Raw genomic sequence first — 120,541 nt, 5'->3', positions numbered from 1 at the left:
ATACATTTGTACATCAGTACTGCCATTCTTGAACCGTGCCACCTTACAATAAGCTAATTGCATTACTATAAGAAGAAATTAAGTAATTCCAGCATGTTTTGAAAGAACAGCATAGAATACTGTATGCTCATTTAAAAAGAAGTAGCTAATATTTAAATGTCCATTTCTAAAGCTCCTCCATGAGATTCAGTAATACTGTCTGCATATTGCAGAACTTCTATATACACTTGTACAGTAGTGTGTTAACTATTTAAAAATCAAAAACATGCCTAATATAAAAGATTAATCTTTTTCTTCAGTTAAATGTTACAAAGACATAATATTTTGTCATCTGGTATTAAAAAAAAAAAACAGAATTACGATCCATGTCTAGAGCGTTTAAAAATCTTTATATTAAAATAGGTGACAGTATTTATAAAACAGAATTAGTTACAGGACACAGCTCTTAAGAATGCTTTCAGTGAAGGTGTGACCTGTGTCTGATCCAAGGAAAACAAACATAATGGGAGGGCTGTATTCTTTGAAAAAATTAAAACAATAAATAAATATCAACATAACACTACATGACAACAGAAATAAGAAAACGTTGTGAAATAATGAGCACCAAACACTTTAGAATGATGTGAAATAAAAACACAGTTTTTTTTATTTATGGTGAGAAGGAAGCATATAAAGCGTGTCTGAGCTGAAAGGGAGACAAGCCCCATTTCCAAATCGTATCAGTTTACACTTATTTCCAAATATCTTAATAGTTTTCTGCATGTGCAAACATTCTCCTTTACTTAAAGCTTGCATCATGCATTCTATCCTAGAGAAAAGCACACACTTTGAAAGGCAAACACCTTCCCTTCTGATATTAATAATAATTCAAATTATAGATCATGGCCTAAACATTCAAGGCACTTTGGGGTGACTGTGATATACTGCGATGTGGGTCTTACAATAGTCAGTTTGTCTCTAGAGTCATTGAACCATGCCTTCAATAATTATAAATCTACATATCCTTCATGGCATAAATTGACTGCTTCTTTGTCACTTTAAACAATTTTGGGTAAATGGCAGGTTGTTTGTTGTCCTGCAACAATAACAATATTATGTCAAGTGATAAAATGTGAAGTGACTCCCTTGGGTTTTTCACACTTGAAATTGTTACCGGGTTATCTTGTTCCACATTTCACATTAATTTTGATAATTAAACACTGTTCCAAAATGACAAGTAGGGAACGTTGCTTAAGCCACAGTTAAAGAGTTCACCCAAAAATGAAAGTTCTCTCATTTACTCACCATCCCAGATGTGTGACATTATTTCTTCTGCTGAACACAAAGATTTTTAGAAGACTTTTTTCAGCTCTGTAGATCCATACAATACAAGTGAATGGTGACCAAACCTCTGAAGCCCCAAAAATTACATAAAAGGATGATCTGCGCATTGGCATCCTTCATGCGATGGAGCCATTGGAGTGGGCGTGGTCCAAACAGAGGGTAAAGACCCTTCCAAGCAGGTAGTACTGGAGGGAAAGGACCGCCCATTTGATGGCCAAGCACTCCTCAAATGTGCTGCACTTCGTCTCTCACACTAAGAGCTTTGTACTGATGTACAACATGGGGCGCTCCTCCCCCTCCACTACCTGGGATAATACAGCCCCCAACCCCATGTCCGACGCATATGTCTGCAACAAAAAAGGGAGAGAGAAGACAAGGGAATGCAAGTGCAGCTTTCATCCGCGTGAACACCTGCTGACACAGCTCCGTCCACTGGACCAGATCTTTTGCCCCCTTTTTAGTGATATCGATCAGCAGGCTGGTGACGGTCGAATAATTAGGCAGAAAACTATGATAAAAGCCAGCCAGCCCCTGGAACTGTCTCAGCTCTTTTTTGGTATTAGGTCTTTGGCAGGCTGCAATCACTGCAGTTTTATCAATTTGGGGCTACACCTGCTCATGACCCAAGTGGAAGCCCAGATACCATAATTCCACCCACCCAATTGCACACTTCTTTGGGATTGCCGTGAGTTCCGTTCATCTCAACGACCTAAGGTCAGCCCTCAGATACTGCAGGTGTCACTGCCAATCATTACTGTAAATAATGATAGCATCCAGATAGGCAGTGGTGTGTGTAGTCTGAGGATTCGGTCCATGAGCCACTGAAACGTAGCTGGAGCCCCGAACAAACCGAACAGAAGTGTCATGAATTGGTGTAATCCGAACGTTGTGGAAAATGACATCTTTTCAGTTAAGGGGATCTACCAATATCTCTTTGTTAAACCAGTGTTGAATAAAAGTGAGCCTGTGCCTCAACTGATCGAGCAGTTGAGGCATTGGGTATGCATCAAATTTAGACACAGCATTAACTTTTCTATAATCTACACAGAACCGTACCGAGCCATCACTCTTCGTAACCAACACCACCGGGCTGGCCCAGTCACTGTGAGATTCTTCTATTACCCCCATATCTAGCATGGTCTTTAATTCTTCCTGAAACACTTCTTTTTGTGCTCAGGTAATCGCTAGGGACGGCTGCGAACCACTACCCCTGGGGTCATCTCGATATGGTGCTCAATGTGATTTGTATAACTGGGAAGAGGCGAGGATACGTTGGAGTATTCTTCTTGCAACCTCGGTGGTTTGTGAAGATGAGAGGTGGACTCCACAAGTTACCGGGGTGACTCGATTGGTGGCTTTTAATTTACCTCCGGTCCGAGCTCCTCTCTCTCCAGAACTACAATCGTCAAAAAGTCACGGGGACCACCACTCTCCATGGTTTTAGGAGATTGAGGTGGTAAATTTGTATCCGTTCATTTAACCTCATAATCAATTTTCCCGACTCGCTGTGTGACCTCAAAGTGCCCTTGCCACTAGGTGAGTAATTTAGAGCTTGATGTGGGGAGTAATATAAGGACTTTATCTTCCAGTGCAAATTCCCATAGCCGAGTACCCCTATTATACAGCCGTTTTTGACGTTCTTGAGCCTGGAGCAAATTCTCCTCTGTTAATTGCCCCACAGTGTGTGGAGTTTTGCTCTCAGGCCAAGAATATATTGAATTTTTTTTCTTGTTTGAAGGTTCCGCCTCCAAATTTTCCCATAGGACACAGAGCACGCAGTGCGGTCGGCGCCCGTACAATAATTCAAATGGGGAGAACCCCATGGAGGCTTGCGGAACCTCTCGTACTGCAAATAATAGGGGCTCAAGCCACTTGTCCCAATTTTGAGCATCTTCATGCACAAACTTTCAAATCATATTCTTTAGTGTCTGATAAAATAGTTAGACTAAGCCATCCGATAGGGAGTGGTAAACGCTGGTCCGAATTGATTTCATCCCCAATAATTTGTACAGTTTGTGCCCTGATCAGTGAGGATTTCTTTTGAAATCCCCTCTTGGGAGATAATTCTGAATAGTGCCTCCACAACACTACGAGCTGAGATGTTGTGCAGAGGCACTACTTTCAGATATCACGTTGTGTGGTTCACCAGAACCAACACAAAGCCATGCCCATGTGCCGCCCGCTCTAATGGCCCGACGAGGTCCATGCTAATTCTTTCGAACGGGACCTCGATCAATGGAAGGGGGTGCAATGGCGCTGCTTGGGTGGCCGGCAGATTCAACAGCTTACATTCACGGCATGCCGCACACCACCTACAAACATCCCTGCGAATGCCCGGCCAATAGACATGGGCCATTTGACGGTTTAGTGTTTTTTCTTGCCCTAAGTGACCCGTCATCAGATTATGATGAGCCGTCTGGATTAGCATTTCCTGATGGCTCTTCGGTATTAACAATTGGGTTGTATCCTCCTTTGTCTGAGCGTCCTGCATAACTCGATATAACCGATCCTTAATAACTGAAAAATACAGGTATGAGAGTGCAATGTCTGGTTGGAGGTGTTGACCATCAATAGCTTTCACTTGGTCAAAGGCGTGCCTAAGGGTCTTGTCTCATGTCTGCTCCAGAAGGAAATCCCCTGCAGGGAGTCTTCCAAGGGATGAACTGATTAGTGACTGGCACTAAAGGTTAATCGTGAATATCCCCATGCACACATCTTACATTCACCCGACAGTTTAAATCCAAAGCCTCAGATTAAACCAAGCTTGGTGAATGGGGATTTGATTACAACCTGAATCCACGAAGGCTCGATATGTACCTCCCTACTCACAGGTATCTGGTACGCTCCTGTGGCATGTCGGGGACCCGGACCAATGTCTCCGCCTCCATCGTGGGACATCGGTCCTGGAAATGCCTAGGTTCCCCGCAGCTCCAGCAAAACGGCCCAGACTTCAAGCCCACACCTGTGGCAGCGGATTCACCAGCCTGTGGGGGAGAGCGGAGAGGGTTAGGGGAAACAGGCGGGTTGAACATCCCATGGGACCGGGGAACCGGTTTTGGGGTAGGTATTCCCAGTTTCTGGGGAACAGGATGAGGGAAAGGAGGGGACAGGGGGAAGAGAGAGAGAGAGGGAGCGAGAAGAAGAGGGCTCGTCGGCCCCCAAATACGAAGACATATCTGGACCATATCTGCTGTCCCTTTCGGTAGCCGGTTGATGTACTGCTCCAGTACCACCAGATCGAGTAGCTCCTCGACGTTGCAATCTTCAGCCAGCATCCACCTTTGGCAGGCGTCCCGGAGCTGTCGGGAGAAGCAAACGGGTGGCCAGGCTCACTAAGCGTCAGTGACCAGAAGCACTGGCGATGCTGCTCCGAGCTATGGCCAACCCGCTGCAAGATGGCTCTTTTCAGATCCTTGTGGCTGTGAGTAGGGCTTCCTCAGTCAGCAGCGGCAGTAGGCAGACTGCCCACTGGGAGTTCAGCCACTTCCACGCCTCGCCATCCACTCAAACAGCTTGATGCAAGCCTCTGGTCATCTTGTGCTCCCATCTTAGCGAGCCTCAGCTGGGGTCATGGTGGAAGTTCCCTCCTGGAGTACTGAGATCTGTAACACCTGCCGATCCTCTGCTTGAACCTGGACCAGCGCTGGAATCACCACTCCTTTTCCCTGCATAGCTCCAGAAGGGCCTGATGTTGAGCCTGGTGGATGCCAGCGAGGGTCTTAAAGATTTCAGCAGCGGTGCATAGCATAGCTCCATGATGACGTATCCTTCCTCCAAATATTCCTGGGTTTCGGCACCACTGTGACAAAGTCTCTGACTTTCTTGATGACGTATCCTTCCTCCAAATATTCCTGGGTTTCGGCACCACTGTGACAAAGACTCTGACTTTTTCTTGATGACATATCCTTCCTCCAAATATTCCTGGATTTTGGCACCACTGTGGCAAAGTCTCTGACTTTCTTAAGTTCTTTCTATAGGAGGAAGCGGGAACCGGGTAAACAATCCAATGTTAGTTTTATTTCTGCACTTTTTCATAAAATGCATGGGCACAGTCAGCATTGTGCATCTCTCTCTATCTCTCCAGCAGTCAGAATGTGAAAGTGGAGATTTATAGTAAAAAAAGGACTTAAATATTGATCTGTTTCTCACCCACACCTATCATTTCACTTCTGAAGACATTTAACCACTGGAGTCAAATGGATTACATTTATACTGCCTTTACTTGCTTTTTGGACCTTCAAAGTTCTGGTTACCATTCACTTGCATTGTATGGACATACAGAGTGAATATATTCTTCTAAAAATCTTTGTGTTCAGCAGGAGGAGGATAGTTATAACAAACAAATATAACAAACAAATTGTATATGCTTAAAATGAATAATTTTAAAGGTGTACAATTCTTAAGTATACTGTATGTGCATTTTAGTAAACTTGTAATGCAATGGTGCTACAAAGTACTACTGAGTTATGTAAAAACTTGTAAATATTACCCATTACATTTTCTCCACATACTGAATTTACAGCAGTCTTTCAGTAACATAACACAAGCATGTGCAGATAGCAGCACTGTGGCACCAGATAACTGCAATAAATGAATATTCTATTCAAAATCTGATGACCTTTGTGGGTGCTTTCATAGACAATTTATCTTTGCTAAGGTACAAGTCAATCCTTTAAAATGAGAGAAAATCTAAAGAAATTAGGGATGATAAATTTAATCTATGAGGTTGAGCTAAAATTCAGTCTTGTTGTCAACAAGACAAGGTCCTAAAAAGCATCTGCCAGTACACATTTGTGTCTCTATACTGACAATCTAAACAATCAAGATGCGCTTCCAAGGCTGAATCTTCTATTTTAAGCACATGGAAAGAAGAGAACCAAGAGGTAGATATTCTTGTTCTTGAAAAGCATGTTTAAAGTGCCCAAAGTAGCCTTTCAACCTTTGCAAAAAAGACTGAAGCACCCTTCAAAACAAGAATAGACACTTCTACAAATAATTCAAATACAGCAAACTGCCCTGCGGACACAGAGGCCAGAGTTTTCCATCATTTAAAGATTACTTACTTGCAAAAATAGATTTTAGCATGCACAGTACCTCACATTCAGTATGCGTTTTACATCAATAGTGAACTGTCAGCCTATCAAGATGTCAAAACGCACCCACAGTGGACAACACAAATGTATTTCAATCTTAATTGAGAAGCTTTTTTCATCAAGGATATATGACATAATTAGTGACTTAAGCTAAGGAATATCAGAAAAGGGCAATGTAAACCAGTGTTCCACCCAATTTCAGGAAAACATTCCTCAGTCACTAATTATTCCAATATGACAAATACGATATTTGCATAGGCAATATGGGATTAGCCCTTAAAAAGTTTCCTGAATTCATATATTTCATAATTCTGCTGAAAAGAATTAAAAACTAAAATAAATAAAATGCTACTCTTCAGAAACCCTCAGTATACCTGCGCACATCTCATTTACAGTATTAGGTTTCAAGTAGATCAAAATAAACATTTAATATTAACAACTAGATGAGAAAAAATTAAAACCTAAGTATAACAAGAGGTAGTGGAAAACCAATTAAAAGTCTTCAAAAAGGAGATCCTGTCCATGCAGACAAACAGCTGTTAGCTGATCACTGTGAACACTCCTAAACTCTCTCCTAAAATCTGATGGACCATTAGCAGCAAAACTGAAGAAAATATAATTAAAAACAGACAACAACTCTCAAAATGATAGTTCTTTCTAAATGGGACACCATTGAACATTAACTGTTCTTACATATGCTAATCTGTAATCATTTTAATGGCAGAATTTACAGAACTTTGAACAACACTAAAAATGGTGCAAGATGTCAAAGTAAAAAGACTACATATTTGATATTTTGTCTGGTCAATTTTACCAGACTTTAAAGACTCTTTGAGATCTACGTAAATACTCTGTGGCAGTAGCTAAATGTCAATCATCAACTCATGGAATCATATATAATTGTTTTATGACTTGATATGATATGTTTACAGTATTTATTTAATAATGACCACAAAACTGAAAATCGCCTGCAATAAAAGGACTAATTCCCTTGCCTTATGTGCCTCAACTATTTGTCAATATTGAGAAAGGACTTTTTGAAAGATACCTTAAGTATAATTAAACATTTCGGAACTCTAATAAACATACCATGATCATCTCTGTTGTTAAAACATTTGAAACAAAACTGATCCACATCTGCTTTTAAGTGATCCATAACATTTTTTTAAATGCACGTTAGTTCAGCTAGACCACTTTTCCCTGTCAAATGTTGGACCTCACAGATTTTCTTTTACGTACTTATTAAAATAGTCATGTAAAATTAATAAACACAGTATCAAAACACTTTGTAACATATTACTAATTTTGTCACGCTCTGATTTCTCCCCCCTTGAAGATAGCTTAACATTTTGTCCATGTGTCATGCAGGGTCTTTCTGTTTTAGAGCAAGACAATTATGATTTATTGCTCATTTCTTTAATGACATGTTTTTTTTTCTTTTAAAACAAACAAGTCAATTCCATAACTTTGCTTTAAAAAAATTCCCATGATGTAAACTACAAGGTAACACCTATTCTGTTTGTTTTCCAGCATAAATCAAGGACCTACTCACGTTGGCTGATGCTCAAATACACTGAAATTTAAAAGAAGGATATCTATGCACCTGGTAAAGTGACAAAGATCTTCATTTTAATCTGGTAAACCTACAGAGTGAATGGCACTTAACTCTCAGAGCACCAATAAGAAAACCCAACAACAAAAAACTTGATCAGTATTTACTCAACAAACGTTCATTCATTGGCACAATATTTCAGGGAAAATGTGACATTTTGAGGCTGGGTGTGGTGACTTAATAAAGTTTGTTTAAATGCAATTCACTCTTGAATTACACAGCTAAAAAGTGAGATAGTGGTTTAACACAGCAGTATTTTAAATATCATGTTTCCATGCACTGGCTGCTGCAATTGCAAAAGCACATAAATGTCTAGAAAATTTAACAGCAATAATCAAGTTTGAATCCAACAACACAGAGCTGAAAAAGCTGTCATTCTTAAGGGTCACAAGTCTAAACCATTAAAGGAAGTCATTTTCAAAGTATCTTCAACATGATGATAGCCACAGTGGTTAATATCATATTTGGGTTGAGTATTGCAATGTGTACATGACACAACAAAATAAACGCATGCAGGAAAAAGTATCATAAAAAGTTGTACTTTTTGTTTGTTTGTTTTGATAACCTGCAGTTTGTCTGAGCTGTGAAAATGAACAAGACTGCTCTGTATTTTAGAATCACTAAAATGGAAAAATCACAAAACAAATCATGAACGTTCATTTTGAGTCAAAGGCAGAGAAACATTTCCCTGAAAATCCTTGCTGATGGATCCAACCATCTTGTGTCAACACAAATCAGTCCACAAAGACATTTTACTCCAAACCTAACTCTTCCGTAATGTCACCTCTGAGAAAAATGCAGTTCTCATTTATCACAGTAATGTTAAATAGACCTAGTGTAACTCTCAAAAACAAGGCATAGTGTTCACTACACTTTTGTTTAATAAAATACATTTCTTTAAAGTGTAAGACAATTCTAAGTTCTTTTAAGAACCTCCAGAACGTTGGTGAATAATTTTCAAGCAATTCTCTTTCAATTCAGCGAAGCTTCCAGCCCATGACATATACAGTACCAGTGCTTCTCTCGGTCAGTAATGGACTGGGAGGGGCTAGGACGACTCACATAATAAACTGTATAGTCACCAGCATCAGCAGCTTTTGTGCCCTTATTCAGTGTTGAGGCATTGTGATTTTTGCAGAGAGAAAATGTTCATGATTCATTTAGCTGCCCAATCACAACACTACTAACTAGCCCTTATGTTTCCCAGTTAAAGAACTAACAACACATAAAAAAATAAAATTAAATAAAGAGTATGGACAGCAAGACGGCGATTACATTTCCCCATCTTCTCCTTAAAAAACAATTGGCACAGCTAATTTTCCATTCGCTTACAAATGTCCTATCCCCATGACAGCATAAAAATTTTTTTTAATTTATTCAAAAGCGTTGTAGTCCGGGCTTGAATGTCAAACTGGAGTAAATTCCATAACCTTGTGTCATGCAAATATCAGGTATTCTAGCTTAATATCTACCATGTTTCTATTAATTTTTCCAGTAACCCCCCCCAAAACAAAGCATTATTCAGCTGTCCACAGACATGTGAGGGATAAAAGATGGAAAGGATCAGGTAGCAAGAATATGAGAGCAAGAGAGGTACTAGTGAGGTAAACAAGAAGAGAGAAGAGAAAGGCTTTGAGGATTAAAAGACAGGTGAATGAAAAAGACAGGTAGAGAGTAGGAAGTATGAATCAGTCTGTTTTCCTACATCTTTGTCTGTGTCACAGTTGCCTGAGCAGCTCACATTGGCACTTAAACAGAACTGAGCTTCAGGGTCACTAGTGGATGTTTAGAATTGCTTAACTACTCACTCTCCAAATAAGAAACATCACACCTTTTTAAAGTGGCACCTTGGGGCTTTTTTGTCTCAAGTGTTCTTGCTGAAAGCTAGGGGTCTAAGCAGGCTCTCTTGCTGTTAAGGAGATCCCTGTAAATAGATGAGCTGATGAATCGGGGAAAGGAATCTCTGTGCATGAGGGTGTAGATCTGGAGCTGGGCCTCCTCATACATAATACTGCTGGGTTCTGCCAGGCTTTGGTTGATGCCTTCCCGCACCCGTGAATCCAAACTGACCTGCCAGCCAACAACACAAGTATAGTTAATGTGACTTGCCCATCAAAAGTAAAGATTTTTTTTTCTTGTGATTTTTTAAATCACAAGATTTAAAAACAAAAACAATGCATCTCAATTAACTAAAAAAATGGAATTTTTGGAATTCAGAGGCTGGGTAAATTTTTTTTTATAGAAAAAAGTATTCAGCAAAGAATAATGAAAATGTTTGAATGTAAGGATGCACCGATCTGATACCTGAATCGGTATCGGCTCCGATACTGAAGCTTTTAGATGGATCGGGTATTGGTCTGACGAGCCTGATCCAAATGCGATACTGTGTGTTAGTCATGTTTGTCAAGCTCCAAAAATTATATAAAAGAACCATAAAAACACAATTAAATTAGTTAATATGACTCATGCATTTTATTCAAAGCCACTTGAAGATGTGCGATAGCTCTGTGAATCACAAAAGACTGTGTTTAATAAGTAAATGTATAGTATGCGCAGCTCCAGCACATCAGTGAATGGCACTTCACTGTTTACACACACTTAACAGCGGTGCGCAATATATCCCGAAAAATATCTCAGATGTAGAAGCTCAAATGTTCAGTTCACTTATATGCATTTAGAACAGCACTGGAGGTATTACCAGCATTTGAATAAGAAGTGAATTAAACTACTGTGAACTTGCCTACAGACAGACACATACAGGATTCCTGGAGTTTAGAATGTCAAAATAAAAGCGTGAGGGTTTAAAAGTTAAAGGTGCATGATTGAGATATATTACTATATATTACTATTATAATCTATTATTATTATTATTATCATTTGTATACAAATTAAGTTGGATGGGTTCTAAAAATGTATACCTAGAAATAAACATAAGTTTTAGTATTTTAAAACTTTAAAAAATTATTTGTTTTACACGCTATATGTTGGTGATTCTTACAAAACCTGTCAAGAAAAAGTCATGGTCACATATAACCCCCCCAAAAATTATGAAATTCCAGTAAATTTTAGATAAAGAAAATTAAGCCTACATTTAGGACCATTAAGATTTTTTACATTTTGACATTATCTTCAGGACACTTAAGCACATTTTACTGCCCAATTCTCATTACATCAACACTGTTTTCAATAATTTTTTTGAATTAAAATCAGCGAAAATGAAAGGCTTTACAATTTAATTAATAGTTAACTAAATCATTATGACCATCTTTTTTCATTGTGGTTATGAGAACGCGGGGGCTTATTGTGCGTAACTATCATGAAAATAATGTCACAATGTGCAACAACAAAAAAAATAGACTTAATTTTCAGTATACAATATATAATTTCTTATTCGTTTTATTACTCTTATTACTCTTAGGAGTCACAGGGTTGCTGCAGTTTTTAAAATCCAATTTAAGACTTTTTAAGACCAATTTCAAGATCTGAACAAATAAAATTAATACTGTATCCCTGATATGATTCATAGCGTGGAACTTTTAGCTTTAAATACACTTTAACTTTGAAATACACCGGGGCTTATTTTTAAATGTTTGAGCTTCACTGCTTCCAGCTGCTCATTCAAACAAATAAGGAATATAAAATGTGCACTCATACAATAATCTAGATCGCATTACATTATAAACAATTAAAAGTAAACATTGTCATATTTCATCAACATTATATCATCATCATCAACAGTTGATCTTTAGTGATAGATTGTCATACATTTCCGATATTTGGTTTAATATCTGTGAACTGCTCTGCAACAGATGAAAACACTCACAAGCCCCGTGTGCTTGGAGAAAATACAGTGCCACGCTTTCACTTTGAAGGACGCAACACATGCATTTATTAGATTTTTTAATGCAATCTTATTCTTTTGAAGTTTGATAATCACATTAGGTCATATCATTATTCCTGTCTTTCCACCCCCAAATGTAAGACTTCTTTAAATAAAAATTAAGACATTTGTCATATTATTTAAGATATTTAAGACATGTTTTATGACCTTAAATTTTGGAAAACTATATTTGAGATATTTTAAGACTTTTTAAGGATCCATGGGAACCCTGAATCACCCATGTAATACTTTTTTACCTTTTCACTCAAATGAAAAGGTATATACATTTGTTACGAAAAAGCTATATAAAATTAAATACATTCAAAATAGGAACATTTTCACAATCAATCTTGAATGGCACTGTATTTAAATATACAGTATAGTGATATTACATTACAATTTACATATCTAATTGATATTATATGTGGTATAGTAGGAATATACTTTATGTGAACAGACCATAAACAGAAATTTCAATTTCACTATTTAACCTCTTTTGGTGAAAGAATGGAGACGTAGTCCTCATAAATTATCCTGGCTTTTTCATTGATAGCTGATGGGTTTGTTTCTTTCTTCAGTTCCTCACAGGCGATCCAGAACATCAGGTTTTCCTCGCTGTACTCAGACCGCAGGAACTCTCGGAAAACATCCCTCCCATCTGGAGAGTGCATCACCATTTCAAAGCTCCGTGACCAGGCAATCACTTCATCAAGTGTGGGATGCCTAGAAATGTGCGAGACAATGAAAAAAAAAAAAAGTAAAACAGGAACTACACATTTGAAATAATCAGACACCACTTTGTTGTAGCAATAAATAAATTAATGATAAGGGTAGGTAAGTTAATGGTATTCAGGGCACTTGATTACAAATAATGTCTTTAGAACAAAATTATGACTTGAACTTGCTTATAATGGCACTAATATAATAATCTGAAACACCACATTAGATGTATGAACAGAAGCACAATTTGTCCCGACACAAAATATATAACACTGCTAACAACTTACGGTTCCTCTGCTGCTTCTATGCTGTCCATCTTTGTACAAGTTTGCCTATCTGAACGTTCCCTTCTGTCTTCATTCCTGTTGGGAGGAGAAAATTGTTATACACAGCAAAGTCACAATGTTATTTGATGCAACAGGGTGCCCACTAACATGATGACAGGAAATCGGCATGCTTCTTGAGAGACTTTATGTACCATAGAATCGACCTCATAATGCAGAATTACAGACAAGTGCCACTCCCATTTCCATATTTCCATAGCATACCCCATAAGACATTTTTGCATCAATTCAAACTTTACCTTTCTCCATGGCACTACTGATAGGAATAGTCATATTCCATTACTATGGAATACTCCAATCAATCAAGATTTTTATTTCAACGACTGTCTCAGACCAAATTGTAAATATCCATGAATGTTTTCCATGACTGTGGAACACACACACACACACACACACACACACACACACACACACGAAAATGAAAGCCACTGACAGGTGAAGTGAATAACATTGATTATATTGTTACAATGGAACCTGTCAAGGCATGGGATATATTAGGCAGCAAGTGAAAAGTCAGCTTGAAACGGTTTGAAATGTGTTTGAAACAGGAAAATTGGGCAAGCGTAAGGATCTGAGCGACTTTGACAAGGGCCAAATTGTGATGCTAGACAACTGGATCATCCCAAAATAGCACGTCTTGTGAGGTGTTCCTGGTATGTAGTGGTTAGTACCTACCATAAGTGGTCCAAGGAAGGACAACCAGTAAAGGTCATGGGCGCCCAAAGCTCATTGATGCGCGTGGGGAGCAAAAGCTAGCCTGTCTGGTCCGATCCCACAGAAGAGCTACTGTAGTACAATTTGCTGAAAAACGTAATGCTGGCCATGATAGAAAGGTGTCAGAGCACACAGTGCATCGCAGCTTGCTGGGTTTGGGGCTGCGTAGCTGCAGACCAGTCAGAGTGCCCATGTTAACCCCTGTCCACCACTGAAAGAGCCTAAAATGGGCACGTGAGCGTCAGAACTGGACCATGGAGCAATGAAAGAAGGTGGCCTGGTCTGATGAATAATGTTTTCTTTTAGATCATGTTGATGGCCAAGTGCATATGGGTTATTTACCTGGGGAAGAGATGGCAGCAAGATGCACTATGGGAAGAAGGCAGGCCGGTGGAGGCAGTGTGATGCTCTGGGAAATGTTCTGCTGGGAAACCTTGGGTCCTGGCATTCATGTGGATTTTACTTTGACACGTACCACCTACCTAGAGATTGTTGCAGACCACGTACACCCCTTCATGGCAACAGTATTCCATGATGGCAGTGGCCTCTTTCAGCAGGATAATTCCCCAAGCCACATTGCAAAAATTGTTCAGGAATTGTTTGAGGAACATGACAAAGAGTTCAAGATGTTGACTTGGCCTCCAAATTCCTCAGATCTCAATCCGATTGAGCATCTATGGGATGTGCTGGACCAACAAGTTTAATCCATGGAGGCCATACCTCGCAACTTACAGGACTTAAAGGATGTCTTTAATGCCAGATGTCTTGGTGCCAGACACCACATCACACCTCCAAAGATCTGGTCAGAGCCAATTTGTCGGCACGAGGGGGACCTATGAGATATAAGGAAGGTAGTTTTAATGTTGTGACTGATTGGTGTATATCCAAATGGAGAAACTTAGTAGTGAACCTTCCCAGAAGTGGCCGACCTTCCAAAATACCTGCAAGAGCACAGTGACGACTCATCCAGGAAGTTACAAAAAAGCCAAGGACAACCTCCAAGGAACAGCAGGCCACTCTCACATCAATAAAGGTCACTGTTCATGACTTCACTACAAGAAAGACACTGTTCAAAAATGCCTTGATGATCCTCAAAACTTTTGGGAGAATGTTCTGTGGACTGATAAGTCGAAAGTGGAAAGTATCTTAGTATGTATTTTAAGCAGAAAAAACAACTTTCAACTTATTTTATTGGTCACATTAATGAAGCAGCAACTTGAGGTACAATTTAACAAATGTTTCATATACTTCATGAATACCATGGAATTTTTACAGGTGAACATCCACTCCGTTTCCCAATCCAAGTCTCTACGGAGCAAGTATAATTAGATTTGTTAGCCAAGGGATCTAACATGTTGAGAAGACTCTAAATATACAACAAGATCAACACAGCTGTTTTGCATGTGATTCGAAGACAGAAATAGAAGTTCTGAGCAGAAAATGGCAGCGTGTAGTGGTGGTGGGGGGGGGGGGTTACAGACTAGGGTTTGTACTGCCTCTTCAATGTTTTCTTTATTTCATGCAATATATGTATTCATTCATGTTATTTACAGTTCCCCTGCAAGCTGTGTTAAGCCCTTTACAATCTTTCTTCGTTCAATGGCCCAGCCTCAAACTACTGCCTTTTCTCATTTTTACAAGCTAATATAACACTTTTTTTATTAACATTTTATTGATTCCATACATAAAAAATAAATACAATTAGGACAAACACAACATAAATACATGGAATCATTTATATCCCTATTATTTCCACCCAAACCCCCCATGTGCTATGTCCCCATCTTCTGACTGGCATTTCACACAGGTGTATCTATTAAACCAAGACTATACAACCTAGAAATAGAAACGATGTATTCTCTTAAACTGCATAAGATGTACCTTAGCATCTCTGGACATAGATTTCCATTTTTTTTTTATATCCTTTCCCACTCCCCATCCTCCAGTGCCACGTTCAAATCCTTTTCCCATAACCCCTTGAGAGATGACAAAGCTCTGTCGCCAAGACTCTGATTCAGCAAAGAATAGTACACTGATGCTTCATGAACCTTCCCAAAAGCAGCAATCGCCACACTAAGGTTGTCTGCCACAAGGGGGCTGTATACTACCTCCAAAGATAGTACATAAATGGTGCAACTGTAAATATCTGAAGAATTGAGACCTCGGAATCCCAAATGCTGTATAATATTATCAAAAGAATTCAATCTACATGTCTTCAAGAGTAGCAACATCCCTCTTAATCCAAACCATCCAGCAAAAGGGGGACTTATCGATGCATCATTTAGGGTTCAAATATATGCGTGAGGCAACATTCAGATACATATCTGAATTTAACATACGGGAAACCTTTGACCACACTGATTGCTAGTGCGAAATCACGAGATGAAATTTGACCTTTCTGGGCAATTTGGTAGAAATAGGGGCAAGGACCTATTGTTCAATGCAAAACCAGGGAGGGGCCCTCTCTGGTTGGAGTGGCCAATGTGCCAAATGTCTGAGACCAAAAACATAATACTAAAATAAAATCTTGGGGAGACCTAACCCACCTTTGTCAACTGGCCTGTGTAACTTATTAAAATGCATCCAAGGATGTTTACCATTTCAAATAATGTATTTGGCTATACTATCAAAATGGTTAAAATAACTGAGGAGAACTTCAATGGGGAGAGACTGTAGTAAGTAGTTGAATTTTGAAATACAATTCATTTTTATAACATTAACCTTCCCAAAAATGCCCAAATACTTAATGCCCTGTTTGGGCCACAGGAAGGTGCCCAGCTGAAAAGCTGTCACAGGGCAATATGTTGTCAGAGCCAAAGCTTAGGATTTAGACCAGTTAACTCTATTAAATAATTCTGTGGAGGCAAGGCATAGATCTAGTAAGGTCGGAGACGAACAATAAAATAGCATCTGCATAAAACAAAAGCTTATGCACCATACCTCCTGCCACAACCCCCGGGAAAATAATATTCCTTTCTTATTGCTGCAGCTAATGATTCCAGGGCAAGACAGAACAATAATGAGGAAGGAGGGCAACCCTGGTGGGTATCCCTATGCGGAGTAAAATAATCTGAAATTATTCAATTTGTTTGTACCGCTGCTATCGGTGTCTATAAATATCATTCGCCACTGACCACATGATATTGATGAAACACCTAATGTTATCAGAAGAGCTACAGCCTTGAATAAACCCCACCTGATCTATATGTATAAAATATGTCATAACTTTACTTAATCGTTTAGCTAAAATGACAATATTTTAATGTCTATCTGGATCAGGGAAATTGGATGTTAACTCTTGTACTCACTTGGATTTTTTTCTTTTTTAAAATCAGATTGATCCGGGCTTGCTTCATGGTTGGCGGAAGCTTTCCATTCTTTAATGATTCTGTATAAACTTCTAGCAAAAGTGAAGCCAGTTCTGTAGCATATGATCTAAAAAATTCAGAGGCACAGCCATCTGGCCCTGGAGCCTTGCTTCTAGGCAAGGCTTTAATTACCTCGCCAAGCTCCTCCAAGAAAGGAATTTGTTTGCTCAGTCATCAGTACAGGAAGTTTTAATGGTTCCACAAAGTTTCTAATATCCTCATAAGTAGATGAAGACGTGGAACTGTAAATATCAAGAGAGAATTAAAGACCTATTATGCCACTTTTCACAAGATGTAATATAAGTCTCAGGTGTCCCCAGAACGTGTCTGTTAAGTTTCAGCTCAAAATACCCTTCTGATCATTTATAATACCATGTTATAATTGCCTCTTTTTGGGTGGAATCAAAAACACGCTGATTTTAGTGTGTCTCTCTTTAAATGCAAATGAGCTGCTGCTCCCCACCCCCTTTCTGGAAGAAAAGAGGGTGTTCACTGTCCTTTTCTGCATATCGCAGTGCCATTTTGTGGTCCGTTCTGCATAACGCGGCAGCTCATTTTAGCTTATCGCAGCCCATTTGGCCTGTTTCGTGGCTGACCCACCGGCCTGCTCGGTTCTCCAGATGGACAGTCCGTCCCTGATTGTCCCCAAAGTGCGTCGGCCAACCAGGAAAATGCCCGGTATGCCAGATTACCAGTCCAGCTTGTCCACTGCATCTTCAGAGGCTCTGATGCCAGGAGTACATGAAGACTCTTATGTTCACTTTTACAGCCAACAGAACACTTATGATACTTACAAAGCTGAGACATTATTCTTCTCACTGTATCTGCTCCAGTACTGAAAACAATGTCGGACTGTGTGTAGATCACTGAGGGGAGGAGGGTGGAGTCTGTCACCAGTCGTGGGTGAGGCCTGCTCTAAAGTGACATCACTTTAGAGCAGAAACGAAAACCATTAATTTTGACACACTGTTTTTGATTAATAGAAATATAAGAAAGAGGAGTGGGTGGACTTTTAACATTGTAGGGTGGTTGTGTACACAAACTGCCAACTCACATTTATGTACAAACATGTAAAAGTACATTTGAATAATAGGTCCCATTTAAAGGCATTATTAATATCAGTGGCCAAGGTAAATATTTCACCACCAGCACATTTCACAGAAGGAATGGCAGAAAGTGACACTCTTCATTTTATATATCTAGCTAGAAGTTTCCCTGCCTTGTCCCCTGACACAAAGTATTACTGTCTTGCCCTGAATAGCCAAACTCCTCCTTCCACAACAAAAATCGGGTCAATTCCCTGAGGCCATTAGTGTTACGTTCCTGTGTTGTCTGCCCCGTGTTTTCTGTTTCACCCGTCACTAGTCACGTTCCATGTCACGCTCTCTTGTTATCCGCCCCGTGTTTTCTGTTTTACCGATCATGCTCCCTGTCATGTCTTCCTTGTTGTCCACCCGTGTTTCACGGTCTCTGTGAAAACTACACTTCCCGTCTTTTCCGGCCCTGTCACTGTGTTATTGTCATTACCGTGTCTCTTTATTTAAACCCCGCTGTTTTCCCTTCCTGTTGTCGTGCGTTGGCGTTTCATGTCCCTGTCTACGCTTCATGTTCGTTCATTCGTGTGTTCCTTGTTGATGCTCCCCGCTCTCGTTGCTCATCCGTCCGAGGTTACCCTGCTGTCCATGTTCCCTGCTGTCTGTCGTTTCAGGTTTACCCTCTGCTCCGTGGATGTTCGATGCCTGCACCCCTTCTGTGTTCAACCCAGTGTTTTGGTTTCCTTTTCCCCTTGTGGATTTTCTCTTTGTTCCTGAGTTTGTTTATTTTTGTGTAATAATAAAGCCGCGTTTGGATCCTACCTCCCATCTTCCTTGTCCTGCTTCCCACAAATCGTTACAATTAGACATCATTCAGCGCTTTAGCTCTACCTCTGCATTTTTTATATTCCTTCCAAATCCACGAGTTCTTGCACTTTGGATTTTTTGGGTGAATGACTCATACTGTATGATGCGGCCCCCAAGAACCACCCCACAAGCCAAGCCCACAGAGGATACTGAGGACCAGTTGATCTCCATATAGACATTGATTTCAATCTTTAACATTTGTTGGAATTCAGGATTTTGCTAAAGGGATACAATAAAGCATTTTCCTTTTTTCCATGTGTGGCAACACCTATAAACACACCAGGGTATGATCTGAGATTAAAATGTTTCCAATTGAGCAATCAGCATCAGATGAAATGAGGGACTTGGATATAATATATATATATATATATATATATATATATATATATATATATATATATATATATATATTCTAGAGTAAAACAATTGGAACCAATGAAAAAAATTAAAGACCCTCTTAGATGGGTTCAAAAGTCTCCAAATATCTGTAAGACCAAGAATTTTACACATTCAGGGACTTGGATATAAAATATATATATATATATATATATATATATATATATATATATATATATATATATATATATATATATATATATATATATATTCTAGAGTAAAACAATAGTCTCCAAATATCTGTAAGACCAAGAATTTTACACATCCTGTGAAGCGTCAATGTTTTATGCTCTAGGGGGCTTGCAAACTTTTGCTTCATTATATCATGAGGGGTGCCAGCTGCTTGCAACATCCCTTCAAGATCTATTACAAAGCCCTCAGCATCAACGTTAGGTGCATAAATATTGTCCAAAATAAGACTTTGTCCCTAAATTTCAGCTAAAACAATAATAACGCTTCCTAATTAATCTTTAATCTGTTTGAGACATTTTAATTGTAGATGTTTACTTATCAGCATAATGACTCCCCTGCTCTTACTCAAGCCAGTACTAAAAAAAACATGCCCACCCATATTTTCCCAAATTTTTCAGCTTCCTGAAGAGAAAGGTGCATTTCTTGAAGAAACACTATATCATATTTCTTACACTTAAGAGAAATAAGCTTCCTCATTTTTATGGGGTGCCCCAACCTATTGAAATTCCATGTGGAGAGAGACAATACATTTTACATAAGAAAAAATAAACTGTGTGTCAAAAACAAGATTAAATAGACCACATTCCAACATTAGTGTAACAAATCAAAACCGAAACATCCCCCAGAAAAAAAAAAAAGAAAAAAAAAAGGAAAAACGTGCGAATTAACCCTGCACATGACAGCGCCAACTGGCATCTGTCCCTCTAAACTCAAAGAGTCCATGCACACCTACGAGAACCCCCACAACAACCTTGCCATCGGATTGCTCAAGTCAGGTGTTTCTATACAAATTTTGTTTGACAGAATTGCACAGCAAAAGCTAATCTTTAAAACAAACTCCAGCAAATAGGCAGAATAAGCACAAAGAGTGTGTAGATTCATTTGTAAAACTGTCCTGAAAGTGTGTTACTCTACAAAATAATCTCCAGCCGATAGGCGGAACCAGCACAAAAAGAGCGCGCAGATTCCTCAAACAGTCAAACGAATGTTCAATGAGCCGGTCCACTTGGGTCACTCCATTGACTTTATGAAGGACATTGCTTTCTGTGGGCATGAGAATGTTTTACGGCACTACCTAGCATCTATTCTCAATTTGGCCGGGAATATCAGTGCCAAAGCAACCTTCTGTTGATGTAAAAGTTTCTTGCATTTGTTTGATCGTGTTTCTTGTCAAATTCGCAAAGTCTGGCAACAAGATTATGCGGTGTCCAAGAAAGGTCTCCTTTAATCCTTGCCTCACATAACACAAGATCTTTATTTGGATGATCTCAGAAATGTGGATTTCCCCGATTTACACAGATCGTCGAGCAGGATCCCTGTGAGCTCGCTTGATTTCCAGCTTTTGGCCTGCTATGCTGAGCAGATTCGGAAAGAGCCCATCCAGGAATTTCACCATATCCTGTCTCTCCTCTTCCTCAGGAACTCTGACGATATGGACAATATTCCGCCGTCTACAGTTTTCCATGCCTTCCAACTTCTCCAAGACACGCTCCAAATCCACCTTGGTCGCTAGCGATTAGCAGATAATTCCCTATCCGATGACTCCAGGTAATCAATCCATTTCTCGACATTCCCCACTCTTGTAACCACATCAGAAAACTTCGTCTCCATGGCAGTGATCGATCGACGCATCAAAGAAAGATCCTCCAAGTCAGCAACAACCATCATCAGCATTGCTGACATGTTCAATATCTCGTCTCATTTTCCGCACCTCCCCAACTAAGTTGACTCCAAGGCTTGCGGCCTGCCTGGGGGCATCAGCTTGAGCACGTAAGTGTCTTTTAATGTCTTCGGAGTCTGAGAAATTTGAATTCTTTGACATATTGTCCTCTTAAAACAGTTATGGAACAGAGTGTACTAAATCTCACTGGTTTATGTCATTAAAAGTATTAAAACTAGCAAAGTGTGCAGAGCTCGCCATGGCGTCACAGAAAACACAGAAATGAGCATATCCTTTTTCTGTAGTACACAGAAAAAGGATATGCTCATTTGTATGTATGCAGTAAATGTATTTTATATAAATAATATACATGTATGTCTGACAGATTTTGATAATTGAATGGATTATTTTGCATGTGATGGCTCACATAATGAAAGAATGTTTAGAAATTGTAACCCATGTGCATTTAGTAATTGTGCATTTTAAATGGAGGTTTTAATAAAAAGTACCTCCCTAACCTAAAACTATACCCTACACTTAAACTAAGGTATCGGAAAAGAGAAATGAGAGTTTAACAAAAACAGACATCCTTACCCTTAAGCAACACCTAACCTTTACCAATAGTGTTTTAAAATGCAGAAGTGAAATGAGAAGCATATTTTCTGAAGCAACCAAGTCATTTTGTGACGCTTCTATGTGTCTGTCGTGTCACATGTCTGAGTTCTTGTCTGGTTTTGAACCATGGTCCTCCGAGTCCAAAGTCCAAAATATATAGATGTAGGTGGGTCTGTATTACAAAATTAATAATTTTTCAAACGATTTTAAAAATAAAAGTGTCTCGATATCATAACATAGCAGGGTCTGAGTAATAGAAAAAAATAAGTGTTTATAAAGTCATAATCAGCCATTGAAGTCATGATTTGAGTTGAAGTGAATAAAACACACAGTTGTTGAAGCTCCTCTAATGTTCATTTTGGCTGCCTTTGAACTCTAAAGAATTTGATCAGTCAAGGAATACCGTAAGTGTCAAGCTAGAAATGAGGGCAGAAATACATAAACAAATAAATATCTGGCACTAACATTAAGATACGTGAGGCCAGTGATAATGACCTGTGATGAATACCGTAATTTACGGACTATAAGCCGCAACTTTTTTCCCACGCTTTGAACCTCGCGGCTTAAACAACGACTAATATATGGATTTTTCCCGCTTTCAAATTTTATTTAAAAATAAAATAAAAAAAAACATTCTGTGACGTGCTCAGTTTTTTGGCGGCATGAAGCTTTCATTAGACCAATGAAATTGCCGAACGGGTTAAGGGCCGTTACACAGTCAACGCGAGCAACGCGAGCAAGCAATGCGAGTGACGCGCTCCCTTTCATAGTCTAAACAGTGGACGCAAGCAGACGCACGTGTCACGGGCGATGCGTGAAATGCAATACACCGCTCCCGCAACAGGGGGTAGTAGAGTCTGGTGATATTAGTAGAGTCCGTTTTCACCTTATCTACGGTCTTTCCCATCGGGGTTGCAACCTCCCTCCAGGCATTTTCCAACGCTATTTTATTGGAGTGTAATTGCGACGAACTGTCATATAAATGCGGATGTATGCGTATAAGCTCGCATAATTTTTCCTCTTCGCCCGCCATTGTATTCAAATCTTCTTCTGTAAACATAATATACTTTAATTAATGTACAATACCTGCAATGTCGCCCCCACCGACAACACATAGTATTGCGTGCCTCGGTGCGTTGCGTATCAAAAACTAGGACGACACATTTGGCTACGCATCGATGCATAATGGCGGCCGAAGCGTAGCGACGCGTAGCCTTTCAGACGCGTACACGTACCGATGCGTTGACTATGTAAGGGCCCTTAAGGTCAAACAACTTTTTTGTTTACTGTTTAGATTAAATCGAGCGCGCTCAAACTACCCATCATTCTGATTACGGTAGTCATTTTTTCACCCTCAAAACATGGAGAAACGCATATGATGCAGCTTTCAAGTTGAAGGCGATTGATCTGGCTGTTGGAAAAGGAAATAGAGCTGCTGCACGGGAGACGTTGGAAACAGCAGCGTGATGAATTGACTCTTCAACTCCGACACCGAAGGAGATGACTTCAGTGGTTTCATGTGCACAAGAGGAGGAAGATAGTGACCAATGACTTTCTTGCTAGGCTACTGTTTACTGCTAATTTTTTATTTTTTGTTACAAGCCGTCTGTGGCAGCGGGGGCGTGGTCAAGCGCCGTCCGGGAGAGAAACACGGTAAGGGCGCTTACACCTGAGCTAATGTCTAACACCTGTGTCTAATTTCAGTAAGCGTGAGGAGAGCGACATAAAAAGGCAGCAGAGAGAGTGTGAGAGAGAGAGTGAGTGAGTGAGTGAGTGACAGACAGACACACGTCAGTCTAGTGTTGGCGCATAGAAGACCAAGAATTGAGAAACTTTATAAAATTGATTGTAAACATTGCTGTGGCCATTAAAAGCCTTACCTGGAACGTCAAGTGCCCTGCTTCACGTGTCCTTCTTGGGAAAACTGTCACACTGGCACCAGTGTGACAGTTTTCAGCACTTGATGTAAGCGCCCTTACCGCTTTTCTCTCCCGGACAGGCGCTTGACCACGCCCCCGCTTCCACACCGTGTTTCGTAAAAGCCTATTTATTTTTGTTACAAGCCGTGTTTCGTTAAAGTCTGTGTAAAGTTAATTTGTTTCAATGTACCGGTAGGCACCTGCGGCTTACAGACAGGTGTGGCTTATTTATGTTCAAAATAAAAAAATTTTTTAAATTCAGTGGGTGCGGCTTATATTCAGGTGCCCTCAATAGTCCGGAAATTACGGTACCTATGATGAATGTGGATAGTTTACCCAAAAATTAAAATCATAATTTAGACACACTCATGTAGTTCCAAGCCATATGGCTTTCTTTCTTCCGTGGGAAACAAAAGCAGATTTTAGGCAGAATAACAGCCTCAGTCACCATTCACTTTCATTGTATAGGAGACTAACACACTACCTAACACTGCCTTTTGTGTTCAATGGTAGACAAAGTCATACAGGTTTGGAACAACACCAGGGTGAGTAAATGACAGAATTAAATTTTTTAGGTAAACTATGCCTTTATAAAGGGACAAATGGAAACTTCTGCCCCAAACTCCAACTCATTTCTGTCACGGTGTGGGTAATCAGGGGACGGCAGACAGAAGGTTAGGATCCAAACGCAGTTTAATATATATATTAACAAAAAGGTAAACACAAAGGAAAGTCCACGATGGGAAAAACTAACTATCAAACAACAGAACACACAGCTAGGAGAACAAACACGATGGGCAGGAAACCGGGACAAAGGCATGACAAGAAACCATACAAGATATCAACATTAAACAAACACTGGAGCAAATAAAAGGTCCACGAGGGGAAAAGTAAACAAACACAAACTCGCACACGGGTGAACACGAGTTGACTAACATCCACGAACAGCAGGGTAATCCTCGAACGAACGAACACGAAAAGAGGTAGCACACACTGACAGAGGCATGAACGTGAAACGGTAACATTCAACAACGATCGACAAAGACTGAACAAAGAACCAGGGTTTAAATACACGGACAAAGTGGAGACTGAACGAGGCACAGGTGAAAACAATGATGAGTGCAGGCAGAGAGGAAGGCCGGAATTGTGGGAAATGTAGTTTAGACAAGGACAGTGAAACACGGGCTGAACAACAAGGAAAACACGACATGGAGCGCGAGCGGTGACGGGTGAAGTGGAAAACACGGAGCAGACAAGGAAACATGACATAAACGTGATAGTGCGACAGAGAACACAGGGCAGACAACAGGTAATCGTGACAGAATCCCCCCTCAAAAGGACCGGATTCCAGACGGTCTTAAGAAACCGAAAAGGGAAGATAACAGGGATAAACAAATGTTCAAGGAGAGAGGGGCTAGAAAAGGGGAAAAACAGACAGACCAAAGGGGGCACAAGGGACACGGAGACAGACCAAGGGGGCACAAGGGACACAGAGACAGACCAAGGGGGCATAAGGGGAAATTAGGCAGTCCATGGGAGCACAAAGGGCAGACATGCAGACCAGGGAGGCCGAGAGGGCAGGTAAGCAGTCTCTGGTGGTGTGTGCAGGGAACCGGGTCAGGTGGCCTGGGGAACGTCCACCGGGTAGGGACAGATTTAGGAGGCCTTGGAGATGGCCGTAGAGCAGGGGCCTGTTCCGGGGACCTGGGAGGTGGCCACAGGACATGGACAGTTCGAGGAGGCCTGGGAGGCGGCCACAGGACAGGGACAGGTCCAGGGGGCCTGGGAGGTGGCCACAAGACAGGGACAGGTCCAGGAGGCCTGGGAGGCGGCCATTGGACAGGGACAGGTCCAGGAGGCCTGGGAGGCGGCCATTGGACAGGGACAGGTCCAGGAGGCCTGGGAGGCGGCCTCAGGACAGGGACAGTTCCCGGGGGCGAAGCTGCGAGGGGCTCTGGAGACGAAGCTGAGGGAGGCTCTGAAGGCTCAGGAGGCGGAGCTGAGGGAGGCTCTGAAGGCTCAGGAGGCGGAGCTGAGGGAGGCTCTTGAGGCTCAGGAGGCTGAGCTGAGGGAGGCTCTGGGGCCTCAGGAGGCGGAACCATGGAAACCTCTGGAGTATCAGGGGGCGGAGCCGTGGGAGGCTCTAGAGGCAGAGCAGAGGGAGGCTCAAGAGGCAGAGCCGAGGAAGGCAGAGCCGAGGAAGGTTCGAGGGGCTCAAGAGGCGGAGCTGTGAGAGGCTCAGGAGGCAGAGCCGTGGGAGGCTCAGGAGACGAAGCCGAGGAAGGTGGCGCCGTAGGTTGCTCGAGAGGCGGAGCCCTAGAAAGCTCTGGAGTCACTGGGAGCAGAGCCGTAGGAGGCTCGGGAGGCGGAGCCGTAGGAGGCTCGGGAGGCGGAGCCGTGGGAGGCTCAGGAGGCGGAGCCGTAGCAAGCTCTGGAGTCTCTGGGAGCAGAGCCGTAGGAGGCTCGGGAGGCAGAGCCGTAGGGGGCTTGGGAGGCGGAGCCGTAGGAGGCTTGGGAGGCGGAGCCGTAGAAAGCTCTGGAGTCTCTGGGAGCAGAGCCGTAGGAGGCTCGGGAGTCTCTGGGAGAGGAGCCGTAGGAGGCTCAAGAGGCGGAGCCCTAGTAAGCTCTGGAGTCCCTGGGAGCAGAGCCGTAGGAGGCTCGGGAGGTGGAGCCGTAGGAGGCTCGGGGAGAAATGCTGTGGAAGACTCGAGAGGCTTGAGGGGCGGAGCCTTGGAAGACTCGAGAGGCGAAGCCCTGGAAGGCTTGAGTGACTTGAGGAGCGGAGCCCTGGAAGGCTCGAGGGGCGGAGCTCTGGAAGACTCGAGAGGCTTGAGAGGCGGAGCCCTGGGAAGCTCGGGAGGCGGAGCTCTGGAAAGCTCGGGAGGCGGAGCTCTGGAAAGCTCGGGAGGCGGAAGCTGTTGGACGGTCCTGGCTACAGGCGTTGGCCCTTGAACGGTCATGGCTGCTGGCGCTGGCTCAGGGACGGTCATGGCTGCTGGCGCTGGCTCAGGGACGGTCATGGCTGCTGGTGCTGGCTCAGGGACGGTCATGGCTGCTGGCGCTGGCTCAGGGACGGTCGAGGCTACAGGCGCTGGCTCTCTGACATTTGGGGCATCAGGCTCTGGCTGGTTGGCCGTGGCATGCGTGGGCTTGGGCTTGCTGGACATTGAGGGCAGAGCCAAGAGGGGTTTAGGGCACGGGGATGCGGCAGGCAGAGGCTGGAGAGCAGAGCCCTTTCCCCTTCTCCTCTTCCTCCGGGCTGATGCGACTGGCGAAGCTGGGACGCTGTTCCTGGTCAGCGTGGCCTCAGGCTCGCTGGCCGTGGCTGGCGTGAGCGCAGGCTCGCTCACGGTGACAGGCGTGGGCTCTGGCTCGCAGACCGGGGCAGGCAAGGGGTCTGGCTCGCAGACTGGGGCAGGCGTGGGCTCTGGCTCGCAGACCGGGCAGGCGTGGGCCGGGAGGTGGAAGCCCGTCTTCTCCTCCTCCGGGCAGACGAAGTGGACCACGCTGGCTCGTGGAGGGCGACTGGCAAGGAGGGGAGCTCGCTTACAGATGGGGGTGGCGTGACAAGAAGCGCCATGGGCGACTGGAGAGTCACCACTGAGGGAGGAGAGGTAGGGTCCTCCTCAGCGTCGCCCACGGTTAACGGCGATCCGCCGACCCGCAAAGTCACCTCTATGAAGCCGCAGAGAGTCCACTCGTGCGTTGCCGGTGGCAACCGCTCCCTCAGTGAGGTGTTCAGATTGCCCCTGAAGAAGCTCACCAGGATTGGGTCCGGGAAGTCAGAGACGCTTGCCAGGTGAAGGAAGTCCTGGATGTGGTCCTCCAAAGGGCGGTCCCCTGCTTGAGGCAAAGGAGCCGATAATTCGCCGAATAGGCTGCTGGATCCATGTGTGGTCGATCGTTCTGTCACGGTGTGGGTAATCAGGGGACGGCAGACAGAAGGTTAGGATCCAAACGCAGTTTAATATATATATTAACAAAAAGGTAAACACAAAGGAAAGTCCACGATGGGAAAAACTAACTATCAAACAACAGAACACACAGCTAGGAGAACAAACACGATGGGCAGGAAACCGGGGCAAAGGCATGACAAGAAACCATACAAGATATCAACATTAAACAAACACTGGAGCAAATAAAAGGTCCACGAGGGGAAAAGTAAACAAACACAAACTCACACACGGGTGAACACGAGTTGACTAACATCCACGAACAGCAGGGTAATCCTCGAACGAACGAACACGAAAAGAAGTAGCACACACTGACAGAGGCATGAACGTGAAACGGTAACATTCAACAACGATCGACAAAGACTGAACAAAGAACCAGGGTTTAAATACATGGACAAAGTGGAGACTGAACGAGGCACAGGTGAAAACAATGATGAGCGCAGGCAGAGAGGAAGGCCGGGAATTGTGGGAAATGTAGTTTAGTCAGTAGAGGACCCCACCATCTTCGTGTCTGAAGGAGGGGTAAGGCAAAGCACCAGATCAAGAGAAACAGCAAGGCCCTTCTCCCCCAACCAGGAGTGGGACATGAGGGTGGACCTGGATAGGCAGCTCCGGTTCCCCACGGAGAGAACCACCACATCTCTCCGGCCAGACATAGTGGTGTGGTCAACCAAGGCAAGATCGACGCACCTCATCGAGCTCACTGTACCACTGGAGGAGGGGATCGAGGCCGCCTTTGAACGGAAGAAGGCCAAGTACTCAGAGCTCGCTGCCGAGTGCCGGGAGGCTGGCTGGAAGACGACCATCCACCCAGTGGAGGTCGGATGCCGAGGTTTCCTTGGGGTATCAACCATACGCCTCTTGAGGGAAGCAGGAGTGACCGGAGGGAGGCTAAGGAGGGCAACAAAGGACCTGGCAGAGGAGGCAGAGAAAGGTAGCTTTTGGCTCTGGCTGAGGAGGAAAGATAGGAGTTGGGGGAAGAACATCTAACCCCAGATTACAGCAGCAGGGAGAACAGCTATCAGCTGCAGGGGGTGACAGGGAGACGTCCCTGTCACTGCTCCGCCACCAGGAGACGTTCCAGAATTAAAGGAGCGAAACGTCGGTGAACGGTGGTTTCTGGCTGATGACCCTGCAGCTGACCCATGGGCACTGGAGGAGGTGCGACAGGCAGCAATGCCCAGCAGGTGATTACATCTTCCTGTGCAATTACAGACAAGGACAGTGAAACACGGGGCGAACAACAAGGAAAACACGACATGGAGCGCGAACGGTGACGGGTGAAGTGGAAAACACGGAGCAGACAAGGAAACATGACATAAACGTGATAGTGCGACAGAGAACACAGGGCAGACAACAGGTAATCGTGACAATTTCTAAGCAAATGCAAGTGATCAATATACCAACGGCAATACAGTCTGAAAAATGGGACATACCAGAGGCATTTGCAGCATCCACACCAGCACAGACAGCAGGTGTTAGGCCTCGGGTGATCATGCCTGTGGGGTCCTTCAATGTGTCCCTGCTGCCTTTTCCTCATTTCAACTCCACTCACACTCTGAGGCTATGGACAGACACATCTGATTAGAGACATAATAGTGGGGATTACAGTGGGTGCCTCTGATCTGTGTTATCTGAAGTATCTTGAGATGTATCTGTAGTTAACAAAGTATATTTCAATGAAAATTTTTAATTCGGTAAGACTTTTTGGTTTTTCAGGCAAAATGTTAGGGACTGACAGGCACAGTTACACTTCACTTGACAATGACAAAATGATGACAGAGTTTTCTTTTTTGGGTAAACTATCAGTTAAGATTTTAAAAAACAAGTTTAAAATTAAATGAATGTTACAGTGCAATAGCCCTAAAACGTTTTTTGCATCTACTATGTATTGATAATATCCAATAAATTGCAATTAATTAGTTCTGGATATTACTGATTACATTTATATATAGTACAGATATTTTTAAGATTCATATTCATTTAATCAAGCAATCATGCACATTTTTACTTCATCTGTACCACAGTGTAATTGGTTCTCTATCGCACAATGCATGCCCAAAACCATGGGGATTAATAAAGTTGTTTTTTATTATATTGATAGCTTTTCCTATGGAAGTGATGACAAAATGATGCTCTCATAGAATCTAAAAGACCGAAATAAAGATAAAGAAAGGAATCCTTTCTGCAAACTACACATTAAGTCCTCTGGCAATATATGTAGGACAGAAAGAGAGAGAGGTGCCGGTGTGGCGTTCTAACACATGAGCAAATCTTTAATGGAATCGTTTGCCCACAATGAACATTATGTCATTAATTATTCACTTGTTGTTCCAAACATGTATGCTTTTCTTTCTTCCGTGGAACCCAATTGGAGTTAATGATAGCAGAATTTCCAAGCTGCAAAATTAAGTGTTCACCCCAGCTATAACGCAAGATTTTTAAACTGTTTTCCAGATTTTCAATCATGTTTCATTCTGTTCCTCACACAGAGCAGCTAGGGCATTCAGCTACACTTTAGTAGGGATGCATGAAAGATTGGACAACGTTCTTTGTCTTAAATAGGGATGCACCAATGTCTCGGCTACCGATTTTTATCGGCAAATTATTGACCAAATTAAACCATCGGCATATTGGTTATAAGCACATAACACACTATTACTAAACCCTAAATACCTGCGTTTTAAAATATAGTCTGCATTCATGTATGAGCAAGCAGTGCCCACTAGCGTTCTGGATGGCATAATCCTTTATCCCAGTGTTTCCCAACCACTGTGCCGCAGCACACTAGTGTACCTTGAAAGATTGTCAAGTGTGCCGTGGAAAATTATCAAATTCCATAAACAAAAAAAAATGCATAAAAAATAAATTGTTCAGGGATCCAAACTCTCACCTTTTGGAGAAATTCGCTTTTTTGAAAGCATAATCAGTCACTTTTGTGTTTGTGACGAGCAATGATTAATGTGCAAAAGTGACATATTTATACGCATTAAGAGTTTTTCACATGACTCGCTGCAGAATACGCTGAAAACTGTCCAAATTTGTGAAAAGACATTGAATGTGTCATAATTTCTATTAATTAAATATTACCTTATCATTTACGAATATCAGAGACCCCCACTTATTGAACAAATTTAAATTCACCAAGTCCTTTTATTACTCTCTTCAAAATATATGTTTTCAATACTTATTGTGCACACCTCCCGCTTTTTTACCTGGCAAACTCGTAAAATCGCCCCTCTGTGACGCTTTCTGCAACTCGTGGAGGGAAATGCGCAACTCATGTGAAATGCACTTTACAATGATGAAAGAACATTATTGAAACTCAAAATTATTATTATTTGTCTATTATTGTGGTCTTTTCTGATAAAAGCCATGCTCAGCCATTTAACCCTTGTGCATCCTTGTGGACATTTTTGGCTTTTTCAGTTTAGTTTTTTTGATAACTTTGTCTGTGTTAATGTTAACTGCATAAAATTTTCCACAGGTGTGAATTTTTATTGGAATTTTAATATTTCACCCTATTTTCTTTAAAAAATATATTTTTTGCACTAGTTACACAAAATACTCCCTCTAAGCATCGTTTTGGACAAAAATGGCACATTGAAACCCATTAAAACTGCGATTTTTAATCCCAGTGCCATTTAACTATAAAATTATGCAATCTTGTTTAACATGCTTTCATTATGTTGGCAAGGCTTCAAAATTTACATTTTAAATATTTTTTATCAGATCGTGCCATTTTTTCAGGTTTGGCATATCATCACTTTTGTTGTTGTTTTCTGCTGTTTTTGGCTTATGCATATTATAGAGCCAATTAGATACATTATGAATATATAATTGTGTGAGTGTGTTGGTATGGATTTCAGAGTGTGGTTTGTATGTGTCTGAGGCTCTAATAATAAAAATAAAAAAATTCTGTTTAGCATTTATTAAATTGAAAATAATTATAATTATTATATTTTTATAAAAAACAACAGTGGCATTATGTAAACAAACCGGCGTTTAAAGTGTTAAAATTCTGAAAATAAATGAATGTTTGGTAATTATGATTAGAACTGATGCTGGTTAAAATATAAGTCAGTGAAAGTAGAAAAAAATATTATTCTATAATATTTTTATGACACTTTTTTGACATGGCCATTTTTGTCCATTATGGACCTGAGTGGAAGCTTTTTTTTTAAATCTGATACAGCATAAAAAATATGAAAGCATCAAAATGAATGTTGTTGTTAATCATTGACATATCCGAGGCTCTAATAATCAAAGAAAAAAAATTCTGCTTAGCATCTATTAAATTGAAAATAATTACTATTTTTAATTTTTTCCTAAAAAAACAACAGTGGCATTATGTAAACAAACCAGCGTTTAAAGGGTTAAAATTCTAAAAATGAAAGAATGTTTGGTCATTATGATTAGAGCTGATGCTGGTTAAAAAAATTATGTCAGTGAAAGTGGAAAAAAATATAAATCTATAATATTTTTATGACAGTTTTTGGACATGGCCATTTTTGTCCATAATGAACCTATGTGTAACTTTTTTTAATTGATGCACAAGGGTTAAATAGGCTACTGTAGGAAAATGATACCGTAGATCTGCTTTGCGTTTATATTTCTTATACTGAAGTCAGTAGATTTGTAGCAATGCAAGGTTTATTAAAGGAGAAGGTAAAGACGTTATTGAAACTCTAATATTGCTGTCTTTTTGGATGAAAAATAATGATCAGACTGAAGGAAGACTGTAGATCTGCTTTGTTCTTTTAAGGCTTAAACACTATAAAGTCTCATGGTAGAATTGGTGCTTTTAGCTTATTCACAGAAAAAAATGTTTGTGGACCAGTGAACTTTTTCGCCCCTCATGAGTTTGCATTCCTGTAATTTGTTGTGGCATTGCAAGAACAAATCAAAAAATTGGAAAAGAAGCAAATTTGGTGTTTATTTAATTACCCATTTAGCGCTCTTGCCACCTGTGACCTCACACAGCGTAGCCTACCTATGTGACTTGTTCTATTTTTGTAAAAAAAAAATTGCTTAGTCGAATTTGAAACATTACAAGTAAACACGCTACTAAGACGGACAGAAATATGGACAAGTTCTTGAAAAGGAACAATATTGACGATGGTTAGCCTATGTGGGATAGTGGTGTGCCGTAGAATTTTTTAGTCGTAAAAAGTGTGCCGTGGAAGAAAAAAAGGTTTGGAAACCCTGCTTTGTACTACAAAACTTAAAAGTTTTTTTTTTCCTTTGATTAAAAAGTTTTATTTTTCCATGATGTGGTTGACATTTCCATTGAGTTACCCAACATATGCATAGTATGAATTTGTAATGTTATATCATATACAGTACATACTGTATATGTAAAATGTTGTATTAAACTGCAAAAACAGAAGTGAAAAAATGTTTTAGAATTACAAAATAACGTTTTTTTTTCTTCATTTTTTGTATCTCTTTTTATCTTTTACATTTACATTGCCAAGCAGAGACCAAACATGAAATGAAATCATTTTCAACTTATTCTTCCATACTGGCTTTACCAATTTTACATTTTAGATTTAGAGTATAATGGATCCTAACCACAAATAAGCAATTTAATTGCATTTGTTTCCAAGAACCCTCTATTGGGAAAGTAAAGAAGCAAGAGTGTGTTGTTGTTGTAGTAGTTGTTGTTGTGAGCTCTGCCCTGGGGCCTGTTCCATGAAGCCAGTTTAGGTGGCTAGCCAAAAAATAAGATTTTGTCTAGTTTGCATCAACCCTGGGTTTTAGGTACCATGAAAGTGTCTTGGCCTTTAGCGGTATTCATTATCATTGTAACTTGCGCTCCATGGCTAACCTGCTCCGTAACAGGTTTTTTTAGGTAACAGAAACTGAACCAATCTGCTGTAATCTGAGGAATCGGTCATCTCTGACACAATAAAGTCAATCCCCCATGTCTCTTAAAGCTAACTTTAAAGAAAGAAAATATTAAATATAAATTAAATATAGATTTATTGAAATACTATACATACATCTACCCCAAACTATAATTGTTTTTCATTTACATACTCTAGCCATAAAATATCTTTGAAAATATAAACATAATATAATATCACTTATAAAACAGCTAGTAAAACAGATTAATATTTTACTTGCCAATAATCAATTTTAAAATATGAAATGCTTACTTTACTAGATGGTTATAGAAAGTAATGAATGCCTCCCAATCCCCCTCTTTCATGGACTAGAGATGAACTTACTGTACAGTATTACAAATGTAGTTCAATATAAGCGTTACACAAAATACATCTTAAAATAAAAAAGAACAAAATGTCTTATTATTGCATATAGTATTCTGAGTGCTCACTTTTTAATTATTCAATAGAAGCTTATATTAATTTGTAATCATATTAAATTATATTAAGCTTTTAACCCTCTGGGATCGACGGACGCGCTGGCACATTCCTGCTGGATTTCTTCGTCATTACAGCAGAAACAACTTAAAATACTCCGTAATTTTGGGGCATACAGATAAGTTTAAGACATCATTCGAGACTATAAAGGGTCTACTTTTATTTGTGTACACTCACAATAAAAACAAAACCTTGTGCTTTTATAAAATAAAGAAAATAAAAAGGGTGAGCTTTCAGCTGTCTCGGTGTTCGCGAGCATATTTCTGAAACAAGTCATAAAAAGGAAATGAAACTCCACGAATAATTATCACACAAACATGAATTCAAATTTAAAACAAATATTCTCCTGCAATGTAATCTGTAAGAAACAAAGTGATGTACAATTTCTCCTGGCTCAGCTAATTATCCCTAATGTGATCACACCCACAGGTAGAGGGCGCTATTCGAACGGAAATATGCTGAGGCGATCAATGCAAATTGCAAACGCCCCCGATTGTGCCTTAAAAAGCATCACGTTCATTCACTTTTCTGCACGTTTGGAAGATGGCATGATACACAGGTGAGGAAACTCCTGGATAGTGACAAAGAGTTAACATTTTCCTCAGAAGAGCGGGACTCCGATGAACGTTTGTATTTTGAAGAGCGACTTGATCCAGCCGAGGATACAATTTTGGATGAGTAAGTCATTTAGTTTTACTTAAATATTAGTTGACATGCTATTTTATATAAACATGTACATATTTTACTAGTGGGACTGTTTCCAGACATACCAGCCAGGATTCAGAGTATTGAAATTTGAAATATGTCCTAATAGGCAAGTTTTAGTTACATTTAAATGCTGTTTTGGCTAAAGCAGTTATTTAAATTGTATGCTGTATGATATAAATATGATATGTAATATGATATAAAAATAATATGAATGTTTAGATTATATTTTAACTTGTGTTTATGCTGCCTCATTATCATCAACTAAGCTTGTGCTTGCCAATATGTGTTCAAGTGTAAATGTGTAAAATGTGATGTAAATATGCCCATATTAGAAAATCAGCACATTATAATGATTTCTGAAGGATCATGTGACATTGAAGACTGCAGTAATTATACAAAAAAATTCAGATTTGATCACAAATTGCATTTTACAATATATTCAAATAGAATCTAAATGAATATAAAATATATATATATATTTTTTTTTAATGAATAAGCATGTGTGTTCTTTATTGTGGACCTATTTGAAGTCACTAACGCATTGATCTATCAACTGTTTTAGATTTTATCACATCACATTTTATCAGCTGTCTTCATGAGCTTTCGCAGCAGCCGCGGTTTCTTCTTGCTGTGTAAATGTTTGTAATTTCTTTGTAATTATACAGTGATCTCTTGTGCTGTGTAAATCATGTTTTAATTCTTCATGATTTCATAGTGATCTTTTGTGCAGAGTATATGAGTTTTAATTTTCAACTTATCCTAAACTCAGGATCAAAAGTTGATGACCAGCATCAAGGTACCAATTAAGCTTGATTGGTTTGGTTTTGTCAACTTGAAACCAGTCCTGCAACCTGCAAAGTTTTTTTCAACAAGCTTGATGGTACAGGCCCCAGTTTTTAAGGATGATCCATCATCATGCCAGTAATAATTCATTTACAGAGCCCCTTATAGGACAGGGTGGGAATTGTTTTTCTGAAATAGTTTCCCTCTCAATAAATTTACAACAGTAACCATATTTTAACCATGATATTCATAGTGAAACCATAGTGATAAAACAGGAAAACGAAAACTATGGTAATAAAAATCATATTTTGGTGGGTAACATGGTTTTACTATGCAAATACCACAGTTTAGTTATGGTTTTAATTTAGTAATATTGTGGTAATATTTTAAAATAAGGCTCCAATTGTTAACATAAGTAAACGACATTAGTTAACATGAACTAAAAATGTATAATACTTTTACAGCATATTAATCTTGGTTCATGTTTATTTCAACATATGATTTTTAAAAATCAAAAGTGGTATAAATTAACATTAGTTATTGTACTATGAACTAACATTAACAGTGCAAAATGTAATTTTTATTAACAAATATTAATATTGTAAAAAATTTACATTTACTTACAATAAAGTGCTACTAATATTGTAGACTGTAGTAATAGACGGTGGGCCGAGGGGAGATTTCGTGTTTTCAGACAATCTGTGGGGATGGATAACCCAGTTTTTTATATATAACCACTACACTTCTCAACAAAGCAAATAAAAATTGTTGCCACTCACATACTTTGCACATTACTATAATATCGGTAACTTTCTCCAGGTTATTTTCCCGGTGAATAGAGCAGGCGGCTACGTGTGGGGTCCGACATGCATGACGTATTTGTTGCCTTCATCCAATAGCGTGCGTGGGAAAGTGTCGGTGACGCGTTTGTCAACACACTGGCACGCTGATATGAAGTTGCTGTCTGTGCACATCTTTTCGAGAAGTGATTTTAGCCCAGGAAAGATTGAACTTTTTAACTCATTTTGCCCACTTATGCTACATATTCAGTTTGACACAAAATGTGAATGTAGAGGTAACGTTATGCATTTTCACTGTTTTTATTTTATGTAACCATCTTTTGTCATACGATGTCCTGTCATTTCCTTGTAATCTTTAATAAATATACCGTTCTGATTTCACACATTTGATCCATGGTATTGCTTGGAAACACAACATCATAAAAATCATAGACATCTACAGCAGGATACAACGTTAAAATAGCCTGAATATAAAGTTATGAAACTTAACTTTTCCCTCAGCCAAAACGATTTGCCAAGGAACAAATTATAGATTAATGAGACCAAAGATTGCCCGTTAGATATACACAAGACGAATTATATCTCATGTTTAACCACTAGACATCAGAGCCAGCGGCAAACGTCAGAAGCACTAGCTGAGGTAAGGCTGTTCCAGGTGGGGTACATGAGCGCTGAGCGCCTGTATCTCTCACTCTGTATCTCCCACTCCGAAAACGAGCCTTTAAATAGGCTCTATCTTTATGAATAAACCATAGATTTGAGCTTTAGACAACTACATTGTCGACTGAAAAACTATTAAAACTACATTTCGTGACACAATAACAGTAGTATTTTGAAATTTCTAATTATATAATGGCCAAATACAACCAGAAACAAATGTTCAGTCTTGCTTGTGAAAGGTAATTCCTCGAGACCTGTTTTCAATTGTGTGGCGATTTGTACAACCCCAAGCAGCACACAAAACACATTTTTCTCAATTTTAAAAAAAGTTATGGGAAAGTTGCCCTCCACAGCGTGGCGACACCTTTGACGTACGCTCCAGCGGGCAATTTGGCGTCTATGTATTTATTATGTCTATGATAAAAACGAGCCAGACAATACTCTTTTTCCCGCACATTTTTACTGTGGAAGAAATGGCAAAAACATGAATTGCTGCATGCATATATGTGAGGGAAATGGACCCACCATTCCCTTCACAGACATAAGTTGGGAGAAATTTATTAAATCGGTGTTTCTGTGGAAAGACCTTGAATGCAGAGAAAGTCTTATAGCAGAAGAGGCAGTACAGGCATACAAGTTACAAAGCCAGGAACCTACAAACCAGTTAGTCAAAACAGCTAACATTGGCTACCACAGGGAGTGCTACAGCCATTTCACAAATATCACGAAGATAGAACGAGCACAAAGGAGAAGAGAGAAGGCAGTATTAGTTGAAGAAACTGCAAATGAAGGTCCAGCAGGCAAGCTATCAGGCTGCAGTACACAGGAGGAGTCTTGAGTGCATGCCAGACATTCCTCCTCCTGTAAATCATGGCTGGAAGATGGTAGGAGATTTCTACGGAGTGGACTGGATGACACTTCCGCCAGCTCCAGAGGCCATACTGGAACTTGTGCACTGCTCATGTAAAAAAACAAATTGTGTTAAGGGTAGATGCACATGTAAACTGCATGAGCTGCCATGTACAAACCTCTGTCAGTGTGTAAACTGTGACAATAAGTCACTTGAAGATGACTAGGGCACATGTGGTTTTGTAAATACACATGTGGGGAGGGGTGTGTGTGTGTGTGTGTGTGTTGGCTACTCCTGCAGAAGTAAATCTGTACGATGTGTATGTACATTATAACTCTGCTCTGTTTGATAGCCTATGTTCTTTGATAGTATAATCTTATTTCTATTACATGCCGTTCTTCTTGAGCTCTTAGCTCTCCGGTTATAATATTGGCTGCTTGTGGACCCTTTAATGTTATGTCAGATGTAACTGATAATTAAATATGTCTTAACCATCAAGAGGTTCATGTTTACCTTGAGTTTTTGGCTGAACGTTTGCAAAACAGTCGGAGGTAATTATCCATGGACATACAGTGGAGCTGTAGCCTATGTGAGTTGGACGAAGTGTTACCGTTAGAATTAAGTATTTAAACTTTACACCAAATCAAATATGTAATCGCATGATGCTAGCTACTGCTAGTTAGCCAGCTGAAACTACCCTACTTAAAACGACACTAACGAGACGCTTACATACGTTTGAACAACACAGTGTACAAAACAAACTTTTTTTATAGATATCATATTCTAATTAAATGAATACTTACAATCACAAAAACAATGTCCTTGGCGATAGTCACTGTGCTGCCGCCGCAGATGCTGCTCGTGTCTGACAGCTGAATCATCCGTGTAACAGCTGTTCTAAATAAGCTACATCTGATTGGTTAATAATAATCCTATGTCAGTATCTTGCCACGCTATTGGCTCGACTGATATAGTAGGCAACCGCGTTTGCCTGCATATTTACGGTCGTGCATTATGATTTCGGGGGAAAATGTGCAATAAATGGGAGTGGCAACACTTTTCATATTGTTGAGAATAAAACAACCGTCCCAACTTTACAAATTCAGGTTCTCCCTCCATGGGGATCATCCATTTCGAAAAGTAAAGCAGATACGGGCCCTCAGCCCACCGTCTATAACATACTTTTTGGAAGAAAACATTTTACTATTGTTACAGGCTAACGTTTTATTATAAGGGATGTCTCAATGCTTTGAAGTCTAGACCTCCACCACCCCTCCGGACACCATTCTACCTCTCAGGTGGTGGGCATGGTGTCCTGGACGTGGAGGCCAAAATCCGCTTTGTGATACGTAATGCCAACTCACCCGCTGAGTGCCCACTTGTCCAAAGTTGCCTACCATCCAAGGGCTGCTTGTACTCAGTAGGGGTGTAATGCAATCCGATATTTGTAAATACGATTTGATTCAGGGGCCTGCGATCGATATTCCGATATTATGTGCCTATTTAACACAATAAAATATTTTTTTGCCCTCAAAAATCAACCAAAATATAATTTGATTATTTTATTCAACTCTCTGTATCCACATTGGGACATTCACATCAAAATAAGGTACTTCAGATGTTGAAAAAAAATGTAACAAATAAATAATATAAAATATAAAGTCACACACAAGTGATCATCACTCTTTGATGACTAATTTTTCAGTTTAGTCCAATTAAAAATACTTATATACCCATGACTTGTTTCCAACTATCCTTGGTTATCCTGGCAACAACTTCCACAGTTGTAATGAAAAATTCTGTTATAGTTAACTGAGATAAATGTAAGTAATGTTGATGATGTGTAGATATGTGAAGTTTTAGAACTGATGCTGGAGCTGAGCAGGTGTTTCTCTTTCCCTCGTTAGTGCTGTTCAGAATGTCTGCGTTGTTAAGATGTTTCACATGATTGAACTTCCCCATGGTACTTTAAAATAGCAAATTCACATGAAAAATTCAAATGGGTAATATGTGTAACGATATCGATGGAAGCTGAATTAATCGAGCATGTGAGCCGCTCTGCGTTTGTCACGAGAATTCACATTTTAAGGAGTGCCTGGTTGATGTGCTCGCACGGATCCTGTCAATGGAGCTCACATTTGGCTGGAATCCCGGTTGACGCGTGCGCATGCCACACCGATAGCAGAGCACAATTTGGCTTCAAAGACCCTGCACATGTCCGTGTCTCACATGAAAAGCATATTTAGCGCTCATAAAGTGAAATGAATGTAATAAGGTTGACAGAAATGCATATGGACGTGGCTGACATGAGAGTATTAAAATAAAGGTACATCTTTAAAAAAATATATATCGATATTTACACATTGTATAGATAACATTGGATCGTTGTTCAATGGATCGATGGATAGTTATACCCCTAGTACTCAGGCGTTCATTAGACTGAGATTCTGGTGGCCTTCGCTAGTGCAGGACGTTCCCCAGTTCGTGTCCGCAAGACCCATTTGTACTTCTGATAAGACCTCTGGTCAGCCTCCAGTCAGGCTCCTCAAACCGCTGTCAGAACCTTCGAGATCCTGGTCCCACATAGCCATGGATTTTGTCACTGGTCTTCCCCATCCCAAGGCAACAGGGTCGTCATGACCATTGTGGAACTGTTCTCGAAGGCGGCTTATTTCATTCCCCTCCACAAATTACCTTCAGCTAGGGAGACGGCGGTTGAAGTTGTTAATCAAGCCCCCAGTTTACATGTGCAGTCAGAAGGTTTGGCTGTATTCCAAAGACATCCCACTCCGACTCCCCTCTTGTAAGTTGGTGCCCAAATCTTGAATGTCATTAGCCCGATAGTGGTCCGTCTCAAATTGTCCCCCTTCCTCAGACGTATCTAACCTAGAGTTTCATATCTCTAAAATTGAACCTGTCATTCGGTCCAATTTGCATCCCATCACACCCGTCCCACCTCTCCCTCACCTAGTGGAGGGCACTCTGGCTTATGAGGCCAAGCAGTTGATCGACATCAGACGCAGGGGCAGAGGGGTCCAATACCTGGTAGACTGGTAGGGTTATGGACCTGAGGAGAGAGACTGGGTCCTGGCCCAGGACATTCATTGATCACTTCCACCTTCATCATGATAACTCTTTTGGGGATGCCGGGAGGGGGTGGGGTATGGTCACGGTCTCAGTGAGTCCGTCGGTTTGTTCTATTTGTCTTGATGTTCTCTCCCTCATGTGTTTCAGGTGACGCCAGCACGCGGAATCAGCGTTTCCATGGGAATCCTGATTGTTTCCATGGGAACGCAGATCATGCCAACTTTCAGCTGGCTGATGGTACCTGTCTCTGCCTTTGTCAGTCCTGTTATGTGTATTCTGTACTGGTTGCCAGTCCAGATTGCGGTTACCTTCCTGACTGCCTCTTTGCTCATCTTGACTCTTCACCTGAGGATTACTTACTGCTTTTTCCTCAACTCTGCCATGACACACACTTCATCTGCATGCTGCAGTCGGTGCCAGGTTCCTCTCTGTTCATCAGCCTTGTTGGAGTCTTCCTTGCCCATCAGCCTTGTTTGATTTTGCTCAAAATAAATTCTGTCAACTGTGCCTCTGCACATGGATCTCTAGTTTCATATCTGACATTAATGTACTGTTATATTGGTATTTAAAAATAGTGTCTGTTCTGCTGGAGTTTTGGAGATTACCCATTGTGGTGAATATTGGTGCTTGTGCTTAGGTTGCGGATGGACTTTCACTTTCAAGTGATGATTGTCTCTAGCGCTGCTTCGCTCTATAAGCACCAGCTATTAAATTGACAGTGCAACAATTTCACTGTCCTTGTACTTGCTTACCTGGCATATACGAATGATTTAGGGCTGGGATAAACGATTATTTTTGAAACGATTAATCTAGCGATTATTTTTTTCGCTGCATCGATTAATCTAACGATTCATTTTTTTCCAGTCCGATTCGATTTCGATTCAATTAATCGACTTGTGACAACACCGGTAATACCGGTTTCATCGGGGTGGGGGTGTATAAAATGTAAAAAAAAAAAAACATTTGCCGGGAGTTTGATTGACTGGCGATCTGATCAATCAATCATAATACGCCATTTTTGTCCGACAAAGTAGTCAGGAGAGAGAAGATTAACGTCGGTGATTTGAATTTGATTTTAATGGATTGTAGGCTACTGTACTGACATCTTTCCGCAGTTAAACAACAGTCCTTCTGATGTAGGCTACATTCATGTTTAGCCTATTTGATGCTATAAATTAACCAAGGAAAAGATGATCGGTTCACGAGCAGCTTTAACTGAGGCAATCTGTCACGACACATTAAAGAGCCACAAAATAGTAGGCCTATTTATGGTTTAATTTTCTTTGAATGACCAAATTTGAAAGTTGAGACTTTATTAAATGTTACCTGCTTGGTCCTGTCTGTCAGCGCGTTGTCAGTGTCCTCTATGTATTTTTCACGACATTCATAGCTATAAGCGCATTATTAATAGCTATAAGCGAAAACTTTAGGTGTCGACAATGTATTATAGCCTACTCCAACATCGAGTGCAAAGTGGGGAGTTGAAAAAAAAACCACTTGTGTTGCTACTAGTCGCCGGCGCCGCCATCTTTGTTTTGGGTCCGACGAATCGACGCGCATATTTTGCGTCGATGTATTTTTTGCGTCCCACGCGTTGTCCCAGCCCTATAATGATTCATAAAATAAATTAAGTTAGACCAACAAGGGGGAGGTCACATGACACCATGCGATGATCGGATGTGTGAACGGCAAGTTCTGTGCACTTTGCTAGTTTTAATACCTTTTATGACATAAACTGGTGAGATTCGCTACAAAATGTTCAAAGAGGACAATATTTAAAAAAATTCCAAATCCTCGAGCTCTGGAGACATCAGAAGTCACTCAAGCTGATGCTCCCGAGCAGGCCCCGAGCCAGGGAGTAGATTTGGTTGGGGAGGTGCGGGAAATGCGACGAGAGATGTTGAACATGTCAGCAATGCCGACGAAGGTCGTTACTGACTTGGAGGAACTTGCTGTGATACATCAATCGATCACTGTCATGGAGGTGAAATTTACTGATGTGGTCACCAGAGCGGGGGATGTCGAGAAACGGATAGATTATCTGGAGTCATCAGAAAGGAAATTATCTGCTAATCCTCTAGCGACCAAGGTGGATTTGGAGCATGTCTGGGAGAAGTTGGAAGACATGGAAAACAGTAGCCGGTGGAAAATCTTGTGGGGGTCCCGGTGGAAGTGGAGGAATGGGATATGGTGGAATTCCTGGATGGGCTCTTTCCGTGTCTGCTCGACATAACAGACCATAAGCTGGAAATCGAGCGAGCTCACAGGGTTTCTGTTCAGTGATCCGTAGAGGGGAGACAGGCCTCGATCAATTTTGGCCACATTTCTGAGATCATCTGATAAAGATCTTGTGTTACATGAGGCGAGGAGTAAACCAATGCTTTCTTGGATGAACCACCGCATTTTCTTGTTCCCAAACTTTGCGAATTTGACAAGAGAGAAACGTGATTGATTCAAGGACTACAATAAACTTTTACATCAATGGAAGATCGCTTTTGCACTGACATTCCGAGCCAAATTGAGAATAGATGCGAAGGATGGCCGTAAAACATGCACATGCCCACAGCATGCAATGTCCTTCATAAAGTCAATGCAGTAAGTCAATTTGTGGTACTCACATTGCAGCCGAATGGACCGGCTCACTGAACAGTTGCTTGAAAGTTTGAAGATTCTGCACGTTCTTTTTGTGCTGGTTTCGCCTATCGGATGGAGTTTATTTTGTGGAGTATTTCTGGCTAAATCATTGGAGTAAGTCATTTGCTTGCACTCATGTTGCTCACTGAACATTCGTTTGACTGTCTGAAGAATCTGCGCACTCTAGCGGCTGGAGTTTATTTTGTAGAATAATACACCTTTAGGACAGTTTTATGGATTAAGCAACACGTTCTTTGTGTTTATTCTGCATATTGGCTGGAGTTTGTTTAATAGATTATCTTTTGCTGTGTAATTCTGTCTCACAAAATTTGTATAGATACACCGGACTTGAGCAATCCGACAGCAAATTTGTCGCAGGTGCTCTCATAGGTATACATGGACTGGTTGAGTTCGGAGGGATGGACGTCAGTTGGCGCTATCGTGCACTGGGTTAATGTGCAAGTTTATCTCTTTTCTCTTTGTTTGGTTCTGGGGAATGTTCGGGGTTTGTTGCACTAATGTTTGAATGTGATCTTTATAATCCTGTTTTTGACACACACTCTATTTTACATTTATGCATTTGGCATAAACATGTCAAAATGTCAAATGTTAATATGAGTGGATTGTCTCTCTCCACATGGAATGTCAATGGGTTGGGGCACCCCATAAAAAAAGGAAGGTTATTTCTCTTCTTATCCATAAGAAATATGATATAGTGTTTCTTCAAGAAACGCACCTTTCTCCACAGGAAGCTGAAAAATTTGGAAGGATATGGGGTGGGCATTTTTTTTTATATAGTGCTGGCTCGAGTAAGAGCAGGGGAGTCATTACACTGATAAGTAAACATCTACAATTCAAATATCTCAAACTGAGTAAAGATAAATTAGGAAGAGTCATTATTGTTTTAGCTGAAATTCAGGGACAGTCTTATTTTGGCAAATATTTATACACCTAACATTGATGATCCGGGCTTTTTTATAGATCTTGAAGGGATGTTGCAAGCCGCTGACACCCCTCATAATATAATATTGGGAAGAGACTTACATTTTTTGATGGACTCAGTCCTTGATCATAGTGAAGCAAAAGTGTGCAAGCCTCCTAGAGCATCAGTGACACTTCACTGGATCTTGGTCTTACAGATATTTGGAGACTTTTGAATTTATCTGGTGAGGACTATAATTTGTTTTCTTCAGTACATAAGATCTACTCTAGAATAGATTTTCTTTTATACCCAAGTCCCTCATTTCATCTGTTGTTGATTGCTCAATTGGAAACATTTTAGATTCAGATCACACCCTGGTGTGTTTAGAGGTGTTGCCACATAAGGAGATAAATAAATCATCCCTTTTGCAAAATCCTCAATTCCAACAAATGCTAGAGGCTGAAATCAATGTCTATATGTTGACCAACTGGTCCTCAGGATCTTCTGTGGGTATGGCTTGGGAGGTACTCTTAGGGGCTGGATCATACAGTATGCCTCATTCACCAAAAAATCGAAAAGCACAAAAACTTGTTGAATTGGAAGGGATTATTAAAAGTGCAGAGGCTGAGTCCTCATTTCAGGAGTGGTGCATAGAGTTGGGCAGGGTGGCGGCATTTAAATGTCATATAGAACGGCTATTTGGCATTTTTGGAAGGCTCTCGGGGAGGGGAATGTGTAGTTTTAAATGCGTTTCATATATATATATATATATATATATATATATATATATATATATATATATATATATATATATATATATTTTTTTTTTGTTTGTTTTTTGTTTTTTGTATTCTCATGTTGAGGGTCAGGGTGGGTTGGGGATTGGAAGGACGAAATGAAATAATGTGGATTCAAAGTTGATTCAATGTATATATTCGAGATGCACCGATCGACCGGCCAGGGACCGGAATTTGCCGATTTTCCGCATGCTCGGCCGGACCGGTAACCGGCCGGTCAACCTCACGTCTTTCCAATTCCAAGCCGGTCCGTTTTGTTGCCAGCGGCGCAGGCAATAACATCACAGCCACATGTAAACATGTCATTGGCGTGGAAGATCTTCACTGTGAGTGAAGATTACATAAAGTTCTAAATGTGTTATATTTGTTAGGCCAAAGTAAACCGTGGGGGAACCACCACAATAACTTTCGGATCAACAAACCTAATTAGACATTTAAAACACCATCACCCAGCTGAAAATGCCCATTTTAAAAAAGAAGCTAAAAAGGGAAAGCGGCTAAAGCTAGCCAGAGCTCAGAGTCAGTCACAAGTCAGCAGCCTCTCCTATCATTCCTTGGAAAGAGCAGCGAAAAGACCAAAGCAATTACGAGGAAAATTATGGAATTCATGGCCCTGGATGACCAGCTGTTCTCCATAGTTGAGGACAGAGGGTTCAGAAATCGGATAAATATCCTTGATAAAGAGTAGAAGGTACTTTCCGACGCCGCGTTGCCCGAGTTGTTTAATCTCGTGTCATGTCACACACGCAGCCCCTTATCTGTCAACATTTGGGTACACAAATCCGGGAGAGGGGAAGTGGGGTGCTGGATGGCAGAGGCAAGCTAAATACTATACAAATTGTGCCCTTGTGATTTAATGTGCTGAGTAACGTAATTTTTCCCACCGTGTCCGATATTAAAATCAGTGTAACACACATTGCAAAAGGCGTGGGCATTGTCGATATGGCTTTGGGATATGAAATTAAATTCTTCCATCCAGCTGTTGTTAAATGTACATGTATATTTTGTTTTTTTTCACCAGAGCACCAGCTGAGTCTTCCTCTCCCATCTACCAGTGATGCTTGATTTAACATCCCGCGTCTACTACCTGCGCAGATATCAACAGCGCAACTGGGTTTTAGGTTGCCAGGTTGAGGTCATAAATGATTTGTAATTTGTATGATGTATTGATTGTGTGAGTAGGATGCGTTTCATTCAAGATCTGGCAACTGAACCACCTTGGAATAATATACAGGTGAAACTCGAAAAATTAGAATATTGTGCAAAAGTTCATTAATTTCATTAATTCAACTTAAAGGGTGAAACTAATATATTATATAGACTCATTACAAGCAAAGTAAGATATTTCAAGCCTTTATTTGATATAATTTTGATGATTATGGCTTACAGCTTATGAAAACCCCAAATTCAGAATCTGAATTTGCTTCAATAGCGAAATTCATCTCTAGTATATATATATATATGTTTGCTTTCCTGTTTCATATGTCTGGATCAATAATAATTGTTACTCAGAAAATAAGTTAGACCAACATGATACTACATTAGGTTCATCAAACGAAATTGACTAATGTTTAATTTAATAATCTTTTTAAGAAAATTCATTAAATTAAACATGTCAACTTTGTTTGACGAACCTAATGTAGTATCTGATTTGACCTAATCCACCTAAATAATGATGGCTAAATTAAACTAACTGATCATATGGTTTTTGCCAGTATAGAAGAATCTTTACATTTTTTCAAAACACTTTATAGACAATAATAACTAAAAATATATTTTTTGAGATATGAAACTATTTTTGATCACGTGATTTTCTGAATAAATGAAGAATAAACAAAAACTTTTCTCTTTTCTAATCACGTGTAGGCTCTACAAGTGCATGGTCTGCATATATTACAAACAAATATTATTAAACTCACACTGTAGAAATACAACTGAGAAATATTCATAAACATGATGCCTCACACCATGAACACTTTGTTCATTTTACCACAAAGCTTTCTGTAAAAATATTCTTGATCAGGATTTGGCAGCACAAACACCATATCACATCACCTTGAAATATGATCTAAACATTTGGGACAAACAGTCTGGGCACTGGACAAACAAATTGGAGGTCTTGGATGATATCAGATGACCATTTTCCAGTATGGCTTTGGTAAATATCCCATTGTATGACATAACCACAGGGCATTTGGTTGGCTGACTTTTAGTCACAACGTGTGGCGCATATTTAAAAGATTACTACTGACTGAAATGCATTGCCATGATAAGGACAAAAAAAAAAAAAAACACAAAACAGCCTATTTTGATTTCAGAAAAAACAAAAAAACAAACATATTTCCTCATTTGCTCTCTTATATAAAAAGGTACTTATATATGTACATACATACACACACACACACACGCGCATCTCTTATTTTCACATGTTTTTAAAAAAGTAAAAATGTTCTTGCATTGCAGATGAGTAAATATAGCACAAGATAATACTGAAATGTTGAGGTCATTAGATATTGCACAGAAGATAAAGCTTTGTGAGAAACATAATTACACCTTCTGGGTTCCCACACCTTTTCACAAAATAATTAAGATTACTTGTCCAGTTGTTTATGAATACTGGATAAGAATTCGTGAATATATTCAGAATTTTTACCTATAACAATATCTTCTAAAATATCTAAAATGAACAGGAATCTATGTAGGTAAATTAATGATCTTGAAACAGATATTTCCTTACCTCTACAGTCATCCTTAAATTTAAAAGTTATAAAGAACTCTTTTATTGTTGATAATAGCTCAAGTGTGTATGGGCTTGGGATGTAATGTGTACACCCTTTGAGTGTTCCCTAATCATAGAGCCAAATAAAAGAGATATGCAAAACATTTCTACCATCAGTTATTCAGTTGCAGGCAATGGCAAACATGCCCCCTGATGCAAAACACACTGAGGAGTCCCTTTGTTTGCAGCTAGAGCACTCACCAACAACTCTGCACAATATGTAAAACACGAAGTATTGAGTAAAAGCAATCATCCATGGATGTTTTCATGTCTGATTCCATAGGACATCACATACTGATCTTTGAATTTCAAACAGGTGTAGCTAGGATTGCAACGGGTGAGATTTTCACAGTATGATAACCATCTCAGAAAATATAACGGTTTCACAGTATCACGGAATACGGTATAAAACAATTATTCTGTTACCGACCCCTATCAGTTACAATGTCCCTTAAAGGGGTGAAAACAGAATGGTTTTTTTTTGTTGTTGTTGTTGAGCAAACGCTTTATTAGGGCCCAAGCCTTGAAAAGGCAAGGCCCTATTGTTTTCGTTAGAATATTATTAGGGCCCAAGCCTTGAAAAGGCAAGGCCCTATTGTTTTCGTTAGGATTATTAGGGCCCAAGCCTTGAAAAGGCGAAGGCCCTATTGTTTTCGTTAGGATATTATTTTTCTTACGACTATTGGGGCACTTTTGGGGCTCTTAACGTGCTCGAAAACTCTTGAAACTTTGCACACGGGTCAGAACCCGCGGCCATTAGGGCCGGGCTGAAGCTGATACCCGGGCGTGGCAGGGGGGCTCGACAGCGCCCCTGGAGCGAGGTCCAGACGTGGTCCATAAATCAAACACGCTTGCATGTAATAATATGAAACTCGGTACACATAGATCTCATCGTTTCATATATCCTTCATACTTCTACTTTTTACCCCAGCCCAACAGGAAATCGTCTATTTAGGGTTGTTTGGAAAACGCATGCAATAGAATTTGCAATACTCCTAGAGAATTCCACTAATCGCCACGAAACTCGGTCAGCATGAAGTCAAGACATTGAGGATGAAAATTTGCCGGCGGATTTTTGATATCTCGAACGGTTTGGCCGTGGCGAGGAAGCGAAATGATGGCCCGAAAAGAGAAACAGGAAGTGTGTCATAACTTCTGCATACATTAATTGATCTCGATGAAACTTCAGCAGTGTGTTCGCTGTATGAGGCCGATCGCATGGATGTGACTATTGTGAGTCAAAGTTATAGCGCCACCAACTGGCAGAAGGAAGTGTGTCACTTTCAAAATGCTTTGAAAACACCCTCTTATTTTTACCCGATTTACTTAAAACTTTTGGTGTGTAATGTAAACACACGGCAGATGTAGACATGTGAAAGGATTATTGATATCTTAGATACTGTTGCCGCGGCAACGCTTCAAACTCGAATATTCTTTTTTGATGCTTTTGAGACTCTTAGCATACTTGAAATTGCATGAAACTCGACAGACACATCACATTTATTAGCCAGTAGACATGTGCAAAGTTTCAGAAACGGACGTGGTGCAGGAGCTCAGTAGCGCCACCTTTTGACAAAAGTGAGGGGGTTGGTTTTATACTTTGACCCACAGTCACAAAACTCAGTACTTATATTGTTCTCATCGAGCCGGACAACTTTCTAATTTACAGTCATTAGCTCAGACCAACAGAAAGTCAGATATTTTGGTTTGAATGTGGATGTTTTGGAGAATTTTCTCTGCCTCTCCCACTGACCCTACGTCTCTCTGTGTCTGGGGGGAGGGGGATGATTTGGCTGTTGAGTGAGAATGCTTTTTTTTTTGTTTTTCAAGGTTTTGGGGCCCTTAACGTGCTCGAAAACTCTTGACACTTTGCACACGGGTCAGAACCCGCGGCCATCAAGGCCGGGCCGAAGATGGTACCCGGGCGTGCGAGGGGCGCTCGACAGCGCCCCCTGGAATGGGATTCGAACACTTGTCCATATATCAAACACGCTTGCATGTAATAATATGAAACTCGGTACACTTGTAGATCTCATCGGGCCGAACAACTTTCGTGCTCTAAGTTTTAAGCCAGCCCAACAGGAAGTCGGCTATTATGGGTTGTTTGGAAACACATGCTCTGGAATTATATATATATTCCTCCTAGAGAATGAATCCAATCGCCACTAAACTCGGTCGGCATGAAGTCAAGACACTGAGGATGCTACATTCCGGACGGATTTTTGATATTTCGAACGGTTTGGCCGTGGCGAGGAAATTGATTTAGGACTAAAAAAGGACACATAAAGTGTGTTATAACTTAGTTCTATCTACAGTTACAAAACTCGGTGTGTATATTGTTCTCGTCGAGCCGAACAACTTTCTAATTTACAGTCATTAGCTCCGACCAACAGAAAGTCAGATATTGTGGTTTGAATGTGGATTTCTTGGACTTTTTCTCTCCATGTCTCTCTCTGACAGACAGAGTGCCCCTGCCTGTGTGTGTGTGTGGAGGGGAGGGGGAGGGAGCCGGACAGCTTTCCAATTTACAGTCATTAGCTCAGACCAACAGAAAGTCAGATATTTTGGTTTGAATGTGGAACACATTGCAAATGAACTTTGAAGCTCCAAAAAGCACATAAAGTTAGCATAAAAGCAAGGAAGTGTGTTATAACTTCTGCATACATTAACTGATCTCGATGAAACTTCAGCAGTGCGTAAATTATAATTACATTAATAAACCTGTACAGAGACCTCCGGATAAATACTGGCCTTCTGGATTAACACGTTTAAGTGCTGCAAAAGATATTGACCTATGACATCCTATGACATTAAAAATTATTCTACATTTGAATTACCTCTTAGATGTGACTATTGTGGTTCACGGTCATAGGCCCTGTCCCAAATGGCACACTTCATATGAATTTTCAGTCTTGTGTACATATTTCGTGTGTCCATTAACTCCATGAGACCGTAGGGTGTGTCATTTTTCATTTTAGGTATCAGAAGGGTGCTCACACATACTTTGTGGTTGATATGTGCCCTCCATGTGCACTTTTGCAGAGCCCGTGCTGATGCGAGCTCTACAGCACACGTCTTCTCGACGGTCAAAGCGAGGTTACGTTATTGCCCATCGTGCACAGCAACCCTAAAGGCACGGGGGTGGCAGTGCCACCAGCGACCCTAAAGGCACGGGGGTGGCGGTGCCACCGGCTTGGGCCCGCCATCGCTGCTTGCAGCTATATTTATTATTATTATTATAATTTTTTACGACTATTGGGGCACTTTTGGGGCTCTTAACGTGCTCGAAAACTCTTGAAACTTTGCACACGGGTCAGAACCCGCGGCCATTAGGGCCGGGCTGAAGCTGGTACCTGGGCGTGGCAGGGGGGCTCGACAGCGCCCCCTGGAACAGGGTCCGAAAACTTGGTCCATAAATCAAACACGCTTGCATGTAATAATATGAAACTCGGTACACATATAGATCTCATCGTTTCATATATCCTTCATACTTTTACTTTTTACCTCAGGCCAACTGGAAATCGTCTATTTAAGGGTTTTTGGAAAACGCATGCAATGGAATGTGAAATACTCCTCCTAGAGAATTCCACCAATTGCCACGAAACTCGGTCAGCATGAAGTCAAGACATTGAGGATGAAAAACAGTTAGCGGATTTTTGATATCTCGAACGGTTTGGCCATGGCGACGAAACGAAATGATGGCGCGATAAGAGAAACAGGAAGTGTGTTATAACTTCTGCATACATTAATTGATCTCCATGAACCCGCAGCACCGTGATCGCTGTAAGAGGCCGATCGCATGGATGTGACTATTGTGAGTCAAAGTTATAGCGCCACCAACTGGCAGAAGGAAGTGTGTCACTTTCAAAATGCTTTGAAATCACCCTCTTATTTTTACCCGATTTACTTAAAACTTTAAGTGTATAATGTAAACACACGGCAGATGTAGTCATGTGAAAGGATTATTGATATCTTCGATACTGTCGCCGCGGCAACGCTTCAAACTAGAATTTTTTTTTGATGCTTTTGAGACTCTTAGCATACTTGAAATTGCATGAAACTCGACAGACACATCACATTTATTAGCCAGTAGACATGTGCAAAGTTCCAGAAACGGGCGTGGTGCAGGGGCTCAGTAGCGCCACCTTTTGACAAAAGTGGGGGGGTTGCTTTACACTTTGACCCACAGTCACAAATCTCAGTAATTATATTGTTCTCATCGAGCCGGACAACTTTCTAATTTACAGTCATTAGCTCAGACCAACAGAAAGTCAGCTATTTTGGTTTGAATGTGGATGTTTTGGAGAATTTTCTCTCCCTCTCTCACTGACCCTACGTCTCTCTGTGTCTGTGGGGAGGGTGCTGAAGAGTGAAAATGCTTTTATTTTTGTTTTTCAAGGTTTTGGGGCCCTTAACGTGCTCGAAAACTCTTGAAACTTTGCACACAGGTCAGAACCCGCGGCCATCAGGGTCGGGCTGAATCTGGTACCCGGGCGTGGCAGGGGGGCTCGACAGCGCCCCCTTGAACGGGGTCTGAACACTTGTCCATATATCAACATGCTTGCATGTAATAATATGAAACTAGGTACACTTCTATATCTCATCGGGCCGAACAACTTTCGTGCTCTAAGTTTTACGCCAGCCCAACAGGAAGTCGGCTATTATGGGTTGTTTGGAAACACATGCTCTGGAATTATATATATTCCTCCTAGAGAATGAATCCAATCGCCACCAAACTCGGTCGGCATGAAGTCAAGACATTGAGGATGCTACATTCCGGACGGATTTTTGATATCTCGAACGGTTTGGCCGTGGCGAGGAAATTGATTTAGGACTAAAAATGGACACATAAAGTGTGTTATAACTTAGTTAGTTCTATCTACAGTTACAAAACTCGGCGTGTATATTGTTCTCGTCAAGCCGAACAACTTTCTAATTTACAGTCATTAGCTCCGACCAACAGAAAGTCAGATATTGTGGTTTGAATGTGGATTTCTTGGAATTTTTCTTTCTCTGACTGACAGAGTGACCGCTCCCATTCTATGTTTTCTCTCTCTCTGTCTCTCTCTGACAACGTGCCCCCTGCCAATTCTCTGTGTGTGGGGAGTGGAGGGGAGGGGAGGGAGAGGGGATTTCTCTGTTGGGTGAGATTTGCATTAAGATATTGTTTTTCAAGGTTTCCGGGACTTTTGGGGCCCTTAACGTACTCAAAAACTCTTGAAACTTTGCACACAGGTCAGAACCCGCGGCCATCAGGGTCGGGCTGAATCTGGTACCCGGGCGTGGCAGGGGGGCTCGACAGCGCCCCCTTGAACGGGGTCTGAACACTTGTCCATATATCAACATGCTTGCATGTAATAATATGAAACTAGGTACACTTCTATATCTCATCGGGCCGAACAACTTTCGTGCTCTAAGTTTTACGCCAGCCCAACAGGAAGTCGGCTATTATGGGTTGTTTGGAAACACATGCTCTGGAATTATATATATTCCTCCTAGAGAATGAATCCAATCGCCACCAAACTCGGTCGGCATGAAGTCAAGACATTGAGGATGCTACATTCCGGACGGATTATTGATATCTCAAACGGTTTGGCCGTGGCGAGGAAATTGATTTAGTACTAAAAAAGGACACATAAAGTGTGTTATAACTTAGTTAGTTCTATCTACAGTTACAAAACTCGGCGTGTATATTGTTCTCGTCAAGCCGAACAACTTTCTAATTTACAGTCATTAGCTCCGACCAACAGAAAGTCAGATATTGTGGTTTGAATGTGGATTTCTTGGAATTTTTCTCTCTCTGACAGACAGAGTGCCCCCTCCCGTTCTGTGTTTTTTCTCTCTGTCTCTCTCTGACAGACATAGTGGCCCTGCCATTCTGTCTGTGTGTGTGTGTGTGTGTGTGGGGAGGGGAGGGGGAGGGAATTTCTCTGTTGAAACTTTGAAGCTCCAAATCGCCCTGAACATAGACATCCCAAGTCATTGAAAAGTACAAATGGTATTATTTAAAGTTTTTTTTATTTCTCTCTTACGTTGTAAAATGCCACGTTTTTGAATGGCATGTAAAATGTAAAAATAATCACTCAATCTCCATTTTTTTCTCTGATCTGTTGCTATTTTAATGATTTAAAAATCAAAGCACTGACCATTTAAAGTGTAAGCTTGTACATTTTGAAATAGTTATAAACAGTCACAGCAATGCAGTGTTATTATGTGCCTAGATAGTCTTTCAAATAAAATGAGTTTACCCCAAAAAGATATTTCTCTCATAATTTACTCACCCTCAGGCACGTGCACACATAGACATCAAAGGGGCTTGAGCACCTGCCCTTTTTCTTCCTCGAGAGAAAGTGCCCTTTTTTCTGGGGTGTTTATTTTATTTATTTTTTTATAAATAAATTATTATATATATATTCCTGTTTGCGCACAGCTTCCCTGTCAAACAAATATATTTATTAAATAAAAAATCAAAACATCAGGTCGGTAGATGAGATTTTGTCGATGCCCGCCATCCCTCCCTCCGCGTCGTGTACAGTACCTCGACTATACAGCTAATTAGCCAAAAGCAAATATAGTTAATTTGTGTCTTGCTAACATTCATGACTCATGAGCGACTAGCTAAAGTAATAGGTTAGCTAAAGTCTAGCTAAGGCAATATATCATGGCCATACAGGCCAATATATACTGTACTTATTGGAGACATTACAGGTGAATACAGTGAAATTTGTGTGATGTACTTAACATAATGATAAATAAACATAAGATATTATATCGTATGCTATGTATTGTGAATACACCCATGTTAAACATAAAAATGTACTTCCATTGCATATCATAGGAACACATAAGCGTAAATTATAATTACATTGATAAACCTGTACAAAGACCTCCAGATAAATACTGGCCTTCTGGATTAACACATTTAAGTGCTGCAAAAGATATTGGCCTATGACATCCTATAACATAAAAAATTATTCTTCATTTGAATTATCTCATAGATGTGACTATTGTGGTTCACGGTCATAGGCCCTGTCCCAAATGGCACACTTCATATGAATTTTCAGTCTTGTGTACTTATTTCATGTGTCCATTAACTCCATGAGACCGTAGGGTGTCTCATTTTTCATTTTAGGTATCGGAAGGGTGCTCACGCATACTTTGTGGTCGATATGTGCCCTCAATGCGCACTTTTGCAGTGCAAGCTCTACAGCACACATCTTCTCGACAGTCAAAGTGAGGTTATGTTATTGCCCATCGTGCACAGCAACACTAAAGGCACAGGGGGTGGCGGTGCCACCGGCTTGGGCCCGCCATCGCTGCTCGCAGCTATATTTATAATTGAAACTTAAAACCATTATTTTAAATTTAAGTAAATGTAATAAAAAAAAAGTCTATAAAATAAATAAGAAAGCTAACAGAATTATAATACACCGAATTATAAACATGATAAAAATAAGAATGTTAGTTTACATGTTAGCATAGCATGATAAATTAACTACTAAATGAAAAATAACATCAGCTGTGTGAGCTTTTAAAGTAATGTCCTGTGATCATTAACAATTAACATTTACTGCTCTTGTCTGTACCTTTAACTCAGTGCTTCTCAACTGGTTTTGCTTCAGGACAGATTTTAAATTGGAAATAAAGTGGTGACCCACCACAGTAAAAACATAACCTGTATTTAATGTATCCTGGGTCGCATTTCCTTTTATGTTGCATAGTTTTGTTCATGGTTTTCAAGTACAGGAAGTTTTCTCTCTCCCTTTTAAAAATTGAAGAGCATATTTATTTAGATGAGCCCATTATTATCCCATTTGTTTCCTAATTTCAAACATAATTCAAACAGAACATACATATTGCACAGTTAATGTCTCATTACCATGGTTAGGTCAGTGTAGCTAGTCTTAAATAATAGTAATAATAATAAAACATTTTAGTATTTACGAAAAAATAAATATTAGCTAAAACATCTTGAAACTACAACTGCCAATGTTGATATAAAATGAGGTCTAATAGATTCTACCTTTAGATTATTTCATAAGAAACTATAACATTCTGTCAAAATATAACAGTTACTATTACTCGTGTAAAATCATGAAACAATTTTGTTAAGGTGATGATGCATAATGAAAAAATATATTAGCACAGTGTTGCTCTTTTCCTTCTCAGTGCTGTTTGGCATATCGGGGCTACCTACTGTTTGAGAGGTTCGACTTCACTTCCTCGTAACATTTTAAACAAAAAAAGTCTCACTAGAATTTAAATTATTATGCAATATCGAGGGAAGCCCGGTTGTTGCCAGAGAGAACAGCAGACTATCAGCGCAAACCGGTTCCATTACACTCATGCAGATGAGAAGCCTTTAGCTGATTGCGAGATTATCATTAAATCTGCCTCGGCAGTCCTAAATAGGCTATCACTTGGGAGGCCACAGAAATATCTTCCATGGGAGAACCATGGCATTTTTCTTTCCCTGCTGTCCAGTCCGAATAGACCGCCAGCCAGAAACACAGCTTTAACACACACACACACACACACATACACCAGCCTCTCTCTCTCTCTCATGTCAGACCCCCTCGCTTCTCTTTGACATTTCTCCGCTGCATGTGTGTGTGACACAAGTTGACGAGTCTGACAGGCAGTCAAGGAGGAAAGGAGATTCTCCATCCAGTTGCATTTTTTTTCTCAATACCGTAGATAAGCATAGTATGATAACTGTCAATTTTCATACCGTGGTATACAGTGAAGCTGCTGCAACCATAGGTGTTACTTAAAAGCAGGGTGATAAAGATGCCTTGGGTTAGGCTGCATCAATAAGAAGTGAATGCAGTAAAACAGATATTCATTGATACTGATCTGTCCAAATAAGCTTTCCACTTTTAAAGAGGGAAGGCTACAACTGAAACAACTGGCCAAAAACAATTTTACTAGGACATACTATATTATATAACATACAATCACCGTAATATTTAATAATCAAACTAGGACATCACTTTTCTTGAGTCTTTGTGATTCTATACTGGATGGAGTAATGTCTTATCTTGACACACACACACACACACACAAACTGAGCATCTTCAAAGAAATTGTATTTTTCTGTGCCAGTAAAAATGGCTGAATGGATTGCAAATGTTGTTGTTTTTAATAGACTGAACACATTTTTAATACAATAGAAAGCTATAGATTTTCTTTTAATATGTATTTTTCTAAATATGCATAAAATATACATTTGAGCGCTCACTTCCCTGCTTAAAAGACATCACAGTCTTGAATCACATTACAATGTGTGAAAATTGTATGTGTGCGAGCACGCACTGATGCCGCAGTTGTTCCGCCTCTAGCCCCCTTCTCCCACTGGAAGTCTCGTGCACCCTTGTGCACTTTCTCTTATACATTCCAGGGCAGCAAGTGATGCATAGCATAGACCATGGCTGGCTGCACAACAGAAGCCTTCTACAGCCATTACCCACAAAGCCTTGCTCGACAGACATGTCACACTGCCAATCCATTCCATGTGATAATCACACAGAGGCCCTAAATTCACTGACATTTCTCAGCTTGCACTGCATCATACAGAAGCTGCATGATTATGAGAAAAATCATAATTGGGGCCCAAGCACTGAAGGTGCGGAGACCCTATTGTTCTTCTCATGATTATTATTATTAGGGCCCAAGCACTGAAAGTGTGGAGACCCTATTGTTCTTCTCATGATTATTATTATTAGGGCCCAAGCACTGAAAGTGTGGAGACCCTATTGTTCTTCTCATGATTATTATTATTAGGGCCCAAGCACTGAAAGTGTGGAGACCCTATTGTTCTTCTCATGATTATTATTATTAGGGCCCAAGCACTGAAAGTGTGGAGACCCTATTGTTCTTCTCATGATTATTATTATTATTATTAGGGCCCAAGCACTGAAAGTGTGGAGACCCTATTGTTCTTCTAATGACTATTATTATTATTATTATTATTAAGGCCAAAGCACTGAAAGTGCGGAGGCCCTATTGTTCTTCTAATGATGATGATGATGATGATGATGATTATTATTATTATTATTATTATTATTATGACCCAAGCACTGAAAGTGCAGAGACCCTATTGTTCCTCTAATGATTATTATTATTATTAAGGCCCAAACACTGAAAGTGCGGAGGCCGTATTGTTCTTCTAATTATTATTATTAGTGGTGCTTTTGAAGCAAAGCATCACTAATATAATCTCACATATGTATTATTAGTGGTGTTTGCAAAGCAAGCAGTTTTGGAACATTTCATGACATTGGGGGTAAGATGTACAAAGTTTAAGCTCATAAACTAATATTTGAATATTCTATAATTTAAATGAAGGTAACTAATGAGGAGATGTTGTAAAATAATGTTTAGTCATAAAGGTTGCGTCACCTTTAAAAAAAACATGCTTCTAATTATAATCAAAACAAGCTTATATCATGTTCTTTTTTTTTTTTTTAGATATATATTTAAACAAGCAGTGCATGAAAACAAAAAAATTATAGAATGAAAGCATTTAAGCTCACACAAAGTGAAGAAAAAGAAACCACTAATGAAGTAGACTTACGCAGTTAACGTACAGGACGAGTATAAACACTCGGCATATAATAGTTATCATGTTTATATTGTATCTCATGTCATGTTTTTGTTTAGAAAAACGAATCGGTTACCTAACGTAACCTCGGTTCTCTCTAGACGAGGGAACGAGTATTGCGTAAGCTAGCTTACGCTACGGAAAGATTCATCTTTTCTGAGATATTGAAGCCAAAAAATTATCCTTAATTTTGTATCATTTGTCAACGCAGTGCAGCAACTGCAGACCTTGAGCGGGCTAGCTAGCGAGCTCAATGGTTGCTCTGCGGCAACTGCTGCAGCCTATAGACGAACTTGGGCGAACTCGCGTCCAATGAGAGGCGTCCAGCGTTACTGCATCAAAGCCCGCCAAAATGGCGTGGCTAGAGTGCATATAAGCGTAGTTCGTAGGCTGGAACCCTGGTTTTCATTGAATGAAGCGAAAGTCGCTCGTGGCCGAGCACGGCCGGCTACGCAATACTCGTTCCCTCGTCTAGAGAGAACCGAGGTTACGTTAGGTAACCGATTCGTTCTCTTACAAGAGGTTCTCTCGTATTGCGTAAGCTAGCTTACGCTACGGGAACCCATTGTCAACGCCGTGTGCATGAGCCCCGGGGGTGGGGGGACCCGGGGGAGCCCTTGTGAGTGGGGAAATAATATTTGGCCGGCAAGAGTGCGGGCCAGTGTGTGTGTAATACATAAGCACATTGTGGGAAGGGAACGACAGAGCGGCGGTGCCGGTCTGTGTGGAATGAGTCCCATCAGTGCAGCTCACCAGGGGAGCTGTAGCGTATTAAACCGCTAGTAGTTTTGCCTGCAGGGCGGGCACTTCCAGATTGTAAAATCTGACAAAGGTGGAGGGGGAAGCCCAGCCCGCTGCCACACATATGTCGTGAATGGAAATCCCACTGGACCATGATCACGATGAGGCCATGCCTCTAGTGGAGTGAGCCCTAATGCCCAACAGGCATGGCAGGTCTTTTGACGCGTATGCGGCAGCAATAGCATCCACTATCCATCTAGACAGTGTCTGTTTCGAGGCGGCGAGACCTTTGGTGCGCCCTTTGGTGCGATCACCTTGGGAACATAGCCGTGTCTAGGCTTTAAAATGACCTTGGAGTCACTTGGTCCAAACTCAAGACACGCAGCGCTGACAGACAGCGCGTGAAGGTCTCCCACACGTTTGACTGATGACAGGGCAGTCAGAAAAACTGTTTTGAGTGAAAGGTATTTCAAATCCACGGATTGAAGCGGTTCGAAAGGGGGGGCTTTCATAGTTTCGAGAACTATAGAAAGATCCCAGATAGGAACCGATGGGAGCGCGGGGGTTCATCCTTCTAGCTCCCCTGAGGAAGCGGATGACCAGCTCGTTTTTTCCCAGTGACTGGCCGTGCAGGGGTTCAGCGAACGCCGCGACGGCCGCCACATACACTTTGAGCGTGGATGGGGATCTGCCCTTATCCAGCAGCTCTTTGTAAAAACACGAGCAGCGACGACATCCCACATGTCCGTGGGTCCAGGTCTCTGTCGGTGCACCATTTTGAAAACACAGACCATATTGACGCATAGAGTCTTCTCGTGGAAGGGGCTCTAGCGTGTATGATGGTGTTTATTACCCCTTCTAGCAGAGCAACGGGTAGTCGTTGATCACCCACGCGTGCAGTGCCCAGCGCTCTGGGTGGGGATGCCAGATCGTGCCGCGAGCTTGAGAGAGGAGATCTGCTCTCACTGGGATGGGCCACGGCGCTGTCAGTGACGGCTGCGTAAGCTCCGGGAACCATGTCTGATTCTCCCAACGCGGGGCTATGAGGCGCACCGAGTGACGCGTTTCCCTGATCCTCTGCATTACCTGTGGCAATAGCGAGACGGGAGGGAAGGCGTAAAGCGGGCGGTTGGGCCAGTCCTGGGCCAGCGGCGTCCTCGCTTCGAGAAAAATATTGGGCAGTGAGAGTTCTCTTCTGACGCTAAAGAGGTCTATCTCTGCTCTGCCGAATATGCGCCATAACTTCTGGACTGTTTGAGCGTGCAGGGACCATTCCCCTGGGGAATATTGTCTCTGGACAGTCTGTCTGGGCCGTCGTTCAGGTGGCCTGGCACGTGCGTCGCCCTCAGCGAGCGCAGGTGGCACTGGGACCAACTCAGTATGCGTTTCGTCAGATGGAAGAGGTTCCTGGATCTGACACCGCCCTGACGGTTTAGGTAGGATACCACAGATCTGTTGTCCGAACGGACCAGGACGTGGTGACCCTGAATGACCGGGAGAAAGCGCACAAGCGCGTACTCGACCGCTATCATTTCCAGACAATTTATGTGAAGGAGCTTTTCCTGAACTGACCATAGGCCAAAAAAAAAAAAACCGGAGAGCCCTCGTGGACCGCGCCCCAACCCGTGTTGGACGCGTCTGTCGAGATTACTTTTCAGCGAGATACAGCTCCCACCGTCACTCCCACGCTGATACCATTCGGCCACTGTCCAGGGCTGCAGAGCTGAAATACAGGTCTGAGTCACCTTGATCGGCTGGCGGCCTGTGACCCAAGCCCGGCGAGACGCGCGGGTGTTTAGCCAATGCTGAAGCGGGCGCATGCGCAGTAAACCCAGCTGAAGTACTGCTGCGGCTGAGGCCATGTAACCTAGCACTCTCGGAAATTTTTTCAGAGGCGTGAGGCTGTTCATCTGAAAGGACGCGGCTAGTCGCTGAACATGGCGCGCGCACTGTGTAGATAAGCGAGCCGTCATTGCCACGGAGTCTAGTTCTATTCCAAGGAAGGAAATTGCCTGACTGGGCTGTAGTGAGCTCTTGGTCCAATTGACTGCAAGACCCAAACTGTTCAGATGGCTGAGGAGAACTGTTCTGTGAGACAGAAGCTCCGTATGTGACTGTGCCATAATCAGCCAGTCATCCAAATAGTTCAGAATTCGCAAGCCCTGACTCCGCGAGGGGTGCGGCGCCACATCCATGCACTTCGTGAAAGTACGGGTGCTAAAGACAGGCCGAACGGAAGGACGGTGTATTGATAAACCTGGCCGTCGGCGAATCTCAAGAATGGCCTGTGACGGGGATTTATCTGAATCTGAAAATAGGCATCTTTCAGATCGAGAGAGATAAACCAGTCCCCTGGCGCGTATGCGCGAGGAGTTTCCTGATTGTAAGCATTTTGAGCGGTCTTTTGCAAGCACCTTGTTCAAAACCCTGAGATCTAATATTGGTCTGAGGCCGCCGTCTTTCTTGGGAACAAGAAAATAACGGCTGTAAAACCCCGACTCGCTCAGCAAAGGCGGCACTTTCTCTATGGCCCTTTTGCACAGAAGGTTTGCTATTTCTGAACGAAGCATGCAGGCTGCTTCCGTGTTCACAATAGTTTCGAGCCGGGCTCTGAAGCAGGGAGGGCGGCGATCGAACTGTAGCAAATAGCCCTGTTTTATTGTGCTTAACACCCATTTGGATATCCTGGGATAGCTTCCCACGCTTTGAAGCGTAACGCTAGAGGGTGAATGGCCAAATCGCCCTGATTGCCGCACACAGCAGCTGAACAGAATGTGTGAGCCGCTTACTGTGCTTATGCATGACAGCTCGCAGACAGCAGGGACAGGCTGTTCTGTGAGTGACTTCCCGATTGAGGTGAATGGGGAAAGAGTCACATCTGTTAAGTGATGCGCGAGCATAGTCACTGACTTACATACAGAGAAGTGTTTGCTGGCCGTGTGACAGAGCGGGCAGGGAATGGGCGCGCGCACGTATTCGTGAGCGCGTTTATTGACTCTAACACTCGAGCGGGCTGTGTCCGCTTTATGTGAGTGGGCTCTGATCGGGACACGGGAAGTGTAATGCTTGTGTGTAGAGGTGAACACTGGATTGTGGGCACATTTTCTACACAAGGCTGGTCGTGTGACAGAGCGGCCAGAGAAGGGGCGCGCGCACGTATTCGTGAGCGCGTTTATTGACTCTAACACTCGAGCGGGCTGTGTCCGCTTTATGTGAGTGGGCTCTGATAGGAACACGGGAAGTGTAATGCTTGTGTGTAGGGGTGAACACTGGATTGTGGGCACATTTTCTACACATAAGGCATGTTTGCTCTTTACAAGATTTCTTTGGGTCGCCGTGAAGACGGCGTTTGAGTGCAGGCAAGCGGGCAGTATCACCGGCTTGTTGGCTGCTGAATCCACCACTGCAGTAGCCTGAGAGAAGGGGACTGACAGAGGGCGAAGCTTTGACGGCTGTCCAGCTGCGGCGGGACTGAGCCGTCGTTTTCTCAACAAAGCTAGGAGGACTTCGGTTGCTCAGGTTTCAACGCAATCTTAGGCCGAGGCCCGCGGGGGTGGCGGTCTGCGGCGGCTGTCTGAGCGCGACCTAGGGCGGCCGCCCTGTCAACGCTGAAAAGTCTGGCTTTGCTGAGCTAGGCGCTGTGAAGAGGCTCGTGCAGGAGGCTGGTCACGTGGGCGGCCTGCAGAGGAGCTAGCGCGACGAGGCAGGAAGAGTTTCATGGCTTGGGTGGCTTTCTGGACTTCCGTGAAACGGTCAACAATGCCACTCACCGCGGAACCGAAGAGACCGGACGGAGAGAGCGGCGCGTTGTCCGTCGCGCTCCTTAGATCTGAAACAGCCTCTGGGTGTCCGCCTTTCTCATCCCATTCTCGAAGGAGGTCTGCTTGGAGGATCTGTAAGACGGCCATGGAATGCAGAGCAGATGCGGCTTGGCCGGTGGCGGCATAGGCGCGGCCAACACAGGCGGAAGTAGTTCTGCAGGCCTAGACGGGAGCACCGGTTTAGACCGCCATCTCGCGGAGGGCGGGCAAAGGTGTGCTGCTACCGAATCCTCTGGATTCCTGGGCCGAGGAGGAGGCTTGGGAGCCTGACCACTCCTCGCTGTCCGAAGCCATGATGGAACAGCAACCCTTATCCTCCGCCTCGTCATCCCAGATGGCAGCAGTGCGGCCGCTCGGCGGCAACTGCGCGTCCCGGGGGGGCGGGGAGGGTGAAAGCGAGACTCGAGGGAGAGGCTCCGGCGAGGCAGTCGCTTCTAACACCGGTTCCGGCAGCCTTTGGGAGCGGCGCTTCTTATTGCGCTGGCGAAACGAAGCAGCGCGGCGGCTTCGGTTTTGCATGCTTCGATTCGAGCCCGCAGGGTCGACATCGGAAGCTCCTCGCAGAGGTCGCATCCACCGTCAGTGAGGGCGAGCTCTGCATGTTCCCGTCCCAGGCAGAGAGCGCAGATGAGGTGGCGGTCTTCGGTGCTGAGAGGAGCGCGGCATGAGCCGCAGGAAGTGCGAGGCATCTTTAAAAAGACGCTCGATACTCTTTTTGTGAAGTTCGCTGAGGAACTTGGCTTGCTCTAAAAAAGGATACGTCGCCGGATGGCGTAGCTCGCAGGATGGCTGAAGGTGGCGAAGACGGCCAGCTTCTTCGAGCACTGTCCAAGCTTGCTAGATGCCCCTCGAACGGCGATGCGGCTTCCAGTTCAGAGATGCGAAGAGCTTCGCTGAAGAGATGAAAATCAGGGTTCCAGCCTACGAACTACGCTTATATGCACTCTAGCCACGCCCATTTTGGCGGGCTTTGATGCAGTATGCGCGCGGACGCCTCTCATTGGACGCGAGTTCGCCCAAGTTCGTTTATAGGCTGCAGCAGTTGCCGCAGAGCAACCAATGAACTCGCTAGCTAGCCCGGTCAAGGTCTGCAGTTGCTGCACTGCGTTGACAAATGATACAAAATTAAGGATAATTTTTTGGCTTCAATATCTCAGAAAAGATGAATCTTTCCGTAGCGTAAGCTAGCTTACGCAATACGAGAGAACCTCTCGTAAGAGAACAAGCATATCCACATGCTCTGTAAACTATACTCATATATACACACCAGTTTAAATGATGGAATGTCCCTTACCTCAGCTAGTCTTTCTCGGATGCCATGTTTGTTGTTTACAGAAACGTTGCTGTGATTACGTTGCTACAGGGCTGCTGCTTTCTGATGAGCTTCACGTATACGAGAGTAAAGTGTACACTGCATATCAAGTACATTTAACAGGAACTCCGCTTTCTCACAGTAAGCCATGTTCTCACAATAACCCGCTTTTCTGGTGTCCATCTGAACATACTGACAGAACCGTTTGCTCAACAAATGTGATCAACTTGTGTCCACACTCAACAGCGCCACCCAGTGCATTCTGTTATAACTGGCAGTTTTAGTTTGTGCGTTCAGGATATAACATGCATCTCACTATACAGTATATATGGCCAGCAAAGCAAAACTTTGCGAAATTCAAATAGTATTTTTACTATTCTAATAATTACTGCAGAACGCATATTCAACTACTCGTGCACATCCCTAATAGGCACTCTATGGCAAGGGTCTTTTTTTTTCAAACTACATTTGTGGGACCATATCTCCCAATCAGAATGTCATAGAGATGTGGGGGCAGGATCATTTCACTCCGGCTACCAATCAGTCTTTAAGTATGACCTTGGAAATAGTATAGCAACCATTTACCACACCCTAGCAACCATTTATGAACCCCTAGCAACCACCCCCATAGACTTCCATTCAAAATGGCTTGAAAGGATATCTTAAGAACAGAATGTCGTAGACACTTGCAGAATGGCTCTTTTGAGTCATGGTAGTAAGCAGTCGATAAGAATCACTCTGGTTACTGGCTATCCATGCCCTATCAACCATTTAGAGCACCCTAGCAACCCTATTGACTTCCATTACAAATGGCTGAGAGGGATATCTTCAGATCAGAATGTCCTAGAGACATGAGAGTTGGTTGTTTTACTTGGGTGAGAAATCATTCATCAGGTATCCACTTGGAAACTACTTAGCCACACCCTAGCAACCAAATACCTTGACTTCCATTCAAAATTGCTTAGATGGGTTTATCCAGATGAGAATGTCATAGAGACTTCATTGTTGGCTTGTATGACTTAGGCCAGCAAGCAGCCTTTTCAGTATCACCCTGGCAACTGCCTAGCAACTAGATGAGCTTATCCTTGCAACCCTATTGCAAAGCCCATATCTCTCCACCACAACATTGTACAGACTCCAAATTTGGCTTTTTTAAATCAGTCTAGTAAGCAGTCTTGTTAGTATCACCCTGGCAACTGCCTAGCAACCAAATGAGCTCACCCTAGCAAACAAGAGTCAAAACACATATCTCTGCACTAGAACATTGTAATAACTTCCGGGTTGCTCGTTTGACTCAGTCTAGCAAGGAGCCTTTCGTGTATCACCCTGGTAACTTCCTAGCAACCAGATGGGGTTACCCTAGCAACAGAGTAGCAAAACAAATTTCTCTGCGCCAGAACATAGTAGAGAATTCCAGGTTGGCTCATTTGACTCAGACTGGCATGGAGCCTTGTTAGTAATACCTTGGCAACATCCTAGCAACCAAACAAACTCACCCTAGCAACCAAGTAGCAAAACACATATCTCTGCACCAGAATGTCGTAGAGACATGTGGGTGGGCTCATTTTACTCGAGATAGAAAGCTTCCCATTTATTTTTACACTGGCAACTGCCCAGCAACCAGATGGAACTCCCTAGCAACCATGGAACAACACTAATATCTCTGCACCAGAACATCCTACAGTCATGGGGTGGCCTCTTTCAACATGGGGCAGTTGTTGGGACATTGTGGTAACGGATTTTGCCATGGCAAGCACCACTTACATTTTCTTCTGGATACCCATCAAGTTATTATTATTTTTAAGGTTTTTGGGGTATTGAACATGCATGAAAACTCTTTTTTCAAACACAAAAATTTTGCACACACAAACTCAGTACCACTTTGCTTCATATCTTGGGAAAAATCAAAAGAAATCAACCAAGACCTCAGAAAAAAAAATTGTGGACCTCCACAAGTCTGGTCTATCCTTGGGAGCAATTTCCAAACACATGAAGGTACCACGTACATCTGTACAAACAATAGTACGCAAGTATAAACACCATGGGACCACGCAGCCATCATAATGCTCAGGAAGGAGATGCATTCTGTCTCCTAAAGATGAACGTAGTTTGGTGTGAAAAGTGCAAATCAATCCCAGAACAACAGCAAAGGACCTTGTGTAGAAGCTGGAAGAAACGGGTAGACAAGTATCCACAGTAAAACGAGCCCTATATCGACATAACCTACAATCCACTGCTCCAAACTGCCACAAATAAGCCAGACTACATTTTGCAATAGCACATGGGGAAAAAGATCTTTCAAATGGACAATGACCCCAAGCATACCTCAAGTTGTGGCAAAATGGCTTATGTGCAACAAAGTCAAGGTATTGGAGTGGCCATAACAAAGTCCTGACCTCATTCCGATCGGAAATTTGTGGGGAGAACAGAAAACACATGTACGAGCAAGGAGGCCAACAAACCTGACTCAGTTACACGAGTTCTGTCTGGAGGAATGGGCCAACTAATTCCAGCAACTTATTGTGAGAAGCTTGTGGAAGGCAACCCAAAACGTTTAACCCAAGTTAAACAATTTAAAGGCAGTGCTACCAAACAAAAATATGTAAACTTCTGATCCACTGGGAATGTGATGAAATAAATAATTCTCTCTACTATTATTCTGACATTTCACATTCTTAAAATAAAGTAGTGATCCTAACTGACCTAAGACAGGGAATTCTATGATTAAATTATAGGAATTGTAGAAAACTGAGTTTAAATGTATTTGGCTAAGGTGTATGTAAAATGATGATGTCAACTGTATCTTCTGTTTGAATTGTATGATTTTGATGGATTTCAGCTGTGTTTTGTAATGGGGGCTGATCACATAGACGCAGATATTATGGGTCACGATCATAGCGCCACCAACTGGCAGCAGAATGTATGGCACTTCTAACAGACATCGAAATAGCCCTCTTGCTTTTACATGAATTGCTTCAAAATTCTTTAGAATAATGTCAAGACACTGCTGATGTCAAATTGTAAAGGGATATTTGATATCTTAAATACAGATTCACTGTTATTATTCCTTTCTTCCTATATTTGGGTGTTTTTGAGGCACTTGGCATTCTTAAAATGTAATGTAATTTCACAGTCCTTGGCCATTACGTCTGGGCAAATGTTCACTCTGTAGTGTAATGTAAGACGGCCTCTGTAGTACAACCGTTTTCACATACAGTCACCAAAATTGGTACATACATAGTTCTCATCAAGCTGGACAACTTTCATTATTATAGTCATTTGGTCTGCACAACAGAAAGTCAGCATTTTAGTATTTTGAATATTGCAGTCTCTGAACTTTTAAATACATCTCCTAGGTGATTCATGATACTCTTACCACATTTAGACAACATTATGCCAAGACATTGAAGATGCTAAACTGTGAACAGATTTTGATTTATTGAACGGTGTTACCATGGCTAGGCATTAAATTAATGGGGGGAAATTGGAAACAGGAAGTGTTCATATCTTCTTTGCACAATGTGTGATTTAGATCAAAATTGAGATGTATGTTTAGTCTTGGGGGATAATCACATGGATTTGACTATTTTGGGTCACGGTCAAAGCAGAAGTGTGGCTCTTACAACAGACTAGTGTTGTCACGGTACCAAAATTGAAATTTCATGGTACTCCATACCATTTTCGGTACCAAAGCAAAAACTGGTTACTAAACAACACTCTTTTATTAACAAAGTTAACAAAACTTTAGCAGCAGAACTAAGAACAGAAATATGCCATTGAGCAACACTTTAATTTAAATATATTATTTTTGAATTATAACAAAACTGTACAATGTATGCTTAAAGTATTTTTGAACACTTACATAAGATTTGCTTCAACTTTTACAACTTTTACTTTAAGTTTTAAATAAACAAGCATACAATAGAATGAATAAAAAACTATTTCCAAACTAATGTGCAAAGTGCTCTCGTATTAATAAAGCTGCACATTGCCATTTTTCTTCACGATAAGAAATGCACAGTGACATATATTATGATTAAATAAGTCGCAAGCAATCGCATTCTAATCTAGCTGCATTAAGCGTCCGCGCTCAAGGGATGAGTGTCCCCGAGACAGAGTCTCTCTCAGCTGGGTGCAGTTTCAATCTCTCCCCCTTAGATTGGGACATTCGCGCAACTCATTGAAGAGGCGCTTACCACACAGAGAAATGCTAGTTTCTGAGTTTAAAGTTATTAACATGACCTGCTTCTGTATTATTTGAACTTTAATAAAGCTATAACACATTAAATATAACTGCATTTGTAACGCCGGGATGTTTCCTTTAAAGAGCTCCGGCTCTGCTTCTGAATTTCCTTTTTTTAATTCCCTAATACTTTGGGATCTACATAAGAAGAAGCTGTGAAAGTTTAGAGTGCATCTGGACTGATCTGTGTAATTCTTCTCCTCCGTCAGGCGTGAACTGCAGTGCTGCTCTAGCGCGTCATTAGTTTAATATGATTACATTTTACGTTTAATGAGATGAAACGACTATTCGACAATGACATTTTTCTATAGACATTGTCGATAATGTCGACTAATCGTTTCAGCCCTAATGCAAATGATAATATGCTTTTAAACTAACCTGCTTTGGTTGCTTGAATTAATCCGGGTGTCTTGGCTTTCAGGCGCTTTATTAAGTTTGATGTTTTTCCTCCTTTCGTCAGAAAATTGCAAAAGCAGCGTTTACAAATAGGTTTTTGCTGATCTATAATGTTTCCCTTTTCATCAGCCTCAAATACAAAGAATTTCCAAACCTGGCTTTTTCCACTTTTCTTTTCGACAAGATTCAGTTGAGACTCCGCAGCAGCTTTGCTTGTCGTCATCTTTTGCTTGTTGTGAGAGTTCAAAATAGAGATGCACCGACTGCAATTTTCTTGGCCGATTTCGATTTCCGATTTTTTGCAAGTGTGACCTGCCGATACCGATTTTTCCGATTCCGATTTTCTTGCTAAGAACTATTATTGACCACATATACAAACAAAATCTACCTTTCTTCAATGCTAAATTTTATTTTCATAATAAAATAAATTATTAAACATTACAATTTCCCCCAAACTGCACTAAGTTACAGGATCTTCTCTCACTTAAACAACTCTCAAAATAAAGTGCTCTGTGACTGGAAAGAGGCAGAAATAACAATTAACTGCAAATGAGTTGCTGTATATAACAGATGTCATTTTCCACTATTTTTATAAAATGGACCTTTTTCTCTTTATTACTCGTCTAACAAAACAATTCCAAAGATCTAAAAAACTGAAGTGTCCAATACGCTCAACTTACGTTAGATGTACAAATATCAGTTGTAAAACTGAGCACTGCTTCGGGATCAGCTTGTACCTGTCAACACTCCCGTTTTTCCCGGGAGTCTCCCGTTTTCTTATTTCTCCCAAAAAAACTCCTGTAATTTGTATGGCCCAAACCACGTTATATGAATAATCACATCAATATATTATTCCAAGGTGGTCCAGTTGCCAGATCTTGAATGAAACGCATCCTACTCACACAATCGACACATCATACACATTACAAATCATTTATGACCACAATCTGGCAACCTAAAACCCAGTTGCGCTGTTGATATCTGCGCAGGCAGTAGACGCGGGATGTTAAATCAAGCATCACTGGTAGATGGGAGAAGAAGACTCAGCTGGTGCTCCAGTTAAAAAAACATGTGCATTTAACAACAGCTGGATGGAAGAATTGAATTTCATATCCCGAAGCCATATCGGCAATGCCCACGCCTTTTGCAATGTGTGTCGCACTGATTTTAATATCGGACACTGTGGGAAAAAATACGTTAAATCACAACGGCACAATTTATATGTATTTAGCCTGCCTCTGCCATCCAGCACCCCACTTCCCCTCTCCCGGATTTGTGTACCCAAATGTTGACAGATAACAGGCTGCGTGTGTGACATGACACAAGATTAAACAACTCGGGCAACGCGACGTCGGAAAGTACCTCCTACTCTGTATCGAGGAAATTTATCAGATTTCTGAAGCCTCTGTCCTCAACTATGGAGAACAGCTGGTCATCCAGGGCCATGAAGTCCATAATTTTCCTCGTAATTGCTTTGGTCTTTTCGCTGCTCATACCAAGGAATGATAGGAGAGGCTGCTGACTTGTGGCTGGCTCTGAGCTCTGGCTAGCTTTAGCCGCTTTCACTTTTTAAAATGGGCATTTTCAGCTGGGTGATGGTGTTATAAATGTCTGATTAGGTTTCTTGATCCGAAAGTTATTGTGGTGGTTCCCCCACGGTTTACTTTGGCCTTAGAATTATTACACATTTCGAACTTTATGTATTCTTCACTCACACAGTGAAGATCTTCCACCCCAATGACATGTTTACATGCGGCTGTGACATTATTGCCTGCGCCGCTGGCAACAAAACGGACCGGCTTGGAATCGGTAAGACGTGAGGCTGACCGGCCGGTTACCGGTCCGGGCCGAGCGTGCGGAAAATTGTCTAATTCCGGTCCCTGGCCGGTCGATCGGTGCATCTCTAGTTCAAAAGTTCCCGACTCGGTACTCCGGTACCTTCAAAAATTCTGGTATCGTAAACATTTTTTGTTTTAGTACTGACTTGGTACCGGAATACTGGTATTTTTGACAACACTACAACAGACTTTAAAATAGGAGTCTTATATTTACCCAATTTGATTAAAATTTGTTTAGAATAATGTCAAAAGCCAAATGCATGTGTCAACCTTGCATTGCTTTCCGAAAGCCACTGGGTGGAAATGGACCAGTTGTGCTTGGGCCCATCATCGCTGCTTGCAGCTATATTTGTAGATTACTTCCCTTGATATTCTAATTGTGATTTATTTCAATTAATAGAATTTACATTAAAATACATATTTTGTGTAGGCATATGCATGCCATATTCTTTATGTAGGCTATACCTCCAAAACAATCTAAGATATGTGTTCCTGGATTACTTTATTACTGTTTTACACATCAGTAAATCAAGACCTAAGTGCCTAGTAGTCAACTTGACATTGGCCCCTTTTAACTGTTTATACAATTTTGACAAAATTATACACAGAAAGCAAGCAACGAACATGTTTGTGATTGGGTACCATGCTCAACCGATCCAGAAAAACAAGTTTTGGAATCAAGAATAAACATTTTTCACAATAAGTTAATTGTGGCAGCTGTAATTGTAATCTTGAATATTTATTCAATTAACTGTGCAGTTCAAGCATCACACCATTCCTATGAAAACATGTTGAAAACATTCCACATCCAAAATGCACATCTACTGTTAGCACATGTTCAATCTAGACTTACCATGCAAATTAGCAGCTGTCCAACCGGAGACAAGGTAAGAAAATCATTGTGGTAATGTCAAAAGTTGTGATGGGCAGAGTGATGGAATACAAATTGTGGCCTCTTGAATCTACTCTAATCATGCCTGATGGAGAACACAGGAGGTGGGTGGAGGTAGGTTTCAAACACCTGGTCTTGGCAGGCACACCCTTTCCTTGAGTCAAGGGCAAAATGATCCAGGATAAGACATCTAAGAAATAGATCAAACCATAAAGGAAACATTAGAGTAGCTTGTAATCGGTCTTGAACTTTATATACTGATATAAGTGGCTAAACTAAGATTACTCCTATACAAAACATTCATAGTATAAAGGTTTGTAATGTTATTCTAATCTTAAAACTTTAAGCATAACCCTTATAGCTAAGACAAACCACTGTGAAATTCAAAACATGTTTCAGGTATTATGGACAAGTGAACAGAAGTTAACAAAGGAACTACTACTGATAAAAGCTGCATTACATTATCTATCACGGCAAATTGCAATCACATCATATCAAACATTCCAAGTAAGTGATAGACAGTGACACATGTATATTGAAATGTACAACTGATTTTCATTTGTAATTTCTGCAGATTCAAACAGTTTAATAATAATAAAAAAAAAGCATAGGCTAATTTGTGTACAAATGTTAGAACTGAGGTTATAGGCTAGCTTAGTTTTTACAAGATGGTTCACCCAAAAATGAAAATTCTCTCATAATTTACCTTCCCTCGTGCCACCCCAGACATGTATAACTTTCTTTCTTCTGCTGAACATGAATTAAGATTTTTAGAAGAATATTTCAGCTCTGTAGGTCCATTCAATCCAAGTGAATGGTGACCAGACATTTCAAGCTCCAAAAATCACATAGAAAGGCAGCATAAAAGTAATCCATGACTCAATTTGTTAAATCTATGTATTCAGAAGTTATATGATAGGTGTGGGTGAGGAAAATAAAAATATTTAAGTCAATTTTATTATAAATCTTCACTTTCACTTTTACATTCTGAAATTAAAAAATTAGATTTAGAGTAAATGCCATATGGACTACTTTTATTCTGCCTTAATGTGATTTTTGGAGCTTCAAATGTCTGGTCACCATATACTTGCATTGAAAGGATCTACAGAGCTGAAATATTCTTCTAAAAATCTTTGTTTGTGTTTATCAGAAAAAAGGATGTCATACTCAGTGAACTATCCCCTAATAATTGGATTTTTCATTGACAAGACTCAATTTTTCCACCATTAACACATTTTCTATTTCACAAAACAACCTGCATTATAAATACAGAAGCACAATTTAATGGGAGGAACTTCAGAACTTAAGTATGACGATGCAATCAGCACTCATCCGGAAGGAAACTCTCTTAATTTCTTGTAGGCTGCCAACAATAACTGAATGCAGGCAAGTCCAAAATCAAACAAAAAAAGACCTATCGCTTTATTATATTTAAGGTCAAGCGTGGGAAAAAACGTCGGCTACCACAAAGATAAACGTAAAGGTAAATTCCCACTACAAATCATAGTTTAACTATGCAATCTAACATGACAAACTATTGCACAACTCCGTCGTTTCACATTTCTAGGCGACTGTCATCCTTCACTCCCCGTTGCGGCGGCTTTCTCTGGAATCAAAGCGGCTGTTTCAAAATGTAGAGGAACCAGCTTGGACATCGTGGGAATAATCGTTCGATTGTTCAAACGTCCATGTGAAGCCCAAAAACCTTCCAAATGCTGTTCAATATCCCAAGCGCGCCAATGATGCCCAAAAATGCTGCCTACAGGTAGGCAGCTCGCTAGGTTTCGAGACGCAGCCAGCATCTTTGCTAAAGTGATCGCAGGTAAAACCCAAAACATTCCCGTCACAAAACAGTGCCGTGCAATTGAAACTAGTGAGCAAATTGTTCACTAAAGCACTGCTATTTCATACAAGTAATCGCCGAAGCGTAATTCCCACCTTATTTTTTTATTTTTTTTATTCTCGCGCTGCCTCTGTGATTTTCTCAGCGCGAGGAGGCAATAGCTAGCGCGTTAGCTGGCGAGCTAGCGGTACATCTGATATCGTTAAAAAGCGTATGTCGCCTTACCCCTTTTGTTCTTGGTGTCAGGCTTCTACAAGGGTGTCGTTACACGCGTTTATGCGGATATTGGGGGTATCGCGCGTTGAAATTGCATGCTGCCGTTTTATCTCCATCAGCGGTGTTTTCCGTTCTTCCGCCCAACTTCAGCACCGAGCGAGCGAGCCAGTGGAGACGCCCTGCGCATGCGTGGCGGAGCTGTCAGCTCACGAACCCGCGAGCTGCGGACAGGTTGCAGAGGCAGGGGTGCAATGACAGGCTGTGATTCGACTATCACAGTAACTGCAGTAATACATATACAGAAACAACACATACGTAAAAAGCTATTTGTCTCACCATAGAGTGTGTCAAAGTACTCTAATTCTCTTGATAGAATGACTGAATGCTTCAAACATTTGGTTTCTAGGACTTTAATAGAGTAGGCTATATGTGTTTGAAATTAGCATAAAAGAGCAGCGTATAATGTGTTGCAATTTAGCTTAATTTTAGAAGCATATCGTGTAGTTATCCGACTGGCATTGTGTATCTAGATGCCTTATTGATTTTTTTTATTATTATTATTTTTCTCCTGATATATAACAGAACAACAAAAACTAATAAAACTAGAAAATAACTATTTAGCCATAACTGAAATTCAAATACAGATTACATTTGTCTAGTGAATTGTATTATATATTTTTTTTTAATAAAATACAAATCACAAGAAGGTTGTGGTGTGGTTTAATAAAATAAATATAACAACAAACAAAACACAAATATGTTAATATATTATATCTTAGCCTATGTATTATATTATGATGTTATACAACATTTTACAAATCTGTGAGCCTGCTTTAATTCAGTTATAGAAACGAGTTGCCAAGATATATCCAAATGAGAAAATTATAGCATATTATAGAATCTTTCATTATACATAAATTATCTGTACACATAAAAAGTCCAGAACAAAGACTATTCATAGACATCAATGTGTTCAAAATGACTTTGTGTTTTAATGTATTTCTCAAAGACCAGACATAATATGTTGTTTCAAACCACCATTGTAACACAGGCTTGATATCCACTAGGAGGCACTGAGACCACAGCGCTCTGGTCATAGTAGAATAAGCCAACAAGTGACCACCTACTTCACCATTGTGGTCCCCTTTAAGGGCCTGTAAGGTGCAGATGCTGAACCATAAACGGGAGGACGAGTTGATAAGTTTATTATGTTACTGTTAGTTGAGCCAGGGGACTGGTTGTGCTTTTGAAAATAATGGAAAGTGCATTTACACAGAAATTACCGGAATTTGAGGCAGTGTCTAAATATTAGTAGTCTTGATACATATTTCTATGGAGTGGGTCCCCTCAACATTTGTCTTTTTGTTTATTCTTATTGAAAGCTGACATTTTCTCAGCATGTTAGTATATCATGTTTTAAATCGAACAAATCCTTTATAGTGCCTTCTGTGAGGCAGATGAAAAGTATAATAAAATATCACATGCTGTGAACCTGGATTTGATTATTATTGAGATGGTATTTTAAATTCATCATTGAAGTTTTCTTGATTTTCTGCTCTTTGCGTTTTTCTGCTCTTTTTTTTTTTCAGACTACTCTCTTGGCCCTACCTTTGGTCCTCCCGCTCATTTTTGAACTAAAAGAGCAAAGCTAACTTTTTTTTTTTTTTTGATGATGATGATGATGATATTGATGTTGATACCATTTCTTCTTCCCTGAAGTAACAACAATAAAATGATGCACTTCTTTTTATACTATTTTGATCTTATTTACATATCGATTTCTACATTTTACCATTAATTTGCATATGCTAATAAGCACATTTTTGAAACTTTAGTACAGTAAAAACATACACTTCTATAAATTGAAACATAAAGAAAATATAAGAATATTACCTATATTGGAGGCAGATTGCTGCCATCTGTTGAACAAAATATAAATAAAATGACTTGAATATCATGTTGTGACAATAATAACCAGTAGATGGCTGCAATGGTCTATGCAGCCACCTACTGTGAAGTCTGATTGCTTGATGTAACCTAATTTAATATTTTATATTGTTATGCATTCGGATATATATTTAAACATTGTAAAACTATTATTTGTCAAAGTTGAGCATTTTATAAGCATTTTATATCATATTATGCTTGCAATCAAACAAGTCATGTCAAGTGTTGTTGTTCGACCATATACAGTTAGTACAGTACAAAGTGAAAGGAGACAACATTCCTCCAGGACCATGGTGCTACACAAAACAACAGAGGACAAACACAGAACCACATGAGGCTACACAGACTAAATAACATACCTATATAAAGTGCACGTGCAAATGTGTGCAAAAAGTACGGGACAGTACAATATATTACTAAAAATCAACAGGACAATAGGCACAGTGAGAGACAGTGCAGCGCCGACCAGTACACAGCAGTGCAAAAAGATGACAGTTTCTAAAAATGCCAAATGTAAACATAACATACTATGAGATGAGTGTTCTATGCACATAGCAGTTACTGAGGTAGCAGCCAGTTATAAAGTGACAATAATTAAAGTGCAACTCAGGACACGTGTGTGTGTGTGTGTGTGTGTGTGTGTGTGTGTGTGTGTGTCAAACCAGTCTCTGAGTATTGAGGAGTCTGATGGCTTGGGGGAAGAAGCAGTTACACAATCTGGCCGTGCGGGCCTGAATGCTTCGATACCGCTTGCCAGACGGCAGGAGGGTGAAGAGTTTGTGTGAGGGGTGTGTGGGGTCATCCACAATGCTGGTTGCTTTGCGGATGCAGTGTTTTATGTAAATGTCTTTGATGGAGGGAAAAGAGACTCCAATGATCTTCTCAGCTGTCCTCACTATCCTCTGCAGAGCTTTGCGGTCCGAAACGGTGCAACTCCCAAACCAGGCAGTGATGCAGCTGCTTTGGATGCTCTCAATAGTCCCTCTATAGAATGTAGTGAGGATGGGGGGGGGGTGGGAGATGTGCTTTCCTCAGCCTTCGAAGAAAGTAGAGACGCTGCTGGGCTTTCTTGGTGATAGAGCTGGTGTTGAGGGACCAGGTGAGTTTCTCCGCCAGGTGAACACCAAGGAATTTGGTGCTCTTGACGATCTCCACAGAGGAGCCGTCGATGTTCAGAGGAGAGCGGTCACTCTGTGCTCTCCTAAAGTCAACAACCATCTCTTTTGTTTTGTCCACATTCAGAGACAGGTTGTTGGCTCTACACCAGTCAGTTAGCCGCTGCACCTCCTCTCTCTATGCTGACTCGTTCTTGCTGATGAGACCCACCATGGTTGTGTCATCGGCAAACTTAATGATGTGGTTCGAGCTGTACATTGCTGCACAGTCATGAGTCAGCAGAATGAACAGCAGTGGACTTAGCACACAGAATGGGAAACGTGACCAAATGTCAAGAAAATTAACATCGATGAACAGAAAGGAACTGCAAAATTGTTGAAAATGTAATTAGAGTATAAAACAGAAGAATCTAAGTAAACATTTGGCAATTTCAAAATTTCTATAGTAAAAACGTATTTTGCAAACATTTTCAAGTCAGTGAGGTGAATAGCATTTATGAACAACAATTAATGCATGAAAAAGAACAAACCATAAACAATAAAAACAGTAAGAACATTAAAGAATGATGCAATTTCTTCATGCATTCACGATCAAATCACTTAAAACTCATACTAAAACTTACATATTGAAAATGTAAAAATGCAGAACGTTTTTTGTGAGGGTTAGGTTTAGGTGTAGGGTTAGGGATAGGGAATAGAATCTATAGTTCGTACAGTATAAAAAATATTATGTCTATGGAGAGTCCTCATAATGATAGCTGCACCAACATGGTTTGTGTGTGTGTGTGTGCATGTGTGTGCGGTCTTGTGTGTGTGTGTGTGTGTGTGTGTGTGTGTGTGTGTGTGTGTGTGTGTGTGTGTGTGTGTGTGTGTGTGTGTGTGTGTGTGTGTGTGTGTGTGCGTGTGGTTTGCATTGTGGGTGTGTTATTGTCTCACCACCTCATTTCTGAGTGTTCTTTTGTTTTTATTACAACAACTTATCGAATCATTTCCAAATGTATTTTGTATGTTCAAATGAAAAAGGAAACCATTTTTAATAAATCATAAAAAGTGATAACAGTAAAAAATGACAGAAGACCGTAGGGTTAACAACATGCTATTTATATTTTCGTTTTAGTTGCTTTATGCACATATTTTTAACACAATTTTAAATTCATAATGTTGCATCAACTCTGTCGTTTGTAAAACAGACAATTTTTACATAGTAAATGTTTCACCCCTCTTACAACAAAATGCCACAGATATTGGAACTACATTGTATAAAGCTGTTGCGTGTTATGCTACACAGTTCTATTTTGATGTTCTTGAATCACCCCTCTGCTGTATGATTACAGAAATTACAGAAAACTTGCCTATGCCTTGAAGCCAGAGATGGTCCCCTGACTAATAAAACCTGTTTCTTACACCTGTGAAAAGATGCTGAGGATAATCTCAAATCCTGTTTTTCGACAGTTTCTTTCTCTCTTTCTGACATCTTTGCTTTCCGTTTTTTGATTGTAGATTTAATAACATTATGTCAATAAAGGTCATCGGAAAAGCTGAATGATTAAAAAAAAAAAAAAGATGCAAGCAAGCTGATTCTTGTTGCTTTGTCCTGTGGCCAAGCCTTCATCATGGAGTCAGTGTATCATCTTGTTGATGTTGATATCTGATCTACCAAAAAATACTCTGAGCTACAAAATGTGGACAAAGTCCCTTTCAAGGCATGGAAGTCCAATCAGCAGCCATCTTGAGAATGCTCCCGGGCAGATATTTACCATGGATACAAGTGGCATGAAAGTATAGCTGAGCTCCTATTTATTTGAATGGGGAAAGACCATAATCTCCAAATTGCATATTTTAAAATAGCAGTAAAATGTGACAACAATGGTATCATAAATTCTGCTTCTTTAGCTTAGATCACATTAAAAAAGTCATGCATTAATGATCATACATATCTGAGTTGACTGACAGGCGATGTCTGTTGTGATCCCCCCGTTCCTTTCTTCCCGGAGGTGCATGACAAATTCACAAGGCAGTGGAGGGCACCTTTCACTGCCCGAAACACACTTCTGGGTTCATCCACTCTCACTACCCTTGACGGCGGGGCGGCCCACGGGTACACAGAGGTCCCTAACGCTTTCCAACCCTTTGCTGGCCAGGACCATCCAACTCGGCTACGCAATTCAGCGATTCAGAGAGCACCACTACCCTGCGTGGGGAGATTGCGATCCTTCTTCACAAGGGCGCAATAGAGCCTGTCCCTCCAACCGAGATTGTGAAAGGATTCTACAGTTCAGCACTTACTTCATCATGCCAAAGAAAGGTGGTGGGTTATGGTCAATCTTAGATCTGCGAGTTCTGGACCGGGCCTTACAAAGACTCCCATTCAAGATGCTGATGCAGAGACACATTCTGACATGCATCCAGTATAAAGATTGGTTCGCGGCAGTAGACCTGAAGTCACCAGGGCAAGCATGTGTTGGTCCGGTCTGACAACACCGCGACAGAAGCATATATAAATCACCAAGGCGGCGTACGCTCTCGTGGCATGTCGCAACTCGTCCGCCATCTCCTCCTCTTGAGTCAGCAGCGGCTGAGGTCGCTGCGGGCCACTCATTTCCCTGGCAGCCTCAATGCCACAGTGGAAGCGCTTGTGTGACAGGCAACGCTCAGCGGAGAGTGGAGACTCCACCTCCAGGTGGTACAGCTGATTTGGAGTCCATTTGGCAAGCACAGGTAGACCTGTTCGTTTCCCGGGAATCCCACTGCCCGCTCTGGTATTCCCTGACGGGAGCCCCCCTTGGGACAGACATGCTGACACACAGCTGGCCCCAGGGGCAAATACGCATTCCCCCCAGTGAGCCTTCTTGCACAGACACTGTGCAAATTCAGGGAGGACAAGTCACTCTCGTGGCCCCATACTGGCCCACCCAGACTTGGTTCTCGGACCTCACGCTCCTCACGACAGCACCTCCCTGGTAGATTCCTCTGAGGAAGGACTTTATTTCTCAGAAATGGGTCACAATCTGGCACCCGCACCCAGACCTCTGGAACCTCCAAGCCTGGCCCTTGGATGGGATGCAGAAGACCTATATGGCCTACCACCAGTAGTGTTAGACACGATCACGCAGGCCAGGCCTACCTCTACGAGGCAGCTTTATGCCCTGAAGTGGTGCCTGTTCAAGGAACTTGTGTTCTTCCCAAGGTGTAGACCACCAGACATGCACAGTCGGGTCAGTGCTTTCCTTCCTGCAGGAGAGGATGGAGGGATGGCTGTCCCCACTCCACCTTGAAGGTATACGTAGCCGCGATAGTCGGACACCACGACGCAGTGAACGGTAAGTCCCTAGGGAAACACAACCTGATCATCAGGTTCCTCAGATGTGTCGGAGGCTGAATCCTCCCAGGCCATGCCTCTTCCCCTCATGGGATCTCTCTGTGGTCCTCCTGGGTCTTTGGAGAGCCCCATTTGAGCCGCTAGAGTCAGTCGAGCTGACAGCCCTCTCCTTATAGACAGCCCTCCTGATTGCGCTCACCTCCATCAAGAGGGTGGGGCAAATGCAAGCATTCTCTGTCAGTGAATCTTGCCTGGAGTTCGGTTTAGCAGATTCTCACATGATCCTGAGACCCCAACCGGCTATGTGCCCAAGGTTCCCACGACCCCCTTCAGAGATCAGGTGGTAACCCTGTAAGCGTTGCCCCGGGAGGAGGCAGACCCAGCCCTGTCATTGCTGTGTCTGTGGCGTGCTTTGGGCACCTATTGGGATCTCACACAGAGCTTTAGTCGCTCTGAGCAGTTCTTTGTTTGCTTTGGCAGACAGCGGAAAGGGAATGCTGTCTCCAAACAGAGGCTTCACCACTGGATCATTTGCCATTGCTCTGGCATGCCAGACCCAGGCCGTGCCCGCCGCCTTGCAGGTTCGAGCACATTCTACAAGGAGTGTAGCGTCTTCGTGGGCACTGGCCAATGGCACCTCTCTAGCGGACATCTACCTAATACCTTCGCAAGATTTTACAATCTCCTGGTGTGACATTTCGGCCCCACTATGGGGTCTAATATGCCCTGTACTGGAATAGTTGCTCCACGGGTGCCGATTACTACGGTAAACCCTGTGATGTATATTCTGCAGTACGGCCTCCCTGTCGGCAGACCCATGTCTCCCTTGGGCAGAGCTCTCTCTGCCCCCAGTCGCTGTGTTTGTAGAGTCCCCCCCTTTCGTGGCGGGACCTACACCTCTTACATGTGCTGCTGCTGAGCCATGTGTTGTATTGCCACATGTTGACCTCCCCTTTTGTGCAGGACGTGATCTCCATTGGGTCTTTTCCCCCTGAAAGAATAGGAAAGGAAAAGAACACCTTCCCTGATGCATATGATAGCATTAGATGGCCCCAGCCAAATCTAATACTCTGTGGAGAGAGAAAAGGCAGCAGCTGGTGCAGCCTGCTCCCATGCTAGTAACGTCGCTGCCCCCCTTCAGGGATGTGGGAACTACATGACGTCTTTTGGGGCATTGGGGGAGGTTACGTGCAGACTGATGCTCCTGCTATTATGCATGCAGCAGATTGCTTGCACCTGCGTCAGCAGTTCACGTAACACGGTTCAGCTGTTGTGGCGTAACCTCCGTTCCCTGATGCAGGGAATGAGACGTTGTGTCCCTCTTGCCACAACACTGTACTAGCCGCCGAAATGTCCGGACCTTGTCTCAGCTCCTCAGCACAAAACCTGAATGGAGTTGGTATTCCAGCTCCTTTTATACCCATATGTCCAGGGGAGTGGCATGCAAATTCCACTCGCCAATTCTCATTGGTGTTCAGGGCTCTCAAGTGCGACCCGTAGTGTCACTAAATCGACACAACATCTCGTTCCCTCCATCAGGGAAGGTTAAGACAGTAACCATGAATTTTATTTTCCTCAACATAATTATTAACACTTAAATTAGTTAACCACACATTACAGGTCATGGCATTTTTTAAATCATCTCTTTATGCACAAGAATCTTATTCGCCTAAAGAAGCAGCTGTTAAGCAACTTATGACAAGGAAGAAAATTAAACAAGGACTGCAAGAGACAACATTTTAGTGCAATTTGTAGAAACTAATACATTTTAGAGTTTTTCTCGTAAGTTTAGATGAAAAAGGTCTCTGCTGCTTATGTTGGATGTTATGTTAAGTTCAATCATGCTCTCAAAGCATTTGAATTTATCCATGCTCATTATTTCACAGGATGCAGTATCACAGACCAGTAACCTTTGATGAAATATCATTTTGACATTTATCACCTCTTGAAAGGCCTTGTTCTAACTGTTGTGGAGGTTGTTAAATACTAATATGTTGAGGTTTCTCTAAGGGGGACTCATTAGCATTATAGTAAGTTTTAGCTGTAATAAAATCCATTTAAAATGACATTAAAAGCTACTTCTAGTCCTTTGACCTTGGCACATGACTTTTATTCACTGAAACATTACAATCACTAATGGGTGTTATGGCAGAGTGCCTGTTAATGCATTTATAATTTTGCTATGCCCTTGAGATTCCCCTTATAATATTTGTTTTCAGTTTTATGCTATGTATAATGTGCATTTTATAATGTGTAATCTTGTTATTTAGTTTATTGACATTTAAAAATAAACAATACATGAATAATAATCCTTCCTCAGCCATCAGTGTGCTGCCATACATTTTAAAGGAAGATGAAAATTACACTGGCAAGAAAAATAAAAGACAGTATTGTGGCTAAGGATCAGTCCAAGTCACTGCTTTTGCTTAGAGTTAAGCACAAGCTGAAACCGTGAAAACAAGAATTAGGTTTTGTAAACTGGCAATTTAAGATAAAGGTTAAATAAGCCACCATTTTTTTATTTAAAAGTTTGTTTGGCAAATAATTGAAGAATTTACCAAGGTTAATGGATAATGTGTAATCCTCAGTTTTAAGAAACACTCACCATATTACCACCTACAGGAAATAAAAAACATATGAGATCAATGAATATCTCAATTGTTTATCCAGTAAAGAGATTAAAGGGTGATTAAGTTGAGACTTTTGTTTAAAAGATTAGTTCACCCCAAAATTATAATTTCTTCTGTCCTTCTTCAGCCGAACCAAAATTAAGATTTTTATAAGCATATTTCAGCTCTGTATGTCCATTCAATGAAAACGAATGGGTGCCGTGAGGCTGCTGGCTGATGGTCCAAAAGGCATATTTAGGCAGCTTAAAAGTATTCCAAACAACTCCAGTAGCTCAATAAATGCATGATTTTTGTAAATAAATCGATAAAAGCTTTCACTTAATGACTAAATGTAAATGTAACTTGCGTTGTGAATACGCTGTTTCTAAATTTTATTTTAAAGGACATTTTCTTCAAAAGACTAAAACTATGACTAAAACAAAAACCTTTGAAAAAATTAACACTGAGATAGACCATCCCCAAACTGACTCCACTGATGTAGCCAGTGTTGCTGTGTCGGGCTGGTCAGGAGACTCAAACAAACAGAGCGATCATTTAGTAATGCCACAGAGACACAATGGTTACACTTTTTGGGAAAACCAAACTAATTGGTTTACATGTAGCAGTCTCTGTTTCAGAAACAAATAAAATTGCACACTCAGCTTTAACTACTGTACAGTTTATTGTAGAGGTTTATTGCAATCAGTCCTGTCTGGTGGCAAAATTCACCAAAGACTGATACTTTCAGACAACTACTACAGGGTATCTTTTCGTGAAAACGAATTTATGGATATGTGCCCTAAGTAGTGTCTGCAGCTTCATCGACTGATTTATGAGCTCTCTGTGGGAGTAACAGTCTCAGCTACAGTGTCAACCTCTCTTTATGTTTCTTTATGTCCTTTATCTGGCCAGTCAGATTCCCTTCACTCTTCCTCAGCAGTTCTCTCTCCCTCTGGACATGTCATCTGTAATGTCCTTCCAAAACAATGTGTTCATATCAAGATCTCTCCTGTTGTGCTTGCAGACAATCTTGCATTGTGGCTGTGGGCTGTAGAGGACATATCTCCATATGCAGCTGTGTACTATCCTTTTGGATTTTGTGTTTTCTAAGCAGAATGTACAGTGCATGGAAGAACCCGTGAGTGTATTGACAGGAGGGCTTTGACATCTGGACCTTGTATGTTTGTCTTACACAAACGAAAGTCCAGGCTCAAGCTTTTGGGAGCCATTTATCCCAAACCCCTTCCCATGAGTGAGTTTGTTCACAATTTTAAGTTTGTAATGCAGAGTTGCAAAACTGCCTTGTTGATTTCAGCGATCTGAGTTCATCCTCTACCAGAAAATTGTGGAACACATTATTCTCAATATTTGAACTTTATTATAAGTTATTGTAACATAGTTCAATGGAAAGGAGGAGGCGAGAACTTGCTTGATAATATAAATAATATTTTAATTAATAACTTAAACCAAAAGACAAACACACACATGACGGACATGTCCATAAACGATCTCTCTCTCCCGCACAATCCTCCGCAGTCAGCCTTTATCCCTCTAGGAGGCTTGATTAGCCTGATAAGGAACCGGGTGTGTATAATCACGACCCGGCCCCGCCCTCCGCCCTGCCACAGTTACTTTGGTATGCAAGCATAGTTGAAAACACAAATGTATATGTTAATTAGTGTGTGCTAACCAATTATGCCCTTACAATAACTGCCTATTCCTAATCTGTCGATATACTGTACCTATATGACTGACACTAATGCTGCCTTCATGTGCTACCGGAATTACCCTACTTCCCAATTCTGAAGTGGTAATTATGAGTATGTCGCTCGTAAGTGCTTTGTTGTAGGAAAGAACAGGAAACATGGACGTCAGGTTCATTTATACATATTTCTTGATGAACTTTTATTTTAGCACCATCATACATATTACTCAGCTTGCTGACTATAATGACATTTTGGTTAAATACAACTTTTTTCAAAGTGTAAAAATGTACAACATGAATCAAATGGATGCCAATATACATAAATTAATATGACCGAAAAAAAGCAAGGGCTAACAATTAGCTGTATTTAGAAAAATGAATGAAACCTGTCATTAACTACAGAAACCGTAGTCTCCTTCACCATGTTGAAAGTTTACGACTCCTCCCATCTCAGAAACTCAGTTATCAAAATTATCTAACTGTGAATTCTGTGACAGTACGCTGAAAGTTCTTTATCTGAAATCGGTCTGTGCATTCTGAAATACGAATCACTGCCCCTAATGGCCAAAGCTGGAAGAGTTGCTAAATGTATGGACACATGTGAGCTCCAGTTTCCAGTAGCGTTGTTAACCACAAAATGATTTGTGTTCATCTTCTTCTCACAAACTGTTACAATCAGAATGGTGGGAACAGGGACTTTGATAAAAAAAGAAACTCCGTCCACTATTTTGTTGTAACATTAGAATCCTTTTGAAGGCTTTGCTGATCTGCAGGTGGAACCACAAGAAAAGAACAATGTTTGTTCCCAAACATATTACTCTTATCATTAAAAATATAAAACTATCTTCTACTGGTGTTTAAAGCTGAATATCTGCAGCACTGGCATCACTAAACCGAACTATAAATCTAAGCCCTTTTAAACAGTTTTCCTGAATGCACCCTCCATCTTTCATTGGTGGAACAAACCGATATCTTACCTCAAAGTCATGCCATTGGTTGAGTCAGTGTTGCTGTCTCAGGCTGGTTGTACAGTATTACCAGAAATAAAAAATTGCAAAGTTGTAAGCGCCACAGTGTTTACATTTTTGGGGATATCAATCTAGAAATGGTTTACTTAAAGTTGTCTCTGCATATTAAGATGGGATGCAAGAGAATGTATCTCACCTACTTTCAACACTAAATTAGTTTCAATAAATGTTAGTTTGAAATTAGGAGGGAGATTTGAGTTCTTAAAGTCAGAGTATGTTTACACACTGTAAAACACATTTTATTTCAGAAGATGAAGAAAATTAGATTTTTCATGATATGACCTCTTCAATTATATGCCTTAATTAATAAGAAATGGATGCAGATAATAAGCGCTAAAGTGTTGTATAATTTAAACCTCCAGGGAAGAGCACTGTTTCGGTTATATTCCTGGTGCTTTTCTTACTGTTTGCTTTTAGACCCGAGCAGATCCAATATTTACCTGTGATGATCGCAAAAATTATTGATGTGCTTCCATTTCAGTGGTCACACACACTCCCAAGTATAATGTAGACACACACACCCACATTTGCACACACAAACCTCAGATGATTCACTTTTCCATCAGTTGCCATGGACACCCAGCTTTCCCCCAGCTTGAGAGCACAATACAATTACACGGCTCTAATTATCTGCCATACAACCTTCCCCTTCCCACTTGAAATAAAAAAAAATGAATCTTAGAATCCCTACCTTACTACCATTTTACAAATGATGTCTTTACTGTGCATCACATTTGAGTTAAAAGAGGTAGGTAGCTTCTATGCATGAACGCACTAGCCTGGGAACTGGTGTGAGTCAATGTTGTTCTATGATGTGACATTGCAGCATATACCTGAAATATTGATTATGGGCTACCATATGGCGCACTAGACAAGTGTTATTACAGTTGCTGTATTTTCTAGTTAAGCAATTTCAATAATTTCTATTTGAAATGCAAAACACAATAAATGCTTCATAACAGAAATTTAAGTTTGACCTTCCACTATGTTTTTCTGTTGAAGACTACGCGCAAAATAACGTTAATCTTAAAAAAATGAGCTTCATGTGGTAATCTGAAATTTAAGTTTGACCTTCCACTATGTTTTTCTGTTGAAGACTACACGCAAAACAATGTTAACCTTAAAAAAAACTCAAAAATATTTAAGTTCAAACATGAAGAAAATGTGAGAATGTGACATAAATTGGAAGCAGATTGCTGCCATCTGGTGAACAAAATATAAATAATATGACTTGAAAACCATGTCATGCCACTAACAGCAAGTAGATGGCTGTAGTCACCTACTGTGTAGTCTGATGGCATGTTGTAACCTAATTTTATATTTTATGCATTTGGATCTATATTTAAACATTATCAAACTATTATTTGTCAAAGTTTAGCATTTTAAAATTGAGTTGAAGTGTCAGTTTTTGTAGTTTATATTATTATGCTTGTCATCAAACCTGACCATGGTGTTACAAAAAGAAGACACAGAATAAGCATTTTTCTACCAATAATTTATTTTAAACATTAAAATATAATAACTCAAGAAAATGCATAATAATGTAAAGAAAATGAACATGAAGAAACAGAAATTCATTGCAAAATTCTGAAAATTCAATTAGAGAACAAAACAGAAGGATCAGAGTAAACATTTTGAATTTTCAAACTTTTTTTTGTAAAAATTTATTTTGCCAACGTGCGTGTGTGTTTTGTGTAAGTGTGTGTGTGTGTGTGTATGAGCTTATAAATCATATTATGTTTTTTGAAAATGTAAAAATGCAGAAAGTTTTCTGTGAATGTTTAGGGTTAGGGGTAGGTTTAGGGTTAAGGGATAGAATATAAAGTTTGTACAGTATATAAACCATTCTGTTTTTGGAAAGTCCCCATAAAACATAGTGTGTGCGTGTGTGTGTGTGTGAGTGAGTGAGTGGGTGTATAAGTTTTGCACTGATTTCTATCTGGGTTTTTTCTGCATTGTGGCAGATTTATTGATTGTATTTGACAGAAAAAAAAGTTGTGTTTTTTGGTCTTACCCATTCATTTTCAATGGTCAGTCAATTTTGACCGTGAATGCCAAAGGTGTCGTGTTTTTAAAAAAATGAAATGTAATTTTTTTATGACTACTTAGACTTTTTTTCTTTGCATGTTCAGATGACAAATGGAGGAAAAGTCACCAAGTCTTGTACTGCTCAAATAAAGGAAACCATTTTTTTTACATTTAAAAATTTTATTTTTAAAACAAATGACCAAATACCATAGGAGGGTTAAATGTAAGGTATCACTTGTACCTCAGTGTGTTCTATTTCTTTTGATACCAGTCTTGAGGAGTTTAGATCACTGTGCAACAGCATATGTTTTTGTCAAATGTGAAGCTGGATGATATGCTGTAATCCACTAACCTGTCAAACACGGGAGTGTGCGCTTACTTTGACATTTCTCTGGAGTATTGACAAATCGCCATATAACCAGGGTTGGTGAGTAACAGAATACATGTAACAGGATTACGTATTTAAATAATTCCACAATTTGGAATTATTTAATTTGAATACAGGTAATTTGAATACAGTTACATTTAAAAAGTATTTTTATTTTTAAGAGATTACTTTGCATTTTATTGTCATTTGTTTCATTTAATATTTAATCCTTTTAGATGGAAAACATTTATACATATAAATGATGCAATTTAAAGTACATTTGAACAGCAGTGAAACACTTTCTTATGATGTGTTACATTTGAATTAAGTTTGGAGCAGAAGAAATAGAAATAAACCATGTGTAAATTGTCAGATTTACACTAAGATGAAATGCTATTTCTAGCCATTTTACATACACATGTTACCAGGCACAATCATATTAATATCAAGAAAATTCACGTTAGATCATAATTTCTTTTTTTTCTAGTAAGACCTTTGATATTAGGGCAAAAATCATATTCTTGATAATAATTTTTGTATCGTTTTCCTGTAAAAAATCTCTAAAAAATAGTTAAAACAAGATCAATTTGAGTTCTCTTGTTTTAGAAACAACACTGCATAAGATAGTTAGGTTTTTCAGAGAATGTATTTTTAACGTGTATTTTGTCTTACTGTGTTGGCAGAGTTTTAACTGTCAAAACAAGTGAAAACAATTTACCAGTGTTGAAGAAGTAATCCAAAGTATTTATAATATGTTACTAACCTTGAGTAATCTAACAGAATACATTACAAATGACATTTTACAGCATGTATTTTGTAATCTGTAGTGGAATACATTTCAAAAGTAACCCTCCAAACCCTGTATATAGCTTCTTAGAACTCATAATCATTCAAGTATTTCTACTTGTATTGGTATGCAGGTGGTGTTTGTCTAAATGCTTAAATAAATTACACAATGTGCCTGGAACTGTTTAAAAAAAACATGAATTGCTCAATTCATCCATTTGACATTTCTAAAATGTTGGGCAAAGAAATAAAAAACGGTCAGTGTCATCTGACAGTTTGCACTTTAAAAATATCATCCCACTAAAATTGAAAACTTTAAAAAAATTCAAAGTTGTACCAAAATGACAACATGCAATGATACATTTGTTCAAACACTTTTACCACAATTTAATTTCAGTTTTAAAATTAGTTTAAGTACTGATGATTTTTATAAATGAATTTTTAAGAGAGAAAATATTGTGACAAGTTTAATAGATGAAAACATCCATTTAGCAAGTTGTTGTTGTAAAATAAAATAATGATGATTTTTTTTTTCTTCAGTTTGGGATATGAAGTAGAAAAAAGCAAATTGGGAAAATAGATAAATACAGGACATTAGAAGATATACTTTTTAAAGTTAGTTCCCTATCTGTCACTCACTCTACATTGTGTCGATGAAGTGACGCTAGGGGTCCCTCTTGGGAGCCCGAGACAACTTCTGATCTTTGATAAAAGGCCAATGGGAATTGCTCATTCAGAACTGCTCATTCAGATTTTCTCTTCGGAGCCGAGTGGTCAATGTTCACTGAGCTGAATTTCCCACAACTTCCCATTCACCTCTACTGGATTTTTAGGCGTATTACAGCGGCTTTTATAAAGTTTCAAGTTGCTGCGAGCCACTCACATCCTGGGCGACCTCAACACTACAGCAGACATGCTGTCATGAAAGGTTACCCGCAAAGGAGAGTGGAGACTCCACCCTCAGGTGGTCAAGCTGATTTGGAGTCGATTCGGGCAAGCACAGTTGGACCTGTTCACTTCCCCAGAATCCTCCCTCTGCCGATTTGGTACGCCCTGACCAAGGCACCCCTCGGTATAGACGCACTGGCACACAGCTGGCCCCCTGGACTGGTGCCCCATTTAGGAACAAGTTGGTGAACCTGCAAGCGCTGCCCAGGAGGAGAGAGACCCAGCATTGACTGTGTCCAGTGCATGCTTTACGCATCTATTTGGATCGCACGCAGGGCTTTAGATTCTCTGAGGAGCTCTTGTCTGCTTTGGTGGACAGTGGAAAGGAAGCGCTGGCTCCAAGCAGAGGATCACCCACTGGATCATTGATGCCTTAGTTGTGGCATATCACGCCTAGCACATGCCGCCTCCCGCATGGCTACGCACCCATTCTACTAGGAGTGTGGCTTCCTCCTGGGCCCTGAACAGTTGCGCCTCTCTAACAGGCATTTGCAGAGCAGCGGGCTGGGCAACACCCAACAACTTTGTGAGGTTCTACAATCTCCGGGTTGAGCCGGTCTCGTCCCGTCCCAAGATCCCTCTGCCCCAGTCACCATGTTTGTAGAAACTCCTCCCCCATTGGGTAGGACCTACCATGGGACTTCTCCACATGACTCACTTCCGACGATAAAGTGTCGGCAAGACCATGTGACGTATCTCCACTCAAAATACAATCTTTACAAAATGCCATTGATCCAAGTAGTACATATTGCACTTGTATTAAAACCAGAGCTGGAATATTTTTTTTAAATTAGACTGTAATGAATTTGCACATGAATCGTAATTGAATATATGAATGATGGAAATGTAAAACTGTTACAAAAAAGTTATTACCCATACTTAATTGAATTTTAGAAACATTTTACAAGCATTTAAATTTCTTTCATTCAAATAAAGTAATTTTAATTTAGCCAACATAATTTAGTTGGATTAGGTCAAATCAATGTTCTAGTTTTAACTCTAATTTATTAAGTTCATCAAACCCTAGCATAACAGGCACTTGCCTTAAATACCAGTATAACAGAACATTAAAGAGTAACAAATCTCCTTGCTCAAAAATGTACCATGATGGGAAAAGGAAATTGCCCAGTTTCATCAAAGGTACAAAGATTATTCATGTTGTCCCAAAGTAAACTTCAATTTTACATATTTTAATTGGATTGAATGCAGTGAAATCAGGTTGTGATACAATGTTCTAGAAATGTGTTGCTTTAGTTAATTTTAATTTCACTTGATCCCCCATTGCCACTATTAACCTGTTCCAGGGAGTGACAAAACAGGCAATTCATTAAATAATATCCAATTAAAACACAAGAAAATGCCTGTCCATGGGGGTTAAGTTGCATTTGGGACAAAACATGCTCATAGATGAGCAGTCAAGGAAAACTGGAGAAAAGCAACTGTCAAAGTGCTGACAGCAGACATTCACTAGAGAGTAGCCATCTCTGCTAAACACACAAATTAGCTCACTGTATTGTTAATTAAAAATGGTTTCAAAGAGTTCTGTGAATTGTAAAGCTCTGTTACAAACTTAACCAATCAAACAAAAACGATGTGTTTTTTTAGGGTCATGTGTGATTGTGATTTGATGTGTGATGATTGAATTAATTGCCACTTGGTCTGATAAATATGTTATGAAGATTTGTTTAAGTTTTTTTGACAAGCAAACCTTGTGTGTTGGGTCAATGTTGGGTTCACACCTTGTGAGTCTGCAGAAAGTGGCATCAGTGAATTGAAGCATATCTTAATGAATTTAATCAAATAAGCTTGCAATGGTACCAAATTAATACAACAAAAGTAGAATTGATTTCAAATTAATTGAAAAGGCTAATGCATGTAATAAGTTTTTTTTTTTTCTTGACACTACTACCAACACTGCAAAAAATGATTTTCTTGACAAGTATTTTTGTCTTGTATTCCTGTCAAATTATCTAAACTTTCTTAAAACACGATTTATTTACTTGTCAAGCAAAATGGGATAAGATATTAAGTCTTGTTTTAAGATAAATCTGACTAAATTTAGTGAACTTTAGACTCAAAACAAGAAAAAAAATCTGCCAATGTGGTAAGCAAAATAAACTTAATTTAAAAGGAAAACAAGTTTATTTTGCTTATCCCATTGGCAGATTTTTTTTCTTGTTTTGAGTCTAAAGTTCACTAAATTTAGTTAGATTTATCTTAAAACAAGACTTAATATCTTATCCCATTTTGCTTGACAAGTAAATAAATCGTGTTTTAAGAAAGTTTGATAATTTGACAGGAATACAAGACAAAAATACTTGTCTAGAAAATCATTTTTTGCAGTGAAGACAGGATGCTTATTTTTGCCATTGTCACCTTGGCTACAATTAATTAAATCCATAAAAATACAAATTACACACTTATTCCAGGAAAGGCGTAGTGCCTTAATTGCTCTTTGAATCTTTTCATTCCTGGAGGGAATCTGGAATATTATATTAATTGTTAGTTTTGTCACTTTGGATGAAAATACATTGAAAGGTTTAAATCTTCAAATATAACAGAATGGGTTTCTATTTTTTTTGTTTTTTTTACATAATATAGTACTTTGGAATTCACAGATTGATCTTCTTTCTAGAACTTTCCAAGAAATTACTATAAAAACTAGACATTTTCCAATTTCCGTTCACCATCAAAATACATCATAAAGTCTAATTTGAGATTAAATATTTCTAGAAATCTTAAATATCCCTGTGGGTAATATTCTGCAGGAAATTGTCAATGTCATTACCTCATCTTCATCCAAAATTAAAACAGCCCACCTCATCTTCATCCAAAATTAAAACAGCCCATACTGATGCTTATTTGCATAAGAGAGGGCTCAATCTTTAGTTTTGCAGATGGCCAGACTAACAAATTCAGTATATTCTAAAGATGCAATCAGATAAACTGCAGCATTATCAGGGTTTCAGTGGTTGGACAGGAGATCCTGAAGGAGCTGCAGTCTGCTTGAAGCCAATAACATGATTCAGCTCACACCTCTATGCCCCTGAGTGCTAACCCATTAATTAACCTGCAATCAATGCCCTGGCAATGTTAAATAATTGAAAAGCTCAGAGAGGACTAATTTAACACAAGACTAGCTATGAGTGTAGAAACTAGGTCATAAAAAGTGTTTTAAATGAAAAACATTTATGATTATTAATCATTAAGGTAGCCTGAATATCAAACATATTCATGTTATCATGTCCAGGAAGTCGTTTTCAAGGAATTGTAGTCCAAATGAAATGCTAAGAGACATGATAAAAACATAAGAAATTTGCTCTTCTTTTGCCTGGGAGGTGGCCACAGGACAGGGACATATTCAGGAGGCCTGAGTGTCGGCCACAGGGCAAGGACAGGTTCAGGAGGCCTGGGAGCCGGCCACAGGGTAGGGACATGTTCAGGAGGCCTGAGTGTCGGCCACAGGGCAAGGACAGGTTCAGGAGGCCTGGGAGCCGGCCGCAGGGTAGGGTCTGGGTCTGGAGGCCTGGGAGTTGGCCACAGGACAAGTTCAGGAGGCCTGGGAGTCAGCCAAAGGACAGGTTCAGGAGGTCTGGGAGTCGGCCTCAGGGCCACAGCCATGGAGAACTCCGAGGGCGGAGCCGTGGTAGGCAGAGCCATGGAAGTTTCAGGTGGCAGAGCCACGGAGGGTGGAGCCGTGGAAGACTCAGGTGGCAGAGCCATGGAAGGCTCAAGAGGCAGAGCCGTAGAATATTCCGGAGACAGGGCCGTGGTAGGCGGAGTCATGGAGAATTCTGGGGGCCGAGCCGTGGAAGGTGGAGTCATGGAAGGCTCAGGAGGCGGAACCGTAGAAGGCTCTGGAGACGGAGTCATGGTAGGCGGAGCCGTGGGAGGCTCAGGAGTCGGAGCCGAGGGAGGCTCAGGAGGCGGAGCCGTAAGGGAGTTCTACGGACTCTGACCTGAGAGTACACAGGACGATACATTGTAAAATCTTGCGAGGTATTAGGTGTTGCCCACCCTGCTGCTCTACAGATGTCTGCTAGGGAGGTGCCCCTGGCCAGTGCCCACGAGGACGCAACACTTCTGGTTGAGTGCGCTCGAACACGCAAGGGGGGGTGGCACGGCCTGGGTGTGATAAGCCAATGAAATGGCATCGACAACCCAGTGGGCGAGCCTCTGTTTGGAGACAGCGTTACCTTTCTGCTGTCCCCTGAAGCGGACAAAGAGCTGCTCAGAACGTCTAGAGCTCTGCGTGCGGTCCAAATAGATACGCAAAGCACATACCGGACACAGCAACGAAAAGGCCGGCTCTGCCTCCTCCCAGGGCAGCGCTTGCAGGTTCACTACCTGATCTCTGAAGGGCGTGGTAGGAACCTTGGGCACGTAGCCCGGTCGCGGTCTTAGGATCACGTATGTGTCTGCCGGACCGAACTCCAGGCAAGAGTCGCTGACAGAGAACGCTTGCAGGTCCCCGACCCTCTTGATGGAGGCGAGCGCAATCAGCAGGGCCATTTTGAGAGACAGGGCCCTGAGTCCAGCTGAGTCTAGCGGCTCTAAGGGGGGTCTCTGGAGGCCCGTGAGGACCACTGAGAGATCCCAGGAGGGGAACAGGCTTGGCCGGGAGGGATTTAGCCTTCGGGCGCCTCTTAGGAACCTGATAATTAAGTTGTGCTTACCCAGAGACTTGCCGTCTACTGTGTCATGGTGAGCCGCGTTGGTGGCGACATACACCTTGAGGGTGGAGGGGGACAGCCTCCTGGGGCTCCTGAGGCAGTGGTGCATCCCGAGGCTTTGGTGCTGAGAACAATCTCGAAGCACTTACCTTGCTCTGCAGGCCCGGCAGAGGGCGGGTTCGTGACTGAGGAGGAGGTCCGATATTGGTGTCCTCTAGACTTGTCTGAACCGGCCGGCCGAGGAACAGTCGTGTGCCTCCTGTGGAGTGCTCGACGCTGGGGGTGAGAGCTGGGCCCGGGTTGAGGCGGAGCAGAGTGTTTCTTAGCCCTCGGCACCCTCGGCGAGCAGACGGGGCTTGGCCCGGGGCGGCAAGTTTGCGGCGGGGCATGATGTGAGAGATGGCATCCATCTGCTTCTTCACCGTGGAGAACTGCTGGGTGAAGTCCTCGACGGTGTCGCCGAAGAGGCTGAACTGGGAGACAGGAGCGTTCAGTCTTGTCGGCTTCACGCATCTTGACCAAGTTCAACCACAGAAGACGTTCCTGGACCACGAGCGTGGCCATCTCCTGCCTGAGTGACTGCGCTGTAACCTTCGTCGCTCTCAGGGCGAGGTCAGTTGCTTAGCGCAGTTCTTGCAGCATGTCAGGATCAGGGCCACCCCCGTGCATGTTTCTGAGTGCCTTGGCCTGGTGGACTTGCAGGAGGGCCATGGCATGCAGGGCAGAAGCGGCATGACCAGCGGCGCTGTAGGCCTTCGCGGTCAGCGAGGATGTTGTCCTACAGGGCCTGGAGGGGAGTACAGGGCGGCCACGCCAGGTGGTCGGGTTTCCGGGGCATAGGTGGAGCACAACCGCCCTATCCACCAGGGGCCGTTGAGGGTAGCGAGAGCGGATGAGCAAGTGGCCCTTTGACGAGTGGAGAGGGGTGCTCTCCACGATGACATCAGCTCATCGTGCACTTCCGGGAAAAACGGAACCGGGGGGGGCGAGGCTGTGAGCGGCGCCCGGACCCCAGGAACTAGTCATCCAGCCGTGATGGCTGTGGGGAGGATGGAGGGTTCCAATCCAAGCCCACGCTAGCGGCGGCCCGGTAAAGCATGTCGGTCATCTGCGCGTCGGCCTTAGCCTGGGTGTGCTGGCCCGAAGGTGGCAGCCCAGGGGAGTCCTCAGCGTCAGATACCGTGCTCTCCGATGCTCGAGAGGATTGGCAGACTGGCTGTGAGGCGAGCCGCTGTTTCCTCGAGCACGGACGGGAGTCAACGAGCATGCTGTGGGGCGGGTGGTCCGAGGGGGCGTACCCGGCGGAGCTGCACCCGCTGCCATCCCCAGATCGCTTCCATCGCCAACCACACCGTCCTCAATCCCGTGGGAACAAGGAGCAATGCGGGGGGCGGCTGGAGTTGAAAGCAAGCCGCGACCGCAACGTTGTCATGGTCATGTTCTCGCAGTGAGAACATGAACCATCCACAAACGCACCCTCGGTGTGATCGCTGCCCAAACACAAGAGACAACACCTGTGGCCATCTGAAGCGGAGAGCACTCTACCGCATCCAGGAACAACACAGGGGCGGAATGGCATCTTGAGAAAGACGCGTCCTGAAAAGGACGTTCAACGCCGCTGTGTTTTTGCTCTTTTAGAGGAAATTACTCTTTTAATAAAATCACTCTTTGTATGAAACTCTTTCGAGTTTGTCTGCGCTGTCGAAGTGCCCAGGGGCAACAATGCACAGCCGTGCAAGAAGGAGAAAGACGCTGTTGTGCGCCGTCGAATCCAACAGCATGCAGAGCATCAGAGGAATTCCAGGAACTGGTGTGTGGCTCGCAGCAAACTGCATACACAACCATCGGCTCAGAAGAATTTTCTGAATGAACTCCCGTATTTGCCCGCTTAAATACCCATATGTCCGCTGGTGGGGTATGCAAATACCGTCTGCCAACTTCTCATTGGCCTTTTTTCATAGATCAGAGGCATATTTCGGCGCTCAAGAGAGACCCCTAATGTCGCTTCTCCAACACAATGTGGAGAGAGCAACAGAAGGGGAACCAAAATTATTTTACCACCCCAGGTTGTTTCATGGGGACTGTGCAGCAATGTGTCTAGCAGTGTGTTGAATGTCCAGCATTTACACTAAAAAGTGTAGAATAAAAAACATTTGCTGAAAAAACAACAGCCAAACAGACAAATTTATACTGGATAACATCTTTTTGGTATTTGTCTTCATGCACAAGGTCCTCCAAGGGGCCCGGGACACCAGCCTCTTTAGAAGCCCCTTGCAACAATTATTAAAGGCAAGATAAAAGTAATACATTAGACTCCTTGTGTCAGAAAGCATGAGACAGAGACCCAATAGCAGAAAATGTCAATTCAAACTAAACTAGCAAAGGAATTCTTCATGCCACTATGAAGAATCCTTCACTTGTGATTCGTGGGCGGCGAGAACAGGCATACAGCAAGCTGGAAGGTAACCACACTCCCGACACTCGGGAAGAGACAGGCATCCAACAGATGCACAAGACAAGCAGGAAACAAACAAGGGGTAGGTGCTGCTCACAGCTAAAATCTGGAATGAACAGCGTTCCCATGGCAGCGGCACCTGAAACACATGTGAGCAAAATGCAAACAGGCTTTGACCAAAACAAACAGGGAACAATGATGCCACGGTCCTTGTGACATCACAGAAGGGCACATGGCAGTAACTCGCGCATGGCGGTAACCAACAACTGGGCCCACACAAAGCACGTAAACGACAGACAGGGGACGATGATGCCACAGTCCTGTCAGACAGAAACCCAACCTGACAAGGTGACCGGACTGTGACACCATGGGCCCTTTTTAAGACCACTAGCATTATGTACATGGCAAAGCACTTAAATCATAACTGCAAAGTCAATGGAAATGGCCATGACGTTTTGGTATTTTCGTACAAGCATACGCTAAGTCCAGACACAAGTGGGTTTGGCAAAATCGGCAGCGCAAAAGGTGTGACCAAGTGACATTTAATTCTGAGGTTCTTCACCGGTTATTCAACGTCTGCTTCCTTTTATATAGTCCATTCCCTCAAGCAACGATTTCAACAAAGACAGCACATTAATAAGAAGTTGGTAGTGAAAATGGACTGTATGCAATGAATTAGAAGAACTGAAAATGACATTCCTCTGTGCATTAACTGCGTCCTTGATGAATGTCAGGCATATTTCTATGCAACACGGTCCTTTTATACACATGGAAAATGTGATTCTCATCAGAATTTGGATGTATGTGCCATTAAATTAAGTAATTATTACTTGAGTTAAGTGTTGGTATTGAAACATCTTAGTGCAACAACAAAATTCTAATTGTGCTTTGTGCCACATAATTTACATACAGTACTCTCACAGTTAGCATGCCTACACCTAAAGTAGCGCAAACATTCCCACCCACGACAATTTGCGCTTTGTGCTGGCACAAAAATTGCGCTTACAGTTAGCACTCTAACGAAAATTAGATAAGCTGTTGCACACAGTCATAATACGTTGTGCTGCACTTTGCTCTCTCACGAAAATAGAACCCCTTATCTTCAGAAGCGATATGAAAAGTGTGGGTGAGAAACAGATCAATATTTAAGGTACACCTATTAAATTGCTTCTGAAGATATGGATTAAACACACTGGAGACTTATTGATTACTTTTATGTCACCTTTGTGTGATTTTAGAAGTTTCAAAGATCTGGTCACCATTTAGTTTCATTGTATGTACCTACAGAGCTGAGACATTCTTCTAAAAATTTTTTTATGTTCTGCAGATTAAATAAGTCATTCACATCTGGGATGACATGAGGAAGTAGGTGATGAAAGAATTAAACATTTTGGGTCAACTATCCCTTTAAGACACCTGACAATAAGTTGGGCTACCATGGGCTCTTCAGGGATGTTCGATTGGGTTCATGTCCGGGCTCTGGCAGGGCCACTCAAGGACATTCACAGAGTTGACCCTAAGCCACTCTTGAATTGTCACTGTCCTGTTGTCCTGTCCTACTTTTGGAACTCAACCAGAGTGACCATCGGTTTCTTGGTCACCACTTGGCTACCAATGCCTTTCTCCCCCGATTGCTCAGTTTGGACAGGCAGCCAGCTCTAGGAAGAGTCCTGGTTGTTTCAAACTTCTTCCATTTAAGAATTATGAAGGCCACTGTGGCCACTGTGGCCACTGTGCTCTTGGGAAAGACACTTCAATGCAGCCGACATTTTTTGTAGCCTTCCTCAGATCTGTGCCTTGACACAATCCTGTCTATAAGCTCTGCAGGCAGTTAATTTGACCTCATGGCTTGGTTTGTGCCCTGATATGCATTTTCAGCTATGAGACTGTAGCAGGGCGGAGGGTGGGACGGGGTCGTGATTCTACACAGATGACGGACATGTCCGTAAATGATCTCTCTTTCCAGCACAATCCTCCACATTCTGCCTTTATCCCTCTCTGAGGCTTGATTAGCCTGATAAGGGACCGGGTGTGTAGAATCACGACCCGCCCCGCACCGCCCCGCCCTCCACCCTGCCACAGAGACCTTATATAGACAGTTAGATGCCTTTCCAAATCATGTACAAACAATTGAATTTGCCACAAATGTGACCGATCACGGAAAGTAGGGACACAAGTCGGTTTTGGGGCATTTTGAGTTATTCACATATTCTGAAAGTGTAGTCTCCAAGCTTTCCAACGATTTGTAACACATGGAAATCTGACAATATTTGGAGAAGTTGTGGCCATTTGAAGGTGGGCACTCAAAAAAGCTAAAAGGGTAGAAAACGGCCTCAAAAGATTGTGCAGTTCTCACCTCTCTCTGCTGCTGGGAGTGACAATAGGGCTCATTTACATCTCATTTAGATAAGCCATACCCCTGTAAAGCTCCCCTGTAAAGCACAGGGGGAGCAAAAGGTCAGGAAAATGTGCCATCAAAGAAAAAAAAAGTTTGCAAACAGGTAATAAATAAATGTCTCTTAGCATCTACCGATAAAACTGTATAGGCAACTCTTATGTACACTGAGTGCTTTTCATACAAGAATGTAAAACTAAATTCAGGTGGTTGGTTGATAAAGTGACATTCCACTTTCATCGTCGCTCAGATCGTCTTCAGAATCAGTGAACGCTTGTTCATAAGCATCCGGCTTGTCGAAGAAGTACTTCAAAACATTTTCGTTGTAACGGCCACGGTTCAGCTCGTCTGCGACATTCTTTGCGGCGTCCATCTTCATTGAATTTTGATATCAGATAGAGCCGGCTAGAGCGCTGCATAATAAGTAGCCACGCTGTTGGGGGCGGGGCAAAAGCGCCGGCGGCTATTCAGTACGGAAATACACACAGACAATGATACGTCCCTACTGCATGCTAGAATCTCCGAAAAACAAGCCGATTTCAACCTCAAAATGTACGCTTTTAAATATACCAATACTGTTATCTCAAACATGGAGAGGCTTCTTCATGATCTCAACTAACAGATTCTGCAAAAAAGCGGAAATCACCAATTTTGGAAAAAAACACTTGTTTCTCATTTTGCTCACAAGTTGTGCTGCCGACTTGTGTCACTGGTTTCCGTGACGGGTCACAAATGGACTCTGTGGAGCGGAGGGGGCAGGGCCGGGTCAGAATATTGCGCGCCCGGTCCCCAATCGGCCTGATGAGGCGCGCGAGGGATAAAGGCGGCCAGTGACGATGGTTCGAGAGAGAGATAATGTCCGTCGTGTGTGTGTTTGTTTAATATTTGTGTATTTTCAGTTCAGTTTGCATTGGTGCCATCCACCCCGCTGCCATCTGCCGGGTGATGGAGTAGCCTGACCGCCCAGATGGGGGGAATGGCCGCCGTCCGCGGGGCAAGTGGGGACTGGATACCCCGACCGCCTGGAGCGAGAGAGCCGCTGCCGGAGGCGGAGGAGTGCCCTACCGTCCCCAGAGACGTGGAGGGGTCGAGGGAGACCGCCGTCCGCGAGGGGAGGAGGGAAGAAACTTCCCGACTGCCCGGAGCGATAGGGCCGCTGCCAGGGGCGGAAGAGTGTCCCCATTTGCTGCCAGAAAAGCGGAGGGCCTTTCTGCCCGCTGGGGGTCGGAGGTTTGACTCCGGTTCACCTGGAGTTGGAGCGACTGTCGTCCGCCTGAGTGTGGAGGAGTGTTCGAGGACCACGCGACGGTACATCAGAGAACCGGTGAGTGGGCTTTTTCTCTCTCTCCTCTCTCTCTCTTTTGCACCATGTTGGCCTTTTCCCTCGCCTATTTTGTTTTCTTTGTTGTTGTTGTCTTCCCCTCCTGTCTCCTCCCAGGGCGAGGAAGGCGGGGATGACCACACGGGACACAAGATACACCCCGCCCCAGGGATAGGGGGGGATGTATGTCATGCCAGTGGCACCTCGGCCTGAGATAACGCTGGGAGGAGTGTGGAGCGGAGGGGGGGCGGGGCCGGGCCGGGTCGGAATATCGCGCGCCCGGTCCCCAATCGGCCTGATGAGGCGCACGAGGGATAAAGGCGGCTGGTGACAATGGTTCGAGAGAGAGAGAATTACGGGCATGTCCGTCGTGTGTGTGTTTGTTTAATATTTGTGTATTTTCAGTTCAGTTTGCATTAAATTATGATTTATGTTGACAAGCCGGTTCTCGCCTCCTCCTTGCCCATCCTTAACCGTGTTACAGACTCCAATCAAAGTGTAGAAACATCTCAATGATGATCCAGAGAAATGGGGTGCACCTGAGTTAAATTTCAAGAGTCATAGCCAAGGGTCGGTCAATGTGATATTTCAGTTAATTTCTTTAATCAAAAATCGGCTGACTTCAGTCCTGAAGTATTGACACTTAAAATAGACTGTTTACTGGATTTGCTCACACATGAACCAACACTAACATTTATTCATTAAGCAGATGCTTTTATCCAAAGCAACGTACAAACGAAGAAGAACACAAGAGATTAATTATTAAAGAACCACCAATAATAGCAGTGCTGGAATACCTCATTTCAGATGGAAACCAGAATAGTATTAAGCTAGACCAAAAGTGAAAATGCACCAAAGAAAATTATTTATTTATTTTTTTTTTTCATTTTTCTGTTTTATGAATGTTATTTTATAAATAGAATGGATAATATACTGTCAACTGGTCATTATTGCAACATAAATGCCAACAGGTTCAGGACCCCAACAAGCAGTGCGGTCTTCCTCCTGAAATTATTTATTTTGTGATAATGACCCACTTATTACATGGATACTTACCATATGAAGAAATGAATGGACATGAATGGACATGAAACTGTTTTGACTAGAAATTATATTAGCATGTAAGAAGAAAGAGACCATTGAGAGGTTCACTGAAAAACATAGTAACCATAAAAATTGTACTTCAGGTGGAAACATCTAAATTAAATGGTTTATTCAACTCAAAAATATTATTTAACATCACTGAATGAACTGATTACATTAGGTTTCAACAACAAGCACAATTTTAATGGTTTGATCAAGTAGAAATAGCTTTGTAAGGCAACAGTTGAAGGTTACCACCAATTGGTTGCCTGAGACAGCGTTCCATCATACAGTTCAGCAATCACTATACAACAATATTTGATTGCACAATGCTGCAATTTTCCAATCAGAATCAAGTAATCCAGGGTCCGTGTAACAATTAGAACATATAATTTATGTTAAGTCAAATAGACAAGGTTTCAACTTAGAGTTAATGGACATGGATAGATAGAACTTCTCCTAATTTAAGATAAAAAAGTTTAGAGATTTAACAGCCACAGCTAGGAATTCAATGAACACTATCATGCGATTGTCTGTGATTCATCCAGTGTGTGATGGGTGTGCTGCACTGCACAATCTCTAAAGCAACAAATCACGGTTCTCTTCATTCTTCTGAACAGCCTTGCTCACTCAGTACACTTGAAAAAAGGGTGAAGAAGAGCAGCGTAGTCTCAGCCCAGACATATTCATCTGTGGTTGAGCCAATGGAAAAATAAGCAGCATTTGTCCTGCAAGAAATCAGGAAGCCTGTGCCCCACTCTAAACAGACTCCTTTCCCTTTCGGGGGCTCTTGACATCTTCCTAAAGGCAAACACTTTTAGTAAAAATGTCTGTTCTTACTAATGTACATGAAGCCAACAGTGTTGAAGACTTAAAAACAAAAAATATTTGTAGACTTAAAAACAATAAATCAAAAGGCAGTAAATAAGTTTCAGTTTTACAAAGCTCTCTGGAATACTTGATTCTGATGGTCCACTTGCTTTATTCAGAGGTCAAATATTTCTGAATAATGACCATTTGTCCCAATACTGTATAACTGATCAATCATCCTGTCAATCTATGTTTTCCATGTAGTTGAGCTTGTGTTTTGGCTTCCATATCACTCTGTTGTCTCTGCAAGAAAACTATTAAAATTATTTGAACTCAAATAAATATTTCATGTCCATGTACAGTATTTATTTTCTTATTTGGGATCAGTGTAATGACCATGATAATGTACACCCAGTCATCATCGCAAAATAAATTGGGTGATCAGACCTGGATGGGCAGTCATTATTCAGAAATATTTTACTGCTGAATGTTGCGATTGACCAATCAGAATGAAGTATTCGAGAAAGCTGTGTAATAATTTGTAGTAATGACTGGCTGGCTCTTCAGTGCTCGCCTAAAAGAAAAGAAAAAATTGATTTATCAATAAATCAGTTTATGTTTCTTTATCATCAACAACACAGACCTGTAATCACAGATGAAGAGACAAAGTATTTACTCAAACAGAACAAAGCTATTGCATTGGCTTGAAGCAATACAATACTGTGGGATATCTATGAAATGGCTTTCACAGTTGCTTACACATGTTTTTTCCATGTTGCTGACAGATGTTCTGCAGTGGCTTGATAACGCAGATAGAGTGTGAGCAGATTGTCCTCTGTTGAGTCTTTTGCTAAACACAAAGAAAAAATGGGCAATAAATATTTCCAAAAGAATGATACCAAGAATCCACAGTATACTAGAAACATGTATTTTTCTTTCATAAATTAAATTAAAGTGTATATTGACTGCATTTAATGTCAAGATATTATTCAAAGGGACAGATTATGCTGTGTCATGCATAAATTTGCAGATATTCTCTTCAATTGAATGCTTTAAAACATAATTCCTTAGATATTACAAACAGTAGCAGTTAGCTTATATGGTGCCCTGGGTGAAACCCACTTCATATGGACTACTCACAGGATCAGAGCTGGGTAGATTACTTAAATTGCAATCCGGTACTGGTTAAAATTATGTTGCTAAAATCATAATCAGTAACGTAATCTCTTGGATTTTATATATATGGTAATATAATCTGATTACTTTTGGATTAATTTTGGATTACTTCTGACCTAACGCTTGTTTATTTGATGTCATATGCATTTGAGTAGAATAATCTATACCATTTGGACATAATGTTTCTTAAATGCATTTCATTGTTAATGTATTTTTTCTAAACTTCCATACTTTCAGAATCAATAATTAGTGAACACTGGAGATGGGATAGAAATAGTATTTTACTATTCCTCAGAAAAAAAGAAGAAAAAAAATGTAATCTGTGCAGCCAATATTTCTAAAGTGTTAAGTTTATGAATGAAAATGCGCACGTTGTGATTTCAGATCGGATGGGTGCAGTCTCGATTCCGTTTGCGATCTCTGTTAATTTTACGTGTCTGGAGCTTTTCAATTGGAACATTCACTAAGATACGACATCATATACACACTCCACTTGTTGAAATGTCTATGTTAATGTATCACACGATTCACAGGTGATTCTCATGTATGTATTTATAGCCTAAAAACCTTAGCGCAATGTTAAATTCCTGACCTGAAGTGATAATTTTACATCGGAGCTCGTCTTTCTGTCTCTTAAAGTTGACCACATTCATTAATATCCACATCAGCGATTAAGGTGGTTATCTGGTTAATGTTTTATTCGAGAAAGAAAAAAGTTAAAATGCTCCATAAAGGTTTAAATGCTCCATAGAGGATTAGTCTATTAGGAATATTCCTCCTATGTGAAATGAAGAAACTGAAACTCCTTCTTTTTCTTCTTCTTTAAACTGTCCTAATTTGAAAATGTTAAGTGTTCTTGTACTCCGGTAAGGCACTATATAGATGTAACATTATTATTATTATTATTTAACTAAATAATGGTGTCCTGCTGTAAAAAATCCTGATAGACTTACAGGAATTTCACCTGTTTGTATAGGCTATATTGGTTTTAATTTAATTTCAATTAATGTTTGAATTTGTATTTATTATTCACTGCAAAAAATGGGTGCTTGACAGTTCACATGTTGCTTGACACCTCCTGCCTCTAGAATAATGTTGTAATACATGCACAGACATGCAGATATTAATATCTGAAATACCAGGAGAAACTGCACAGTTAACAACATATTCCACAGTTAATATAGCAATTCATAAAAATTTAGCTTCATCTGGTAATAAAAAATTATAATATTTTTAAAAAATAATTGTATAATAATAATAATAATTATTATTATTATTATAATTATTATTATTAAGCTATTATTATGAAAAGGCATATACAAGGCATATTTTATTAATAGAAACTATAAATATAAGAATAATACAAAAAAATGGGCCTTTCATTTAGTTTTGATGCGTATCCGGTTTAAGCCCCGCCCACACCTGGTTCTATCCTATTACATAGACAGATACAGATAATTTTGTCATACGAACAGATACAGATACAAATACAGATAATGGCTTCACTGCAAACCACTTATGATTCTTTCCCAGAGTTCAATTTTGATTCATAGTGGATGATTACACTTTTCAACAGTCCTCACCCTGTTCAACAGCTTATTTGCTAGGAGTGTTAATGAGACAGGCCTGAAAATGAGCAAAAGGATAATTAGTTGGGCTTTTAGGACTTGTTGTAACTATCCATTACACTAATCAGACTTCCCTTGATTTCTTGAGTGGCAGTAAGGGGTGATCACTTCATTGGGGTCATCAGATGGGCACCCTCCTTCATTGGTGTTTCATTGATAAGCCCACAACACCTCCCAAGGACTCAACTGCGACATCTGGTGTCCCAGATGTGCCCCCCTCCGCTTTTACCCCTTTCTATAAGTCACCTTACAGCCCAAATCGGGTCCTTTCTCTGGCCAAATCCAGTTACTACACTCAGCGACCTCTGACAGTTACCTGGTGGCTTGCCGTAGGGCCCTCCTTTGAACTCCCATCTCTTTCAGGAGCCCAGTGTTTGATCTGGCCACAAAATCTCTGCAACCCACCTCCACTGGTAGCACTCTTGCTCTCAGCCCCGCTGGCCTGCTTCAGCTGCTATATGTGCTATATAAACCTTTTCCGTTTGTATGCTTCACCTACTGTGGACTCGCATGGCACTGTTAACGCTTTGATGCGTAGGGACATCTGCGAAGTAGACCATAAGATCAGGTCTGGCCTCAGATTTGTTATCATGATCTATGGCGGAAAGATGAGCTTCTGGTCTAGATCCACCTGCATCTTCCATTCACAAGCTATGTCCAGCAGGCTTGATTCCCTCCTTGTAGATGTAAGCTTTGGAAGTTTTCCTGCTGGTATGAAGGCAGGGTATTAGACAAGCCAGTTTTTTTGGGAGTTAGGGCACTGGAAACAGATCTCATTTGCTCCAGGAGGTTTACCTGTTGCCAGAGTACCTGATTGTGTCTCCAGGTATATCGGCCTTGGGAAAGACTGGTTTTACAGCTGGTATGTGCCTTAGAGTTGACGTTTCTTTACAGAGCAGACATGATGGATCTTCTCCCTTCCAGTGGTTTAGGTTTGTGGGATTGGGAAGCACGTCGTACGTGGCTCTGATGATGAAACTAATTCTGCCTCCTTCCATCTCCCATAGATCCTTCCAGGTATGTCCCAGGTTTTCCCATGTTGTCCATTGGCCCTGTTTAGACTAGACTGCACTTGCGCTTCGCATTGCCTCCTCTTTCTGGTGGACCTCATAATGAATAGTGTATTGTCATTGCTCTTTAAGAGTTGGTTAAGTTGTCTCCTTGCTGAAATATGTGGTAGGCTATATATTTTTCCTCATAAAAGAGAATTGAGTGAAGAGGATTTGAAACAGGATTCCTACATAAATATTACATTTATTCCCAAATGTCCAATAACAGGGAAGTTCCAGGTCAGTCTTTAAAAATTGTCCTTTGGGTCACTAGTCCACAGGATGCAAAGTCATTGTTAAATAATACATTTATTCAATATAAATGGCATTATGGAAATGTATGCAGGTAAAGTTTACCAGTTGTTGATGTTACTCTGCTTTGACAAGTAGGTGTGCACTCAATATGTTTTATGATATAATTGCCATAATTGCAGTCTAGATTTATGTTCCATGTTGTTTGGTTGCCAGCAGTAGCCTGAATACAAAAAAGTATTCTCTCTTTTCCCTAATCCCTCTTTTTAAGAGCTGAATAAATACGATTATGGTATTAACATTATGTAGCTACTGTATTAATCAAGCTGATTGCATTATGGAATATATAACAGGGAAACAAAATATAATTTTTCTAAAGTCCATAACAAAATTACCTGTTGTTACTATAACATAAAGACTGGATTAGTTCCAAATGAAACAATTAATGTAATGACAGATAATTACCAAGGTGACACTGTTATCTATAAAGTCAATAGAAAAAAAATTGCTGTGACAAATGTATCATAAATGTTCAATGTTTACTTAGGTTAAGGATTAGAGCTAGGTTTAAGGGTAAACCAACTATTTAAAATAGATGGGTTGTCCAGCTCTAATTGCATCATTCTTTTTTTATGTATATTTGCCCTGTACTGTATATAGTATATATACTGTATCTAATCTCCTTATTCTTAGCTGTGCAAACAGTAAAATAAAACATTGTTCTTCTTATGATGTTGCAAAATCTAAATTTTCACTTTCACATTCTGAAAGTGAACTTGGAAATTTAGAATAAAGAAAAATGGAAATATTGATCTGTTTCTCACCCAAAGTAATTACATTGCTTCAGAAGACATAGATTTAACCACTGGAGTCTAATGGATTACTTTTATGCTGCCTTTCTGTGAGTATTTTTTACTTGAAAGGTCTTGCCACATTTACTTGCATGGTCAGTACCTACAGAGCTGAGATATTTTCCTAAAAATCTTAATTTATGTTCTGCAGAAGAAATAAAATCATACACATCTGGGATGGCAAGAAAGTGATTAGAGAATTTTCATTTTGTGGTGAACTATACCTTTAAATAAAACATCTCTGTTGGCTGTGGTTTTGAACCACAGGCTTGCCAAAGTAATTTATGTGAACACTGTGCACTTCTGTTAAAAATAATTTGTGCAAATGCTGTTTCAGCATCCGGCCAGGAGATAATTGGATTTCTTTAATTTATGTAACATCTCTATTTTGTATCTTTTCACACTTGTTAAATTACTTTTGTGATGCTTAATAATGTTCACCCAACATGTTTTCAGAGTCTAATGTATTTCATTTAACATTTTCAAAGGAAAGTTATGTTAAAGACACATACATTAGAATAATTAAAATAATTTACTATTGGATTAGTTAGGGCTTTGCAGCTAACATCTGACATTTGATACTAACAGTATTACATAATATCATGAAACAGTCAAATAATCTGAGGCTTTGTTTTCTCTAGATAGAAAGAAAATAAAGGCTTTGTCTTTGGCATATGTACCTTTCATTTTCTTCAGATTATTTAGTGGCTTGTTGCAAATCATTAAAATCATTATGGCATCATCACTGTTAAGCAATATGTGTGTGTGTGTGTGTGTAGGGAGGTCGGGTAGTTCGATTATTACAGTATGATCAATTACTTGCAAGTGCTTCATATATATGAAGTACAGTAATCAATTATTTCAGAGAAATATTCACCAAAATTATGTATTCTTATTTTAAAGGTTGTAGTAACTTCCCAGAGGATAGACAAACTTATTACAGGATAGATTATTATAGTATATTATTACAGAAGTATTTGAACCTCATAATAACAAATCTAAATAATTTGTTATAAATTATTTTATAACATAATGTGTGGAAAAACTGTAAAAAGGTCCTATTTTAAAAAAAAAAAAGAAAAGAAAGAAAAAAGAAATAAACTCATTTGGAGATGCAGAATAGTTAGACTATTGTGAATTCATACACTAATAAAAAAATTATTTAAAAAAAATGTGTGTGTGTGTGTGTGGGGGCATATTGATGTGACGTCATTTTGTGGAATAAAATGCGAATCCTCGCTATGTGAACGTTCGAGTCATTTTCGCGAGGGTAATGTGAACACCGCTGAAATATTTATCAAATAGTCATTGACGAAATCGTTCCTTGTAGAGACTGATAGCAACATTTGCAGCAGCAGACTGTCTTAGCTCAACGGCTTGGACTCCGGAGCATTTCGAAGTAGGACAGTCCTGACATCGAAGCCCTTGATTGATAAACAATGGAAACCAGCGGCAACATTTCGGACTTTCTCTACCCGCTTTCTAATCCAGTGATGTCGAACCGCAGTGTGTTGTGCCGAAACTTCAGCAACAGCACCAGTTTTCTGAACATGAACGGCTCCAGTCGTGACAGTACGGCTGAGCAGGACAAAACTCCAGTGATAATCGCGATCATCATCACCACTTTGTACTCCATAGTGTGTGTGGTGGGACTGGTGGGCAACGTCCTCGTCATGTATGTAATTATAAGGTAAGAGGTGACACGTTGGTCAATTACTTTATAGTCTAATCACTGCTTATGTAGCTTATCTTTAAAACATTTGAGATGGTTGACTGCGAATAGAGCATAGAATAGTTGCTGTAATAAGGTGTGTTCGTTTCAGGATGGAGACCTGTTGAAATGTGAAGAGAGAACAGATGCTGATAGAATTTTCTGGCCATCTATTAACGGTGAAGCGGATCGTAAACAGCACGAACACTGTAGAAACTCCCTGTCTCGCGCGCATGGCTCTCGTATAAGATGAACGATGGTATTATGCTTTCTTTAACCCCAGAAGCTAATGGAGTCAAAATAATGTTCTTTCAATAATGGAATCAAAGTATCACATGCTAAATAAAAAATATGTTTTCCTAAATAAAATAAGGTGCGTAAATGCGTGTCTGCGCAGCGCTGTTTATATCCTTATCTCTGATAGACTCACGTTACAGATTACTTATTGATACGAAATATAAATATATATTGTAAATGTTAGAAGTTACTCGTTTGTTTTATTTTCTTGCCAGTGTGTAGCCTAAAACTCGGTACAGGAGAACAACACGTTACAGGGACATTACATTTTCATCCACGTTGATTTCTCACCCCATATGAAATAGCTATTAAGTAGCCTACGCCTATCCTAGATCTCATGATGATCAATAGAGATTTTTAATTAAGAAGGACAAGCCAAATGATAACACATCTGCGCTGATGCTTCACGTGAATGATCGATTGTGAAATGCAGCAGAGAGTGAAAGGCTCATAATAACTTAATCAAATTTACGTGTTTGTTTTCATGCCCATGCTATCCACCTTACATTTACAATTCACAGCTGTCAACTGCTAAGCTGATTTAGAGGTGGTTTTCTGTGACTGCCTCATCATCCCTGTACTCATGAAACACAACTGATCTGAACCTGATGTTCAAACCTGTCATCTCAATAATGGGCTCAAGGAAAGAATGCTCTATCAGTACAGTAATTTATCCTCTAATGGAACTGAATGAATTTTATTGAGTAAATGGGGGCTAGGGCTTGTTTGTTTTTGACTATTCATCAGTTTTGGGTGGCACGGAATTTAAAATCACACACACACATTAACTATACTGTGTGAAATGGATGTTGGGAACGTTTACATTCACCTCTTAAACAGAATAATATTGGCTCATCAGAAATGTCATTTGAATTTATGAGAGGCAGGGATTGAACATGTTCTGAGGAACAAAAACGAAAACCGAGAACTAACACAATTTATTGCAGAACGTAACTGTAAACAGTAATGAAGTCCCTTTCAATTGTTTTGGAGTGAAAACCATGGACGTGCACAAGGAGTTGGCTTGGTAGCCCAAGTCACTTCCCCTTTGCACTCCTGGGCTGAGGTGCCCTTCTGGAGAAAGTAATTTCATTTGCAAATATTCATTCTTTTTATCCACAGCACCAAAGCAATTAATACATGATGAATAGTAAAACACTCTCTGCATATTTTTGTATTGTTTATTTATGCAAACATGCTGTTTATATTGTTTGGCTGAGCAGCAGATCAGGTGCGACAGGGGGAGGGATGCTTGACACTTCAGCAGGTCCAAATGCATAAAAAATGGGCATTAATTAGTGTTGACATTGCTTGAGTGGACACAAATGCATTACATCATGCATTTGTTCATATGATATATAACAGTGAAGACTGTTATAATAACACCTTAGTAAACTTGGAGTTTAACAGCATAATGTTAAATAACACCAGGTCTGCATATCAGGCATCACATTATGGTGTGCATATTGTATATGTTCAAAGTGTGTGTTGCACACTGTTTATAGTACCACACCATCACAAAAAAGAAGATTGAGACAGAAAGGGATGCTAAAGGCAATGTTTCTTTGCAACATTGCAAGAAATCATGATGAAAAAAATAGCAAAATATCTTTTACACTTTGTCTACAGGAAAATGTTTTTGCTCAAAATCATTTGCCATGGGAGGAAGTAATGTTTAACTTTGTGTTTGAAAGTAAAGCATATTTTAATTAAGTTAATTCTCATGAGAGCCTTTTGTTTTCTCGAGGGATAGCTCATATTTGCTGGCACCCGCCTTACACATATAATGCCTAAAGTTTTTGAGACAATTTTATCTCATTTTTAATATTTTTTTAAATGTTGCAAATATACAGTATGTAGCTAATGTAAATCCCTGAAATCAACACATTTATTTTGAGACAAATACTTGTTTATCATTTTCAGTTTTGTTCAAGGTGATTATATCAAAAGTTTTTTAATAACTGTTGAATAAGTGAAAGGATATTTTTTGGGGTAAATGTATCTGTTGCAGGGGCTAAAGGCTCCCATAAAACATATCGATTTTTCTAAGTGGGGCGAATCGTCTAGGTTACGTATGTAACCCCCGTTCCCTGATGGAGGGAATGAGATGTTGTGTCGAAGAAGTGACACTAGGGGTCTCTCTTGAGTGCTGAATATACCTCTGATCTATGAAAAAAGGCAGACAGAAGTTGGCAGACAGAATTTGCATGTCCCGCCCCCGGACATGCGGGTATAAAGGCGGGGAAATGCATCTGTTTCGTTCAGAATTTTTCTGAGGAGCTGGAAATAGTCCGGCCACAACAGTGGCTCGGCTCAGCGACGTGGCCAGGATGACACAACGTCTCGTTCCCTCCATCAGGGAATGGAGGTTACATCCGTAACCTAGACGTTCCCTGTCTGTCGCTCTCTCGACGTTGTGTCGAAGAAGCAACACTAGGGGTCCAATTTAAATTACACCATGCGCAGAGCCGTGTACGTGTACTGCTGACACAGGGGTGGGCAGGTACTTGACATGCCGTACCGCGGAAAATACATACAGAGGGGAAGTCCACGTAGGAGCCCTGACCTGTGGAGCACCTATTCCAGTACAGGGTAGATCTGAGTACCCGCAGTGGATTGGGTTGGCGAATTCCTCCGGGAGGTGTCATCCAGGGAGCCGAGTGATTGGGATCATTTGGGAGAAAAAGCACACGGTTTTACCTCAACTGAGGGAAAGGGCGCTAGGTGCAAGCGATCCACCTGGTCAGTCCGTCAGCGTGTTACCGAGTTCTACTGGCTCGGACCTGAGAAAACATGGGACGAAACTGACTCTACCCAGAGATTGTAAAATCTCGCAAAGGTATTAGGTGTTGCCCAACCCGCTCTGCATATGTCTGCCAAGGAGGTGCCTCTGACCAGTGCCCACGAGGACGCAACAGTCCTTGTTGAGTGTGCTGGGACCCGCAAGGGGGGGGGGGGGGGGCACGGCCTGGGTGCGATAGGCCAATGAAATGGTGTCCACCACCCAGTGGGAGAGCCTCTGTTTTGAGACAGCGTTACCTTTCTGCTGTCCACCGAAGCAGACAAAGAGCTGACCAGAACGTCTAAAGCTCTGCGTGCGGTCCAAATAGGTACGCAAAGCACGTACTGGACACAGCAACGAAGGGGCTGGGTCTGCCTCCTCCCGGGGCAGCACTTGCAGGTTCACTACCTGGTCTCTGAAGGGCGTGGTAGGAACCTTGGGCATGTAGCCTGGGCGCAGTCTTAGGATCACATGTGTGTCTGCCGGACCGAACTCCAGGCAAGTGTCGCTGACAGAGAACGCTTGCAGGTCCCCGACCCTCCTGATGGAGGCAAGCGCGATAAGCAGGGCCGTCTTCAGGTAGAGGGTTCAACTGATTCTAGCGGCTCGAAGGGGGGGTCTCTGAAGGCACAAGAGGACCACTGAGAGATCCAAGGAGGGGAACAGACTTGGCCAGGAGGGATTTAACCTCCGGCTGCCTCTTAGGAACCTGATAATTAAGTCGTGCTTACCCAAAGACGGCTGTGGGGAGGACGTAGGGTGCCAGTCCAGTCACACACCTCAGATGCTGGACCGCTCGGGGGGCTCCAGAGGATAGGCAGGCTGGCTGTGAGGCGAGCCGCTGTTGCCTCGAGCCCGGATGAGTGTCAGCGAGTGTGCCGGGGGAGAGGTGGTTCGCCCGCTGCCATCCCCAGATCACCTCCATCACCAGCTTCGTCGTCCTCAATCCCGTGGGAAGAAGGAGCGATGCGGGGGGCGGCTGGAGTGGCGTTCCTTTAGTTGAAGGAAAGCCGCGACTGCAACGTTGCCATGGTCATGTTCTCGCAGTGAGAATGACCTTTATTAGCAACTGACACATAAGTGCCAGCTTTACATGTCATACATTCGGCTTCCCACTGATTTTTTTGTGCAAATCTTCTGTAAATTTGCACTTTGGTTTGGGCATTGTTTCCACTCTGTCATTTGCAACTATTTGATGCCGAACACAACAGCGCGTCACACGTGTGCAGAGAGATTGACGGGCAGGAATTTGGCCAATAGTTGCTGCAAGCCTCTTATAATCGACCAATTGGTGTGCGAGAAGGCGGGACTTACAAAGCACACACAATGAAGTATTAGACCAGATGCACATCATAATGCAACTAAAGCCGAAACCCGGACATTTTCGCAAATTTAGAAATCCACTTCTGTGATAAATGTGCTGATTGCAGTTTGCAATTGATTTATTGACCCTCAACATGTGGATATAAAATCTGCCTCAGGAGAAATAAAAAATCTTAAGTGATTACATCAGTCAATTCAAGACACTATGCAATTCAACATACATTATGTTTCCTCTCAAACAGATATCTAAAAAGCTCAGGGACAAGACCAATTTGCTTAGATTCCCAAATGTCAAGTCAAGTAATTTATATTTGTGTAGCACTTTTTACAACACACATCATTTCAAAGCAACTTTATAGAAAATTACCTAGTATCAAACAGACATGTTGTTGATGTTTTGATAAGTTTAGCTAATTCTGTCCTGTGACAGCAAAGGATTGAAGTTGCTCTTGGGGAATAATTTGAGACTAGTGTTGTCAAAAATACCGGTACCCCGGTACCAAGTCGGTACTCAAACAAAAAATTATTTACGATATCAGAATTTCTGAAGGTACCGGGGGTACCGAGTACCGGGTCTACCCGGTACCCATGCAGAGGCGGGAACTTTCTAACGCTCACAACAAGCAAAAGATGACGACAAGCAAAGCTGCTGCGGAGCCTCAACTGAATCATGTCGAAATGAAAAGTGGAAAAAGCCTGGTAATTTGAGGCTGATGAAAAGGGAAACATCACAGATCAGCAAAAACCTATTTGTAAACGCTGCTTTCGCAATTTTCTGACGATAGGAGGGAACACATCGACAAAGACAGACACCCGGATTTATTCAAGCAAATAAAGCAGGTGAGTTTAAAAGCATATTATCATTTGCATTAGGGCTGAAACGTTTAGTCGTCATTATCGACATCGTCGAAAATACAAAATTGATAAGAAAATGTTCACTGTCGAATAGCCGTTTGATCTCATTTAACGTAACATGAAATCACATTAAACTGTAACAATGACGTGTGAGAGCAGTAATTCACGTGGAAGAATTACACAGATCAGTCCAGATGCACTCGAAACTTTCACAGTTTATTTTATGTAGATCCCAAAGTATTAGGGAATGATTAAAAAAAAGTACATTCAAAAGCATGTACGGTTGTGGAATAAGTGGTGGCGGAGCTCTTTAAAGGAAACATTCCGGTGTAACATCTTAAATGCAGTAAAATTTCTTTATTAAAGTTCAAATAATACAGAAGCAGGTCATGGTAATAACTATAAACTCAGAAACTGGCATTTCTCTGTGTGGTCGGTGCCTCTTCTATGAGTTGCGCGAATGTCCCGATCTTGGGGAGAGATTTAAACTGTACCCGGCTGAGAGAGACTCTGCCTCGGTCGCTCCTCCCCCGAGCGTGCACGCTATATGCATATATATATATATATATATATATATATATATATATATATATATATATGTATGTCACTATGCATCTCTTATCATGAAGAAAATTGGCAATATGCAGCTTTATTAATAAGAGAGCACTTTGCACATTAGTTTGTAAATTGTTTTTTATTAATTCTATTGTATGCTTGTTAATTTAGGCTTTTTTTTTAGTACTTGGTAATAACTTAAATTAAAAGTTGCAAAAGTTGAAGCAAATCTTATGTAAGTGTTCAAAAATACTTTAAGCATACATTGTTCAGTTTTGTTATAATTAAAAAATAATATATTTAAATTAAAGTGTTGCTCAATGGCATATTTCTGTTCTTAGTTCTGCTGCTAATGTTTTGTAGACTTTGTTAATAAAAGAGTGTTGTTTAGTAACCTGTTTTTGCTTTGGTACCGTGAAATTTCACTGGTATTGGTACCGACTACTGAAATTTTGGTACCGTGACAACACTATTTGAGACACAGATCTGGTTCAGTCAAAGCTTTATTCCTTACTAATTTATCCACTGTACTGAATAAACACTTAGTATTATTGTTGTTATTTTCTATGAGTTTGCTAAAATATGCAGACCTGGCAATTTTTGGAGCCTTTCTGTAGCTAGAGACACGATCGTTCCATGCACCACGAAAGACCAATAATTTTGTACTTTTCCACTTGTGCTCCATTTTTCGAGCTGCTCTCTTGAGTGTGATTATTCTACCATGGTGCAGGGCTTTTTTCTTTAATTTTCTTTAATCGAAGGGTGCCAGCACTATCAAGAGTGCTAGAGAAGACTGTATCTATATTTTCTGTGATTACATCAAGTTCTTCTAAGTTGTTTGATTTACTGTGTATTAGAGACAAATCTGGAAGGTTGTTAATGAAGCTATCTTTAGTGGTCGAAAGAATAGTTCTACCCGATCGATAACATGGCTTAGATTAAGTGAACTTTGCTAAGCGCACGCAGCATACAAGAGACGAGGTAATGATCTGAGATGTCATCGCTCTGAGGCAGAATTGCTATATTATCAACTCCATATGACAGAATTAAATCTAGAGTATGATTATGGCGATGAGCTGATCCTGTCACATTTTGTCTCACCCCAACAGAGTTGAGAATATCAATAAATGCTAATCCCAGTGTATCATTTTCTTTATCTATGTGAATATTGAAGACACCAATGATTACTGTAGCAAGAACAAAAGATGACAGAGATTTTTTTATTTATATATGATGAAGTCACATTAAGCATTATCAGTTCAAAGATTTGAATTTATATCCTGACCTCTGAGTAACACCAAAACATCACTGTAATTTGTAGCGACACCTCCTCGACCTTTCAGGCAAGGCTCACGTTTATAACAATAACCTTCAAGTCAAGTCAAGTCAAGTGTTTTTTATTGTTGTTTCAACCATATACAGTTAGTACAGTACACAGCAAAACGAGACAACGTTCCTCCAGGACCATGGTGCTACATAAAAACAACAAAGGACCAACACAGGACCACATGAGACAACACAACGAAATAAAATACCTATATAAAAAACCTATATATACCTATATAAAGTGCACGTGCAAACATGTGCAAAAAGTACGGGACAGTACAACAAATTTCTGACAATGAACAGGACAATAGACAGTGCAGCGCCGACCAGTACTCAGTACTCAGTAGTGCAAAAAGATGACAGTTTCTAAAAATGTAAACATAACATACTATGAGATAGTGTTCTATGCACATAGCAGTTATTGAGGTAGCAGACAGTTATAAAGTGACAGTAATTAAAGTGCAACTCAGGACATGTGTGTGTCAAACCAGTCTCTGAGTATTGAGGAGTCTGATGGCTTGGGGGAAGAAGCTGTTACACAGTCTGGCCGTGAGGGCCCGAATGCTTCGGTACCTCTTGCCAGAAGGGAGGAGGGTAAAGAGTTTGTGTGAGGGGTGTGTGGGGTCGTCCACAATGCTGGTTGCTTTGCGGATACAGTGTTTTTTGTAAATGTCTTTGATGGAGGGAAGAGAGACCCCAATGATCTTCTCAGCTGTCCTCACTATCCTCTGCAGGGCTTTGCGGTCCGAAACGGTGCAAGTCCCAAACCAGGCAGTGATGCAGCTGCTCAGGATGCTCTAAATAGTCCCTCTATAGAATGTAGTGAGGATGGGGGTTGGGAGATGTCCTTTCCTCAGCCTTCGAAGAAAGTAGAGACGCCGCTGGGCTTACTTGGTGATAGAGCTGGTGTTGAGGGACCAGGTGAGGTTCTCCGCCAAGTGAACACCAAGGAATTTGGTGCTTTTGACGATCTCCACAGAGGAGCCGTCGATGTTCAGTGGAGTGTGTTCACCTTGTGCTCTCCTAAAGTCAACAACCATCTCTTTTGTTTTGTTGACATTCAGGGACAGGTTGTTGGCTCTACACCAGTTCGTCAGCCGTTGCACCTCCTCTCTGTATGCTGACTCGTCGTTCTTGCTGATGAGACCCACCACGGTCGTGTCATCGGCGAACTTGATGATGTGATTCGAGCTGTGCATTGCTGCACAGTCGTGAGTCAGCAGAGTGAACAGCAGTGGACTGAGCACACAGCCCTGGGGGGCCCCAGTGCTCAGTGTGGTGGTGGTGGAGATGCTGTTCCCGATCCGGACTGACTGAGGTCTCCCAGTCAGGAAGTCCAGGATCCAGTTGCAGAGGGAGGTGTCCAGGCCCAGCAGGTTCAGCTTTCCAATCAGGTGCTGGGGAATGATTGTGTTGAATGCTGAGCTGAAATCTATGAACAGCATTCGAACGTATGAGTCCTTATTGTCTAGGTGGGTGAGGGCCAGATGGAGGGTTGTGGTGATGGCATCGTCCGCTGAACGGTTTGAACGATACGCAAACTGCAGTGGGTCTAGTGAGGGGGCAGCTGGGTCTTAATCTGCCTCATGACGAGCCTCTCGAAGCACTTCATGATGATGGGTGTAAGTGCGACGGGACAGTAGTCGTTGAGGCAGGACACTGAAGACTTCTTTGGCATGGGGATGATGGTGGTGGCCTTGAAGCACGTTGGAACGACGGCGCTGCTCAGAGAGATGTTGAAGATGTCGGTAAGAACATCTGCTAGCTGGTCTGCACATCCTCTGAGCACTCTGCCAGGAATGTTGTCTGGTCCAGCAGCCTTCCGTGGGTTGACTCTATGTAGAGTTTTCCTCACATCTGCCGTGGTAAGACAGAGCACCTGGTCGTTGGGAGGAGGGGTGGACTTCCTCGCCATCACGTCGTTCTGCACTTCAAACCGAGCGTAGAAGTCGTTCAGCGCATCTGGAAGGGAGGCATCTTTGTCACAGGCAACTGATGTTGTCCTGTAGTTGGTGATGGCCTGGATGCCCTGCCACATGCGCCGCATGTCACCGCTGTCCTGGAAGTGACTGTGGATTCTCTGGGCGTGCGCGCTTTGCCTCTCTGATTGCCCGTGACAGTTTGGCCCTAGCTGTTCTTAGGGCTGCCTTATCGCCTGCTCTGAAGGCGGAGTCTCGGACCTCAGCAGCGTGCGCACCTCCGCAGTCATCCACGGCTTCTGGTTGGAGCGTGTGGTGATGGTCTTGGAGAAAGTGACATCATCAATGCACTTGCTGATGTAGCTGGTCTCTGATGCTGTGTATTCCTCCAAGTTGGTAGAATCGCCATATGTTGCAGCCTCCCTGAACATGTACCAGTCAGTACACTCAAAACAGTCCTGAAGAGCAGAGATGGCTCCTGCTGGCCAGGTTTTCACCTGCTTCTGAAGCGGTTTTGTGCATCTGATGAGCGGTCTGTATGCTGGAATTAACATAACAGAGATGTGGTCTGAGTGGCCGAGGTGGGGGCGGGGCTTTGCCCGGTTCGCACCTGGGATGTTTGTGTAAACAAGATCAAGCGCGTTCGCCCCTCTCATTGCAAAGTCCACATACTGATGGAATTTAGGGAGCACTGTCTTGAGATTTGCATGGTTGAAATCTCCGGCGACAATAAACAGTCCGTCGGGGTGAGCGTTCTGCAGTTCGCTCATAGCCCCATACAGTTCACAGAGTGCTTCCTTAGCGTTAGCGCTGGGGGGAATGTAAACTCTGGTTATGCAAACAGTGGTGAATTCCGTGGTAGATAAAAAGGTCTGCATCTAACAGTCACAAGCTCCAACAGCGATGAACAGTAACTAGAGACTAGCATAGAGTTCTTGCACCATTCCGTGTTGATGTAAACACACAAGCCACCACCGCGAGTCTTACCGCGAGAGAGCTGTATTTCTGTCGGCACGAAACGAGGCGAGCCCGTCTAGCTGAATGGCGGCATCCGAACGCTGTCGCTGAGCCACGTCTCCGTGAAAACAAAGACGCAGCAGTCTCTAAACTCACGCTGCGTAGCCTGCTGGAGTCGGATATAGTCCAGTTTATTGTCCAGGGAGCAAACATTTGAGAGCAGGATATACGGGAGAGCCGGCCGGCTAGGGTTTGTTTTTAGCCTAGCATGGACCCCGCCCTCTTTCCGCTTCCGCTTTCTTGCACACCGCTACGACGTCCTCTCCCCGGCCACCGGCATCAGGCGACGCCGAGGGCTGGAGGCCTGGTCTCCGCAGCAAGCCGAGTACGCGTAGCGCCTCCTGCAGGTCATCATGCAGCTTGGTTTTTGCATGAGTCTTATATTTCAGTAGTGTCTGGCGATGGTAGACACGAACACCGGTTGCTCCGATGTCCATGTGTTGCAAAAGTCAGGCTTTTTTAACAAAAATAGCACCATTGTGGATCCGGAGTGGCCGCTGCGTGCTACCGCGCCGCCATCTTGGATCATTATTATGATAATGATCCAAGATGGGGGGTAGACACATATAAACTTTATATTCTTCTGGTTTAAGCCAGGTTTCCGTCAAACAGAGCGAATCTGTAATCATTTCATTTACAATTTGTAATTTGGATGAAAACAATCTATGTTTAGTAGTCCTACCTTTATATGATGTTTATCTGAATTTTTTTTCAAGTTTGATATAAATACAATTTGTTATAAATTACTTAGAGTTTTGTGTTTGGTAGTTCAGGGAACAGACATAGTCTCTATATGATATCTAGGTGATACAGTCTCTATGTGTTGTAGTTTATGTGACCTATGTGATGTCTCAAGGCAGCTAGCATATGTTCAGATTAACCAGTTTGTCTGCATCCTGACCTAGGTCCCAGGTAGTCAAACATCATCACTATTAAGACTATGAGCCAAATTACTAGAGAGGAGAGCAGCACCTTCCCTGGTGGGATGGAGTCCATCTCTCTTTAGCAGGTCAGGTCTAACCGAAAATCTCGTCCAATTGTCTATAAACCCTATGCTATTCTGCGGACACCACTCAGACATCCAGCCATTCAGCAACACTAATCTACAATAAGCTTCATCCTCACAATGAGCAGGGAGGGGACAAGAGCATATTACAGTGTCAGCTGTGAATAACAATCTTAGAAAATCTGTGTTTAGCATAAGCCAGCA

At 41.4% G+C, this 120,541-nt stretch overlaps 2 protein-coding genes across 3 annotated transcripts in view; one reads left to right on the top strand and one right to left on the bottom strand.

The window, feature by feature from the left end:
* Positions 1-7,828: 7,828 nt before the first annotated feature.
* Positions 7,829-74,157, bottom strand: LOC127660364 (regulator of G-protein signaling 17-like). Of its 2 annotated transcripts, none has more exons than XM_052150499.1 (6): positions 74,011-74,157; positions 71,904-72,132; positions 29,127-29,270; positions 12,916-12,990; positions 12,400-12,631; positions 7,829-10,098 (listed from the first exon to the last, which is right to left on the bottom strand). In XM_052150499.1, the coding sequence occupies exons 3-6, from the start codon at positions 29,228-29,230 to the stop codon at positions 9,913-9,915; spliced, it is 597 nt and encodes a 198-aa protein (XP_052006459.1). In that variant the 5' UTR covers positions 29,231-29,270; positions 71,904-72,132; positions 74,011-74,157; the 3' UTR covers positions 7,829-9,912. The 2 variants fall into 2 exon arrangements, with proteins under 2 accessions (XP_052006459.1, XP_052006457.1); XM_052150497.1 differs by having other exon boundaries at positions 29,127-29,254.
* Positions 74,158-108,825: 34,668 nt separating this feature from the next.
* The window catches only part of LOC127660855 (delta-type opioid receptor-like), a 31,636-nt gene continuing 19,920 nt past the window's right edge, over positions 108,826-120,541 (top strand). The window contains exon 1 of the mRNA XM_052151300.1: positions 108,826-109,236. Coding sequence (XP_052007260.1) covers positions 108,986-109,236 — 251 coding nt within the window. The 5' untranslated portion in view covers positions 108,826-108,985. The remainder of the gene's footprint in view (positions 109,237-120,541) is intronic.

This window comes from Xyrauchen texanus, chromosome 20 (genome assembly GCF_025860055.1).
Source record: "Xyrauchen texanus isolate HMW12.3.18 chromosome 20, RBS_HiC_50CHRs, whole genome shotgun sequence".
Lineage (NCBI taxonomy): Eukaryota > Metazoa > Chordata > Actinopteri > Cypriniformes > Catostomidae > Xyrauchen > Xyrauchen texanus.
Note: the sequence above shows the minus strand (reverse complement) of the source record. Positions and strands in the feature narration are given on the sequence as shown.

Excerpts from the sequence above, each read along its gene's own strand:
- LOC127660364 (XM_052150497.1), bottom strand. Across the intron at positions 12,991-29,126 it reads GGATGCTGCAAATGCCTCTG|GAATGAAGACAGAAGGGAAC; the intron begins GTATGTCCCATT and ends TCCTCCCAACAG. Across the intron at positions 10,099-12,399 it reads CCATTCTTTCACCAAAAGAG|GTCAGTTTGGATTCACGGGT; the intron begins GTTAAATAGTGA and ends GTTGGCTGGCAG.